The sequence below is a fragment of the Thalia democratica genome, chromosome 4 (genome assembly GCF_965202585.1).
Source record: "Thalia democratica chromosome 4, ktThaDemo2.hap1.1, whole genome shotgun sequence".
In the NCBI taxonomy this organism is placed as follows: domain Eukaryota; kingdom Metazoa; phylum Chordata; class Thaliacea; order Salpida; family Salpidae; genus Thalia; species Thalia democratica.
The window spans coordinates 51,602,641-51,746,819 of record NC_139168.1 but is presented as its reverse complement, the minus strand read 5'-3'; the positions used below and the strand labels follow the sequence as shown (position 1 = coordinate 51,746,819).

General features: G+C 25.0%; 3 protein-coding genes across 4 annotated transcripts; 1 reads left to right on the top strand and 2 right to left on the bottom strand.

Moving 5' to 3' along the window:
- The first annotated feature begins 45,188 nt into the window (after positions 1–45,188).
- Positions 45,189–86,472, top strand: LOC145834035 (uncharacterized). Of its 2 annotated transcripts, XM_082941356.1 has the most exons (20): positions 45,189–45,269; positions 56,589–56,613; positions 59,014–59,072; positions 60,060–60,218; positions 61,403–61,660; positions 61,852–62,098; positions 66,671–66,755; positions 68,083–68,289; positions 69,705–69,880; positions 69,964–70,057; positions 76,994–77,095; positions 80,860–81,244; positions 81,826–82,000; positions 82,203–82,302; positions 82,381–82,464; positions 82,665–82,778; positions 83,618–83,733; positions 84,017–84,155; positions 85,454–85,571; positions 86,198–86,472. In XM_082941356.1, exons 1-20 carry the CDS (start codon positions 45,191–45,193, stop codon positions 86,272–86,274), a joined length of 2,799 nt encoding a protein of 932 aa, XP_082797482.1. In that variant the 5' UTR covers positions 45,189–45,190; the 3' UTR covers positions 86,275–86,472. The 2 variants fall into 2 exon arrangements, with proteins under 2 accessions (XP_082797482.1, XP_082797483.1); XM_082941357.1 differs by lacking the exon at positions 60,060–60,218.
- A 6,069-nt stretch (positions 86,473–92,541) lies between these two features.
- Positions 92,542–103,109, bottom strand: LOC145834335 (uncharacterized). The gene is made up of 10 exons (XM_082941740.1): positions 102,166–103,109; positions 101,273–101,332; positions 100,763–100,991; positions 99,977–100,195; positions 98,666–98,839; positions 97,460–97,752; positions 96,883–97,030; positions 94,923–95,005; positions 94,558–94,742; positions 92,542–93,459 (listed from the first exon to the last, which is right to left on the bottom strand). The coding sequence occupies exons 1-10, from the start codon at positions 103,107–103,109 to the stop codon at positions 93,146–93,148; spliced, it is 2,649 nt and encodes an 882-aa protein (XP_082797866.1). The 3' UTR covers positions 92,542–93,145.
- Positions 103,110–125,063: 21,954 nt separating this feature from the next.
- On the bottom strand, positions 125,064–139,325 carry LOC145833438 (uncharacterized). The gene is made up of 13 exons (XM_082940615.1): positions 139,020–139,325; positions 136,844–137,096; positions 136,484–136,622; positions 135,528–135,695; positions 134,274–134,361; positions 131,747–131,932; positions 131,121–131,355; positions 130,541–130,617; positions 130,377–130,478; positions 130,115–130,236; positions 126,459–126,546; positions 126,235–126,389; positions 125,064–125,478 (listed from the first exon to the last, which is right to left on the bottom strand). Exons 1-13 carry the CDS (start codon positions 139,323–139,325, stop codon positions 125,214–125,216), a joined length of 2,184 nt encoding a protein of 727 aa, XP_082796741.1. The 3' UTR covers positions 125,064–125,213.
- Between the last annotated feature and the right edge of the window lie 4,854 nt (positions 139,326–144,179).

The window sequence follows — 144,179 nt, the reverse complement described above, 5'->3', positions numbered from 1 at the left end:
TTGTTTATTAAAATTTAAAATGAAACGCTTACACAAGTACCTAAATAAGTAAAAAATGTTTATTATAGTATTTTGACAAATACTTAAAATTTACACATTATTATAAATCCTAAACTTTAAATAAATATAGTGATTGTTGATGTCCAACCAGATTTAAAAAATCTTAAACTTAAATTGAAAAAAAACCTTAAACATTTTGTTCTTGTAAAGAAAAATGGATTGTCACAAAACTTAGTACTTAATATCTTAAAGCTAAGTTTTAAGTGTTGTGAATATCTCTAATAACTTTAAACAAACAGTAAAATAAATGAATAAACTGCTATAAGTTTTAATCTAAAAAGTATTTGGTATTAAGCCTTTAAATTAGAAATTAAAACAGTTCAACCAACTAAGCTCTGAATACCATAGCTGATGTAAACAAATTCAAACAAACAGCTAAGTTGTTGAACTAAACTGTAATGTTTAAACTGTAATTATGCCATATATAATCTACTCAAAACAAAATAATGAAGATTCTTAATTTTTTTTTAGAAATTCAACAAAAGGTTTTAAGCATTTATTTTTACAGATACTGACTGATTCTGTCTTTAATAACTAAATCTTTATTTAGAAATATTTATAAACAAATTCACATCTCAATTTGATTTTGAAAATATTTCTCAATTTTTTTTTTATCAAAAATTTTCAAGCATTTAAACTGAGAAAAACTGAGATTCTTAAATTTTTAAATATAAAAACTGATTTAGCCTGAAGTTTTTCAATTTTTTTCAAAAAAACTGATTTAGCCTTACTTAGCCTGGCGCACGAACCCTTCATATATTTAAAATGGTTAAAAGTCTTAACAATGTTATAATGTAAAAACTCTACAAATACAGCTCATTTGATATTTGATTACTATAACTTTAAGAGGCAGCAATTGTTCAACAATTTTTTTTTTCATTTTACATAATAATTTTTTATTTAGCCTTGATTTAGATGAAAAATAGTAAATAGTAGTATAATATATTTCTATGAAAAGTTTAAAATTTTGTTTAAAACAACTGTTGCCTCTTACTAAATTTCTTACTTTTTTATATGTAAACATTTGTTAAAGAAGTAATTTTCTATGTTATGGTTCAAAGTTTTGTAAATAAAAATATAAAGTAAAGCTTATCATAAAAAAAAAAGTTAGTTATTTTTAAAGCATTGTTATTTAATTATTTTTTCTTTTACGTCATAAAAGGTACAAATTTCAAGTTTAGTCTACAAGTAGCTTAAAATTTAACATTTAAGCTGAGATTTTGTATAGGTAGATTTTTTTACAACATTCTTTTTCCTAGTGTTCAAATAATAATTTAGACAATAACATAGTGTATTTTTTAACAAAATTTTTGTATTAGACAATTTTTACTTATTATAGGTACTAAAGTAATTAAATTTTATAAACTTGTTCTTTCTTAAAACTACATATTTAAGATCCTGATCCGATCAGATCGTAAATTAAAAAATAGATTTGGATCTGGCCAAATCTTAATTTGTAAAAATATATCCCGATCTGGCCGGATCCTTATTTTAAAATAAGATCTTGATCCAGTAGATCACTAAAATAAATAGTATACTTTTAAGAATATAAACAAGCAGAATTCTAAAGAAATGTCAAACAAATGAGTAAAACTTATTTAATTAATATAAAAAGTTCTATATAAGCAGATTGATTTAAAGGAAAAAAATATTTTGAGATTGTAATAAGTTAATATAAAGTTTAAACTAGAAATATAAATTTTATGTAAATTTTATCTACAACAAAGTAAATTATAATTTTATATAATAACAACTTTGATAAGAATAGTTTGTTTTTAAAACTAATCCTGATTTAAAAAATAAATTTTAAGCAAATTTTCATTCATAGGGTTAAAAAAGGTTGGGTTAGATATTATTAAGATAAAAATTATTGATGGTTAGAAAATGATCAGCTTCCATAGTATAGGCTAGGCATATGACTAGTTAAATTTTATAACTGAAAGAAATAACAAAATATTTGGCTTAAACTGCAGGGTAGCCACTCTTTGAGTCAAAAAACTGTTTTAAGCGACCTTAAACTGTCCTGAGTCATCCAAATTTTTTTAAATCTTAAAAAAGGTTTTCACTTTTTAATTTGATAAAAATCAAGTCTTTTAACCAATTTGGATATAAAATAGCATTATAATAGAACTAAATCTTTTTCAAAATCTATAAAAACCTTTGTTAAAGTTATATAAATAAAATATAAATTAATCAAAAATTTTTCATAAAAAACGGAGCTATCCTGAGTCAGCCTGAATATAAAAATAGAACAGGGTTGCCATTCTTTAAGTCAAAAAAAGTCATGAGTCCATCTTTTAATGTCTTGAGTCATCCTGAGTTTTTTTTTCAAATCTATAAAAAAGTTTATTTTTTACTTTTAAAATATATAAAAACCTATCTTTTATTAAAATTTATTTATAAGATAAGAAAACATTGCAACTAAATCTTTTTTTAAATCTATAAATAAACTAAAATGAAAATTAAAAAAAAATTAGTTATCTTGAATTTTTTTATAAAAATAAAAACAAAACTATCCTGAGTCAGCCTGAGTTTTATAAAAATTATCTAAATATCCTGAGCTGTCCTGACAGGGTTACCTTTTTTTTTTTGAGAACTTTTTTTCAGGTTTTCTAAATTTCTTCCAGGTTTTTTAAATTACACATTTTAGGGTACATTTTTAGTTTAAAATTAAGTTTAAGGTTAAAAACTATTTTAAATAGTATAATGACATTGAAATAATATCTTAATACTTCTTTAAATGTGTTTATCACTTGAAAAAAAGTTTTGATGATGACAAAAAAAATTATCTAAATGATAAAATTTTTGTGTCAAATTGAAATTTTACTACTTAAAATGTACTATTTATTTAAAAATTACAGGTTTTTTTTTCAAAATTTATCAAATTCCAGGTTTTTCAGCCTAAATTGTCAAATTCCAGGTTTTTTGACGACCCTGTTTTTCAAAAACTTTGAAACATCCTTAGTTATACCAAGTGTGTGACAACCCTGACTATAACTGGGTGGGGTTAACATTCTAAATTCTGTGTGACTTTCTTTTTATATAACAATTTTTTCTATCCAAACATTCTGGTATCCTATATTTAAATTTAGAACTTTTTCTTAAGTATAGCTAAAATTAATTATGAAATTTAGGGTAATCAATGGTGTTTCAGTAATTTATCCAGATTTTGGAAAAAACAAATTGTAATGTATAAATTATTAAAAAATTAGAACTTATGGTAACTATCTGAGAACCTTGCAAGATCGAAACCCATGGTTTTTTTTATGGTAGAAAAATCGGTCTTACTCTTTTCTCTACAATGACAAACATTTTATGAAGGTAAAGCAAGTTTACATCATTTGTAATTCTACCTGTCCCTTTAATATTAAAAAAAATAAAAATTAACTATTTTAAATGAAAAGAAATCCTTAGTGACAAGTCATTTGGCAAATACTCACAAGGCTAACACATTTACAAAAAAAAAAGTTTAAAGCTATTCAAATGGTATAAAAATTGTGTATAATGCTGCTTTCAACAATTAAATATAATAACAAACAAATTGTATATACTACACATTTATTGTGTTTTATCTCAAGTTCTTTATATTGATTGAAAAAGTTGTTCAAATTCTCAGTTATTTTTGATTGTTCAAATAGTTTTTGTTTAAAATTCTGGGTTTTTTTTGCCAAAATTTTTAAATTTGGTGTTAAATGGCCGGACTAATATTTAATTATTTAATATTAATTATTTGGGGATTTGAGCTTCATGATTTTCCCACACTTTGTGGTTTTTAGTGTTGAGATTTTAGCCTTGTGAGTGTTCTCCAAATGGCGTGTCACCAAGGGCTTTTTATTTGTTTAAAAGATAGTTTTTTGTTTATTTTATTTTTGGATAGTTAAAGTTAAATATTAATGGGGCAGGTAAAATTACATATGATGTAACACACTCACTTTTCCCCAGAAAACGTTTATCGTTGCAAGGGGTAGAGTTTGAGACTGATGTTTTTTTACCATAAAAAAAAAAAAAAAAAAAAAAAAATTTGAATATTTTAAGGAATTATCTTTTCCAATAAACCTATTACGACTGATGTTTTTAGCCTTGAATTTTTTTGAGTTGTTTTATTAATTAATTGCAGTTTCTTAATTTAAAGTTAAATTTTGAGATATTGACCCTGAAAAATTTCATCTCAACTTTAACTGTATTAAACAGATATACATATTGTGGGAACAATAATAGTGTAGGATAGGGTTGTTTAGAATTGTGTATAAATGAAGCAGTTATTATTATTAAAATGTTTCCACAGTGAATTTTTAAATAATAAACTTTCTTATTTTAAAAAAGATTCATAAAAGAAAAAAAATACCATTAAACAGTTTCTAGACTTCTGTGAACCAACAATTGCATAGTATGATATTTAAGTTTAAATAAATATATATTTTATTTATACTTAAAACTATTTATTTTTGAAATTTTGTCAACAATGACTTAAAAAAACTCCTTTTAGATTTTTTTATTGTGTATCAAGACCAAAAGGTTTCCGTTTTTTTTTTTGTTAGCTAAATTCTGACTGTTTAAGTCTCGTTTTCAATGTACTTGTTTTTGTAACGTTTATGTAATAGTTACAAAAATTAATTAAACTAACATTTATTATAAAGCATCAAAGTTTTAGACTACTTTGTTTAAAAAATTTACCAAACCTCTATGACATTTTTTATCTCTACATGCTAAAATAAATCTTTAAATAGCCAATTGTGTGAACTAAATAGACAATTTTTATTTCAGTCTTTTTAATACTAATATTTATAATTAATATTTTTTCATTTAGATTTATTTACATAATAACTTTCGTTTTAGTAAAGCTTAAACAAGTTCTCGACAAGACGTTAAAAGGTATTTGTGGTGTGCAACTCGATAACCAAAAGGTTCTTTGTGCACTAGGTCCAGGACCAAATACTTTGAGCGTATTTTTGTCGGTTAATAAACTTTAGACAAGCTAAAGTTTTGTGTACTAAAATAACAATGCTAAAGTACTATATTTAAGTTTATACAAGATGATATTTTACTTTATTTTTATGAAACTCAAACTGTTGTTAAAATATTTTCTTCAACTTTTTAAACAAAGTTGCTTATACTAAAATATTAATGCTTTACAAAAATGAATAGAAAACTTCGCCTGCAACGTTTTTTATAGTTTTTAAATTCAAATTGTTAAAAACATCAAAAATTAAGATTTTTTATAATAATTTTTTACAATTATAAATTTAGTTTAACACTTATAAAATACTTATTTTCATTGAACAATCATATTTTTCTAGTTAAAAATAAAATAAAAAGTTACTAAGTTTAAGTTTTTATAATTTCGCAGCTACTTTTTTCAACGAATATTTTTTATTAATTTAATTCATTAATCGATAGAAAGAAGCGCTCAAAAAGTTTGGTCTAAGGCACCAGGTTACAAAAAACCTAACCTTTCATCGATTTTTACAGTACACTACATTAAATTTCTTTAAGAAAATTTTTTGATTAGAGTTTTAAAAAGTGTCAACTTATTGATCCAACTAATTTTTTATTTAGGAAATTACTTAATTATTAAGAACTAAGATATCGAAAAGTTAGTTATGTTTAATTCTAAATATCTTTTTTATAGATCTCACAAAAAGCCGTTTCGATAAAATTTATTGGAAGAAATTGATTTAGTTTTTAGTCAAACAAATATGAATCAACTATATTTAAATTAGTTGACTGGAATGCTTATTCGTTTACAATTCAACTGAAAATTTATTTTAGGAAATTCATTTAAATAAAATAAAAGTAGCAAAGATAAGTAATACATTTATTTTGAAGAAATTCTTTGAAGTAATAAGAATCAGAATTGATTTGAATTAGATAGAAACTGAATGGATATTATTGAAACTGGTATTATTTGGGTTAGGTTAAAAGTAATTGCAAATGTTTTAAGGAAAAAAAATTGTTGAATAAAATTCAAAAAAATAAGTTATAAAAGTTTGCTAGGAAAAGTTTATTCGAATGGGGATTCATTGGTTCAATTTAATTCCAGAACATTAATGAACGATTTTTTTACGCCTCAGTGTTAATACTGTTTGTGTGATTATCATTATTTTGAAGTTTATTGTCAAACGAAGGACCTAGGCATTAAAACTTAAGCCGCTTAAACTGTAACACACTAACATGAAAAGAAAAAACAAATTACAAGTGTTAAAATAAACTGAAAAAAACTCAAACTTTCATAACTAAAATATTCAGACGATTCTAAAGCTATTAATTTCCAAAACAATAGTTTTTTAAAATAAGCACCTCTTGTCAAAATTTTTTCAGAACCTGGCTCGAAATTCTAGGAACTTAAGTCAACCATTCTTCATCAAACAATAAATTTCAAAACGACATTTATTTCTAACTTTAGATAGAGATTTTCATCTTGTAGAATACTGATATCAACAATTATTCGTTATTCATCGTGTTTTTTAAGTTTTACCACGGCAAATTTAGTTTAAAATTACTTCAAAAATGTGGTAGCAACACTTTATAAATCTAGCTTACAAATCAAGTGAGCACCCAATAATTTTAGAATCTAAAGCCCCCAGCACATTAACAATAGACTGGCCAAAAAATCAATATTAAAAAGTACTAAAGATTTATAAGGGAAAGGTGTTGCTTACAAATCGGACTACTAATAAACTAGATACCACAAAATAAATCAATAGTTAAAGAGATGAACAAAACTAATGACTTATAAGTTTTACTGGTAGATATTTTATTTAAATCAAACTTTTTTAACTTTAATCGAAAGTGTTCAAGATTTTTGCAAGATACAAGTTCATTTGGAAGTTCGTTCCACATTTTTACCGTACGATAGAAAAAAAAGTTTTGCCAACCAATATTGTTGAAATGGTATTTGCATGTATAATTTCTATTATTACCTCTGAGTGGGTAATTATTTTTATAAGGTTTAAAAAAAGTTTGTGAATCAATAGTAGTTTCATTGTTAATTAGTTTAAAAAAAGGAATAAGATCAAATTCAAGTCTTCTGTACTCTAAAGTTTTTATATTAAGCTTTGTTAGTCTGTCTATGTAAGACGTGTATGAAATATTGCACCGATTAAAGATTAATCTTGTAAATTTTCTTCAAATAGATTCTAGTTCGTTGATGTCTTTTATAGAACATGGAGACCAACAAAGGTGTGTTGTATTCAATCTTAGGACGGATGTAAACTAGGTACAACTTTTTAAGAATTACCAAATCCGTAGATATAAAGCTTTTTAGAATTTAAAAAGATAAATTGATGTAGTACGGTAAATATAGTTAATGTGATGGTTCCATGTTAAATTACCTGAAATTAAAATTCCATTGTCTTTAAACACTTCAGTTTTAGGTAAGATTACATTGTTTATTTTAAAGACAAACGTAAGAATAAATGTACTTCTGTGAATATTTAAAACATGACATTTGCTGGGATTTAGATTCAATTTCCTATCTTTTAACCAATGGTAAATTTTATCTAAAGATTTTTGTAAAGCTAAGTTAGATTGGCTAAATATTTTTGTGTCGTCTGCAAAAAGCTTAATATTGCTATTAGGATCAACTTCTGAGGCTATATCAATTACGTAAATCATAAATAAAAGTGGGTCAATAACCCCTCCTTGATGAACTCCACTAAACATTGGTAAGGATTCTGAGGACGTGTTACCGATAACTACTCTTTGTGTTCTATCTGGAAGAAATTCTTTAAACCATTCAGCTAGATTTCTATTAATTTTGTATTGAGATAAAGTTTTAATTAACTTAAAATGAGAGACAGAGTCAAACGCTTTCTGAATGTCTGTATAAATTACATTGATAGATTTATTGGTAAAAAAAGATACTAACCATAAATGAAAGCAATCCAATAATTGAATACAGGAAATTCGTTTAGGAAGAAAACCAAATTGTTTCGGAAAAATAAGATTATTTAAAAAAATATGATTAAGTATTTTTAAAGAAATTGTATGTTCAAAAGATCTGCAAAAGCTACTAGTTAGTGAAAATGGTCTGTGGTTTAATGGATTATTTCTGTTTCCTTTTTTGTATATTGGTATAATATAAGTTATTTTCCATTGTTTTGGTATGAAAGATATAGCTAAAGAGCAATTAAAAATTAATGAGATTAGAAAAATAAGAGAGCAAATAAACTATTAGTTTACTTTTATTTATTTTGTAATTATGAATTTTGTTTTATAAGTGATGATTTTAGACAAACTTCTTTATTGTGTGTACTAGGTAATATATAAGTTAAAATTTTTTGAATTGAATTTTTTTATTTTATTTAGTTCATTTGTATATCATATTGTGTTTTCACTTAAATTATGTTTTTGTATATACATATATTTATATAATTTATCTTAAAGTGTTGAATATAAGTTTATTTTCCTTTATATCTTTGTGTGTCCTGTTTCAGTGGCTCAGGTTTTGATGCCTGAGTCCAACATTGCACAATAAACAATATAATAATAATAAATAGTTCGTTTCAAAAAATATGAAGCTATATTTTCTGCTGTTCTAAATTTTTTATATTTTAAATGATTTACAGATTCAATTATTTCATTATTACTAATAAAAAAATCTTGCATTTCAGGACAATTTTTATCAATATGTTTAAAATGTTCATCTTCATAATCTTTACTAAATACTTTTTGGAATGATTTGTTAAAACAAGAGGCTTTATCAACTTTAGAAGTTATGGTAAATTGTTTTCATTAAGTAAAAGAGGAAAGGAAGTTGTTAGATTTAGCTTTGATTTTACAAAAGAGTAAAACTTTTTTGAATTTGTATTTTGACAAAAGCTTTTTTCATGTTGTATGTCGAAATTTTTTACAGCATTTTGGTATGCTTTTGAAACTAGCTTGTGTTTTTTAGTAATCTGCTGATCTAACTTGCATTTTTTGTTTATATTTTGCTTTTCTTTTAGTAGCTTTTTTAAATTTGAACGATATATATATATATATATATTTTTAAGGTACAATTTTTTTGATTGCAAGATTAATAATGTTAACTAATTCATCATAAAACTCCTGTAATTCTTTTAATTTATTATAAATAAATTTCCAATCTATTAGTTTAAGAACTTTATATTTATTTAAATGTTTAAAGCATAAACTATTTTTTTATATTCCTTAACGTTACATATAATTTTCGAGTCATATTCTGATATAAATAATTTGCTCGTGGATTTCTAAGATTTAGGCTTCAGTTTTATACTAAGTTGATTTTCACTCATAAAAGTTTGTGTTTGCCTTTTTTTTTGAAGTGAGTTTTTATATTAAACCATCATAAATCAAAGTTTTAGTTGCTATGATTTAACATTAATTCTTTCCATTAAACTTTTTAAGCTTTTTTTGGATTTTTGTTTAGTTTTAAATAAAGATGTGCTAATGGTTGTAACTTATTGAAACACAAAAATAGAAATTATAAAAAAAAACCTCATTTTAAATTATATCAGTTGACAAATAGTATACTTATTCTTACATTATGTTCTTTATAATTAATAAAAATAAAAGTTGGTTAGTAAAGTTATTAATAATATAAAATCTTACTTAATAGTTTTTGTGTACTTAATTAAAACTGAAACAAGCCAAGCAAAAATACTTACATTTTTCAAATCAATAGTTTCTTAAAGAATAAATACTTAAACTATTTTCAATAGTAATTTAAAATTTATTTTTAGATTTAAAAAAAGACATTAAGTTGTTAGAGGGAGTAATTTTTGCTTCTAGTGATTAAAGAAAATTTAAAAATTTGTTATTAACTTAAAGCTAAATTATAATACTAAACAAATTTAAAATTAATGCAGTAGTTATAATTTAGTAGTTTGAAGTAATACAGTAAAAACTAACTTTAAAGTGTAGTAGTAAAAGTATAATAAAAATATATTTAAAATCTTTTATTTCAGTTCGGATAGCTTTGAAAAGCTATGTATAACAAAAAATAGTTAGATAACTAAAATAATAAAACATTTGTACTGTTTGCTAATTAACAAACTACTTTTTTAATTATGAAATATCTTGTTAGTACTTAGCTTGCTGTTTTAATGTAAACTGTTATAGATTTATAATTTTTTAATAGTACCTGTTTGGTTCAAAAATTACATAAATTTATTAGTAATCTATTAATTTGTGACACAGTAACAACTAACTATACTTATAACTAATGAGCTTCTTTACTTTAGTAAATTAATTCATTAAAAACTTCAATATATTTTTATTTAACCAAGTTAAATTCTAGTAATACACTTTTTTATAATTCAGCTGTGCAAAAACAACTAACTCTCGTAGTCTCTATTGATTTTATTGTATATATAGTTACTTAGTTTAACTTTAAGTAATAGTTTAGTTTTAGAATCTTCCTAAAAAAACATTTACGTATACTATACTTTTTTTAGAGATCTATAGAAAAAACAATTAAAACTACTGAATATTTATTACTTGTTATTTTATTAATTGGAATATAGTTTGAATGTAGAAAATAGTTTTTTTAGTTTTAATCATTAAAGTTGTTAGAAGTTTTAAAATTTTGTTTTAGTCTTAAAAAGAAGCAGTTAATTTTTGAATAGTTTGTTTTTTAAATACATAGCACTTTTAATCAGTTACCCTAAAACAATTTTTTGTAAATAAGTATACTAGTTTAATTTTATTTTCGATGCAACAGACCATTTATTTTAAAGTTTAGATTAAGTAGTCTTAAATTCTTTTGTTTTAAACGTTTATAGCGGTGTTCTTAAACCTTTTTAAAAGCTGTGCACATTAAGTAACTTATAAATACATTTTGTGCACATTAGACTAAAAAATATAACTTTTATTAAAAAAAGCGTTAAGTTTTTTTTTTAAACGTCTTAATGTATGAATAAGGGTTTTAGAGCTGTTAGTTTACGTTAAAAATAGCTTTTTATAATGCAAAACTACGAAATAAAAGTCTGTTAAAAAATCATTTACCTTAATTAACTTCTATTCACAGTTAAAATGATCTCTACGCACACTACTGTGCACAGGTATACACCATAAAGACCCACTGATTTAAGCAGTTTACTACCTTTATAGTACTAGTCGTATTTCTTTAACATCATTGTTATCAATTATGACTTATAAGTTAAAAATTTTCACTCAAATCTATCTAAAAACTTTATTAGCAATCCAATTGCATAAATGTATAACAAAAAATTTGGTTTAGTTTTTTCACTAATGTATAAACTGAATAACTCTTATTGTTTGGTTCAGAAGTAAAAAACTAAACATAGCATGTGTTTAACAATTTGTGTAACATATCTTTTTGTGTAATTAAACTAGTATACATACAAGTTAAAATATTATTAACAATTCTTACTTTTTAAAACCTTTTAAAACAAAAATTTAAAAATATTTTTGATTATAATTTATGATAATATCAAAATTATTTTATTATATTGAAATTAGATTCTGTCTATAAAGATTTTACATATATTTAAAAAAAAGTTTGTTAATGTCTATAAAAATATACTTTTTTCTTATGGCAATAAAACTTTTTAGTTAATTGATATGAAGCATAAATATCAAATAGTTTTGCTAACAGTAAGCGTGTTTAGCTGTTTCAATTTGATCCAATCTATCAGTGAAAATGATTTGAGGTTTAATAATTTAAAATTGTGTTTTCCAACGCACACAAAGAATCATTATGTCCTTGATGAGCTACCTGACTGTTCAAGTATATTTAAAAGCGATAAACCTGTTTCTTTTGAGGTTGATATTTATACTCCAAGTTCGGCTATAAAAGAATTAAAAGGATGGGCTTGCTCATTTCAATATGACGACGAACAAAAAACTTCATACCTTTTTTCTACAGGAACAGACCATATAGGTAATGGAATGACAAGAAATTTTGACTATCTTTATCACCATCAGTATAAAAAAAAGCATATAAATAGTTTTGAAGAGTTGTGTAGGTACTGGATAAAAAATAAAAAAGATCCGTACTATGGAGATCTAAAGGTAGATGGAACTGAGTCCGAAGAAGAAAACACGAGCTGGTCAACTAACTTGAAACACAAGGAATGGGCAACGATTTTTGGTAATTACGACAGAGTCTGGAATCCAACTTTGATAAAGACAAGTCTATTCTACAATTTAGTCCGTCAGAAAGCAACAAATATATTAGACCACAGTGTAACCTGTGACTTAAAAAAAGGAATATGTCTTTCGCCGCGCTATTTGTTTGTTTTGGAAAGTAGAATAAAAAACAATCAAGAGAAATGTACTGAAAGAAAAAAACCAATTGTGAAAAAAACTAGAGCTTTGATGTTTAAAGATGACAATGAAATTAATAGTTTTATTTCTGTACCTAAAATGGATCTGGTGTTTAGCAGCTTTGTAAAATGTCCTCAACACCTGCTTGATTGTTACGCAGAAAATAAATATGAAATTTTAATTTGCACTAGCAACCATTACATGATTGCAAGTAACAATTATAAAGAAGGATTAATAAAATTTCAAAACAAAGATGAAGAAAAAAATAGTGTAAATAGCAATTCTGCGGTTGAAAATGTTGTAAACATGTTATATGAAACTGACACAAGTATGTTTATAGTTTGTAAGTCTAAATACTCTTAGTGGTTTCAACTTAAATTAAAAAGTTACTGATTTACAGACATGACATAAACTTAAAAAAAAAAGTTGGCAGTTTCCTTTTCAACCCACTAATAACTTAGATAATTTTTTAGGCGTAATCTAAGCATAAAAGTAACTTAATTAACAAAAAAAATTCAAAATAACAATGTATCTTTTAATTTTTTTTATTTAATCTGATACACGAAGATATTTTATTATAAACGTCTCTTAAATCAGAAATAAAACGTAAACTTTATCTTAGACTTTTAATTCTCAGTAAAAACTCTCTTTAGTTTTGAGTTTATAAATACTTTACCTAATTGTTTATAAAAGCTGTTAAATCGATAAAAAGTTTAAAAAATTTCGTTTTGTCGCTTATTTTGCGAGTTTTGAACCTAAACCTAGAAGTTTTTATATAACTAACAAACTTGTTGAGTTTATAAATTTCAAGCACTTTTAGTATTAAAAGAACAATAACATACATATTAGCTTTACTCAAAATGTAATAAAATATACCAAGTCCAGTACTATTTTTACTAGACAACATGAATGTTGGAATGCAAAAAGTTGAGCATTATTTAGTTAAGGCTCAGTGTGAAAACCAAATACTTCACCTAGCCAACCTACATGCAACGCAGTATATAAATCCATCTGCTGTTCTAACTTCTTTGATTGGAAAAACAGTTTTCGGATCAATGAGTAGTGGTACTCTGCAAGAAATTCTTTGTTATACAGTTAGTAGTTATTACAAAAACAATTTAGAAAATATTGTATTACATTTCTTTAAGAAATTCTTTATACATGATTATTTTATTTGCTTGCTGACAAAGCTTTTGAAAGTACTTCAAGCAATAGTGATGTTTTAGAGTATAAAAACTTTGTTGATTTTTTTAGGTTTAATTTTTTCTGTATTTAGTATTGTTATACTTTATTTATATGATTATAATGACAAAAATCACCAAAAACGTTTGACATACCAGGAGATTTTGACAAACATAAATTTCATAACTTTGTTACTGTACACTATGTATAGTACTAGTGTTAAAGTTTAAGTATTTAACTTGGAGTAGTGTGAAAATCTCAGAAGCTCATATTTGAAAATAATATTTATTAAACTAAAATTTAGGACAACTTAAGAAAAATGATAGTATAATGCTTATTAAAATCCAATATTTAAACATAATGATTAAAAGCATATAATTTTTTGATAATTTAAAGGTAAATTCTACAATGCATAAATCACTTAAAGTCCGAGACCGTGTAGCTTCTATGCCAATATTTGATGTCTTTTTTAATGGTACGAAAAAAATTGCTCAATTAACAAACGATGGTTATCTTCGCCTTGGTTTAAGTGATTTTCTGTCTCAAGCTGAAAAGTCTGTGGTTGTTTTTGAAATAAACGAAAAGAGTTACGCATTTCACGATGGTTATTTACAGTTTAACTCTAAAAGTTCGGTAAAAGTTAAAAAACTTCATTTGATGCACGACAAGTTTGAATTTCACGGAGACAAGATGAACTATAAAGTAAAATTTTGTAAATTTTATGATGCAATGTTTATCTCTAAAATTTAATTTTTTATTAATATTAAATTTGTTATCTTTTATAATGCTAAAAATTAACAACAAACTAAAATACTAAAAGACTTTTATCATTTTTTGTAAAATAAATCAGAACTGTCAATTACAGATTATCGATATTTTCTAGAGAAAATTAAAAGATAACGTTAAGAAAAACTTTAGTTAAAGCAAAATCATATTTTCTAACAGATTAATAAACATATGTTTGCTGCAGCAACACCTCCAGCTGGGTTTGACAAACTTCATCAAGGTTTGTACGCCATGCAAACGCTTACTCACACCATGCTAGTTTCTAAAGGAATGGAACCAGCAAGCGTATCTGAATTTCTTAGCAAGCCATTACCCGAAGAAAAGTATCACAAGTTTCTTAGTGATATCAAAAGATTTTTTAGTATGGGTGTTGTTGAATTTTGTATAAAAATTCTTACTTCGCTTTGGGGAATCATCTTCACTGTCGGATCGACTTTTTATAGTTTTAGATTTGTTTACAATTATATCAGTGTGATCAGAACAAAAAACAAAAACAAAACTGAGGATACTAAAACAAAAGTTTAAGGTTGACGTCAATAGAAGACCAAACATATTGATTAAACTAATGAAGTTTTTAACAGAACAAAACATTAAACTTAAAAAGAGGTTTATTTGGAAAAATTTAAGAATATATTTTTATTTTTTTGCAAAATTTTTAGAATTTTTTATAGATTCAACCACAAAATATTAAAATATTTTAATTAAGTTGCTTATTAGCTTTTTAGTGATAAATGCTATAAAATACATGGTTTTATTTAACAAATTGCTTTAATTAAGTTTTATAGTCAAATCAAATTGTATTTTGCGATTTCGACAGTTAGCTATCGTTTTTTTTTACTGGTTAGTATTTTAAACTCGTAGCTCTAAAAGCATTAGCTTGTGTGTAACAGATATTAAAACTTTAACATATCTAAGCAAAACCTTATTCTTAAAAATATTAAGTCCTAACTTGTGTTTTATTACTTTTTTATAAAATGCATTTTTGTTTTCTTCTTGTCTTTTGTCTTTTTTTGTTTGATTTTTAGTTTAAGTGGCCCAGGTTTTAATGCCTAGGTCCAGTGTTTGACAATAAAAAATAATAAAAAACTAATATTATTCAGAAATCAACAAAAACCATAAATTAAAGATCTGTTTTTAAAGTCTAGTTTACATACAAATATATATTGCAAAAAATAATTGTAATTTATTGTATAGGTTACAATTGGCGTCCTTCAGGTAAATAAGACCAAGACAGTATTTACAAAAATAAATTTTACTAGCATATACATTTTATTTTTAAGGCAGTATTTATTAGATTTTAGTCTCACATTCTTAAGTTTTTGTCATTTAAATTTTATAGTGCATTTTATATAACAGTAGATTTAGAGATATTTTATAATTAAACTTGCATTAAAATTTTAAGAAGCAATACTCACATTTACTACCTGCCCCTTTTAAAAGCCCTTGAGGTTTAACCACAACCAGAAAGTATAGTTGGTTATGAAAACTAACAGGCAATATGGTTTTTTTTGAACTAAGTGTCATAGGGAGATTAAACAATAAGTCCACAAAGTCAAAAAAGAAGTAAAAAATTTAAAATCGACAAAGTCACTATAGAACTGACAAAATTTGAGTCCACAAAGTAAACTTGAATCAAAATATACGTGTTTAGTTAAAAGAATAGTTTAAAGTAAAATGCAATTATAACTTACAGTAGTAAAAAGGTTTTGTAAAATAAAACTTGATTTTAGTTTTAGTGATTTACTATAAAATTCTATAATTATTTTATGTATTCCAACTGAAACTGAACTATTTAACTATTGTTGAGAATAAAATTACCGACTACGATCCAAAAATTACTTTAAAAAGTAATCGATCACGCAATTTTAAATGAATTTAAACTAGACGTCTACAAACTGTGACCCGTGGACCTAATTTGGGTCACCAAGTAAAAATTTCTGACCTGCGACATTTATTTTAAATTAGAAATAATTTGTGCGAAATAAGCTAATATTGAATTTTTTGTAATGCATATTTTTTAAAGTCATCTTGATTTAATTCTTAGTAAACCGTTAGAATACTTTCATTACAATTTTATTTTAAAAGGCAGTTTTTAAATGTTTTTTGTACAACTGCTTTTTTTGAAATTTTGTTGCCCGTGAAGAGTTTTTTATAGTATATCTGGCCTGTTATAATACCGAGCTTTAATTTAAATTTTTAGTTAGATTCAAACGTAATATAAGTTTGAAAATATTCATAGTCATTTAAATATTTTAAGATAGAATATTATTCAAATCTTAATTAACTTTGATTTACGTTCTAATAAAAACATTTCTAAAATTATTTTAAATCAATTTAAACATTCAACTAAACTTTATAACTTTGAATAAAGACTGGTTTAATAAAATACTTAAAATCTAAGAATTTTAGCCATGTTAACAGTGTCAATTTACAAGATATTCCTCATGAGTACGAACCCTTCATCCAAATAATGTTGCGTTTAAAATACGTACTTTAAAAAATTTATTAAAAAATTCTTTTAGTAAGAAAGTATAATGAAATATAAAAAGTTTTATATTAAAGGTAAACTAACATAGAATAGTATCTGGCTACAATCAGTAAGTTGTCCGTGAAGTTTTTGATAAAAGGTTACTTGGAAATTATCGGTAAACTAGCCATTATAGGTAAATGATATCTGATAAATTTTTTTTCTTGGTAAACTTTAAGATTTTTGCCTTAAATAATTGTATACACATTTTTATTAGAAACCCTTTAAAAACCTGACATAAATTCAAATTTTTTTTCTTTTATTGTTCTGAGTGACTAAATACTACATTGAAAAGTTTTTAAATTAAAGCCGTTATTACAATTTTTTTTATTTAGTTAATAAAACAATCTGTACTGAACTTAAACTACAAGATAAAAAGTATATTAAAAAGTTGTTTATTAAGTTAAAACACTTATTAAGAAAACTATGAAAGCCAAAAAATAAAGTAGCTATAACAGAAAAAATCATAATAATGAATTTTTATGTTTAGTTTTAAGTGATCTATAATTTATTTGAAATATTATTGACTTTAAACATATTTAAATAAGTCATTTTGTAAAGAAAATATTGACCAGCATTAATGAGTATATACTTACTGTTAATTACAAGCTGTGTTCGAAGTGCATATCAAAGAGGAAAAAATACTGTATATATCAGTTTTTTGTTTAATGAAACTATATAAATCAGCCATCTGTTTAAACACTAGTATTAAATACAAACTTTTTTTTTAACTTAGAAGATTGTTAAAATATTTGTTAGTTTTACATTTTAATTCTTACTTTTTACGCAAGTTTTCTAAAAAAAAAAGTAATACTAATGTTGAAATATATTTTAATTTTTCAAATACCATAAAGTATACTTGATTTATTTTTTACCTACACTTCATCATATTATAATTATTCATGTATTTAAGTTTTGAATAATTAATACTACTTTTTTAAAAGCTTTAAGTTTTAAAATTTATACAAGTGTTTGAATTCCCTTAAGTTTAAAGCTTGCTTAATTTTTTAAACTTATAGTTTATACAGTTTATTTATAAATAATCCATAAAAGCAAAAAGTATGAAATGAGTTACTTTGATGTAAAACAGTTAACATAGTTTACTTGCAGTTTAACGATAGCTGCTTGGTTGGTCATGCTTAACCGACCCCTGCTTTAAGTGAGATTTTAGAAAGGGAAGATATAAATTGACACTATCTTCTCCTCTTCTCACTTTAACTAATCGTTAGATGCAACACAAAGAAATCAATCCATCCGTGACGTTTTTAAATTTTGTTTTAGCTAAAGATCATAAAGAAACAGAGCCTCCTACTGAATTTAAATACCAGGCTGTTAGGTATAGCTTTCATTTGACAGCCAAACATTGCTGATAGTACATGTATTAAGGTTATGATGGTTAAGAAAATTAAACTTAACATTTGTTTTAGAATTTTCTACAGGAGATACCTGATTATGACATACAGCTTGATCAAGTTTCAATAAGTAGTACGTCATACTCCGGAATCGGCTGTCGTTAAAAATCATCACTAGATAAATACTTTGAAAAAAAAATTAGTAGTTAATAAGAAATTTTGATGAGTATTTTTTGTTGGTAAAGTACATTTTACTATTTGAAAACTAGTTTTGATCTTGATGTTTAGTTTTATTTAGCTTTATAGTTAGAAGTTCTATGGAATTATTGTGTTGAAACAAAAAGGCTCGTTAGTAAGCGCATCTACAACAGTATACATATAACCTTTATTAGTTCTACTATTTTTTTTTTTTTCTTGTTACTATAAAAAATATATTTTTAAAACAAAATATTTTAAGTTCAGTGTATGAACGCGTTAATTTAGTTTGTTTTATGATGTAATAATTGTAATTTAAATTATAGCTATCTACTGAAGCGAGTCGTGCGAAAAGATGAAGATTATAACTTTTTGCTCCTTAAGAAACGTTTTTCAGACAATGAAAGTATGTAGAGTTTCTTTGTACGTGTAAATAGATTTATAAGATTTTATTGAAAATATTTTCCTCTACACTGATAAAAATACTGAAATACTTGCTTATACTATTTAGATCAAAAGGTTTTAAGATTTGACAAATAATAAAACATTTATAATTTGTTTTTTAAATATGCTTCTACAGATGAGTTATAGTTTATACAAACTTTTGATTTTAAACACGCCTTAAGTGTGAGAAAATACTTTATAAATGTTTTAAGTATGTTTGTTATAGAATTTATTGTTCTATATTTTTTAAATTTTAAAGCTTGCATTAAACAGTTTGTTGTTTAGTTTATTTTATTTCATATACAAGCAAAAAATGTTTTTTTTATATATTTTAGTTAATAGGTATAACTAGTATTTTTCTTAAATATCAAATGAAACTCAAAACTTTTTAAACAAAAGTATGTTTTTATATTTTAGACCTTTGTTATAATTCTACTAAATAAAAACAATATTTTTTCTTAAATGTTCTTTAAAAGTAAGTATAAGGTATTTTAGACAAGTAAGCTATGAAGGAAGATTATATTTAAAAAAATTTTTACTAAAATTATTGTTAAAGAAAACTTTTTTTTAATGATACTTAATTAACTAATTCCGTAATGCTAACAAAAACATTGGGTAGTAACAAAAAATAATTAACATTACTATTTTTTTAATTACATTATACTGTCATAATTTTGTTAGTATGTTGGTTACTTTTTCTTGTTACTGCCCGATATTTTTGTTAGCGTTACGGAAAAAATTAATTTAGTATCATTAAAGTATAAGTTTACTGTAAACAACAACTTTAGTAAAAACTTTTTAACTTAAAAGCCTTCCTTCATAGGTTACTTGCCTAAAAAGATTTTAAAAATACTTTATCGGTACATACTTACAGAACAGTTACTAGTAGGATTTTTTATACGTACGCATTAGATATGTTTTAACTGATACATATTGCAAAAATTTCTTTAGTTTAGCATTTACCTTAAAACTCTTTATTTCAGGCATTTGACCTTTAAAATTAAAATAAAAACTAAATATATGTTTAAATACAGAAGTTTTTTTAAAATTTATTTAACTAATACTATTTTTAAAAACAAAGGTTTAGTTGTAGTTTTTTACTTAATTGAATAAGAACAAATATTTATTATTTTCTTAAAAAAATAATCAGAAAACTAAGTTTTGCTCAGAAAGCTTCCACTGACGAGCTTTACAGCGAGCCTAGTTTGCTGAATGAAGAAAGTAAAAATACGTAATATTTCAAAATTCAATGTTTCAATCAAATACTTATTATGATCGAAAAACACTAATCAATTTTTTAGCCAAAAAAACATAAGTATCAAATTAAAGCACTAAGCTTTTATATTCGCGTTTTAGCTAAAAAAAAATTGTCAAAGCTTATAGATTAAAAACTGAATATAACTAAAAATTTAAATTGGTTAAAAATAAAAATAAAACAAGAAAACTAGAGCAGTTTAAAAATTGTTAGCTTTTATAAGCTGTGTCAAAAGTTAGTATTTTTGTTACATTTACATTTATTCGCTACCATTTAGAACAACAGTGTGAATCTTTTATTTTTGACGTTTTGATTATTTAGAAATAGCTAAATTAAAAAAATTACTTTTTATTTTCTAGTAGATAAATAGTTAACAAACACATTTTTTATACTTTAATTAACTGTAATTAATCACTCGTAATTTAATTTTAAAGTTTTGATCTAAAACTTTAGTTTGGCTATCCAGATATTAACACTTATTTTTCAAATTGATATAAAGCTTAGTAAAACTAGATATATTGTCAAACTATTTAAACAACAAAATAATTTGTTGTACTTGAATTTAGTAAGTGTTGATGATTTAAAAGCTTTTGTATGATCTTAAAACTTTGTTTAGATTTATAACAACGCAGAAAATTTTTGTGGGCTTAACAACAAAATACATATAATTTTATATAAAGATAAGATAAAAAGTAATTTTTATTAGAACAGCTGACAAAAAACGTCTGTAGTTTACAAACTTTTAGATCTGAAATCCTTATATGTGGTATGAATATATTTTTAATTGAACAAAAAAAAAGCTCAAAAATTTGGTCCAAGAATCTGGTTTACGAAAAAACCTTTCGGTTATCAAGTCATACATCAGGATACAGTTTAGTGTCATGTCCAGGACAAAAGTAAAAAAGACTTCAAAAATTCTCGTTTTTTGTTTAGCTGCAAAACATCACAAATGTTATTGAAAACATCCAATCAATTAAAACGATAATAACAGTTTAAATAATGCTTATATTCTTATAAGCAGCAAAATTAACTTATCAATTTTTTATATATTGTTTATTAAACGACAAAAATCGCTAAAGTTTGGCCTAAGGACCTGGTGCATGAAAAAACCTTTCGGTTATCGAACACCAGAACAGTTTAACGTCATGTCTAGGACTATATTATATACTATTTAAAAAAACAATAGTTTTATTATACCTATATTGCATTTTTCTCATATATAACGTAAAAAATAATTGGTTGAAAACAATATAATGTAAAATGTTTTACTTTTTTTTGTTAGTTATATAAAATTGATTTTTAAAAAAGCATATGATACATTTATAAGTTTAATTAAAAAGCTTTATAAATCTTGTTACATAATAGCTTTCAATTGATTTTTTGAAGTTGCAATTTTCAAAATAAATAAAAGATTTTTTTATTTTAATCTTGTTTTAGTTTAACGTCTTCTTTTAATATTAATTTGATAATAAAACTTGAAGTGAAGTTTTTCAATGTTTAACTAATTCAAAACCATTGTTTTAACTTATAAACAAAAATATTTTCAGTCGTTTAATGCTACTACTCATTTCAGATATTTAAAAATAATTGGCATGTACTTATAAAAGTACTCATAAAAATTGCGTCATCAGTCTTGTCGGATAATGACGTACTCCTTTGCTTTATCATGTAGTAGTACGTCATACTCCGAACACGACTGTGATGAAAAACCATCATTATTTTGAGATATATTTAAAAGGTGATATTTGTTTTAATAAACTTAATTAAATTACAATTTTACTTGGTAAATTGTTTACCTATTTTATTTCAAAACTAAAATAAAATTAAGTACTGTTAAGTTGTAAAACTATTTACCTAACTTTTTTTTTTTTTTATTTAGGTTTTGCACATTTTTTACCTTATTATATATTTTTTAGACGATATAATTAAAGAGTAATATTTTTTTACATTCTTATTTTTTTCTACAATAATACTATACGAAAAAAGTTGAAAATTAGCTTAAATAGTTAAGTTAATTTGTAAAATTAATATAAGTAATTTGCAAAATAAAAACTCAATTTTTAGTCTAAAAAAAAAACTTCAAAGTATATTTTCTAGTGCATCAAACCTAATTTAAGTTAGCAAAAAACTCTATTTCCTTGCTAGATTTTCATTTTGTTTTACATTGAATAATAAATTTTACTTTAGCTTACTTTTTGTTGTATGAAAAGACTATCATCAGGAAACGATGTTTTGCTACATTACATACTTAGCTTTCTAACTAAAATTAAAAAATATTTTATATAGAAATGATGGTAATCTAACTTATTGCTCAATAAAAAATAGAATTTAAAAAAATCGAGTATTGATCAAACTTAGGTAACTAAAAACGACATTTGTTTTATAATATGTTGTTTTTATTCAGCAGAAAAAAATCTGTGTAAAGGCAACTATATTACTAAAAAAGTCTTTTAAAACAGTGATAAATAAAAGTATATTTTTAGTAGATACTTTAATAACTTTTTGTTGATTTTATGAAGTTTGTGTACAGTTTCGTAATTTATCTTACACAAAAATTTCAAATTTGCTTAAAGATTTTCTAGGTTGAAATTAAAATTAACTTTAGTTTTATTGTGTTTAGGTACTCATTAGTATATTGTTAAAGTATAAATTTTTTGTTTGCTTAAAAATATTAAACTTTGTTATACTTAGGTTTTTAAAGTTAACCAGTTAAACTGAATTTGCTTTACCTTTGTTTTAAATAAGAATAAAAAAAAAACAAAAAAAACTTTAAGCTAGTTTTAATCGTGCTCTATAGTTGTCTACTTTAACTTTTTTTTATTATAACAAATATTATGATAATTTAAAATAATTCTGACTGAAATAAGGTTTAAAGAATCTTTTTTTTAAGTTCAAAATACAAAATAATTTTAACAATTAACTTAATTTATTTTTTGCTTTAATATATTTTTACCTAGGTAAAACTAAAAATAATTTCACACATTGTAAATTCAAACAGTTTAAATTGTTAAATTAATTTTTGGCTTGCACAATATAGTATATTTACATTTCTTAGCAGTTTCAGTTTATTTAATTAAACTTAAATGGTATTTACTTTGACTTGAATTGTTCTATTATCATAACAATTTAGGTAGAACTTTACACGTTTTTTTATTTTTAAACAAAAAAATACATACTTTATAAAATCTGTTAATATTTAAACATAATGATAACTTTTTTGATAAATAGTGTAAAAAGTTTGGTTTACGTTTATCAACAGTAATACTCTTTTTTCTAAAGTTTTTTTAATAATTTATTGATGACTTAATTAACAATTTAAAAGTCAAACGGTTTTAAACAGTTCTTAACGTTTTAAAACATGTATAAATTGCATGTATTGAAATCAATATTATGTGAGTGCAAACTTAGTTTTTTTTTTATTAGAGTAAAAATATATTATTGTACCGCATACGTCTTTAAAATTTTCGATCATATATCGTAAAAAAATCAATTTTTTTAAATAGAAATGTTAAAGTTTTCAACTACATCCGAAATTCAAACTAAAAAAATAAGTATACGTAAATGATAGAAACAGTTTACTTGACCATTTTTTTATTCTTCAAGTTTTTATATTTGCAGGCTGAGAACAATGGTTTACATTTGGTTGTATCACTAAATTAAAAAAAAAATTAAGCGCAAACTTTGTTCTGCTTTTGAGACTATTTATACAAAGTAAGAAACAGTTAAGCTTCTATACTGTCCCAGAGCTGCTACCTTTACTGCCAGTCAACCGTGTATGGCAACCAAGTGTGACAGTGATTATCGATCCATATCCTTTTTTAAATAGCCACGTATAAGGTTATTTAGATGGTAAAAAATGTATAAATTAAAAGTTTTGTAAATGTTTTAAGCTAAAACACTCATACATGTTCAATTTCAAACAAATTTATTTAAAACCAAAAAATTAAGCAATATTAAGTATATTATAAGTAAAGCATGGGGTGTAAATTTTAACTTGAAATAATTTTTTTTTACTATAAGAGATTTACTATTTTTTAACACTTAACAATCTATTATAAAGTTTTAATCTATTTAAAAGTTTGTAAAAATCAAAAAAACTTGTTTACTCAAATTTATGATGCAAATAGAAAACTGATTATTTTAAACATTTTTAAAATCACAAAAAAAAGGTCAGTGGCAACTATTTACTAAACTTAAATATTGTCACCTAAAGAGCGACAGTTGTAACAAAGGAGAAAATTAAGCATTATTATGTGTCTTTGGGTATAGTGCTTAAAAGCAGATAAACGAGGCATAAAAGTTAACGTAGTTTAAAAATAGTTTAAAACACCCTTTTTAAATATAATTAGAAATTAAAAGATAAAAACTCAGACTTCAATAGTAAGTGGAAACTTTTAGTACGAAAACAAAAAAAGTTTTAATTAAAATACGACTATCTTCTTCTTAAATAAAATTTTCAAGATTAAAAAGTTAATAAAAAATTCTCGTTACACCAAAGAAAATAAATTAACATTAATTGCCAAGTTATTCTAACTCTTATTTTAAACAAGCTAGAATTTTTATGCAGTGTACTCATGACGTAGTAACGCTTACAAACTTTAAATTAACATGTATGTCTGTTAATATATGCTTTACTTAAAGAAAATGACTGATGAGCAATTTTGATTTTATAAACCTGTAAAAACGGTTGTATCACAAAACATAATATTTTATCTAAAACATATTCTGGAACCTATAAATTCTTTTAGAAAGCATCTCTACTTTAGTATATTCTTAACAAAACAAGTATATAATATAACTTAAATTTATAACCTTAATCATTTAAAGATAATTTTTAGTAAGACTTAAACTAAATTCAAACTCTTTTTGAAATAACTATAAGACTTTTATATAACCCAAGCTAAAACTAGAGCGCTTTAAAAAAAAATATTTACAGTGGGTACTTCGAATTGAATCCAGCATAAATACGTACCATAATTGAAATGTATACCTTACAGTTAATATTCTCACTGAGTTTCATGAAAACTAAAAAGAAGCTAAAACTTCATTAGATGATCTTTTTAAAAACTACGCAAAGGAATAGTTAAAGTAGTCTACGAAAAGCCAGCGACTCTTTTAGATACCGATTTTTGTGTTTAAAAATTATTAGACTCTTTTAGAGTTTACGATTTAAAACTGCTTAAAAATCGAGAATAGAACTTTAAAATAAATAAATGCACAGAATTTCAAGAACAGAGTCTAGACTATCTATCAAAAGCTTGTGACAACCTTGAAAACAAGATCAGCAGTCTTGCTTAAATAAAAGATATTATTAAAAAAAATATTACTTTTATACTGACAGTTAAGAAAGCAAAATATAATGCTATGCTATTACTGTTTAGACTAAAAGTACTAAATTAAAAGGATACAGAAGATACGGAATATAAACAGTATAAAAGCGATGAAACAGTAGATGGTATAGAAGTGTTATGGAACTAAAAAAAAACTCTTAAGCTAATACAAAATTAATTATGATATCAAACTCTTTTTATTTTTCCAAATAAAATACAGAGTTTATGTTTTATTAATAATGGCATATGAAAAATAGTTATACTATTTTATTAAAGTATTAAAAGTTCAGATTTAATTTCGATTTATTTACGGTTTATTATGCAGTATTCAACTAAAAAAAGTAACCTTTAGTTGAGACTATTAAAAGAGTTTAGTTGTCACGAATACAGTAGTAGAGAATGTGTGGACACCGAAGAATATTTAAACTCTTCAGGTGCAATCGAAAGTACTTCTTTGGTTAATAATGAGTTCAAAAAAGCCTACATATACTTAAAAAATATTAAAGAAGAAAAACAGGCGTCAAATGAGTTTGCATGATACTTTTAAAACACAGTTGTTTTTATCTTTAACTAACTATGTGAGGATCATGTTTTTGTTAGTTATTAAAATATCACAAAAAATTTTTTTTTTTTTTTCATTACACACATTTTTGTTTGAGTGTTACCAGGGGCGTGTCTAAGTTTGTTATATTTGCTTGTTTAACAATATGTTTTTTCCATAGAGCTTTTAACAAAATTTTTTTTAGAAAATAAGGTAAGTGCCTACTATTGCAGTATAACATTTGTTTATTATTGTAAAAAAAAGTATGTACTTATAAAATTAATTATGCTTATCGTTATGTTATTTTTAATAATGTTTTTATAGGTGTCAACAAGCTTTTGCTTTTTAATCAGCTTTCGTTGAATATTCTTAGCTTACTTTTTTACAATAGTTTTTCGAAGTATATTTGTAAATATACTTTTACAAAATATCAATTCCTTATACAGCTAAATTTCCAATTTAAAAAAACTTATACCTGTGCAACATATATAAACTATATAACTGCGCAAACTAGGTTTAAAATGTTTTATTATCAGAGAATAGTTGATGGAATATAATTTGTCAAAAATTGTTCTGATTTTTATTTATTTTGGACTTGATATTTTAGACAACTTTTAAGAAGTTTTTATATATATCATGACAGTTAAGAGAAATAATTTTTATAAAAGTTGTTATTAAGTAAACAAATAGTGATATCTCCAATAAAGCGATATTTTTTATTAAAAGATAAGTTGAACACTTTTTGTTTTAAATTTTATAGCCTATTTTGTTTAACTACTGATTTATACGAATACTTTTATTAAAAATTCTTATTAACTTGTTATAATTTTTTTTTCTTGAAATACATAATCTAACCATATACAATATTCTAATAAACTTATATATTGAAAAAATGAGTTTTAAGACCTTGAAATTAAATTTTATCTTTAAATAAGTTAAAGTATCTTCAAAGGATAAAGAAACTTAAAATTGGTTAAATTTTAGTAGTTAACAACGGAGAAAAGCAGTAGTTTCTAAATCAAAAACAGTGCATGTACTTCTTTTATTGGTAGGCATTTTCAAATATTTTTGAAAACTTTATGAATTTATTTTTTCCAATTGCGATTAGGCTCTCAAAAAATATGAATTTTCAATGACATCACAATTAATTAAAAAATAAATTAAAAAAAACAGACGACCGCTGGTATTGCACCAGCATAATTTGAAACTTATGATTTCTAATGTTTCATTTCGTGAATTAAACATTGTTTATTTAAACATTTAATAAAAAATTACAATAAAATATACTAACAGTTATAAGTTTTGTATCAAACAACGTAGTTATTGAATTTTAAAATATATTTCTTATTTTTCTATATATTTATATCTTTCTTATATTTCTTTTTTTTTTAGGGGTTAACGGGCTATAGGAAAACAGTCTAAACACATCTCTGGTGCGTACTTCTTAAAGTACATACTTTAAGAAAGGCCTTACTGTACTTTCTCAAAAGTTAGTATAATAAAACAGTTTATTTGTAGTACTATCAATTATTTAGTAGCACAGTATTAAAGAAAATATTTATTAAAATTTCAAATAAAACCAAATAGTCTAAGAAAAAGTATACTTTTCAAGATAAAAGTTATGTAAGTAAGTAAGGTAAAACGATTTTTGTCTAAAACTACATTTATTTTTACGCTAATTAAGTTCTAGACATAATTCTAAAAAATAATTTGTTGTAAATATAGTTAGTATTTTTACATCTTTCTAAAATTCAATTAAAATTCGAGTAATAGTAAAATAAAGAGATTATTTAATAGTTGATAATTTAGTTAGGTTTTAAATTAACTTTTGTAAAATACTTTTGTTAAAAAAACTTTTGTAACCGACTGTTAGAGCAAGGCGTCGAGCCCCGGCCTATTGACCCGCAATGCTCTGCACTCCGTGACAGGTCTTGTCCCACTGGACAAGTATCGTCCTCAAGTGTACGACAAGTTATGAACTTACAAATTGTATATCAAAACTAAAATCTGTTATTTAAAACAAAAATATTACAGACATAACTAACTTACTCTATAAAAAAATAACTTTTTTATCAGGAACAGTGTTATAAAATAATTAAAACTAGAATAAAATTTTATAAAGAGAATTTCAATTTTGAATTAAATATTAGTATAGATGGAGTTCTTACAAGTTTTTCTTTTAAATTTTAAACTCTTTACATTTATATATCTATTGGTAAAAAAAAAATTCAAGTAATTTAATCTATAAAAATTGAAATTTCACTAAAAAAATGTTTAGACTTATACAATTAAATTAAAATATCTTTAAATTTATTTAAATGTTTGCCTGATGGTGCAGGAATTCTAATGATGGTTTCAAAATCTCTTTGAGTTGAAAATTTAAAAAAACCTAGAATTAACTTTTTGGCCAACAGATATACAAAATAAAACAACTTAAAAACATTAAAATACCATTAAATGATAAAAGAATAAATTGCTAGGTGGTGTAGTTGTCTAAAGATGATTTTGAAAACTCTCTAAATTGAACTTTTCAAGGTTTAAACCCAGTGGGTTGACACATAAATAAATAATATAAATGTTTAAGTACAAACACAACATTATTATATAGCAACATAACACAAAAGCTTCACACAACATCATTATATACAATAAACTAAGTAAAATAAAACTTTAGTGTTTATATTGGACTTTTTTAAAGTTAAATTGAACTTACTAGTTGAAAAAAATATTCAATCAAAAGTTGAATACACTAAGTATTAATTTAAAATCGGAACTAAGAGTATCTTAGTAAAAAATTTCCTAGAAAAAAATGCTACTTTAAAACTTTTGCCTATTATGACGTCACAATTAAAATTTTATTTAAAATGTTTTTCAGCTGGGCAAAAACAAGCATTTTTTGTTACTGCAACTTTTTAATCTTTCAGTGTTATAAGTTAAACATTCATTGTTCAAAGTTTGTCAAATAACCAAAGTCCAAAACAAGGTAAATAAACAACATTTTTAGTGATATTTTAAGAATCTTTTTTTATTAGGAGGTTCACAGGAAACCAGTCAAAACACGCACCTGTGTACAACTGCAATCCTGATACGGTTGCGAATTGAACTCTTCGACATAAACACTAATTACAGTGGCTTTTTTATTAGAGTTTGTCATTAAATATTAAAAATATTGTATCACAGGTCTAGAGAGTTCTTTTTATTTTAGTAATAAAGACTTCTACTTTTCAAATTTTCTGTTAATGTTTAAAACTAAAGTTAGTTTTCCATTTTACAAGGCACATTGCATGTCAAATGTTTTACAGAAGAGATTGCCAAGTTAGCTCTAATCTATAAAGAAAAAAATGTATAAGGAGTATAATGCACGACATGATCACAACTTGAAACGATACTTAATAATATATAAGAAAAACATTAAGTACTAAAACAATGTATATTACCAAAGCAGCTTGTTAATTAAAAAAAAGTTTTGAATGAAAATCATTTGTTTAACCTTAACTTATGAAAAGAAAAAAAAAGCTAGAAACTTTAGAATAAACTTACCTTTTTTTAATAGACTCTTCGATATTTTATATTTAGTTTTAGTGTATTCAAACACCATAGCATACTAATTATAACAAATTAAATTATCCGAAGTTGGTTTTGAATTTACTGCTTATGTTGTTGAAACCTGCTAGAGGTTTTTAAAAATTTACCTTGACTTAATCACAAACGACCACTCCTGTACGAAAAACCAAATGCTAAGAACATCTACATCAATAACGGCTAAGTCACGATAGAAAAACGAAGAAAAAAGCAAAAGTAGTAGAAAAATTTATTCTTAAATTAACTAAAAATATATAAAAATAATTTTTTTGTTAAAAACTTATTTCTCAAAATGTATTAAAAAAATTGTTTTAAATACATATTTAAATATAGTTTACTTAACGAAAGTCATTATCAATTAAAATAAAAGAAAACTTAAAACTTTATCAACTCTGTTTAGTGAATCTGTAAAAACAAAACTGGCAAGATTTTTTTTTAAATCTTTAAAAAAACTTTCTCTAATTATGTTAATTCTATAAACTAAATATCAGAAGCTTTAAAAAAAAAAGTTTCTTTAGTTGCTTAATATAAAACAATCATAATAAGTATTAAAATCCCGCTAAAAGGTCTTGGACAAGACGTTAAACTGTATCCAAAAGGTGTATGACTCTTCGTGCACCAAGTCCTAGGACCAAATATTTTGAGCGTTTTTTTATCGTTCAATAAATTAAATATAAGTCGAAACTGGTTATGTGTACTTGTGCATAAAATTTATAACAAATCGATTTTAATAATAATAAATTATAAACACAGTGATCCAATAAAAATAACAAGCAGATGATAAATAAAATTTGATGAATTTGCTTCGCTGAGATCTTTATTAACAAACAATTAACTTGAAATATTGAATACTTAAATAATAAGTTTAAACAAATTAATATAAACAAAATAAAAAAAGATTAATAATAAACAAATAATATTAAATAAACAATTTGTTTGTGTGTCTCTCACTCAGTTATATATATATTTTTTTATTTAGATATTAAGATTCAAATTAAACTGGAAGCCTGTATTTAAATCACAGATAAATCGTGCTTTGATACCTTCTACGAAAAATAGAACAGCAAAAGGTTTTTACTGCAATTTTATACTTAGCACCTAACTACCTTGTTACTTTACATTTAAATTATATATAAATTCTTAATTTATTATGTATTAAAATAATTGTAAAAGCTTTATATAATTATAATACTTAACTTTTTTTTCTAACCTTACAATGAATGATCTTACTTACAATGGTATATGCATCTAAAACTTTAATGGTTTTGAACACAATATAGAAACGTAATTATCACTTAAAATTAAAAACACTTACCAATTAGTATCTCTTGAATCTGGATGTAAGTAGTTTAGATATTGATTTGTATTTTTATTTACTTTTATCATAACTTAGTTTCAATCATTACTCTTGTTGTCGTTTTACTCATTTTAAAACAATTTTTAACAGTCAGATTTAATAACATATATTGTACCTAACATAAACTATTAATCTATAACTATGACTTATCTTTAGAAAACACACACATTCACAAACTTTATCTTCTATTCTTTATTTGCAGTATTTATTTTGTAAAGATTTCCGTTGAAGTGTGTTAACTCGTTTGACGCACAAAAACATATAATAATTCAATAAGGAAAGAGTACTGTGAAATTTTTTTATTATGTTTTATATATTCCAGCGAATTTGCTTCGCTGAGATCTTTATTAACAAACAATTAACTTGAAATATTGAATACTTAAATAATAAGTTTAAACAAATTAATATAAACAAAATAAAAAAAGATAAAATAAATTTTGCTTCTCATATTTTCGTCTGCTTCAGTTTCTTAAATTATTGATTTTCCCTTTTTTTAGTCTTTTGTGTATAGTAGATCGCCATTTGACGCGGTCATTTGCAAGCAACGAAGTATCAGTTCTTATATTCAAGCTTTTTAGATCGCGCTTATATACGTTTTTAAAACGTAGTACTTAAATAAGCAGTTATAATAAGAAATTAATTCTAAAATAACCACTTGATCACTACTTTTGCAACTGTAAGATTTAAAGAAACTCTCCACTTAACAACAAATGCAAGCTTGAACATGTAATATATTAAGCCAAAGTTTTAACTGGCAGTAATAACCGTATAGCATACATTGACTCCACCTAAAGACCGTTTAAAACTAGATTGTATATGCATATAGCTTTTTTCGAAAGTTAAACAAAAAAACAACATTAGGTTAAATTTCTTAAAGTTATACACAGAATAAGTTAAGTATTCTATACAAGGGAAAGTTAATTTAAACCACAAAACATATGCACAATATTACGCAATTCAGAAAGATAAACATAGCTTCTGCTGATATAAAAAATACTTAAGAAAATATTTTTCAAAGTTTGTTGTCCCGAATTCGCAGAAAATTTTTAGCTAAAAGTTTAGTATTTATTTAAGTAAATCTTGTTCGTGCTTAATAAAACTGCAGTTTTTCACGTCTATAAGGTCCAATACGTAGCCCTAAGTTGTAGTTAAACGTTGTAATATATATTCTAACATGGTAAATCGTATAAATTATCTGAACAAAAAAACGACTTCCTAGCATTTTTATATTTTAAGCTAATGACATTTAAAACTTTTATTATATCGGTAACTTTAATAGCACAAAAAGAAAGTCAAATACTTTTTTATCATTCTTAAGTTAGTCTTATCTTGTGAATTTTTAATTAAGTATTAAGTCTTTCTCTACACTAGTTTCATGATAAACTTAGTTTTAAGGGTTTGAATAATCAAAGTTGAAAAGTTCAAATGGTTTCTAACAGAAGAAGCAAAATAAAAGTGAAAAACTACTTTTTTTTTTAATTTAACTGTTGCTACAGTTTTCAAGCATTCTTTCTAAACTTTAACAATTTAGCATTTGTTTAATAATAAGCAGTTTGTTGTCAAAAATTTAAGGAAAACACAAACTTTCTATAATCAGCACACAGAAAAGACAAAATTTTAAGGTTTCGATATTTTGACGAGTTTTATAACTAACAGTTAAGTTTAACAATCTCCATCAAAAATGTTGCTAGATTTCAATCCAACCTTCTTAAACCTTTAAAAGTAACTTAATTCTTGATTTTTTATTATCAAAAAACTGAAAACTTAGTTTAGTAGCAGCTTATTACATTATGCCTACACCTAATACTAGTTCTAAAAATTAGCTTCCGAAAACTTTTTTGAAATTTTATACAAACACCTAAAATTTAACCTGTATTGATGTTTGTATTTTAAACTTTTTTACCTTAAATTCTGTCAATACAGCTTGATTTTTAAAGAAGTTTCATCGGTTTTTCACAATCTAATTTGCTGGAAACATTTTGAATATTTTATTTTCGATTGTCATTACTGATACCTAAAACGGTTTAAAAATGCGTAATATCAGCTTGCAACTAATGTTAACTTTGTTTAAAGCAGCAGTTCTTCTTAAACTTTTATAGCAGATAATTACCAATTTTACCGCCAATGTATAAGGTTTTAATTATTTTTGAGAAAAAAAAAGGTTTATTCAACTTTAAGCTTATTGAATGTAAAAAGTTATAAACGTTTTAAGAATTTATTTAACTAAAAATTACAGTTAAATCCTAACTTATTAAGTGAAAAGACAACTAATAAAAAACAGTTTATATAACTTTAACTACAAAAATTTACCCCATTTAACAAGGGAATTAACCCAAGGTTAAGAATCTACAACAAGCTGTAATGTCAATTTTCGCGTTTTAAGATATTGTAAGTCAGTTTTGACGATGTTTTTACTTCTTGAAATAAAACAGCTTCTTCTAACTTTTTTACATTATATTCAAATCCGTGGTGTGCCACTCATTAGCTGAAAGATTCTTCGTGCACTAGGAATCAATGAACAAATATTTTGAGCGTATTTTTATGTTGTTCATTAAGTTATAACTATTTTCAGTAATTTTTGTTCAAAAGGGCATAGTTTTATCTAGGTATATATATATTAATCTTTATTTACCTTTCATAAATGACTTGTGGTACTTCGAGACTTCTCAAATTTTTATTTAAACCTGGCAATTTATTCAGAGAAATACCGGACTTTATATACTTGATAGTCATTTCTTTACAAGCAAGTTTAATAGCTTAAAGCAGTGGTCGGCACGGTGTACACTGGTGCACACTAGTGTACATGAAATTTCTTTTAGGGTGCACGAGACTTTTGGGGTGCATGAAACTTATTTTGGGGTACATATTTTTTTTTCCCCCAGAAATTAAATTAAAGTTTTTATTTTTAATCTTTCTACATTTAGACATTACCAACCTTGATATCTAATTGACCATTTTGTTCTTAATAAAACGACCGTTTTTGTACTCTCCTAGTTATACTCTGTTACATTATGTAAACATTCTTCAACCCTTAGCTGCCCAAAGATAAACCGAAGTGAGCAAATCTCATAGACTCTTAAAACAAAATAAAACGGTTAGTATTCTATTAATGTTTAATTTTATTAACTCTTGTTGTTTAAAAGCGTTGGGTGTTACCGAATTATTAGTAAAAAACGATTAAAATTGTTTACATATTCTTAAACACTAGCGGTGCTAAAGAATGCAAATTGGGGTGCACAGAATTTTAATTTTGTGATTTAGGGTTCACGGATTCGAAGTAGCGTGCCGACCACTGGCTTAAAGTATTCAGAAACAGTTCTAATTTACCCCCTTTATCAGCTAAAATTTTGTCTTATCTGTTTCGGTACTTGCAAGTAAGTTGGCTGCCTGCAACTAGTGTTATTTAAAAAGGATAGACCTGGTGACTTTGGTATATAAACTTTGGTGTGTATCCTGTGTAAAACTAATCATTAGTTAACTATGATAGTAGTAATAAAAACAATTGATTAGGAAGCAATATATGATTTTTTTTGCAAATAAGATTTTAAGAATGTGGTAAATCTTTTTTTAAATCGAGCTGTTAAAAAAAATAATTACAGTATAGTTTTAAGCACTACAAACTGCAATACAAGGCATACCGTAGGTGCTGTGTCATTCCAAAGGTAGCTTTTGAGACCAATTTTTAGGCTAGATTTAGGCATCGTGTACTTTAGCAGCTACTAGAATAGGGTTGGGCAACGTAAACAATCGACGGTCCGGATCCGGAAAAATTTAGTCCTTGGCGTGCTAGAGCAAATCAAGTTAGTGATCTACCGGATTCAGCTTGATCCTTGTTTAGATCCGGATCCTTATTTGAAAGTATTATCCGGATCCGACTAAGCACTAATTTTAGATAAAGATTTGAATACGGCTAGTTGCTAATAGGTAGGGTATTTCAAAATTTTGAATCCATTTATTGATTACTAAGTTTCTCGAGTATGCAGTTTTATGCTAATGTTTATTAAGTATTCATAATTCTATATTTATTATAACTCTGGACCAAATTAATACTCGTTAGTCTTATAAATACAATAATTTAGTTACTAAAAATAACTTGAGCGTAACATTTTAAGCTATAACAGTTTTTTTAGATTCTAGATTAAATAGCTAATCAGATACCAGTGGCGTAGCGTGGTGTTTTTGTTAGGGGGTGCTCAAAATTTACTCATTTAAAAAAAAATCCCTAATTTAAAACTTTAGTTTTAAGCCATGTAAAAGTCTTATTTTAAGTACTTAAGTTAAAATAATTTTAATATATAAAAAATGTTTAGTTACTGTTCAAAAAAAAAACATTTATTTATTTCAAACGTAGCAATTTTTAAACAAGTATAGCTACTTTTAAAAAACTATAATTTGATTTCAGTTTTCTGTTGTTGCACAAATATATACTTACTAATATAAAATTAACACTTAACTAATTAGTGATAAACAACAATTTTTGTATTCAAAACATAGCAAAAAAATGTTTAGTCAGGCTTAGTAAAAAATCTTTAAAAAAACTACTTATTAACAAATTTTTTTTATCTAAAACATTCTCAAAATTCTCAATACAAAAAAAAATACAGAGTTTAGTCAGATTTTGCTTTGAACAGACAGAATTAACAAATATAGCAACATCTATTTAATAATTCACAAATTGCAAACTAAGGAAATTAAAGGTGTAAAATAATCTATAAAAAAACAAAGACTATAATTTAAAATGGGAAATATTCTGCAGAACCAAAACAAAACCGAAAAAAAACAAAACATTCCATTTATTTTGCTTGGAAAGGTACGAAAGTGAAAAAATTAAAATAGATTTATCATTAAATAAAAGAAAAGAAAGGCAGCAATCCTGCCTCCATAATCAAAACATGTATTTCAAAAGAACAAAAACCTTTGATTAATAACAAAAAAATTACAATAAAAGAAAACCAAAAACAAGAAGATACAAAACAAAAAATAAGTTGACTTGTACATAAATTGTTTTTAGAAAAGGCTAACTAAAATTATACAATTTTACTTGAAAAATCACAATGTGTTTGAAACACACTTCAACTGGGTTCTGTAAAAAATAATTACTGTAATGAAAGAATAGAAGCATATTATAAAGTGGTGTATACATGTTTTTCATTAAAATAAAATAGTTTCTACAGATAATAGGTAAAATACATAATAAAACAGGTTAGTATTTTATAGACTCCGTAGATCTGTTCTTAAATTTATTTGAGAGCAGTGAAACGCCGTTAGTCGGAATAAAGTTTTAACACAAAAACATCTGTGGTAATAGGTAAAATACTTAATATTAAATCCGACTGTTATAAAATTATATAATATTTGTTGTTATTAAGTCTAAAACAAATAAAGTAAACTAAAATACACAAAAAAAAAACAACAAATCATAGTATAAGCAAAATACTCACGTTAAATGTATTATATAGTTTTATTCATTTATTTATTATATATCTATTTCACACAAGTCACTTTCTATTCTCCGACATTTCATATATTCACTTTACCCTCCTACTATAGTTCTTCACACCTTTATGTGTTAAGTTCCAAGTTTAATTAAAAGCCACGAGTATTTGGTTTATACAGTCGATTATGACGTCAATAGTCGTCATTTTTTCTCGATGTGTTCTACTTCTTAAAGAGGAGATCTTCTAAATTGTATGCACGAAATATTAAAAGGATATTTAAGTAGTAAACGGAGTAATGGAAGGGTCTTTCCGATAATTCGGTGTTTTTACGAGTATTTGGTTTATACAGTCGATTATGACGTCAATAATCATCACCTATTCTCGATATGCTCTACTTCTTAAAGAGGAGATCTTTTGAACTGTATGTACGAAATATTAAAAGGATATTTAAAGATTTAAGTGAGTAATGGGAGGGTCTTTCCGATAATTCGGTGTTTTTACGAGTATTTGGTTTATACAGTCGATTATGACGTCAATAATCGTCATTTTTTCTCCATATGTTCTACTTCTTAAAGAGGAGATGTTCTAAATTGTATGTACGAAATATAAAAAAGATATTTGAAGATTTAAGTTAGTAATGGGAGGGTGTTTACGATAATTCGGTGTTTTTACGAGTATTTGGTTTATAAAGTCGATTATGACGTCAATAGCCGTCACTTATTCTCGATATGTTCTAATTCTTTAAGAGGAGATGTTCTGAACTGTATGTACGAAATATTAAAAGGATATTTAAAGATTTAAGTGAGTAATCTGAGGGGTAAGTCGAATATAGAGCTTGTATTCGAATGTGTGTCCAACTTGAGTAACGTGCATTTCACCACTTCTTCCTTTTTGTTTTATTATTGACCTTTTTTTTGGGTGTCTTGCCAAACGTGAACTTTTTTCCTTTAAATATGCACCAGTTTTTATTGCAGGTGTAATAGTTTACTGAGCACAAAATAATACTGTTTTAGAATTAGAGTAATAATGTACAAGTAATGGATTTATATTTTACCTCACAGTTTGGAAATAAATTTATATCAATATATTTAAAAAATATTTGATTATTCTCAAAATCTAAAAGTTGTTCAACAGTCATAAAGTTACAAAGACACAATCAACAATATTTTGGGTTATGGTTAACTTTAGGTAAGCACCAATAGTATAGTTTTTATAGTTTTTATCCTTTTTAACTAAGTAGCTTTTTTTTTTTTGTTTGCATAAGTTCTTTACTTTGTTTAAAAATTAACGATCTTTTATTATTCACTTTCCTTTTTTGTTGCTGAATTGACTTATAAGCTTACATATTGTCTTTAATTAGTTTGAGTTGAACTTTGAAAAATAGTACTTAACTGCATATTTTGTGCTCAGTAAAGCTTAGTGAACCAGTAAAAACTGGTGTATATTTAAAGGAAAAAAGTTCACGTTTGGCAAGACACCCCTTTTTTTTTGCATTTTTCAGGGTTGCTCTTGTAAAGAGGGCAACAAGAAAAATGTGAATGTACATGATCATAAAAATCAAAATCTTTGGTGTGGTGCCCATGGTAGACTATGATTTTCATGGTTAATATTGGCAGTAATGGGTTTAAAAAGAGTGCATACCATTTTTTATTCGTTTAAGAATTAATCTCTCTAATTAGTTTAAGTTTAAAAAAAAATCATACATTTATTTAAAATTAGATTTTATCAAAGTTTTAAATAAAACTTATCAAAGTTATTTACACATATATGGTGTGAGGCTCAATGACCAAAAGGTCTTTCCATTGACCATAGTTGTGAGCGTTCACTTTTTTCTTTCTTACTTAGTAAGATAGGTTGTATTTGTATACTATATATTTATTAGCCAAACTACAAAGTTTTACTTCTAATATTTTTAAGCAAAGATTAAAGATAGACATTCATAAAATAAATTGGTAATTACCTAGGAAGATGTTGCACCAATATCAATCTTTTTAGTCTAAAAGTATGGTTAAAAAAGACATCAAATATGATATAATTTCAGCTTGATGTTGGTGCAACATCATCCTAGGTAATTACCATAAATTTATAATAATATGTCAAAAAAAAACGTTTTATTTTTAGTCTAAAATTATTTTGAAAAAGACATTGAACTTGATATAATTTCAGTTTGTTATTGGTGCAACATCATGTTAGGTAATTACTGATTTTTTTAAGGTAAGAAAACATCAGTCTCAAACTCTACCCCTTGCAACAGTATATGTTTTTTGGGGAAAAGTGAGTGTGTTACATCATATGCAATTTTACCTGCCCCATTAATATTAGACTTTAAATATCCAAAAACTAAATAAACAAAAAACTATCATTTAAATAAATAAAAAACCCTTGGTGACATGCTATTTGGAGAACACTCACAAGGCTAAAATCTGAACACTAAAAATCACAAAGTGTGGAAAAATCAAGAAGCTTAAATCTTTAAGTAAGTGTTCACTGGCCTACATCAAATAAATCACACCAACAATCCAATCATGTGATGACTGCCACCAGAGTGAACTCACAATCAGTTGTTGAGAAAATAAATTAAACTAGTTTTATAATGAACACATTAGCATTAAGTAGCTATCTTAAAACTTAAAAAGTAACTGTTTTACTGAAATGTTACTCAGAAAAAAAACTAAATCAAATAAAAACTATAAAGAATAAATGTAGTTTCTGAAACTTTTATTAGTAGTATTAATTTAAGTCTAATAAAAGTAAAAACAAACTTATAGTTATGCAATAGTAATTAATATATACAGCTAACAAATAAAATACAAAAAACTGGATAACAGCAAATAAACAATCACACACATCCATATAAATATCTTTCCCCATCAACCAACCAAAACCAGCCAACCATAATCAGAATAAACACACACAAAACTGACCATACATATATTAAGATAAACAGATAACAAGTACTAACTAAAAGTAATTAAGCATTATATGCATGCAAAACAAGTCACTCAACCAGAGCACTCCAAACCTACTCACTATACTGGCTCAACAAGAGTTTTTTGTAACTGTAGTTAAACTGATCCTTTTTTAGGTTTTTAAAAACTTCTGCAACACTAGACCACAACTTTGGACCCAAATACTTGAGGAGTTTAGACCAAGACCTGTTCTAGGTCTTTTAATTACAAAATTGTTATTTTTTGAATGTCTTGTATTGTGTGTATGTACCATACTTGCTGGAGTCAAACAACTGTGGTCAACCTCAAATCCTCTCAAAGTATTCAGCATCAACTTACAAACTTGCAAATTAAACACCTCATTAAATTTCAGAATACCAGTTTTCACAAACAATGAATTTGTTGGAGTCAGTGCAGGCACGCGACAAACATATCTTACAATTCTTTTTTCCATACTAACAATTAGCTTTAAATGGCAACTAGCAACACCACCCCAAGCAGATATAAAATACTGGATAATCGGATAGAACAAACTGTAATACCATTTTCAAAGTACTCAGATCCAAATGATATCTTGATTTTGATAACATAAAACAACTTCTCGAAAGCTTAGATTTAAGGTACTTTAAATGTGGATTTCAATTTAACTTGTTGTCTAATACCACACCTAGGTATTTATTATTTTCACTCTGCTTCATCATAAAACAATTTACCTTAACAATGAATTTACTCTTTTTTGCAGTTCTAATAAACAGCAAAAACTTTGCCTTTAAATAATTGATAAACAATCTATTTTTACACAGCCATTCATTAATTTTCCTCAACTCCATATTTATAACAGTGTTAAGATGGTCAATAACACAAAGTTGATAACTCAGACAAACATTGTCTGCAAACAATCTCAATTTAATATTTGTAGCTGAAAATATGTCATTTACACACACAAGAAACAACAATGGACTAAATCAATAACCCTGAGTTATCCAAAATTTCAGGCTCAACAACACTATTTTTAACAGTAGACTGAATTCCATCTTTTAAATAACTTTCAGTTTAACATTGAGCATTTTATATTATAACATATAACTTTTGATATAAAAATTTTATGATTAACAGTATTAAAAGCTTAAGCAAGATCTAAGAACACAACAATTTACCTTTTTTTCACCACCCTCATTTAGTTCCTCGAAAATCTGATTTACTGCTAACTCAGTCGTAATATTTTTTCTAAATCAATATTGTTTGCAGTGCAGTAAATCATTTGACAAAAAGTAACCACTTAGTCTCTCACACACTAATGACTCAAAAATTTTAGAAAAGGGAAATATAAGAGAATTAGGCCTATAATTATTTACATCATTTAAAAAAAATCATTTTTGTAAATTGTCACTACCTCAGTTTTGTTATCTACTAGAATTAGGAAACATACCATACTCAATACAATTATTATACAATATAGTATAATAATACAATAGGTAGGAAGAAAATATTTTTGCACTAAGCTACACAAAACGAATACTACGGACATCAGAACGCACAATCTTGTTAGGGTTCATAGTTTTAACATAATTTCCAATTTCACTTGCTGATATATTTTAAAAACAAAACTATTATTACAGCATCCAAAGAAAACTCATCATAATCACAAGCAAATTTTTTTTATTTATTAAATCATCAGCAATAGGTACAAAATTTTTATTCATTATATTACCAAATACACCAACACATTTTGTTCACCAACAAAATTACCATGCACATCAAGCACACCATTGATTTTAGAATAAGAGATAGTAGTAACAATATTGTTTGTTATTTTCACATCTTATTACTGATTGTTTAGTTTTTGTTGACAACCTGTTTTAAATAAAGTTTTTAGAGCATTCAATAACGTGATTCAGCATATTTCTATATTTTTGAAAGCAATTGATTTTTTTTGTTTTATGTTTGATGGCGGACTTAAACATCAGATTTTTATTTTTAAGTGAAACAATAATCCCCTTTATTATCCAAGGTTTAGCTTTTAGTTTTTGATCTTTTTTATTTAAAACTTTAATTGGTACATGATAAAACACTGTGCTACCAAACACACACTCAAACTCATTCCAACACTCATTTATATCTCTACCTTTTGTAATACTCATTTTAAATTTACCCAAGTTCCTATTAAGATTATTTAAAAAAATGTCAAACATCAAACTTACTTGAATCTTGAACTGATTTTTGATAACACAATACATTTTTATTCTTTAAACATTTGACTCTACAAATAACAGGATATGGTCAGATATATCATAATCTACAACATTTACATTTAGCTTCTCACACCCAAAACTAGAACAAACATGGCCAATCAAAGTCTAGAGGAACAATCAGGAAAAAAGTCTAGTTAGGGAATCAATAAATTGCTTAGTACCAGCACTAGAATTACAATTCAAATAGTTGCAAGTATGCCGATCTCTGTTAAATAAATTAATATTTACATCACCACCACTTATAAAATAATTTTTCTTTTTATTTAGTTTATCTAAACCATTAAGGAAATTTACTTTAAAATATTACATGTGGAGCTTGGGTGTCTGTACACATTACCAAGTATAAGAGATTTATTAATTTTATTAGTTAAATAGAGATCCACAAATCATCTACATCACACTGCTCAAAAGACACCTTATACAACCTCATAAGAGTGACAAGCTCTAACAACAAATGCGACACCACCAGATTGATTACTATTAGATAACTTATTTACAAAATTATACCCATACAGCTTACCCATAAAAGGTCTCAGACTAGTCAACCAAGTTTCACAAATACAAGTTATATCAAGTAGATTTTTCACTAAACTTGAAATTTCCTTAATTTTATGTAGAATTGCTTTTATGCTTCTAATATTCATGTAAACAATACTAATAGTATTTTCTTATCAAAATTCACAAGACTTAAATCTAAATATTGGTCAACATCTCTTATATTGATACTCATATTATTAGGTTTTTTAAAGCAATCATATTCAAGATCATCAACATTCTGAAATGGAAAAACAAATTTTAAAAAAGTTCAAAATTTTTGTGACTCTTTACAAACTAAATCACATCTATATCAAACAGACATGTTCAAGTCACAATCTTCACAAAAAAAAGGTAAAACATTTTAGATATTTCAGTAAAACTCTTATTTGATATACTGACACATTTAAAACAAACTTTACAATGCACACATTTGTCTTTAGAAGAAAATATTTTAATATAAATTTTACATAAGTCTTCACTCCTCACAATGTCAAATTCAAAATTATTTGTACATTTTTTACAATAAAATAAATAACTGTTATAAGAATAGAAATTAAAGTTAAGCTTAGATAGCCCAGAATAACTTAAATGTATCAACCTTTTACACTCATCATGATATATAGATTCAAAATTTAGAGGTTAAAAATATTTTGCATAAACTCTACAAATCTCAACAAAAGCAGTTTAAACTAAGTTTGTCTTATTTAATCTCATTTAAAATATTAGATAAGGTCTCAATAAAAACTATAAAAAGTAAATAAAATTTTTAAATTAAGTGACTGTTAGCAATCTCTTTTAGAATTTTTTTTTAACTCTACACAACCAACTAAGACATCCTTACTTGTTTCATTCTCCCTCATCAATACAACCCCACCAGACGACCGAGAGAACTTCCAGCCATTAGCCTTTTGGAACCTATTTGTATGGTAAAGAAGGTCGTCCCTGTTAAATGGTTCTCAATATTTTTATCCATGGTCTTAAGATAAGAATTTGCCAACTTTTTTCTCTTTCATTATCTTTACCTTCTGCTCAAAAGATCTAAATTTATCCAATATAGGATTAAATACATTGTTCTTCTCTTCAGCCTTTCCAGTTGGTTTCATTCTTCTATATAAAGCAATATCCTTTCTATGAATCCTTGGGTCAACTATTTTAAATGTGTTCATCACCAAACTTTCTAGATTCTCATTGTCTAATAACGGTATCCCTTGGATTTCAGCATTTGACCTCCTTGAAAAATTATCTATCTGGTTAACTTTTTGGAAAACTTGCCACCTCTCTTAACTTTATCACCAATCTCAGATAATTTTACAATATCTGCTTTTAGCAATTCTATTTGATTTTTTTAGACATTTTTGTCTTTTTCCAGTTTTTTGAAACCGCCACTAATAAATTTCACTGATTTTTCTAGTTCAACAACTCTCTTCTTCTAGATCACAAGCTCCTCCTTCAGCTCCCTTAAATCTTAGAAAGACCCCCCCCCCCAGACCTTTTCCAAGGTCAGCTTTCACTTCCATAATCAATTTTTCCAACCTATTCAGAATAGTTTTTTGCATAGACATATGAATCTAATAAAATTACACCTGTCTTATTCTTATTGAAATAGAATGATTTTTAACTTAACATTTAGCCTTAGATTTTTCATAAACCATTGGTAAGTTTTTATAGAACATGGTTTCCAAGACTTTTTTTTTTGTAAGGCTACCTTTGAAGAAATTAAAAAAGGTAATTATAATATTTCTCAAAAAGTTACCCTCTTTTGAAAACCTTCTTTTTGCTTCATCCAAAATATTTAGTAGAAGTTTTAAACTATAGCCCATGCCCTCATAACTTTCTAAAACGGCCCACTTTGGGAAACCCTGATCTTGTGCAAGCTTTAAAACTATGACTTTTTTTGCCATTCATCAAGGACTCCATAATATCTAGAAATTACAGACTTATGGCCCCTTTACAGTTAATTCTATCTAGAAAATTTGTATAAGTTGTATATAAAAAACCTTTATGAATATGAGATCATTTTTCAATGCCAATTTTATCTTGTAGTTCAATAATTTTTTTTTTAAGCCCAAAAAAGTCATTACACTTTAATAGATAAGAAAATAACATAATTATGGTTGATAACCAGTGCTAAATTTGTTTTCCAAAGGTACAACATGTATATTTATGAAAATGTGTATACAAACAATTTAAGACTTTACAAGATTAATTTTTAGTGAAAGTCTCTCCATCCAATAATTGAAAAATCATTTAAAAAATTTAAATTGTACAAATCCTCTGATTAAAAAATAATTTTATATACTTTAAAGTTTTTAAATTCTTTATCTAACCGTTTCCTTAGCTTTTTGAAATTAAGCAGTACGTTACAAGTTGATGATTTTTTAAATTGCATTTAACTGCTGTCATATAAGAATTTTATCTTAGGCTTGCTAGTTATCAAAGACTCAAACTAGTTTTTGGCCATGTACGCTTTTTTTTTTCTAAAATGATAGAATCCTTATTTTAAAATAGCACATTAAGGATGCTCAGGGTAATTCAGGATATATTGAAGTTTTTATTATTCTCAGGATGACTGATGATAACTCAGCATTTTTTGATTTTTCTTAATTAAGCTGACTTAAAGTAGTTTTTTTTTATGAAAAATTCAGCATATTTTTAAGATTTTAAAAATATCAGGACAATGTTTTTTTATATATTTAGAATGAGATTTAGTTGCAATATTTTTTTTTAGTTTATAACCAATTTTGTTAAAAAGTTTTTTATTTAATTTTGAAAAGTTTAATAATAATTTTTTTAATAACTCGAAAAAAATCCAGGATGACTCAGGACAGTTTAAGGTTACATAGGACAGTTTTTTGACTGAAAGAGTGGCAAGTCTTTATTTGATTAAAGATAATTAAAAGTATATTTTAAAGAGGCTATTTTTGATTTAACTTTTTAGCTTGATTTTTATGAAATGTTTGTTGCTACAAAGGAAAAACTATCTAATGATTGTTTTTCACCTAAAATAGTTCTCAATAGTTTATTGTCTAATAACCTATTCTAAAATATATATTTTTACTTTACTTTGTTCATAAAGTTACTACTATTTTTTTTGTACTAGTCAATCACTAAACATAATAGTTTAGTATTTTAATAATTGTTTCTACAGAAACATAATGTTTAAATCAAAGTTACTAACACATTTTAGCTGTCCATTTGATGCATGCAAATTTGTTCATTGCCCATTTAACCATGGTGAGTTATTTTGTAAAGTAATATTTTTAATTTAGTCCAAAATTTATTTTAAGCTATTTGATTAGTTAAAGTTTTTAGTGAAATTTTAGATTATTTTTTGAGTTATATCTGTATTTTCTATTGTTTACTTAAATATCATAGTGGTCTTCATGTAAAAGGAAATTAGATATTAGCAATTGTATACCTTTTTGGCTAAACTTTGTGTAACAAATAAACCTTTAAAAGTTGTTTTATAGAACGTAAACAAAATAACTTTAAAAACTTTATTACATCTATGCTGTATTTTTTTTTTGTTAAGTTAACTAGATTTTATTAATCTAAAGTTGACTAGATTTGAGATTTTACAAAAAACATTGGTTTAAGTCAGTCTTTTTATTGTAAAACTATGCTTTTTACTTAGTTATATTTTCTAAAATTGGGTTTTTGTACTTTTTGTAGTACTAATACTTAATTCATAATTTTAAATTTCATTACTAATGCTTAATTGACCATTTTATTATATAGTTTTTAATAATAACCTTTTAATATGTATTTGATTTTCTTTTTTTTTGGTTTTACTCATAAACTTGAGCTAGTTTTGTCATTAATCAAGCTTTTTTTGATTCAAAAAGCTGTTTTTTTTTTGCTTCAATAGTCTAGAACAGAGGTCGGCAGGCAGTAGGTGATCGCGGGCCAAATTTAAAGTTTACAAAGTCTTCGCGGGCCGCAGTTTTAGTTTTAGTGACATTTGAGTAATATTTTGGTTTTAGTTTTAGTCACACTAGAGAAAAGTTTTACTTTTTTTCACCTTATTATTTTAAACGACTTTTAGCTATACATAAAATGCCTATTTAATTTAACATTTATTAGAATAGAATTTACATTGACTACTATACTTAAAAGTTAATAAACTTTGTACTTTCATAAGCACTTGATAAGTTAAACTTAATACTTTTCTAATTTTACTTACATCCTAACTCTCTATAAAAACCTAGCTTAAAAGACAATTTATGGGTTACTTTTATACATTTGTTATATTATCAACCCTTTTTTCATATTTCTAAGAATATTTACTTCAAAAAAGGTTTTGCATGTTAAATAAGTTACACTTACTAAAGAATTTAGTGATCAGTTAACTTAATAAAATTTATACCTGTTTGTATTCCAGAAAGCTAAAACAAATTCTTTAACATAATTCATTTTCGAATACTTTGAAGTCAGCAGATACTGATGGCTCAGTATCTGCAAGACCCGTTAACTTATTTTTTTGTCTTAAGCCCTTCTTAGTCTTAATCATTCTAATGGTATAGTAATCACTTAAATACTAGCTTAAATTAAAAACAACCGGTTATAAATTACACAGCACAGTTTAATTAACAATATTTTATAACAAATGTGATTTAAAAAATACGTATTAACTCAAGTAAAATTATACAAAAAGTTGATAAAGCTAAAGAATAATTCAATAATTTCTTTAATAAGCAACAAAGTTTAATCTATAATTTGGTACTTCTTTTAAAGCAACAAATTTACAAAAGTTTAAACACTCAACTGCAATCCACTCAGAGTTCCAATTCAATGATATGTCATCAGCCAGAGTTCAACAATAAACTGACCGTTGCTACAACAAGAATAGCATTTTGTATTAAAAATTCGTCGTTAAGCAAACGTCATAGTGCTTTAATAAATTTAAACTTGTCAGTGTTTACAACTAGTTATTTTGTAAACTTATTAACTATTATCACAACGCAGGGCAGATAGCGATTACATTTTCCTTTCTTTTTACCCTTTTTTGGCATTCTTGGCCAGGCTCCAATGATAAGCCTCAATGTCATGAGTAGACAGGAAAGAAAAATCACACATACTGGTTTGCTAAACAACTACTGACGTAACTCATTAAACTGCTTCTTTTCTCTTGCAGCTGAAACAGGTTGCCCGCCTGCAACTCATCACACTTCTCTAGACACTGCTAGTGATTTCAAAAATGTCACGAATCCATGACTTGTCAGTTTTTTTTTTTAGTACCAAATTAAAAATTAACCACTTTTGAAGATATTAAAAAAAAGAAAAAAAATTAAAAAGGAGAGAAAAATTTGTATTAAATTTGTACAGGTAAATAATATTTTAATTGCAACAGGTAAAAAAAAAAAATCAATTACTAATAAATCATTAAATAAACTAGTTACCAAAGAAATAAATAGAAAGAAAATAAAATTATAACCAGTTGTTTTCCATTCACTACCCTTATATATACATAAACGCTTAAAAACAGTAAAAAAAAGATACTTACGCCGAATGAACGCTTAGAATTCATCCGAGCTACATGCTTCGGCATAACTTATGGGGACTTTTTAGTTCCCTATTGTAGCTATCGATCTCCCTACACGATGCAACCCTTGGAACAAAAGCTTTCACGTTCCCTAGTCCTGAATTGTTCTGAAAAATCATACTTTTTTCTGACTCGTAGCCAGATTCACTTCTTTCTGACGAAGAATCTCGATACTTGTTATAACTGAAGCTTTGCTTGAAGCTTCTAAGATCTTTCCTTGTAAGTTGTAGGCTCAAATCGGAATTGTAATACCTTCTGCAACTATTTGGTCTCCTATTTCGCTGCTGCTGATTGCTTAATTTGTTGCAGCTGTCGTACATGTAACTATTTCGTAGAGGCGGTTGCTGCAATTTGAAACTTTTGTTATAGATGTGTCTCTTATCTTTAGCATACCGTGAACCTCGAACTGGTTTATTGTTTGGACCTGTAACATTAGCAGCCTCTGGTAAGTTTTTACTACCAATGACAACATCAAATTCAACTACCTCCCCTTTTGTAACTGATTTCATTAATTTTCTAGGGTTATTTTTGATTATGGCACTATAATGGATAAAAATATCACTGTTTAACTCTTCATTATGGATGAAACCATAGCCTTTGCGAACATGAAACCACTTGACTTGACCAGTCAATCTAAAGGCTATAGGTTTTCTGGGAACAAAAATTTTCTGCTTAGATACTTTTGACTGCTTTTTAGTGGATTTACTTGTCACGTTGGTTGGAACTAAATGGCATGACAAACAATGAGAAGCTTCAACCATCTTTGTAAGAGGTTTTCTGACCCCATCCTCAACTCCTCTTACTGTGTGTAGGACGGGAGCTCGTTTTTTTGGTGGTGTTGTTGCTCTAACGGAGACATAGGACAAGTTGCGACTGCAGCACAATAGTCTGCACTATATCCCAAGTTAGCATGTTTGTGACAAAGCGCGTTCTGTTCGTAATTCGTGCGCTTGTTATACCCTTCCTCGAAATACCCCTGACTACGATTGTGCTCATTACTGCGGAAATGTTCCCTTTTTTGTGGAATGTTCTCATGCCATTTTTGTTTGTAAGAGTATCTCTTATTGTGCTTAAATCGCTGAGGTTCGTATGAAAAGTTTTTAGCATTTTCAAAGACCCTCTGTTCTTCAATATCGCATATAAACTCCGTGCGCCTAATAAACTCATTATATTCAAGCCCAAAACATTCCTTAATTTTGTTTTTTAAATTATTAGGGGCATGTCTGTGCATAAAGTATTTAATTCTGTCTTCCTCTTTAGACTTTGCCCATTGCTTAGCTGCCAAAAACAAGTCCTGGAATTGAACTGGCTCTGGCCATGATGGGCTTGCACCTAATATACGAGGCAATTTGCTACCTTTGCCTTGTAAAAAGTTAACAAGACTGCTATACGTTCTGTCTTCGTCATGTGTTTCAACGAAGTCAATTATATCTGAACGGGGCCAAATTCTCTGGAGAATTTCAAACTTCTCCATTTCAGATGTTATACCATAAGCCGTACACCGGTCTGCAAAAAAACGTAACTCCACAGCCGGATCGCGTACAGCATCAATTTTTTGAAAAAGCTTACAATTTTCAAGAGTTTTTTTCTTGAAACTTGTTTGTGTTGACATTTCGCCTAAAGCGTGCGAGGTGTGATTGTTAAGGGTGAGGCCGCTGTCATTTATGGTCTTATTGGTATCTAATCTTCTATAAATTGCTTTTAGTTCATTTTTTAGTTTATTTTTTTTCTCTAAAACCTTAGCTTGCTCTAATAAGTGAGCTAAATCCTCAACGTCTAAGTCAACTTCATCTAAAGCATTAAAATCTACAATTTCATTATTTTCCCTAGTCTGCGCGCTTACTTCTGTTTCATGAGCGCTGTTTATGGTCGCTTGAATATTGCTGGGAGATTGTGAGTTCGATATCAAGTCAGAGTCGCCATTGAAGTCAGCAGATACTGATGGCTTAGTATCTGCAAGACCCGTTAACTTATTTTTTTGTCTTAAGCCCTTCTTAGTCTTAATCATTCTAATGGTATAGTAATCACTTAAATAGTAGCTTAAATTAAAAACAACCGGTTATAAATTACACAGCACAGTTTAATTAACAATATTTTATAACAAATGTGATTTAAAAAATACGTATTAACTCAAGTAAAATTATACAAAAAGTTGATAAAGCTAAAGAATAATTCAATAATTTCTTTAATAAGCAACAAAGTTTAATCTATAATTTGGTACTTCTTTTAAAGCAACAAATTTACAAAAGTTTAAACACTCAACTGCAATCCACTCAGAGTTCCAATTCAATGATATGTCATCAGCCAGAGTTCAACAATAAACTGACCGTTGCTACAACAAGAATAGCATTTTGTATTAAAAATTCGTCGTTAAGCAAACGTCATAGTGCTTTAATAAATTTAAACTTGTCAGTGTTTACAACTAGTTATTTTGTAAACTTATTAACTATTATCACAACGCAGGGCAGATAGCGATTACAACTTTAATATAATATCTTATTAGTAATTAGTCTTTTACTAGGTTGCTACTTAAAAAGCAAAAATGTCTGAGTTGTATTATACCAGCCTAAGTTTATTAAAAGTTAAAAAAGTTAATAAATAGTTGTTAATCAAGCTTAAATACCTAGTTAAAATATCATCATTATCAGAAAGAAAAGAAAGTGTAAGAAAACAAGAAAAAGTTACAATTAGTAAACTACACTACAGTCATAAAAACTATTCTGAGAATTTGAAAATAAAAGTTTTACACATACCTAAGTTTTCAATCGTTTGAAACAGCCTGCCTGTTTGTGTAGCAACCCAGTTAAAATAAAGTTTACAACATATAAAAATAACGAAGGTTATTAACAGTAAATAAATTACATGCCAAAAAAAATAAAAGTCAGGTGGAATGGACAATTAAGTTTCTTAAACAAATTTAACAAAACTATAAAACTTTATTGAGTCATTAACGTAGAAGAAAAACTTATTATCTATTAAGCATTATCACAATTCTTTATCTGCAATAAGAATATTGCATCAAAAATTAGTAACTGTAAAATAAAAGACGAGCTACAACAATAAAAAAACGTTAGTTAGGAGTTATTGCGAGAAACGATAATAAAATAAATCACCAAGGTCAGTTCAAACAAAGCACATGATTATTTTCAGTAACTACAGAATGATCAGAAAAAATTGTTAAGGCAAGTTATAAAGTAGCAAAATTTATTACTTAAAATGAGATACCGTTATAATTAAAAACTTTTTTGAAGAACTCATGTTGCGGTAATAAAAAACTTATGTTTATTTCTACAATGACAACAAGAAGTTGTGTTTAGGAAATGCATTAAGGTTATAAAGTCGCATAAATCAAAATAGGATTTTAATCAATCTGTTAACATGAGAGCACTGATAGAAAAACTATTTTTCATCTGAGAATTTTTATAAGAGATGTTTTTACTAACTTTGACATTTTAGTAGAATTTTTTGGTTTAGTTCCAACGCGAAGCACAACAATCGGTGAAATATACAAGTAAAGGTGCAATGCACCAATACAAAGTTTTTGAAAGTACACTCCTTCTTGTATTTTTAGTATAAAGTTTAATTAAAGTAAAAAAATGTCTTAAAAAATATATCAATATTAAAAAATACTGTTAAGCTATGTTAATATATTTATTAATAAAAAAATATTTATTTGGTAAATTTTTTGTGTCTAATCGAAATTTCATTACTTTACATATAAAAATTGTTTGAAATTTCAGGTTTTTAAAATATTTCTCAAATTCAAGTTTTTTTCCACAATTTTTAAGCACAAACTTTGAAATTCAAAGCTTTTCCGGTATTCAAGTTTTTTGGCAACACTGGTTGTTCGCACTTAAATGTAAACAAAAATATAAATAACATTTTGAATTATATCAGCTGCAAAACTTAAAATTTAACATATAATATCACTCAAACTAACACTGTGGATTAAGCAAAACATAATCATAAGTTTAATTTGCTAATCTTTCAAGCAAAAAAGCCAGCTTGAGTCAACAAAAACATTCCTGATAATTTTGTATACAAAAAGCAATTCTAGCAAAAAACTAAAAAATGACTTAGTTGGCCTAAGATTTGAAGTCCTCAAATAGTGATAGTCTGAGTGTGTGGCAATGTTTAATTGTTTATTTGCTTGAACTTGAACTATTTTGATTAACAATGTACAAACTTAACAATTTTACCATACCTAAATCTAGTTTATATTAAATAGGTAGCTCGAAAAAACAGCAATAGTATGTATACATATGCAAAGCATAAAAATTAATTTAGTTTGACAAAAACAATGTTTGAAAAATGAAAATGTATACCTATCAGAAAATGTATTAATTTACATCATATATATTTTTTTAAATGTGTCTGTACAAATTTAGATACTACATGTAGAAACAACAATATTAGAAATTTATACATAATTTAAACTTTAACTAAGGTTTTAAATAAAAAAAGATTAAAAATATGAGCATCTCTTAAAGTTGGTGTGCATAAAAATTAATTTAAATGGCAAGGAAAACTTCTAAAAAATTAAAATGTGTCAAAACAAAAATCAAATCAACCTTATTTCTTATAACTATGTTATTTTTAATGTTTTTACACTAAAATATAACTTTTACAAACAAAAAATCTATAAAATAAACTTAGGTATAAAAAATATTGAAAAAGAATATCTAAGCTATAAAGAAATGAATCTTTTGTTAACTACTGTGCATTACTTTTGTACAAAATAGAAAAAAATTGCATTCAGTTTTTTTAAAAATAGGTATTATATAACTAACTTATTAAAGTCAAGCACTCTTTACACTCTTTTTTCAGATAATTACTTGCTATTGTAAAAAAGAAGTTATTATGAAAATTAGAAAAATATCCTATTAGAATGCTAATCTGTCTAATTTACATTTTAAAACTAAAATCAGTATTTTCTTATAGTCATTTTAAAATGTAATACAGAGACTTAAAACCAAACTAATTAAGTTAAATAGAATTACTGAAAAAAATTTAACTTGAATTTTTTTTTGCTCAGCGGGCCACATTTACATACTCGCGGGCCACAAAATTTTCTTTCGCGGGCCGCATTCCGTTTAAACAATTAACGTGCTCGCGGGCCGCAGATTTACCCTTTGCGGGCCACAATTGGCCCGCGGGCCGCAGTTTGCCGACCCCTGGTCTAGAAGGCAATCATGTGAATAGTTTGTGTTTAGTTATATCTTATTGTGATATATGTTCATCACTTAGTAAATTAATTTATAATGTGGTTAGTTTTTCTAAAAAAAATATTTTACAATGTTTAGTTTAAGTTCATACCAAATTTTACTAGTTATAGTTTCTTTGAATTAATTAAGCAGGCTGCATAATTCACTCTTCTTCCATCATTATAGAGGTCTAAAATTTTGTACAATGTTTGAGTTTTAGCAGTGTGTGCAATTAAGCAGTTAAATATTTTATGATAAGTGTATTTTAACAGAGAAAAAGTCTACTGTACAGTGTGAAATGTGCATTCCATTAGCTCCAATCCTAGCCAATTGGTTTGTAGCTTCAAATGAAAATTCTAAATTACAAAAAAACTTTAAAATCAAGCCTCTTTTCTACAAAAAGTTTGTAGATGATACATCTGCACTCATGAAAAAAAAACACAGATTTAAAAAACTACTATGAGATGAATTCTTATGCAACTTAAATAGTGTTTAGTATATCAAGAGAAAATTAAGAGCAAGAGAAAATCAAAAATGTCTTATGCAATGCTTTATGCCTAATGTATAGTTGTAATATATGAATACAATAAGCCCAAAATTACAGTTAGAATCTAGAAATATCCACTGACAGAAACTACTGTTTTCAGACACTAAAGTAAAACAGCTATCAAACAAACTTTAAAAAATGTCTATATAATACCAACAGACACGTGCTTAATAATGCAATACACTAGTGTCTGTCCATAGTCTTAGAAGCTGAATTTGCAAAACTTATATCTAAAGTTTGAAATAAGAACTAAAAATATGCTTTAAATTTTTTGTTTAAAAAAATAAATTATTACAATTTGAAATATATTAAATAATTTCTTTTCGGTACTAACTTTATATAAAAATTTGAGACAACAACTCATTTTGCAGTATATTTTATTTTTTGTTAACTAAATTTTTTTTTTTTTTTTTTAAGCTAGGCCCGGTTGAAAAAGCTGACTCAACTGTTAAAATTGAGAAAGCTTTTCAAAAGAAACTCAGAAGCTGGTATGTTAAAGGTTTTATTTCCCAAGATGTTTATGAGTCTATTAGACCAACTGGATCCCAATGCCCTAAACTTTATGTACTTCCAAAGACGCATAAAAAAAGCCTTCCATGCAGACCCATCTTAGATATGATAAATTCTTCCCAATATAAAACAGCAAAATTTTAATTCCTATCTTAAGTCAAGTTTCTAACAAATTTTCCAAATTTTGCGTAAAAGATTCCTTTAATTTTGTTGACAATCTACGTAATAACCCCTGTTTATCCGACCAAATGTGTTCTTTTGATATAAAAAGTCTTTTTACAAATGTACCTTTAGATGAAACCATAAACATATGTGTAAACGAGCTTTATAATTCAAATCTAAATCCACCAATGTTTCCAAAAGAGATATGCCAGAGTTTGTGTTATATATAGCAGCTAAGAACGTAGAATTTAGGTTCAACAATTACATCTATAGACAAGTTGACGGTGTCGCGATGGGCAGCCCCTTGGGTCCTGTGTTAGCAAATATATTTGTTGGCTATTTTGAGTCCATTTTATTTACAAATATAGAAAAACCTCTTAATTACTTTAGATATGTTGACGATATTTTTATTTCTTACAAGACAGACTACAATGTGGATGATTTATTTTACCAAATCTCCAACTTACATCCTTCACTTAAGTTCACTCGTGAGCATGAAGCTGATGGCTCTTTACCTTTCCATGATGTCTTAGTTCAAAGAACACCAACCTCTTTAAACACATCCATTTATAGAAAACCAACTTTCGTAGGCCAATATATTCCTTGGCAGTCTTTTTGTCCCACCTCACAAAAAACCAACTTAACATCGTGCTTAGTTTTTCGAGCACATAAAATATGTTCTAAGGTGAAACTAAGTGAAGAAATCAGTAACATTAAAAGTATTTTTGGCTCCTTAGGTTACCCTTTAGAAATTATTGAAAAAACAATCAATAGGACTACCGCGAAGCTTGTCAGCCCTACAAAACACGGCCCAAATAAATGTGTAGTATATTTAAGACTTCCATATTTAGGAAAGGAAGCTAAGCTTTTTGAAAACCAAGTTTTAGAAACCGCAGATAACACTTTTGGGGCAGTTAATTTAAGAATTACTCATTCCACCAGAAAACCACTTAACGGAATTGTTAAAGATCTCACTCCTGATCCAGAAAAATGCAATATAATCTATAAATACAAATGCCACTGTGATAGTGAGTATATTGGGAGAACTTCGCAACGATTTCACATAAGAAGGGACCAACACGTGACCAACGCCTTGAGAAACTGGAGATCTATGGGACTAGTAAGCCAATAAAAAGTCAATCGGCAATAGGTGAACATTTGTAAAATATTTTAGAATGCGCAAAAAACTATAACGATAATATGTTTTCAATTGTTTGTAAAGGACGTAACACGTATCATTTAAGTGTTTTAGAGTCTATATTTATTAAAACTAATAAGCCAAGTTTATGCAAACAAAAATTTGTTTATAACTCTAGTTTGTTTATTTTATTGTAAATTCGCTACTAAGTTTTGTTTTTGTTGTTTAATTTTATTTTAAGAAAGTCTAAATAAGTCGGTTTCCTCTTATTAAAATTTCTAGTACTTAAGCTTTATACTTTAAATTTTTTTAAACAACTTTATATTAGCATCGCCTAGTACATGTAATTTTATTTACCTATTATGACGCATAATCTTACAATTTTATTAATTTTACTATTATAGAAAAATCTATTTAGTTATCTACAAAAACTATTGAAAAGGGTAGATTGAAAAATTTTTAGTTAACAAAAAATAAAATATACTGCAAAATGAATTGTTGTCTCAAATTTTTATATGAAATACATTACTAAAAAATGATAATCCACAAAAACTAAATCAGCCTAAATTAAATAAATTCCTGGAAATTGATTTATTTTAAAATTCATCAGTAAAAAAAAACTAAAAGATTAAGATAAACACTGAACGGAATGCAAACATTTAATATTTTTTTCTTATTTTACAATATTTTTAATTACTAATTAAAATTCCAAATACGTATAACATATATCTATGTAATCTGACTGGCATACACAAGCAAGAAAATTTCTGACTACTTCAGCAATAAAAGCAAATGCATAAAAATACTTGACTTAAATGTCATTTATAAATACACTTGCTCTGCAGACCAGAACACCTCCTACATAGATATTGATTCAAGTGTTCCAAAATATTACAGACAACTGTGAAACTGACAAAAAACAGTGTAATATTTGATCACCTGTTTAATTGCACATACTGCCAAAACTTTGAATTTCTGAAATGATGCAAGAAGAGTGAACTTTACAGCTTGGAATCAATAATAATAGGAAAAAAAGGCTTAAGCTTCAGCTTTTTTACTTCAGCAATACTCAAATTATATCAAGAAGCAAAAAAAAAAACCAACTATTAACTAATGAGCATATTTTTACTTAACTTTTGTTTACTTAGAAACCATGCTGTTTATCTAAATTTTATTTGTATACATCATAATATGTTAAACTTACAAAAAAATCTTAACTCAGTATTTAATTTTAAGTACATTTTTTACTTGGAAAGAACATAAAGTCAAATACGTTTGTATAAAATTAAAAATAGAAATAAAATAAGTAATTTTATCGTATTTATATAAAGTTGCAAACGGTATTTGAAAATAACAAAATCTTACTACAATATATACTTTTGTCTCGGAATTCTATAATATCTGTATTTATTAATGTTGTTCTAACTATGACTAGATTTTTGTTTTGCAGCTTCTAAAGAAAATGATGCTGAAAAGTGAGTTTAGTTTTTAATGCTAAATTGTTTATATTATTGATTTTATTACATTACCTGTTTTAATTATTGTAAGTAATATTTAGAAGAAATGTTTTAGTTAAGGAATAAATTATCAAAAATTCAAAATAAGTAAAGTTATATTTTATAACATTTATAACAATACAAAATAAAATTCTTAATTTTGTTATTATTAATTTTAACTTTTATTACAAATCGTGATTAGACATTTTTATATCAGAGCTAAAACATTAGGGCGTTAAACTCTAAAAATCTAAACAAGAAATACCCATTAGATAATTAAAACAGTTGAAGTTCTGTAAGTCATGTTATATTTCTACCATCATTTAATTCTTTTTAACTGAAAGGGAATGTGAAACATAAATTATAAATTTAGCCTTTCAATATTTTTGTATTTATTTACTTTATAAGATTTTACAAATTAAAGCTTTTACTATAAGTTTTTCAAAAAATTAAAATCATATAAACTTGTTATACAAGGTATATCAAATTTTTGATTTAAAAGATGGTATAATATTACTTAATATTTAACAGGATTGAAGAATAAATTTTTATTTAGTTTGTTAAGTATTTTGATAACTAATGATGAATTTTTTAAGATAATAATAGATAAATAAATATGATACAATGTGCTACATAATCTTCCATAGTTTATTTAAGACACAAATAAACTTTGTTTAGACAGAATCGACCAAATATCAGATCTTCCAACATAAAGTTTAACTAAAAATAAAATAATTTAAAGAATTGTGTTATAAAACAATGTTCCAATATAAATTTCTTCACTCAGCTTTGTTAGAATTGAACAGAGCGGTACATTGTTACCATACTATGTCTGCCTAATGGTGACAAACCAGCAAAATATCGCATTAATGTCAATGGTCGTGTAATCAATGGTCATCTATGTCAACGGTCGTGTAATGCAGATTAAAGCTTACTGAGTATAAATAAAAAGTTTTTGATAATTTATAATTTCTTATATTTGTTGACAAATAAAAACTAGCTAACATGCACAAAAGTTGATGTGCGAAGATTTCAAACAGTGTTACAAACAAGCTGTTTAATATTTTTACGAAAAATAGATAAAAACATTTAAATATAGGTACTGTAACAAAGAATGTTTTAAAGTTTTGTATTTATAAGTAAGTAGTGTTCTTAAAATATATATTTTTTTTATTTTGAAATAAATTAAATACAAGGCTGCCAAAAAACCTGGAGTCCTGAAATATCTGAAATTGACAGTAAAGACGAAAAAAACCTGTAATTTCGAACAAAAATTACTTTAAACCTGGAGTTATAAATAATTTATACATGTAGAACAATGAAGTTTTGATTAGAAGCAAAAAATCTGTCATATAAAACATTTTTAAATTTATTTATTTTTAACTTATTTGAAGTAGCATTACAGTATTTTTTCAACATTTCTATAGTATTTAAGACAATTTTTTTCTATCTTAAGTTTAATTTGTACTAAAAATAGATTAAAAACAGACCTTTTTAAAACTTGAAGAAATTCAAAAAACCTGGAAATTCAAAAAAAAAACATTTGAAGTTCTGTTTAAAAAAAAAAATTAAGAAAAATTTTAAGAAAAAACTGTTTAATTGAGTTTTGGTTAACTTACATAGGCTATATATCTCTGGAATGTAAATAATTTTTTTTCATCGACACTTCAATAATTTTTTGAACACTACATACTTTTTTATTTTAGCAAAAAGCACATATTAAGTAAAGTATGTTTTTTTTTGCTTTTCACCAAACTTATAATTAATAAGAATTTATTAGTAGTTGACACTTAGATAAATCTGATATTTAAGAAAGTACTAATAAGTAATTAAATGTAAAAAAAGTCTATTTATCGACAAACATATTTAAGATTTAAGTTTGTGAACATTAAATTAAACACAAAAATAACTTTGACTTCAATTGAAATTTATTTTTGAATAAACTAGCAGGATATTAAGTAAATCAAATTTTAACAAATTTTATTGTAGCTATAGAATATTTTTACTGTTTTAGGTATGCATTTTAACAAACAATCAGCTGATAGTTAAAAAAAATAAGCTAAAATAATTTGTAGAAATAAGTTACATATTGTATTGCTGGTAATTGAAATAATCATAATAAGTTATTTTTGTATTAAGTTTACAAAATTAAAAAAGGTTTTATTTTAAATCCATTAAATTTTTAACTTAAAATAGATATTAAAAGTGATTTTGATTTATATTTTAGAACGTTTTTAGTGTTTGAATTTCAGTTATGAATTTTACTTAATGAAATTTAAAATTACTTTATGAAGCACACATAATTTGTAAGAATATAATGTTGAAGTTGCAATTTTTTGTTTGGTAAGACTCTTATATTTATAAGTTTATATTTTTTAGTGTACCTATGGAAGTCTTCATTATTTCTGATGATGAAGAAAAACCTATGTCTTTAAGTGGTAAGTACATCGGTTAATTTATAATTTTTAGGTTACTTTTAAAAAATGGTAATAGTTTTAATATAAAAAAAACTATTTACATATTTGCTATAGTATTCGTATAAAATATTTAAAACTTAACAACTATTGAAAAACATAGTTTGTAATTTTTATTATTTTTTATTTTAAAAGACTGTAATTGAAAAGCCTTTTGTGACAGACATTTATAGAAATTGTTCATTTTAAGTTATTCTAGAGACCACTATTTATAAATAAGTTGAATGGTCTATACCAGTGTTCCAAAAGTGAGTCATATGGCCCCTTTGGAGGTTATAAGCTGCAAAGGGGGGCCATTATTTGAAATTAATACTATATATTCTGGAGTTGGTTACAAAGAGCAAAAAAAGTCTTAGGGTAGTTTTAATAAATTTTATTGCTTTTTAGTTTTCTTCAAAAGGGGCCTATGTAAAAAGTTTTGTGAATCTCTTTTCTATACTACTAAAAGCATATCTTATAATCTTTATATTAAATTCTTGATTTTTAGTTTTTAAATTAGTACTTTGAATAAAAAAATAATAAATGTTTCAACTATTTTGCTTCTAAATATATTTAACAGTTATGATCAAAGTTTTCTGAACTGCACTTTTACCTTGTAGTAAATAAAAAACTCAATTTCTTTTTTTGTTTAACGTAATTTATTTATTTGAGTTGTTAATTAATTAAAAAGTTAATTCACATAATATTACGTTGTTTTTGATCTATTGTATTATTTTTTTTATATATGGTATCCAACATGTAATATTTTCTTGATTAATTGTGTACTATATTCAATTAAAAAGTGAGTTATATTAAAAATACGTAATGCGTTTTTATAAACTTACTATTTTAAATTTTTAATTAAGAACTTTTATATTATATATACAACATATTTAAATGAGTTACTGGTTAAGTTATTTCATGTTTTGTTTTTATTTCACTATAAAATGAGTTAAAATATTTTTTTTTAAGTTGAGGACAGTAAAGAAAAGAATACTATTTTCAAAAGTAATAAGAAAAATACAGCAAGCAACAGCAGTGAGAGTGATATTTCACTTAAACGAACAACTAAAAAAAGATTTTATCAGCCATTTTTAAGTAGTTCCAGCCATTCAGACTCAGATGAAAAAGGTAAGGTCATGATAATCTTAATAAAATAATTTTTAATAGCCTTTTACCGTGTTTAGTCACTAAGTAAACTAAATATTTATCTTTTATATTGATACTTAGTATGCAGCAAAAAAAAAAAGTTAGGAAGTAGTTTAAAGAAATCTGTTGGAAAAAAATTGATTGAATAATAATAGTTTACAGGAAAATTAAATTTAATACTTTATTTTCATAAATATGATTCAAACTGATTTTATATGAAATCTTGAGCTAATTATAAGTTAATTTTGCAGTATATAAAAGTTCAGTAAGCTTATTTTTTTTATTTTAAGCAGTAGCAGGCTAGTTTGTTTTTTTAAAGAGAATTAAAGATAAACTAAAAACATTTTATTAACATAAATCATAATTCTTAAACTTTTTTTCACATTGTAAAATTTTTGAAGGTTGAGTATTAGAATATGTAGTTTTTCACTTAGATTAAACTATAAGTAAAGACTAAACTGTTAAAGTTTTAAAATAATTGCTTGAAAACTGTAGGATAACTAAAGTTTAAATTAGGTTTTTTAAACTTATTTAGTATGCTTCTTCCTTAAGGAACATTTTTAATTTTTCAACTTTGCTTGTTCACTAATTTTTTTTAAATTTTATTAATCAGTACTTAGTATACACCCTTTTATCACAGAAGTACTCTTAGCTTATTTATTTGTCCTAATTGTTGCACTAAGTCTTGTTAAGAAGTATCAAAAGTAGCATACAAGAATGAAATATTTTATACTTAAATAATTTTTGAAAAATAATTCATAGCTGATCGGAATATTTGTACAGAGTAAATTATTACAAAAACTATACTCCATAAATTAACTTTGACTCTAAAATGAGAGCTTAGTTTGTTAAAGAATTTAAAAATTTTAGGTGAATTATGTTATGTAATCATTTTTGTAAAAACTTTATGATAAAAACTTTAAGAATATATTTTTTAAGTTCGTTACCTTAATTTTTCAAAAATCGTTTCTTGTATCTGTCTTAGCTAGTATTTTGAAATTGAAAAATAAGAACCTTTATGACTAAAGATCAGTCATTTACCTTTACTGTGGCCTTCGTACTTTTGTAGTTTGAAAATAATAAAATTAACTTGATGCTTGAACTGATAAAACTAATTTATCTGTGTATAATTTTTATAAATTATATCGAAAAATAATTTTACTTAGATCAAAGTTGGATTAGAGAAAATAATGGATCATTTATTCACAAATATCTAATTCCTGAAACTTTATCATTAGTGGAAAAGGCACGCAGAGCTCCCATAATTTACAATAAAAGTCTTTTGTCAAAATTTTCTAATTTGACTAAAAAAGATGTTCATAACAAAAATTTTAGTGCATTTGTAAAACTAACTGATCTTGAAGAAAAAGTTGGTAGACCAATGAAAAAAACAGAGTCTTTTCATGATTTATTTGATGAAAACAGTTCGTTTAATTCTTGCCTGATAATTACACGGTCTTGTTTTAATTTAATTAAGATTTTAAATTGATATTCACAAGCATAACAAATAATTGTTTGCAAATACTTACATTTTACATTTTCAATGTGTTAAAAATATAATTAAATCGAAAAGAATATTAACATAGATATGGTAACTTTGTATATTTACATTTAGAGAGCATCAAAAAAAATAAAAAAATTGAAGATAAACCAAATTTGAAACACAAGAAGACCAAATCAAAGTTCAAAGCAACCCTTCCAAAAAGACAAGCATTGAGAGATATTTTTGGTTCTTCAACAGACTCAGACGAATACGAAAATGATAAAAAAAGAATAAAGTTAAATACAAAAAAATCAAAATTAGTATTAGTTGAAAACTCAAAAAAGAAACTTCCTGAAAAAAATGAAGTTATGAATTATAGGTTTTGAAAGTTTATTTAGTTTTATTAGATTTTTAAAAATTATAAACTTGGTGTTCATTAAAAATTAAACATCTGAAATACACATATTTTTTCTCAAAATTATATGAATTTTATATATTATTTGGAAGTTTGCCGTCGTTAATGTAATCAAAACTAAATATTAATCTGTAACTTTTACTCAAATGGTTTCAACATCCTAATATCCTAACTTGATCTAAAACTCTTCAGAAACTTACTTTAGGAAGTCTTTACTATGACACTCACTATGATTAATGATAAGTTTTACAAATAATTTTACAGTATAAAATTAAAGTGAGTGAAAGAGATTGTTAGAAACAACCTAGATAACCATAATTATTAGACTTATTTTGTTTTAAAGGCATAGGGGGGGTCCGACATTTTTTTACTAAAAATAACTTTGGATCTTATATGAAAGCTTAAAGTACAAACTACAAGCCAGTTTTTATATAGTTAGAAATATTATTTAACTCTTGAGATACTGTAATTTTTATAAAAAGTTTCCGATACAAACGTATGAACCGCAAGTCTTTCAGTGTCAATTTTCTCGGAAAATTAAAAAATCAATAAAAACCTATCTTCTCCTTCATTTTTTGAGATAGAGACATCAAATTTTCAGGAAACGTGCCTTTTACAGTTTAAAAGACTTTGAATGTTGAAAATTAAAAAAAATTAAAAAATAATAATTTTAGAAAAAAAAACACAAAAAAAAAATGGTGGTTTTTTTTTTTATAAAAACTTTATTTTTCAAAATAAAAAAATCCTGAATTCAATCTTTTTAAATTTTGATAATACACGTTCTGTGAAGATACGAAAGATTGTGAAATAGTCTTTTTTAGCGTTTTTAGTTTGCGCCTTCCATTAGGAACCTTTTGAGGTCACCGACTTTGACTGCTTATATCTCAAAAAATATTTCGAATTTTTCCAAACGGTTAAAAATGTCTGATAGCTCGTATAAAACTCTATAAAATAAGATCAACTTGTAAAAATCAAGGTGGACCCTTCCCCCTATGCCCTTAATATAAACAAATAAAGTTTAAGACGACTAAAAAGAACTTATTAAAAAAAAATAACATAAACTTTTGCTTGCATAGGACGAGTTAGTTAAAAGATTCTGTTTAATTTAATCATTTATTTTTAACATTGTAAAGTTTTTTAAATACTAGTCCTTTTACATTTTGGTGCAAAAATTTAGTTGTTTGAAGTACCGCTATTGGATTTGTTTCGTATTCCCTATCAATATAGTTGATGTTTAATCTATTAATTAGTGAATAATTTCAAATAGTTTCAGCATTTGTTCTACAATATGTTATTAAGATCTGCAATAGCTTTTTTCATGGTAGTATTTACAATTATATACTAAACAACTCTTGTAACGTTAGATATTATTTCTATTTCATATCAAGTCTATAAATCACGGTTTCCCAAAGTAATTTTTACTATCGCTTTTTAGCAGAAATTAAAAAAAAAACGTCCCCTGACAGCCAAAATCGTCCCCAATAGTCGGTGTTGTTCACTTTCGGAAACATGGCTGTAAATAAAACTAAACTCAAAACATCACATTTAAAAAATATTTTTTCTAATGATTATTTGTAATATTTTGTAAAATTTTAATAATATTCATACTGCCTTTATGATTTTAAGTGTCAATATAGTTTCCCTGATTAAAATACATAGTTTTTATATTTTTCCCAAAGGATTGCAAAACAGTCACATTGTTAATTAATTCAAGTTAACTTCAAAAAACAAACAAACAGTATAACACATATTCAGGCGGTTACATGACAATTCAAATTCGGACAATTCAAGTTCTTACTTACATGTTTAAAGGGCCACAACTCAAAAATAATTATATATGAAAAAAAGCGTATGTAGGTTTATTAAATACCTACAGTTTTCTTTTGTTTTTGACGAAAACAAACTTTAATAAAAAGTCTTTTATTTATTACTAAAAATTAGTATATTTTAAGACAAATTTTGTCCATATATCCATAAATATTAAAAATTCAAAGAAAAAACATAGTGTTTGTATGTATTAGTTGGTCCTACATACCCATTTTTTATTTCAAAAAAGTATAAATTACTTTTTAATTTGTGGCCTTTTAAAAAAATATTATGAATTTGAATTGTCGTAATTTGAATAGTCGTGCATCCAGCTAAGACTGTATTGAACGCATAATTTAGGCTAACTTTTTTTTTTTGTGTAACCAAAACTAGAGTTTGTAAGTTCATCAAGTTAGTTTGAAACTCAAATATTACTTTTATTGTTTATCTTTACAGCAACCACTACAAACAACTAAATTTAAAAAAGTCTATAAAAACAACTTAAAAATAGTTAAAAAGTGTATAAAAGTTATATTGTTAACTTAAATGCCACAAGTTGCTGAGCTACATCCGATGAATTTCAGCTCAATTCTGATATTGGTTGAACAATAGATGAATTTTTTAAACCTAATTGTTTTAATTCCGTTTCTCTTTTTTATAAAAACAATAAATTAACATTTTTACTCATACACCCCGAATTACATATATTCAAGAACTAACTTTTTATATACCTGTTTCTATACAATGCAATAGCTATAATTTTTTAAATGCTTCCAAAGTTTAAACACATAAAGTTATAATAGCATTTTGTAGTAGGAAGATGTTCAATTTAGTTGGGAAGAAAAGTAAAATGAAAACCTCTTAAGCGCAAATTTTCAATTTTTAGATAAGCTTACTTCAGACTTTTCTTCATGTTTTATAGAACTTCGATGCTGATTTTACCTTTATCTAACTCTTTACTAAATTTTCATAGTTATACAGTTAGCTTTAATAATGTTTAAAGTTCAAAAGTGTTTGAGTTGGCTAAAATTTTAACAGTTTTTACATTTTTGAATGAAACTGTCTTGGGTAAGCAGAAATAATATAGCTACTTTGTTCCTTGTGTTAAAACTATATTTTTTGTTATTTGAACTATCATTTGTTTACATAAGTAATGTTGCAAACTTTTTGAATTTTATTGATTACACCAGCATTACTTATAAAACTACAATTAAAAAATAAATACAATTCATAAATTTTATTAATATACTATTTAATATCGATATTTATTAAAAGAAAGAATTAAAACGGCGTTAAAAATTATTGGCCTCAGAAGTGTTCAGTTTACATAAAACTTTCTTACAACTATCATGTTTCTGATAGGTTTGCTAAGAAAACGTTTAAAGGAATAAGTTAAGTTTTTGGCTCAGTTTAATTTAAAATGATTCTTTACACAAATCGCCTCTTAAGTTGAATCTACAAAGATGTTCACCCACCAAAGAAAATATATTATCAATTATAAGTTTAGTGGCACTGTGCAAGTGATTACTAATGGGAAATACTTCTCAAATGTTCCACTTAGGGTTGATAAGTATGTTTCGAAAATCATCAAAAGTTTGATTATTAGGGTCTGTGTAAAACCAAATAAAAGATACTTTTCTTCGATTAACTTGCTAACCTGAATATGCTAGTAACTTTAATGATGAAGACTTATTAAGTTTTTGTGATAGATGATTAACGTTTTCAGCTAATATTTTAGAATCTTTGTTTGTACAATCGTTATAACCTAGTTTATTTTAAACAAAATGTTTTTTTTCTGACCAACCATTCTAAATCTTTATATTAATTAGCTTTTTACCATTATTGTTTTTTAATGTAATGAAATAGTTATTTATGTTATTGTAATTTTAACAAAAGTATAATTTTTATTAGTAGAATTTAAAGTTTTAATATGTTCAAATGATTTGAAGTAATTTTGGTCAACAGTTTACTTAAAATAAAATAAATAATTAATTATGTAAGTCAAAATTTCCAAATTGATGTCTTATGATAAGATGTCCAATCGTTATGATAAATTAAGTTTTAATTATTTAGTTTAGATTTAGATTACACTTAATTTTTGTTACTAATTGCCCAAATGTTTTACTGATGAAATTGAGTGGGAGTGCTCTAAATTAAGTTCTAATAATAATGCAATTATAATTTTAAGTATTTTATTTAAGTTATGCACCTAAAAAATACTTAAACATAAAATGTACAATTAGAGTTGGCAGTCACCCAGGAAACTCAAGACTCTGATCGTATCTAAATATTTTCTTCGGTTTTTGTGCTTTGTGTAACTTATTAGTGAGTATTTAGTTTAAAAATCAAATCGTTACAAATTGTAAGCATTGCTCAAATGTTTGAAATGAGTTATAAAATGTAAAATAAGTTATACTAAAACTTTAAAATGGTGTATTATTTTATGATATTAAATGTAATTACAATTTTCAACTTTTTAGGTTTTACCACTTTAAATTTTACTATATATCTTTAATTTTTTTGTATCACTGACAAAATTGCGCTGATTCAGCCTAGTTTTATGTTGCTTATGATGATAATTTGTCTTAAAGAATGGCAACCTAGTAAAAATTTAAGTAAAATAAGTATTAATATGTTGGTTCAAATAATTTTTTCTAAACTTTATAAGAAATACTACTATGTAAAGTATTTAAAGCTTAAACTATATTTTTGATAATTAATTTTGTTTAGATTGAATTCTACGGGAAAATTTAATTTAACAAAATTGACAAAAACTATAGATGAAAAATGGGAAAAGTTATACGAAGGCAAACCAGTAAGAACTTTAAAACTTACTTAGCTTCTATTTTTATTAATTTATATGAAGTTAAGACAATAGTTTTTGAAATATATTTGAGTAGATTAAACTTTTTTTTAAGTTGTGTAAATTAGTTTAAATACTAATAACATTTATTTAAATGTTATAAATTTAAGTTTTTCTTTAATTAGTACTAACATTTTATTAAAAGTTAAATTGTAGGAATAAGTACCACATTAAGATTAGATCGTTTATGATATTCCTGGCAAACTAGACTATAAAGGCTATTTTTGTATTCGCATATTTATTTTTATTTTAATTATTGGTTTAAAGTGTACTGAAAATGTTACAAACCAAAAGTTTAACTTAAAAAGTATTTAACTTGTTTGTTTAATTAAAAAAGTGTTAATGTGTCTGTTTAAGGAAACAATGATTTTATTTATTAAAAAAAACTTACGCAAGTAGTCTTAAAACAGTGTAAAAAAATTAATCACCAAGACATTGTACCTGCTTCCCTATAATTTTGCAATATTCTGAAAAAACTCTATAAATCCCTAGAAATTACGGTTTTTTTGCTTGGTGATTGAAATTTGAAAGCCAAAACAGCAACACCGCATGGTGAAATAACACATAAAAAATATTTGAAACTTTTTATAAATCAAAATCTTTGCAATATCAGTAAAAAACTGTTTCTCTATCTCGCCACCTAGCGGATACTTTTCCTTTTTATATTAAATACAATTTATCTAACGTTTCCTTATTTAACTAAAATTAGAGCTCAAAAACCCTCGAACTTTCGTGAATTTCTTATTAAGACTGTGCCTATAAACGGTAAATGGTATTGTATACTTTGCTTCATGTTTGTAACGTTTAAAATTCATTGTTTTTTTGATAATTTAATTGGTTTAAAGTAATTCTATGTTTTTATTATTTGAGACAGTTTTTTACCCTAAACCTATTTTTATACTATAAGTAGACTAAATAACTTTTATTTTTGAAAACCTGGTAGAAATTCAGAAAATTTTCAAAACGTTTCTAAAAAACCTATGGCAACCCTGTATCACTATTAATTAAATAAATTAAAATTAAAAGTGCATTTAATTGCCCATACCTACTCTAAACGTTTACCGAATCAGTTAGATCACTTGCAATAATTTTAGCCAAAAAATTAACTAATATTAAACTATATACTATAAACTTTCAATAAAAGTTATTTTATCTAACGATTTTTTATTATACGTTAAAAACTAATAAAAAAAGTAGTAAAATTTTTTACCTCTGTTTAATAATAATTTGCAAAAATGTTAGTTTTGTAATTTTTAATATTTAGAAAATAATGTTTTAGAACGTAGTTCTTAACCAACTAAAAGAAATAAGAAAGAAACAGTTTAAAACCTCAAGCTTTGATAATCAAGCTTCAACGTCTGTAGTAACGAAAAACATAAAAGAAAAATATAAAATCAAAAACAATTCTAATAACGTAAAGAGTAAGACTAGTGTCAAAAATAACTTATTTGTTAGCAGATGTAAGGAAAACAACTCTCTTAAAAAGGTTAGTTTCAACAATTGTATCTGAAAAAGCGGTTGTGTTTTACTAATGATAAATTCTGGCAAATTCCAAAATATACAGTTCCTTGCAAAGAATATCTATGTTTTCACATTAACTTAGCATCAGAAGTGTATGCATATATATTTTTTGTAAAACAAAAAGTCAACAGTTTACATATGTTTAACACCTAAAGTAAATGATAAATATAAAACTAGAATCAAAGTTTACTATTTTTACAAAAAGAAAACTATTCAAGTTTTTCAAAGAGTATGGTTTTATAATTACAGTAGTTAACGGATCAGTTCAGACATATTTTTTAGATGTAACGTTAAATGTTTTAAACTCAAGCTACTAATCTTTTATTAAATTCGCCAATATTTCACATTAACAACAGTTCTAATCACTCAAAACAAATACTAAAACAAGTACCCCTAAAAATTACTAGAAGACTCATAAAAGTTTCAAATAGCGAAGAATACTCAGTAATGTCAAACAAACTCAACAAAATGCCCTAAATTATGCTAAGTACGAATACAAATAAATTTACCATAACATTTTTAAAAGAAAGAACAAGAAATGTAAAATGTTTATCTTGAACCTTAAAATATTGGATGTTATAATATTCTCCTTATCAATTAGTTGAGACCTTTAATTGTTATCTTTAAAGATAAAAGTTTTAATAAAGAATAAGATTAGAAAACTGTTTATAATCCATTTAAATCTCCTATCCAATCTAAATATCTCAACAAAATTAGGCAAGTATTTCTTAACCTTAATTAACACATGTTTCAACAACAATCATCCATATAAAAAAATTTAACCTTAGTACATAAAAGGTTTTATACAGCTGCACAAGTATCTTTAAGAAATAGATAATAGCTAACAATAATAAAATGTTATACAAAAACGACAATACCAATACTACTAAAGATTATAAAACTGTCAAAACGAAATATTCTTAATAAACAACCAAAGTCTACAATCGGACCTTACTTAAAGGGCCACTGTAAAATGTTTAGCATTTTTTATATATTGTTAGATTAAAGTAAAACGAAATACAGCGTATATTCAATCGCATCAGACTGTAAAGTTAAAAAAAATTTAAAACTATCTTAACGTCATAATTTATTTTAACACTTCTTAAGTTTTAAATAATTTGTAGTTTTTATTAAACATAAATTTTTCTGTTAACATATGTAAAAAACTGTATTTTATTTTTATTTTTAATGATATATATGTAATTTGTTGTTAAGCTATCAATAGTGAATTTTTTTTTTAATTGAAAACAATAATTTAAAGTTTATATAATTTTACTCTTAATATTAGATAGATACGTTATCATTTATTTGCTTTACAAAATATATATGGTACAGTTTTAGATAGTGCTAATAAATTTTAAACTTCTATCACATTTACAGGTCGAAAAAGAAAAAAGTAAATTTGAGATTGAAAGTTCATTTAACAAACTACCTAGTTGTAAACCAAAAATCCAAAGTCAGTCTTCAAGTTTAAAAAGTAGTACAATGGCTGTTGGCATCAATAAGCATTTGGAAGCGAAAGAAAAAAAAAAACTTAGTTTATCTGCAGACCAAAGGTAAACGTGAAACTTAAGTACAATTAATTGTTAATTGCAGTTTTTTTTTTTTATTCAAGGTATAATGTAACTTAAAAATTTAGAAAAGGATTTCAACCATTATTAAAACCGAAGGTTAGAATTGCTAAAAAGCCTACTCTTGACATGTTATCACGTCCTTTTCCTCAAAAAGTGAAGGTTAGAAAGTGTTTTAAGTATTTATTTGTGTATAAGACATTTAAAACAGTTTTTAGTAAAAATCACTAACTATTTTTACTTATATATATAATTAACTAAAGCATGTAAAACGGAGTCAGCAGGCTACTGTCGCGGTTTATTTAATTAGTAAATACCATTTAATTTTTTTATACAATATTAGACCTTTTCTTCTTTAGATACTTTCGCGTAATAATAACGACACGCTTGCAGCCGAAATCTACCATGCGACAATTGGGTGAAAAGGGGGTCAAGCGGTAATTTACTAATAAAAATAATTGTAGTGAATCAAAATGAAACCAGGTGTAATACATAGTTGGATTTATTGTTTTCAAAACTTTTTTACTTTCTTTTTTGTTTGAACTTTTTAAAAAGCAGGGTTGCCACTCGGTCAGGAAAAGTCAGGATATCAGGAAAAGTCAGGAAAAATTTAAAAAATTGACAAAAGTCAGGAAACAATGGGGGGTTTTGAAAAAAAGTCAGGAAAAGTCAGGAAATTTGATTAAAAAAAAAAAAAAATCAGGTTTTGTCAGTTTAAATCAGGGTTTCCCAAACTCATTTACTAAATCGCCCCCTTTTCAGTAATTTGAAAAAAAATCGCCCCCCACGATTTTACAAAGTAGTTTTTCTTTTGAGTACAAACTTTTGAGCTAAAAAAACTTGTGTTCAAAATGTATTTTAGTCTGGTACTTCTTATGCACGCACTTTTGTGTTCAAATAGTTTACAGGACTTGAGAAAATAGTTTACAGTTATTTTCTTAGAAGCCCAGTAAAGTGTATTAAAATACTTAATTATTAATAAGCCTTGTGTAATCTGTTATCAATCCTGTTTAAATATGAACTGTTTTAAAACTAATGAAACTTTTAGGTCAGTGGTGGACAACTTTTGTAGTCAGCAATTCATATTTCCTAAAAATTCTTTTCTAGTTTCAACTCGTTAAAAAATGTAATTGCGGGCTGCATGATTTAAAAAAAATAACAAATAAGAAAATAAAAAAACTCGAACAAAATTGTAATAAAATGACTTAGTAGTATTGTGATGTAGGAAATACATTGTGAACTGAAAACTAAATGAAAGCGTATTTCAAAATATTAAGTATCAAAAAACTAAATTTTATTTATTTTGCACAAGTAGTTTTCAATTTACTTAGCGGGTCGAAATTCGACTGGATCTGCGACTTGATCTGAGCTGTACGTTACCCATCTGAAATCTTAACTGAAACCTGACATAATAATATCTCATATAACAAATTTGGACATTTAGAAGTTAATACTAAGTAACTTATTTAAACCGAACAAAATACTTAAACTATTTTATAAATAGGCATATTCTAAAATAACTATACCAGAGATTAAAAAACTATAAAAAAATGAACAGTTTATTTTACAAAAAATAAAATAAAAATCAAAATATAATTTCTGATCTAGTTTAAGGAAGTTTGACCGACTGGTTGATTATCTCACATGAAAAGTGGTTTCATCAACAGCTTCAGTAAATTTATTAATTTCAATGCTAAGATATATTGTAAGCAAGTTAGTTGTAAAGTTAAAAATTTAATTTTAAACAGTTTAAACTATTTGTTTCGTAGTAGAATACCATGAAATAGTATTCGACTTGGAATAATCTTTAGGGAACTAAACCTGAATTCTAACAATTTTTTTTCTTCATTTAAACTCAAAAAAAATCCAATGTTTTACAGTTAATTCTGTGAACAGAAAGTAATCAATCAAAAAAAAACTTTTAACTAGGTTAAAATTTTGTTTTGTAACTGTAGCAGTCTTCTTGATGGCTTATTTAATTCTGTTTAAAAAGTTTTTTTCTAGCTATTAGCCTATAATAATTTAACACAGGAAAAAAGTGAAAAACTAAAAGCTAGTGTTGAAGTATTAAAATAAACTAAGTATATTCTAATTGCTTATATATATTGAATTAAGATAAAACAAAAAACAGTTGTATTAATACTTTAAAACTCCTTATATAATAATAAATTTTTTAACAATAATAAATCAAGTTAGAAAATAAAATTGAGTTTAAGAAACTTTTAAATGAAAAAGTAGAAGTCATTTCAAATAGAGATCTCAAATTTATACTCTTTTAAAACCAAAAAGTTCTTTTTAGAAATAAAAACTTTAATGATTATCAAAATTTTACAATCAGATAATAGTTATATAGTGATATAAGTTATATACAGATTAAACAAGTAATAACAAAAACCTGTCAAATAAAGGTCTTTCAAACAAATATTTTAATGACTATGCTTTAAAAACTTTTAGTCTAATGTAAAACGACGAATATGAATTACAAAATTAACCAGGTCAAAATAAAAGTATTAAAAACTTTAAAACATAAACCATTTAATAAATATAGTAGACTTCCGCTTGAGTTGAAAAAAATCAAAAAGTGCAAACTCAAAAAATTATTACCATATTTTTTTTACAAAATGACAAATTTCAATATGTTATATGCAATAATGTTATGAATAAACATGAAATCCACTATAACAAAAAACTAGCTTTCATTAAAAAAATAGATCTATATAAGCTATTAAATATTATATATATTTTTTTTTATTAATATTTAGTTAGTAATAGACTTTACTTTAGTTAAATTTAGAAAAATATAAATTTGCATTTTTTTTGGGTAAAAAGTGCGAACTCAAGAGGAAGTCTACCGTAATTAATATTTATTAGGCATTATGCAAACCTGTTGTAGAATAAATAGCTTAATAAAGTTGTTATTTTAAAAAGACTACTCAAATACAATACAAACCAGGTTAAAAAAGAAATATTTCAAAAGATCAAATAAAATTAAAAAACTTTAATAAAATAAAGTCTGCGACTGAAGTCTAATATTATGTGAAGGATGAGGTTCATGAATGCTTGCAAGTTTTTCTAATCTGATTCTTAATCAGTAAAATAGAGCCTTAAGTGACCTCCTTTATAAATATCTAGATTAGATCTTTTGCTCAAGATGTTGATAACTGAACTGAAAGCTTTTTCAACAACATAGCTGGAAGGAAAAGCTATAAACAACAATCTAAATTCCTCTCAAATGATTTGATATTTTTGCCTTTGTTTTTGTTGAGTCCAAAAGCTTTCATATCGTTCTTTGGAAGAATTTACTTTAAGTTCAAGGTCAGTTTGTAAGTCTGAGATGGTTTCCTGTAAGTCGTTTACTTCAAAAGTATCTGCCTCGAAGGAATCCATATTTTTATCTATAGGGTAGCTTTTTTGTGTCAAATCTAAATTTTTCTACTTAATATGTTTAAATTGTTAAAAATTCCAGATTTTTTCCAGTTTTTTTTTTGCCTGAATTGTCAAATTCCAGGTTTTTAGATAAATTAGCAACCCTGTATAGTTTTATTTCTTAGTCTAACTTAGTGACTTTTCAAAAAACAACTGGAAATATCATGTGGTCATAGTTAATAATAAATAACATAGATTTTTACAAACCATTTATGATCCCAAATAACATATATGTCAGGTTATAAAATAGTGAGAGGGATTCCAATCGTCTATGACCTATGTAATTCTTAAATAAGGAAATATATAAATGAAAATATAGTATTTACTTAAATGTAGGAGTCATAAGCACTTGTTTTTTTTTTTTCAATTTTTTACATAAATAAAATAAACTTTTTTGTTTAAGTTTTACCTCAGGGTCAAAAAATTAATAGCAAGCTAAAATTAGTAAAATAGCAAGAAAAAAAAGTAAAAATCTTATGACAGCCCAAAATTTTTAAATCGCCCCCTTTTTGCCCCCTTACTAGTTATCGCCCACCCTTTCGCCCCCTTACTAATTATCGCCCCCCGAATTATTAAAATCGCCCCCAGGGGGGCGATATCGCCCACTTTGGGAAACCCTGGTTTAAATTTACAAAATTCCTTGTTTTCCAAAGCCTTCAAATGGTAAAAGTTAATTAAAAGTCCTTTAAAGTCAGAAAAAAAATCCAAAATTTTTCAAGAAATTTACAAAAATATTTAATTATATTTCCAATGCCTTCATCTGGTATAAATTAGTAAAATATCCTTTATAAAACTGCAAAAATTTTATATTAACATATTGAACAAGTACCTTACTTGAACAAGCAGATTTTGTAAGCTTTTTAGTATTGATGATCTGTAGCAAGGACACTTCCATAGTGAAACTGTGATATATACACAAAAGTTTATCTAGCATAATTTTAGAATCAAAAAGTTTTTTCTTTAAGTAAATAATTGAGTTCTTCATATTTAAGCAGTTAGTTTAGTATTTTATGTAACAAGTTAATGTGTATACTGAAGCAGAATGCAGACCAGATGAAGGAAACAATATCTTCATTAGATGAAGAGGTTCAAAAAGCTAATAAAAAAACGGAGAAAATAAATTTTAGTACATACAATTAAATAAAAGAGTATTTAATAAAGTTCTTTATTGTTTTAATGTTTTAACTGTAAAAGTTCGTTATTGTTTTAAGGTTTGAGTTGTGAAAGCTCCTTATATGTGGTTTCGTTTATTTAGATACATTTATGCTGAGAAATTCTAAAAAATTGTGTTCTTTGTTGTTTTAAGGTTTCAACTGTAAAAATTTGTTATTTTTTTAAGATTTTAGTTGTGAAAGTTTGTTACTAAATCAAGGTTTTAATTGCAAAAGTTCTTTATATGTCGTTTGTTTATCTAGATACATTTATGCTAGGAAATGCTCAAAAATTGTTTTTTTTTCAGACAAGCTGTGTTTATAAGGTAATAATACAAGTATTTTGCTGATAGAGCTGTCTATTACAAACATCAATCAAACACAGATGGTTTAAGTAATGTACTGGAAGTTTGATGATAGAATTCAGCAAAAAACTGTTGTTTTTAACCTGTATAAAAATTAGATTGAAAGCTTTATATAGTTTCAAGTGTTAGATTATGTATTTTAGAATAAGTTTAATTTAAGAGTTAGATTTAGAAAAGTCAGGAAAATTTTGGTAAAAAGTCAGGAAAAGTCAGAAAATTTTTCTCATCTTGATCAGTGGCAACCATGAAAAAGTTATTCAAGTTCAAATGCAACAAGTATTGCTATTTTTAGCTCAAAAAACAAAATAAATTCCTTAATGTTATTCAAAAAATGAGTAAAAACACTAAAAAGAAATAATTTAAAACTTTAATTATTACTGACTTTTTTATAATTTTTCTTAAGTATGGTATAATGTATATCAAAAAATAAGATTAGTTTTTTGAAAATTCAAAATATTACAAGTTTTTATTGTATTTAAAAAAACGCTTTAAAAAGAACGTCAATAATTAAAAAAATATTACCCAAAAAATCTGAAAAATTGTTTATTGTCTAGAAATTAGTATTTTTCATATTTATATTTTGTAGCTTTTCTATTATATATGTGCTTTAGCCTGAGTTAAAAGTGAAGTTTTGCTAAAGCGTATTGAGTAATAAAACCCTAAATTTTCCCTAAAGTTGCCCTAAAATCACCAGACTTTCCTTTATATATAGAAAATTTGAAAACCAAAAATATTATTTAAACTTTTTGACTTTTCAAAAATTTATGTAACTTTTTAGAAGGAAATATACCATATAAAATTAAAAAAATATAAGTATTTTAAAAGTTTTTGTAGAGTTTTTGGAAGGAACGGGTCAAATATGCACGAAGACACTTTTGCAAGAAGTCATTTTTGCACGAGAGTAAAAAAAAAATAGTAATAAGGTATAAAAAAACAAAAAGATAAATTGATATAAAAACAAAAAATAAGTAACCGACCGAGGGTAATGGTTAGGGGTAACAGTGATAGTAAAAATAAAATCAATTAAAAAAAAAACATCAACCTGTAAAAAAGTCTCTTCGTGCAAAAGTGACTATTTCTGCAAAATAAACGCCGTGCAAAAGTGTCTTTGTGCAAAATGTCCCTTTGTGCATATTTGACACTTACCCTTGCTTGAAACTTTAATTTTGACGCAAAATAAGCAGTATTTTAGGTAGAAAACTAACATAAATTGGTCGTATTTAATTTTACATAACTTCTAAAGTACTTAAAGCAGAAAAGAAACAAAGCCAAAGAAGAAACATGTTTCTATTCAGCAATGTATAACTCTAAGTTTTGGTTACGAGTCACCAAAAATGTTAATTACCGCTTTTCAGCCCACTGAGCATGCGTTAATTTCATATTCAAAACATTTTAGTTTACTTAACTATACCTTTACAAAGAAAAAATGGAATGCTTATTTTTAAAAGTAAATACATACAAAAATTTTATTCAACTTTTAGTAATTTTAACAGATAAAAAAAAAAAACTTAAAACATTCAATATTTTACATCGATACTATACTCGATATTTTGTTTCTTAACATATTTTATGTATAAATTAAATTTTCATGATGCTCACTAATATGAAGACTTAAGAAAATAACTTTCATTTAATATTTATGTTTTTTTATTAAAATATAAAACGGTTTAACTATACACAAGCCAACAATAGCTTTAATTTTTATTTTTTTAAACATTAAACACAATTAAGAACTCCAACAGATTGAATAATAAATTTTCTTTAAATTGATTTTGAATGCTGCTATGTTTTAGATTTAAAATTATCTTGCCTGCAATATGTTTTATGTTAATTTTTGTTTGTCTGAACAAGGCAATATATAAAGAAGTCAAAACAAAAAGTAAATTACAAACACGAAGTACAAAATCGAAAAAAAAGCACAAACAATTGTTGACATACCATAAAGATAATAACTATTTTACTATTAATAAAATGGAACACGTTTTAGTTTGTGTACTGCAATAAATTTTAAAATGTTATGCTAATAAATTTTATAAATTACTAGTCTTATCAAAACCGTTTTCTTAAATTCTAAAATGTTCTTTTTCTTAAGTTTTGTTAATTTAACTAAGTTTGCTTATTTTTCCTGTATATACTTAATGATTTTTTTATAACAGACCTCTAAGCATATTTCAATGGTGAATCGCACAGAATACATAAATAAATTTTTTAATATTTTATTGGAACGTAAATTTCAACGAGCAACTGCCGTAGAAATGGTAAGTTTTTTGAAGATTTTTTTAGTATTTTCCTTCCAGAACTGAAACCATTCAGTCTAAGATTTGTTATAAAATAGTCTACTTGGATTTATAACTGAAATCTTTCCTTCATTAATTCTAATTAGTGATGAAGTTGTTTTGATTCACTACCAGCTTTAATTTAGAATAACAGTAAGTTCCTTGTTTTTTAATAAAGTACTTTGGGTCCACCTTGATTTTTACAGGTTGATATTATTTTATAGAGTTATATCTAAACTATTAGACATTTTTAACCGTTTAGAAAATTCAAAGCAATTTTTAAGATATGAGCGGTCAAAGTCGGTGACGTCAATAGGTTCCTAATGGAAGGCGCAAACTAAAAACGCGAAAAAACGACCATTTCACTATATTTCTATCTCCTCCTTCATTTTTTAAGCAATCTTCTTCAAATTTTCACTGAAAGTGTATTATTAAATTTTAAAAATTGAATGCAGGAATTTTTTTAAATTTGAAAATTAAAGTTTTTATTGAAAAAAAAACATCTATTTTTTGTTTTTTTTATCTAAAATTTTTATTTTTTAACATTTTAAAAATTTCAACAATGAAACTCTTTCAAATTATCAAAGGAACCTTTCCTGAAAGTTGAGGTTTCTAGCTCAAAAAACGAAAGAGACAGGTTTTTAGTGATTTTTTTTGATTTATGAGAAAATTGACCTCAAAAAATTTGTGGTCCATACGTTTGTATCGGAAACTTTTTATAGAAATTACAATATATCATAAGTTAAATAAGGTTTTTTAATTCTATAAAAACTGGCTTGTAGTTTGTACTTTAAGCTTTCATATAAGATCCAATGTTATTTGTTGTAAAAAAAAATGTCGGACCCCTTCCTAACCCTTAATTTGCATTGGATTCAGCTAATAAACTATTCAATTAACTTTCAGGAAAATTTCTTACATATGTCATAAGAAATGATAAGTTGGATTTTTTTTTAAATGAGAAAATAATTTTAGATAGAAAAACCTAATAAAAAAGGGTAGTTTTTCAATGAATTTATTGGGTAAAATTTGTTAGTTTGACTAGATAAAATGCTAGTAATGGACTATCTGTAAAAATTTAGAGAATATTTGTTGAAAAACTAAGAAGATTATATAATTTAATTGAAATAGTTATTTTCCACCACTTTTATTCACACCATTTATAATGAACCTATTTTTATTTAAGCGGTAAAAAGTATATGAAAGCTAAGATGAAATTCTATAAATAGGGGTAGGGAATCAGCACATTTTTTGGTCATATTGTAAACTTCACATTTAAACATATGATTCAGATGTGTTTTGGCTTCAATAAAAAAAATTAAAAAAATTCTAGGGGTAGGGAGTATTTGGGTGATGTTTACTGGAAGCATTGAAACATATTATTTGGATGTGTTTAGGATTCATTAAGAAAAATAAAGAAAATTTTGCAAAAATAATATTTGCTCGTTAAAAAACTAATTTGAACACCAAAAATCACATATTTTTTTGATTTTTGACTTAAATAGTAATGAAGTCACTTATAAATGTCGTAAACTTAAAATTTATATCTTAAATGAAAGCTTGTAGTTATAGGCATACATTTAAAGACATTTCAACTTCTTTTTATATACTATGACATAATGATCACACAAAACATGCACATTTAGTCTGTAATTTTTTTTTTCTGAAATAAAAAGTAACTTTTTCTGTTGTTTTTACTTTTAGTTTCTTTGATTTTAAATGTCAAATGTGTGGAGTCAGTTAACTAAAAAGATATTAGTTACGTTTTGTCAATTGCATGTTGATATAGATATAAAATACATTCTGACCAAGTTTATTGCCTTGCAATTTATCACAAACGCAGGTTTATTAAACTTTGTTATTATGCCGCATCTATTTTGCAAAGCCTTCTGTTTATTCAAATGCTTATAAATGAAACACATCTAAGCAACCAGCATGTGGAACTACTGCTTGACTCTGAGTTTCTAGTCACTAAACTTGAAGCACTTATTTACTTTACTCACAAGGTAACACTATCATTATTACACATTGTTCTTAAAGTATTTCCTAAGCTCTTTAGGATCTCAGTTATAGAATAATGAACACTTTTGACGACTATGTGGTACATTATTCACATGTTAATGTGTTAAAGCCAATTCAGAGTGGTGTTGTAAAATTCTTAACAAGATGTGTCTCCATGCCGCCCAAGTTTTTGATCGCCAAACAGGTAGAGAATATGTATTTGGATTTTTTTTTTCGAGTCCACCACGTGCTACTGAGCTCAACTTATTAACGGATGATGAACTGGACTGACTATCAACCAATAACTTAGAATCTGAAAAACACCTTAATGGGTTTGAAAAGCGAATAGCATTTGAAAAATTTAGGAACCAAGGTTTTACAACAAAAAAGGTAGGAAGTTACTGTACATTACTTATATCTGATTCTTTTCATACTAAACATGAAAAAGTTTTAACAAAGTTGTTAATATTCTAAATAAAATGGAGCAAAGGTGGGTAGTAGAACAAAAAACTTTAAAGCTCAACAGATAATATAAAAAATTGAAAAAGGGAAGAAAATGGATACGTGCAGAAGCGTCTCAATCTCTGTAAAAGTTAGGAGGGCCTGAAGTGTTCGTGGAAGAGCTGCATTCTATTTTTAAATTTCATCCCAATCAAAATGAAGTTATTTTTCGTAATGAATTAATTTTCTTTAGAGATTCACACAAATTTGAAGTGTTATACAATCCACTACTTTTTTAAGTAAATGATGATACCCACGAGGAAAGACTTCTAAACTTATGTGCTTTTGTTTCCTTTTACTTTTAGAATTTAGGTGATGTGGAATGTATATTAGCAAGGTATTGATGTCATAATTGATTTATTTATAAATTAAAAAAAACTTTGAATAGTTATTCTATGCAAGGTAATGTTGTATGGCATTAAACATTAAGTAAATAATTGCACAATAAAGACATAATAAAGAAATAAAGAACATTGCTAAATAAGACGAATATTGCACTGCATCATTTAGTATTGACAGTTAACATTACTGCAAAATGACTGATAATTAAAAAAAAATGCTATTTAATATCTGTCACATTATTGATAAAATCTAATGGACTTTCCATTTGGAATACTTAGGTACTTATTCGTTTTTTACGATAATTAGTATTAATTCATTATTTATGTTAACAGTATTTTAATAAGATCTTTGCAATATACTATGCCTCTTTTTAATACCTGTCAATTTAATATAAGCTTAATTGAAACTCATATTTTTTGATTTAGTTGTTAAGTCATACTATTATCACTTCCAGTTAAAACAATGTTTATAGTGTTTAAATAAATACAAAATACTAGTTTTTTTTGCAAAAATAAGTAAATCCTTAAAACAAGAAGACAAGAATCTTAGTTCAGCATTTAGAATTGAAGTCTTACTTGTACGGTGATTTTACTTTTCATAATAGTTGTTTATTTATTTATTTAAAAATCTCTACTTAGTATGGTTTCAAATAAATGGTATGTTTATCACTTGTTTTTAAGTAAGAAGTTATAAATATGTAATGCAGTTCTTTATTTATTTAATCACACTGTTTTTATATTTCTACGATCAATATAAACTTGACTCCTAAAACTATTATTTTTTGATGGAAAAAGTAGTAGTATATAATTTAGTTTTAATAATTAAACATAAAAATTGTCAATCGTTAAAATTATAAAAGTATCAGTTTACAAAGGCGTTTTAAAATTTATCATTAATCGTTATAGGCACAGATAGAGGAAGCTAAAATTGCTCAGATATCAATCTCTTTGATTGGGTATAAATTTAAAATGGCAAGTCTAAAAACAAATAAAAAGTTTGTGACACCAAAAATAACAACAAACAGTAATACTTATGAAAAGAACCAAAGCTACAAGTTATCAGAATTCAAAATAAGTTTAACTTCTTCAACTGATCAATCACAATGCTCTATGTCTTCAGCTACTTCAACCGAATTGTTCAAGAAAAAGAAAAGAATTGCTCATACTTCATTATACGATCCAGTAATTCCGAGTTCTCCTGTGGCTGAAAATTCTACTGGCAGTAGCCAGATAAATGTTCCGAAAAAAATTACTTCCATGATTCATCTTTTTCACCAAGAGTTTATTAGTAGTAAGTAATAAGAACAATTTTTATTTACTAAAGTTAAATATTTTTGTTATAACTGTACTTTTAGTAAAAACCTGTATATACTAATTTGATACAGTCAAGAAACTATTATCGTGGTTTATATAATTAAGTTATTATTAATATAATTACTATTAAAATACTGCTACTCATGGTTTATTACTGTAATGTTTTTTTTGAACAACTATTTTCTTTACTCAAGTACTTTATTAGACTGTCGACGTTTGACAGCCCGTTATATATTAACAGCTCTACGGAGTCTACACAATGATTATTTTTAATTTGAAAATTTTTACGAAAATATAATAATTTGTTTTATTGTAACAAAAGCTATTTACAGTAAACTGTGTTAGTAAATACAGGCCAATGTTTTTAAATGCTTGTTTTTGTTTTCCTTCCAGGCTTCAAATTCAATGATGGTCTATATTGAAGCATAGTATTTCTGATTTTTCAAAAATAAACGACTAACATTTAAAATAATAAATAAGTTTCAAAATAAATTTTTTTTTGATTCTTTCTGCTTGTTTAGTTATCCATATAAAACTAATTTTATTAAAATATTGAAGGTAAGGATTTTCATGAAAAACTTAAAAAATACATTTTGACCGAAGATCAATTAAATTCGAATGGTTATCCAAGGCCTTCAGAAAAATCCCAACAAAAACTGCGTGAAGATGGTATTAAAGAATTTTATTGCTGTTTTAAAGACGGAAAAAAAAGAGATGTTATATCCTCTAATTTGTTAGTAGTTTTTTGAGTCATTAAGTTTTTAAAATAGTTAGTTATGTATTTTTTTTAACACTTTGTTTTATATGCTATGTAAAAAAGTTGATTTAGATTTTTTTTAAACTTAATAAAAATCGGTTTGGTATTTCAAAACAAACATTTGATATAATTAAAGCCTTATAATTTTAAATTTTTCTAATAATAAAATTCATGTTAGGAAGGTTTGCGTACGATGTCAAAAGAATTTTTTTGTCACTTTGAAGAAAGAAAATGACCAAGAATGTTACTACCATCCGAAAAAAACATTTAATAAAAGGGTTAACACTTGTTATATTACTTTTCGTATGCTTGAAGTATTTTGTAGCTTTAATTTAATTTTAAATACAAACGTGCAGTTAGGAGCAGGACGGGCTCGTGAGCTTGTTTATGACTGCTGTGGAGCCTCCGTGGGCGAAAGTGGGGGGTGTAATGTCGCTGATGTTAGTTAAGTAGATATATTTTTATAGTTCAACAGTATAGCCTAAAGTTTTTTCCAATGTCTGTGTGTATAAAAGCAACTTTGGATGTATCTTTTTTTTTCTTAATTAGAATTTCTTCTAAAAAAAACATTACTAAAATTGTTAGCTAAAATTAGACTACTTTTAAATAATAAACAACATGTCAGTTATTTATTTTTCAGTCTCATGTGCATGACGAAAATAAGAAAAAACTAAATGGCTACGTAAAAACGATTGATCTAAGAAAAATAGATCCTAGAAAAAGAGAGAGAGTTTATGGACTTGATTGCGAAATGGTATGTTGTTTATATTTAGAAAACTTAATTTTAAAAACCTAGAGCCGGTTATTTCTAAATCGCAATCAATTTAAACTTGATTATATCTAGCCCAATCATTTCTACCCGATCAGTAAAAGTTTGTTCATTTTTAGATTTTTAAATTGGGTATTGTTATAAAAACAAACAATCTTAACAAAATTATTCTTATATTAAAATTTAGTTTAATTTGTCCCAAACGAAACTTAATACTTTTACAATTTTATAGAAATTATGTTTACATTATTGATTTTGTTTTAAATTTTTATAGTTTTAATTTATTTTACTTTTTCTACTTTAATTTATTAATTTGATTATAATTATGATCAAAAGCTCGTAAAAACTTCTTTACAGTTCTTTCTTTCCTTTCATCAACTTTTTTTTTTCAGATTGTTATTCAAGGCAAAATATTTACTTTAAAAGTTGACCATGAACCTTATAACAGAAGCTGATTTTTTTTTTAAATGATATTAATATTACCTAGAAACTAAAAATAATTATTGTATTTATAAAATTTAATCTATTTAGATCAACAAAATAACATTTCTTTAGTAATAAAAGTAAAACTATGTAAACACTAAGTTTTGTTTGAAACAAAACAAACTATATTTAATATAATTACAATTTTGTTAAGATAAGTTTGTGTTTATAGTATTTCGTAACTAAAAAAATTAAAAAATGTACAAGTTTTTACCGATCGGGTTAGATATGATCGCTATTTAGAAATGTTATAAACATAGAAAATATCAAAATGTATCATTTTTAACTTTTTTTCTTCCTAATTTTAGACATTTATTATTTATACTCAATTGTATTTTTAGATTTACACAACGCATGGATTTGAATTAGCAAGAGTTAGTCTTGTAAAACATACCGGTGAAATTCGCTATGATTCTTATGTGCTGCCTAAAGGAAGAGTTCTCGATTATAATACAAAGTTGGTAGTAATTTAATTATATTTATTAAAGTAATAGAATGTTTTGATGCTAATCTTAAGTTACAATTGTTGTAAAGTAATTATATATGTGATGGACACTATTTTTGATTAAATATAATTTTTTTTTCACTTTCAATAACACTTAAGAAAAGTTTATTTGCAAAAAATATTTTCAAACAGGGTTGCAACATAAACTCAGGCTAGTTTTTAGGATTATTTTTTTAAGATTAATCAAAAATAAAAGTAAAAATGTAAGAAAAATAAGTACTTTGATCATTTTTAGATTCAGCGGTATCACTGCAGATTCGCTGCAGAATTGTAAGAAAACATTCAATCAAGTCCAAAACGATTTAGTAAAACTTATTTCAAGCAAGTCTATTTTGATCGGTCATTCACTGGAAAGTGATCTTATTGCACTTAGAGTTAGTTTTTTATATAAATTTATTAACCTTAAAAAAATACAGAATATATAACAACAGTTTCAAATTACTACAACTATACTCATGACAATTTAATTTATTATATGTATATACTAAATATGTACTAATTTATATTATTACTGTGTTTAAACTTTGTGAGAGACCTACCTTATGTTATTGTAGTAATATTTTAAATTTGATATATTTTAGCTTAAACCAAGAGGAACCACATCGTTTTTTAGAAAGATGATGAAATATTCTTATTGCTTGAAATTTATTAAATTATACAAAGTTTTTATCTTATGATAATTACAACGTTGCCAAAAAACCGGGAATTTTTACAATTTAGGCTAAAAAAACCTTGAATTTGAAAAATTTTGAAAAAAAACTTGGATATACTTGAAATTTTGAACAAAAATCACTAAAAAATATAGAATTTTTAAAAGTATTTATATGCAAAGTGATAAATTTTCGATTTGAAACATAAAATTTATCATATATTTAAAGTATTTTGTTATCATAATTTATTTTGTTTATTAAAGACCACATTTAAAGTAGCTTTATAGTATCTTTTTAATGTTGTTATACTATTTAAGACAGTTTTTTACCTAAAACTTAATTTTATCCTAAAATAGACCCAAATACTTGTACTTTCGAAAACCTAAAAAAAATCAGAAAACCTATTATCACCTTTAATAATTTCACCTGCTTTTTGATAATGAATTTTATATATATTTACTTATATACTTAAAATTGATTAGTTCTTTCTTTATAAACTACCCATACTTTATGAAATTTACAGCAATAAAATTAGTTAAAGTAATTTGGAAATAGATATTTACTTTTTCATGAAATCTAAGTATAAACTATTGGCACATTTTGTAAAATTAGAAATTTTCATACAGCTTTCGATATTTAATAAGACATTAAAACTAGTTTATACTTACACATAAACACAATAAGAAATTTTCTAAACTAAAATAGTTTAATTTTTAAAAATCAGTTAAGTTTTCTTCTAATGATTTTAAGCTATTAAACTTTCGAAAATATCTTTTTTTTTTAGTTTAAGTTTATTAACTTTATTTTTATATATTTTGTAGAATTATAGCTTTATTAACAATATTTTTTATAGTGTTCCCGTACAATTATTTTTTTTTAAATTTCACTCCTACATTTAGGCTAATTTATAACCTTTTAAGCTAGATACAAATGACTCTTTTCTTTTTACTTAAAAGATATGGAAAACTTTATATAGTTCTAGTTGTAAGCATTATATACTATAACTAATAATCATCTAACAGTTGTTACACAGCAACGTTGTAGACACATCTGTTGTTTTTCCTCACAAAAACCCAGATTACAAAAGGGCTCTTCGGACTATCACTCAAACGTATCTCGGAGTTACCATACAGTCACAAGGTTTAACATAAGTTAGATTACATAAATATAATTTTAAAAGTAGTTTTCTTTTGTTTTGTATCAAAAGCACGCACGTATTGGTTTTCACTTTCTTGTGAAGGTAAAGAATTTGTTATATTTAAGACAAAGTTATTTAAAATTGTAGTCAATAAGTTTTTATAGTTTATTTTCTGTCACTTAGTTAGATAAACTAGAAGAGCTTAATATCATAGTTTCATCTTCATGTAAATTATTTACTGTTTTTAGTGAGCACCAATTAGTCAAAATCTCTAATCTTACATACATAAAGTTTTTAACAATAATATAAAGTTTTAAAATTGTTTATATTGAACTGTCATTCTTTATAGTTATATTTTTTATTACTTTATAAACAAGTTATTGAATGTAATTTTTTTTTTTAATTTTTAGTTCTTAATTATTCTAAGAAATTTTTTTAACATTTATTACTTTTTTGAACTGGGAAATTGTGTTTGTTTTTGACAATACATTAAAAATTGAGTAGACTACCAAGTATCCACCAAGGAAGACTGTCTATACTAGTGGGACTGTCAAATTTTACTAAATTGTAACTATCAAGTATAAATGGTCTAAGTTATCGGATTAAAAAAAAAGTTTATAATTTTCAGAACGAGAAGGTCACGATCCAACTGAAGACGCTGTTGCTTGTATCAAAATAATGCGGAAGAAAATTGAAGACAGATAAATCCTTCTGAAAATAAAGACAGTTAATCTTTAAATTCTTCAATATATATTTTCAAAATATTTTTGCGTTACACATTTTGAAGCATGTAATTTGAAGACAAATAAAAACATACTGTTTTTTAACTGTTCTACAAGTACCTTAAAAAAACCATTTATAACATATTAAGTCTTAACAAGTTATAAAAACTAGTTTACTGGATAACTCATAAATTATATAATAAGTACTATTTTTATTTTAATTGAATATATTGAAAAATTGTTGATTTAAGTTCTGAATTTATTTTTATTTTTTAGTTTATATTTGTTTTAACCATTTTGAAAACTGAATTGCAGTGTGAGGTTATAAACTTAACTAAATGATTAGCGTTTTGTATACAAGTCCTTAATAACATTTATAAATACTAGTCCAATTTTTTACAATTAATTTGAAGATTTTTTAGCTAAGTTAAGTTTATTTTGTTGCCTAATGGTTCAGAATTTAGATTGCTATCTAAATAAATGTATAATATTTATTATATTTACTGTTTTAAAAAGTTATCTTTGTTGAAAATTTATGTTTTCTCTACTAGTTTCGTTTATGTAAGGGGCCTATTTTAGTTAATTTAATTTGTTAATTGTGCTTGTTCTTTCTTATTTTTACAAATCACAGCTGCTCGTCATTTGTTATAAATTTACTATTTAAATGACATACTCTTTTTTTTTCAAAGATTTACCTGTTTGTTTCGATTTAAATTTATAAAATTTATATTTATAAAATGTCAATCAGAACTTATTAAAGCTGTCTGTGCGTTTCCTAAAATCGGTTCTATTTTATGTTACAAAGTTTATTTATATTGTTTTTTATTTTTCATAACATTTCATTGAATGTAAAGTTTTTATTTTCTAACGATAAGTTTTGTTTGAATGTTAATTCAGATAAAAAAGTGATTGCAAGTTTATTATGCTGCTGAACGTATAGAGTTTTTTTGTGATAATTTTTTTCAACTAATAAATTTAAATTTTGTTAAGCTTTGAAAATTTACTTTCGCATATCTTTTTACATGTTTTAGGTTATTAAACAAAAATTATTAACAAAAAAATAATAAGTGTTTAAAAAAATAAAGAGATGTATTTGAAAAAAAAACAAAGTCTAGTTTATTTAGAAATAATGAATAAGAACCTATTAGTTTATTTCAATGTAAACTTTCTATTAAGGAACTAGATAAATATAATCAAGCATCTTTTATTAATTACAAAATATTTTTATCAAGTTAAGATAAAATAAGTTTTTAAACATTTAGTTAAGTTCTATTGACTTCTTTTTAAACTACTGTTGCAGTTATGACATCTATTTTTCTTCAAAAATAAATATATATAAATAACTGAAAACTAACTTAATCAGCCACCTTAGACAAAAAAATAAGTTAATTAGATAAAATTTTAGATTGATCTTGATACAAACTTATTTTATCTGAATAAAAAATTTGGAAATATACGATTGCTTCTCAGTACTTGATTGTCTTCAAAAAGAGGTGAATACTAATTTTTCAGTTGTAGATTGCCTGTTGATCTAATTAGTTTTTAAATAAAATCTCAGACTAGTTTTAAGTTTTTATCTTAAAAAACTCTAGAAAATTTTGATACTTTTGTTCTTTGATTTATCCTAGAGGTCGACTTTGAATGAAGCTTTCTAATAGTATTCTTTTTCTTTATTTAATGATTTTTCATCCTTTGACCTACCAAATATTTTACAAACAGAAATTCTAAATAAGATATTGTTTAAAAATGATTTATACGCTTTGATTGAAAGTTTAAAAAAAATACATAATTGATTAAAGATTTCACTTATAAAGACTATAAGAAAGAGCAATAAACTTACTAAAACATTAAATTGAACTTCAACTCTACTTCAATAAACGTAACAGCAATTTTTTGTAGTTAAAATAAAAAACATAAAGCACTAAAAGTTATAAATTACATAAAAATAAGCAATAAAATTCAAAACTTTAACAGCGAAAAGCCTTATACAGGTTTTCAGAAAAATCTGAAATTTGAAAATTTAGGCTAAAATATCCGGAAGTTGAGAAATTTTAAATATTTAAAATAACGTGAACAATCGTTGCTCAAGTAGCAAATAAAAAATCAAGTAGGTTAATTGTTAGACTGAGGTATGTTATAAAATTAAACCATTGGAAAAATAAACTAAACAGAAGCGTAGATTTGATAAGATTGATTTTAGTGAAGTAACCCACTGCTGCAAATCAGTCATAGTTTATGGTAGTTGTGCTTTTGCTTTTTCAAGGTGTAGTCATCAAAATTATAAAACAAAACTAATTTAAAGCAAAAAGTATGAACTCTTCTAAAAATTATTTTGTATTTTTTTTCCTAGGTAAAAATAGACTAAAACAAAAGATTTACTCTAATAGTAAAAAAAGTTTAGATTAGTAAACAATATTGGACTTTTACTTGAAATGGAAAAATTAAAAAAGTACTTCAAGACCTTTGTAAAAGTTTAAAGTAGTTTTTAAACGTCGCAATTAGAACGCTTTCATTTCTTTTTATGGTTTTTAATCAAAATTCTAGGTTTTTTTTTTAAATTTCCTAAATTCCAGATTTTTCCAGGTAAAGTGGCAACCCTGCATGTTCTCATTTCCTTAGTGCTGTCTTTTTATATAAAAAAAACATGTTTAAATATAAAAGTAAGTTTTGAAATAAATTAGAAAAAACCTTGTTTATCAACAACTTAAATAATTATTATGAGCACAAAAGCTTAAGCAGCATCACTTAAAGGTTATGGCAATCATTACAGGATGAAAGAATAATCTAAAGGTTGTATTACTTTAACAAAACTAATAAACATTTTAATAATTACACTATAAGAATAAAAAATAAAATGTAGGGAAGTGTTGCTGTATTTGATAGTTAATAGATTTTTTTTCTTTTTTGGTATTTGTTATAATTTAGCTTTTGCTTCTTGTAATGTTTATTTTGTTTAATCTTCACTTTCTTTAGTTTGTGTTAAAAAATATCATATCTAATTAGATGATGTAAAACGACAAGTTTAATTTAGGGCTTGCAAACCTCTACTCTTATCTGTCTCTGAAAATACTCTGTAGAGGTTCCAATTGTAGGACACCAAAACTGAGTAGTAAGATTATGAGTTTTATATCACAAAAGCATAAAAAGCAAATGCGAACGTATATAAAAAAACATCCTCTTTTGCTAATCTAGTTACAAAAAAGATGCAGATTTCGATCACTTTAAGAAAACCTGCTGTTAATATAAAAAAAAAGATATTAAATTACACCACTACAAGCTATTTTCTTTATAAGTTTTATAAACAAAAAAATTATATTTTATTTACTAACTATCTTTATTTCTGTGCAACGATTAAGAAAAAAAGGGTAAGACTTAAGTAACTTTAAAGTTAAGGCTTAAAAATTACCACTTATGAATAGATATTATTACACAGAACTAAAATATTTTTTGTTAACTTAAGTACTTTTTTTGACTGTTGATAACTTTTTCTTTTCTAAGTTTATAGACTGATAATTTTTTTGACTTAAACAAATCAAAATTTTCTTTTTTTGGTTATTAATTTACTTGTGCTGCACACAGGGTTGCCACAGATCAAACTGAGAAAAACATTCCTGACTTTTTACTAAAATTTTCCTGACTTTTCCAAATCAAACACTTAATTTAAACTTATTCTTAAATACATAACCTAACATTTGAAACTGCATAAAGCTTTCAATATAATTATAATACAGAGTAAAACAACAGTTTTTCTGCTGAATTCAATCATCAAACTTCTATTACATCACCATCTGTGTATGATTGATGTATTTGCAATAAACAGCTCTATCAGCAAAATACTTGTATTATTACCTTATAAACACAGTTTGTATGAAAAAATACGCACTTTTTTAGCATAACTAACATAAATGTATCTAAATAAACGAAAAACATATAAGAAACTTTTACATTTAAAACCTTAGATTAATAACAAACTTTCACAACTAAAACCTTAAAACAATACCAAACTTTTACAATTAAAACCTTAGAAGAATAAAGAATTTAATCAAACAGTGTTTTTATTATTATATGTACTATTTTTTTTTTATTCGTTTCTTTATTAGAACTTCATCCAATGAAGATATTGTTTGCTTCATCTGGTCTGTATTCCGGTTCATTTTCTTAGCAGTTAAAACCATTTGCCTGATTTTATTTAAATCGTTCTCATCTGCCGACCCTACACTTATCGAAATGAATATTTTCTCTAAATCTAGCCACAGTTTGTGGGCTGTTACTGGATAAACTTTAGTGTATATATCGCAGTTTCACTATGGAAGTGTCCTTGCTACAGACCATCAATACTAAAAGGCTTACAAAATCTGCTTGTTCAATATGTTAATAGAAAAATATTGCAGTTTTACGAGGGATACTTTATTAATTTATATTAGACGAAGGCATTGGAAATTAAATAATTTTGTAAATTTCTAGGAAAATTTTGCAATTCTAGTCTGACTTAAAAGGATTTTTAATTATTTTTTTACCATTTGAAGGCTTTGGAAAACAAGGAACTTTGTAAATTTAAACTGACAAAATCTGACTTTTTTTCAAAAAACCCCGTTTTTTCCCGACTTTGTGGCAACCCTGTGCACATTTCTAAATCATGTATATAACTAATGTATAATATATTACTTTTTTTTTTTCAAAATTAAGCGTTTTAAAAGTTTTGACGAATCCTCAAATTAGAACTAATGATAAGCTATCACATATGAAAAATAATCGCTTTCAAACAAAAAAAGGTTTCATACAACTAACTTTATCATAGGACTTAATTACGTACAAAATTTAAGGGGAGTTATAGTAAAAAATAATAGCCTTCTATTGAACTTGTGTTGTAAGGTATACAATATAGACATAAAAGTGATAAAAAAGTTATAACTTTTAATTATTATTGTCTAAGTTTGTTGTAAACTTCATGAACATCTTTTTTGTGTTATTCAGGTTCATTAACACTGCCTTGTACGATAGTTAAAAAACTAATTGTGCTGATAAATAAAAAAAAACATTTTGTGAACTCGTACTAAAATTTGATAACTTTAAATAAAACTAAAACGATGTATGTAACAATGTTAGTAAAGATATTGTTGTTTTTCTTTAAAAAGGAGAACTTCTTAATATCCCTTTCAGTATATTGTTCTGGCGAATTTATAGCGGTCTTTGGGTAAAAAAGTTCAAGTTTGTATAAAAAAAATTACTTTTTGGAAGACTAAATAGATACTTTTAATTGGTAATCAAACTATACGTAGTTTTATAGTAGATTAAATTTTGTAATAAAATTAAATTTAGCTTATTAAATTTAGCAGCAAAAATCACAATTTTTATATAAAAATACAAACTTATTATATAAAAATTTTAAGAATTATGATAAAACAAATTTTATCACTTTGTTTAGATAATTTCAACTTATCTAATTTTGCTAAATTGTAATAAACTCTGTATATCAGATTAGGTGCATATAAAAGGTTTATATGTTATCCGTTGTATCTATTGTTGAGTTATTCAATAAAAGAGTTACTTATTCTTAAGAAAACTATTTGTAAAATTATATGTTATTTACGCTATAATTTAGTTTTAACGCTAAAGACTTAAACTGATACTCCTACTGCTAAGTATGCATTTAGAATTTGATATTTTAATGTAAAAAATATGAGGAATATCCGTAGTTGAAAACATCCCATAGCAAAAAGAAAGTCTCAGACTTGTCAAAATCAAGCGTATGAATATTATATTTTGATAGTTAAAAAAATAATTAAGCTCACTGTATTAAAAAAAAACCAATTAGTGTTCAAAGTAAGGTCAAATTTAATTCGACTATTATTTGACATAAGTTCTAATAGTTAAATAAACTTTTATTCCATATTTACATTTTATAAGCTTAGTAAACTATTATTTATATCTTTATAAAAGGCAGCTTAAAATGTTTTTATAAAAAAATTCAAACTTGTAAAAGTAAGTATTTAAATTATTTACTTAATTAATCTAAAAGCTCAATAGTATAAAATAGCTGTGAAATCGAATAAAATAAAAAAATACATTGTAGAGACACAGCAACGTAAAAAAAAAGCTCACAAAGACAATAATATTTTTCGAATAAAACTATACGAATTGTTACACTTGAGAGTTTTTTAGTTTTAAACAAAATACAAAACGTGATTCAAAGTTATAAATACATATAACTATCCATTCAGGTTGTAGTATTTAACAACTAAATTTTCTTTTTATGTTATTCAAAAAACCAGACACTACAATAAATTTATATTTTAATATGGAAAAAAATATATAAAAATAAACCTATTACTATAAAGTCAAAAGTTTACTCTTACCCCAGATTAAACATTCAAACTAAGGGTAAAATGTAAATTCTTATATATTTTTAAATTACAGTTTTTGCTTTGTAAAAATTTTTATTTGCGAAAATAAAACTTTATTGTAAACTAACGTGTTTTTATAACTCACATATTACTATTTTAATTTTTACCACTAGAAAAACTTCGTTTCAAAAAAGTTTCTACATATGACAGTCATTTCTACGTGTAACTTTTTTTTTTTTAATACAAACAGTTTTTAATGATACAACTACAACAATTTTATTTTATAATTTTTAAATTTATACAAAACATGCATCAAAACAACTTAAGTTATGATTATTTGTACAACACAAAACGTTTGTTTTACATAATTATACTTTTTCAAAACAGGAACAACCTTTTCTTATTGCAGTAAGCATTTTAAACATTTTACCATCTATGCCTATTTTATTTCTTGAAATCAGTTTGCTACTTTCCCATGGTTCATTAAAGATTAAAATTTATAAAAAACCATTACCATGTTGTTTGTCCATATAATATTTCATCTTCGATCATACCTGACAGTTCACATAACAAATCCTGACTGTTTCGCTCTTCGCCCATAGACTCAAATTTTTCCCAACAACTTTCGGTTGAAAAATGAGGCTGTGGACGAGACTTAAGCCGCAAATCGTCGACAAGGCATGATTCAGCAATGGATTTAGTTTCAAGATGAAGCGTTTGTATCAGTAAGTAGAAAGGCCATGAATTTCGCTGAGGTTTCGAGGTTGTTAAGTGACATTCATGTTTTCTGTAGTCCATTATTTTCAACCTCCATTTATTTATTTCTGAGAAACAAATTTCTGATATTTAGTCAATTCTAAACGAAAAGACATGTTCAAAGAGTTACACATTAATTTAAATTTACTTACAGTTGCCAAAAGCGTTTTAAAAAACTTTTTCCAATTTTCAAAAGTGCCTATTTTTTGTCCATCTTTAATATAAAACTAAGATAAAAAATGTTTTAAATAGCATAAAAATATTGAAAAGATACTGCAATGCTACTTTAAATGAGTTAAAAAAAAATTCTAAATCTGGGTTTTCCAAATAGGGCCATTACAGATACTCAGCGGGCCAGGGGGCATGTGCAGTTAAGAAGCTACAGGGGGACCATGAGGTCATAATTTGAAACTTACACTAGATACAGGGTTGCCACTGACTTTTAGAAAATTTTCTTGAGGTTTTCAACATTTCTTCCAGGTTTTTAAAAGCCTTGTTTTTGGGTCTATTTTTAGTTTAAACTGAAGTTTTAGGTAAAAAAAGTGTGTTAAATAGAATAAAAACATAAAAAGATACTGCAGAGCTACTTCAAATAGGTTTAAAATACCAGGTTTTTAAGTGATTTTTGTTCAAAATTCCAAACTTTTCCAGTTTTTTTTAATTTTTCTCAAATTCCAGGTAAAGTGGCAACACTGTAGATATTCTAAAGTTGTTGATGAAAAGCAAAAAAAAAAAAGGTTTTAGGTGCTTTTAATGGTAGTTTTTTGAGTGATCTTGTTGAAGAGGGCCATATCTTTTTTAATCTCTTTAAAGGTGGCCAATTGAAAAAAAGTTTGGGATATCCTGTTCTAAATGATGGGAAGAAAAGTTATTGTATATGATAATTTTTTTGTACCTATCAAAAATTTCATGATTTTACATGTGATTTTCGTTCAAAATTTTAGGTTTCCAAGGTTTTTTTCAAAAATTGTCAATTTCCAGGTTTTTATACCTAAATTGTCGAATTCTAGGTTTTCCAGCATTTAAGGTTTTTTAGCAACCCTACTACTATAAAATATAAAGTAACTAGATACAAATGTAATTAAAATAATAGCTAATTATTTTAATGAATGAAGTTTTGAACTGTACTCGCATTACAAATTTGTTCTACTAAATAAAAAACATACCACTATGATGCCTATAAACTTCATTATAGCAGTTCCAGTGATCTATTTGAACACTCTTACTGCAAATCCAACTTCTATAAACATGTTTAGAAAATGCGTGCATCTGAGAGTGAGTTTCCTTGTTTTGAAGAATTCGAAAGTTATTTAGTACTTCATATGATGGTATAAGAGGAAGACACATGTAGCTGTGAGTATAATTTTGAGTTAACTTTATTGTATTTTATGTTTTTTTTCTAAAAATTTATAAGCAAATTCATATGTGTAGTTACAAACTTTACTTTAAAGCTGTTTAGTGTTTATACAGTGTTATATTAGTATAATTTTTAACTTTTAATAGTTCGGATTAGGAAAAAATTTAAAAATACCTTTTAATATTCTCAGCACATCTAGTTGCTATCAGCGGTAAGTTGGAATTTGAAATATTATTTAATAATCCTAATTGGTTTGCCTATAACACATAAAAAAGTTTATTAACTTATCTAAAAACTTAATTAAATAGTTTGAGTGTGTAAAATATTAGACTTATTTCAGTTAAACAACAACTATAGTTTTTGAAAAAATTTTCTAACAAAATTAAACTATTTCTTAATATAATGCGCTTTTAAATATCAATAAAAATAAATATAGTTACTAATCACAATTGTAGTTTAAATAGTTTGAACAAGCATGTTGAGGGCACGAATTTAAACTAGCAGAAAGTTACAAAAATGTAATAAAATTACCTACTATAAGATACACAGATCTTGCAAAAATAAGTTTTAAAAGTTTCAATAGTTCTATGCCAAAACAAAATCCTATTCTGAAGTACAAGAAAAATGGTAAGCTAAGCTTAATTGTTTTATTTTTTCTTAAACATGCTTTTTTTTTGCTCAAGATGAAATTGTATAGAAAAAAATATATATTCAAGAATCATTAAAATTAAAATGATTCTAACTAGAGATCTTAATAATATAAAACTTAATTTATTACAGCTAATAATAGTTTTACCTTTAGTTGGAAACACTACAAATATATAAAAAATACAATTACTATGCTCAAAATTGGTGTTTTACACTTCTAAACTCTATACCACGGTTTCCCAAAGTGGGTCAAGTGGCCCCCTTGGGGGCCATGAGGTCAAGATTTGAAACTTTCACTAGATAATCTAGAGTTGCTGATGAAGAGTAAAAGAAAAAAGGTCTTAGGTGTTTTTAATGGTAGTTTTTTGAATAATTTTGTTGGAAGAGGTCATAGCTTTTTTTTTTTTATTTAGAGAGGGCCCTCTTGAAAAAAAAAAAGTTTGGGAAACCCTGGTCAATTTTTTTAAATAGATAAAAACACTAGTTTTGTTTTAAATGTTAACCTCTTGCGAATCTAAGCATTCGTCTGGTTACGCACTCTCGTTTAGTTACGTATTTTAAATTATCAAATAATATAAAAACTAAATTATAAAAACACATAATAATATTCTTCAAGAATGTTATAAAAACTTATTTTATTTCTAAATTGTAATTACTTAACATTTTTTTAAATAATGAATGGAACATTTTCTAAAATATAGTAGGTATATTTGCTTCCAGTCGTTTAATTACGTTTACTCGTTTAACTACGTATTACGCACTTTTAATGTGGACGTAATGTGATTAGATTTGCGAGAGGTTACTGTTATACATTTTTAAACTACTCAACATCTTCAGATTTAACGAATTTTCAAGATTTTGTAAAAAATGGTGCTTATTAGTAGGTCTATTTAATGACACTTGATAAATGTTAGCTTACTTGGTGTTAAATACCTCGCAAACCGCATATTTTAATTTTGAGGGCCGTACTTGGCCCGCGGGCCACAGTTTGCTGACCCCTGGCTTAAACTTATATTCAAAATCAAAATTTTTTGGATTTAGAATTCGACTTTTAGCAAAAAATAGTTTTATACAGTATTATTAGTTTCTCGAGACTAAACAGTATCAATCTTATAGCTTTTCATTAAATTTAATTATTTCTAAAACTTCTGTTTTTCCAAAAATTTCATATATTATTGTATAGGTATTATTTTTAATTAAATAAATTGTTTAACTTATCATAAACTTATAAACAAAAAGAAAATAACATTTATAAAGATAAGGTTAATACATGAATTGTTTGATAAACAAATTGTGCTGTATATGTTCACTATTCTAAGACATTGATGTAAGCTTTATAGGATTTTTATCTAAAACATATTTGTTTATATATATTTAATAAAAGTAATCTTTGTTTTTAAGAAACACAGTCAGAAATAAATATCAAAATATGCAATAGCAAATAATATTTCATTTTTATTGGAATAACTAATAAATTAAAACTTACTTTTTTAACTATAGCTTTTTGATAATAGTAGGGATCAATACGCACTTTCGCAGTATGTATAAAATTATTAAAAGTTTTGATTAAATCCTTGTCATTAAAGGTTGAAATATTTCTAACTCGGGGCACAGAAATTCTTTGCTTTACCAACCTTAAAATTTTATTTATTTATACTTTTTTACTAAACTTTTGTCGCTTTTAACTGTCTAAATCAGCGATTCTTAACCTGGGGTAAATTTACACCTGAAGGTAAATCACCTTGTTTTAGGGGGTAAATTTTCTTTATCAAAAGTTATGTAAATTAATGTTTATTAGTATAGTTTTTAATTTAAAGTTAGTAGTAACTAAAATTATTTTTAAGTTAAATAAATTATTAAAATTTTATCATTTTTTATATGTAATAAGCTTCAAGATTTCTAAAAACAATAACAATAAATTTTTTTAAACAAAATACTATTTTGTACATTGGGGTAAATTTGATAATTACCTCCCAAAAAGGGGTAATACATGAAAAAAGGTTAAGAACCGCTGGTTTAAATAAAGTTTTCTATTAAAATCAGAAACAATCGTAAATAAATACTTGATAATGAAGTCAATGATGCTAATCCAAGCCGTTTGTTGTTCCTTACTAGCAAGTCCACTGTTTTTTGAAGTCGATGTCATCAAAACAAATACGAGGGGTACCAACCGTATATTAGACAAATTGTTGTCTGGTAAAGCCTTTCCAACATAACCAGACAACGTAAATATCTGTTTAAAGGGAACCTGCTTACAAGTAGCCGGAGTAATATCAGCAAACCACGTTTCAGCGTGTGAAAGAGCAGTCAACTGGTTATTGGTTGCAAAAATTAAATGTCTGTGACCTTCGCCTAACTGTTAAAAAATATGTATTATTTTAAATTCAAACAATGTTTAAACAGTTGTAATGTAGAGACTATATGTACCATGCGTGTCTCAATGAAGTAAGAAAGTTTTGTTTTCTAAAATATTATTTTTAATTGAACTCGTACAGATTTATCATACACTCAAACAGAAAAATAGCCCGAGTCTATATAAACTAGCCTAAATTTAAAAAACAGCCTTTCAAATTTTTTTTCCTCTGGCACTATTTACTTTTATATTGGGCTTCAATTAAGTTTTTCTTATTTAAAATCACTTTATGAATTATATTACAAACTATATGTTTACAGACAGTATAAAACATAGTTTTGTGAAATAGAAACCTTAAAGTTTTAGAATGTTAAAGATTTATAGAAGTGGATACGTAAAACAAAAAGTGGTCAATTTTAAGAATATTGAAAAGAAAGTACTTAATTTTCAAAAAATTTCACTAGCTAATCTTCAAATACATACTATTATATTATATTAAGGAAAGCGTGACAACAACTTTTATACTGGTTATAATATTATTTATAATAAGTATAAACTCTAAACAATTGTTCTAGAGTAATAAATAAATAATAAGTTCGAACTTTAAAAATTTTTTAAAACAAAATAATTTTTACTTAAAACAAAACAACATTAACGGATAAGATTAAAAAATTATTAACATATAAATTTATAAAATTAATTAAATAGCTGTGCATATTATAAGTTCTACAAAACTAACCAGAGTTTCTCAGAAAATAAACTAGTCTGAGTGTGTAAAAACCTATGATTTGAAATAATTAATAGTACATATCTGACTGAAAATATCTGTGGGTAATTGAAAAAACCAAATAGTTTAATATATCCAAAATACTTTTTTTTGTCATTTAAAAGTACTTAAGCTAAATAAGAAACTAACAACTACATCACATTTATAAAAATCTTCAGGAATGTACTTCGGATCTAATGTAAATGCTATATTGGTTGGTTCAAGTGGTCTCAAACTTTTCCTAAACCTATTTGCACTTCTTATTAAACTTTTTAGAGAAGGAATATAACCTTCTGCTACTGGAAGCTGCTCATCTTCATTGAACTGAAAAAAAAATTATAAAGTAGTTTTAATATAAAATGTATTATCTAAATAAATATAATATTAGTTTTTTTTTTAGGTTTCGGTCAATAGTGCTCGACAAGTTAAATTGGAGCGAAATATTTATTTAATTATATAATTTCTTAGAAAATAATTGAATTTGACTTTTTGGAAATTTTCTGTTTTCGACCATTTCTTATAGTTTAGAGAACTGTATCTTTCAATAACTCTTTCAATTTGAAAAGAGCAAATTGATAGACGAATCCTCTAAACTATAAGAAATGGTCGAAAACACATAAAATTTCCAAAAATTCAAACTCAATTACTATCTAAAAAATCATATAATTAAATAAATATATACAAATATTTGAACACAGCTAAAAAATATTTGATTATATTTTAATTATTAAGTCAAAATTCGTAAGTGATTCATGAAATGTCTTAAATAGTAAAATTTCAAAACTTTGGATATAAATTAATTAAGGTATTTATTTCAATACTGTATAAAACTGGATAAAAAAGTAATTCAAAAAAGTTGACAAATTTATATTATTTAATGAAAATTTTAAAAGTAAATTGGTATAAAACAAATCGTACGCTATGCTACTATCACTCAGAATTCTATTGATAGGCGATAGAAAGAGTTTGTTTAAGTTAGCTTAGATATGCATATTTGTTTTTTATTATTAAAGTCTTAAGTCAACAAGACACTTTACTTGTGTACTTTCATGTTTTATGTTTTCTATGCGTTTAACTTATTTTATACAAATCAGAACATCAGGAAACAAAAAAAAATTAAGAATCAAAAAAGAAAGAAGTTCAAAAACAAAATGCAGAGGTTATTCTATTTTAATATATTATCTTTTTGAAACTTAGTATAACAATTATCAAATACTGAAAATTCTCAGAATTTTAAAGTAGACTTATCTTAAGCTACAATATCAAAACAAACAATCAATTTCTAACTAAGACATTTTTTAAACATGAAAATAAGAAATTATTTTAATATTAACTTAGACTAAATTAAAACTTTCTATAATTTTAAAATGTAAAACAAAAATAAAAAATTATGTATTTCAATTTGGTAATAAACAACTTTAACAATTTTTAAACTTATTTGGTTTACTTATAAATACAAACTCTATTGATTTCGATGTCAGAATTTATTTCTCCCAGTACAACCTCCCTTACAATGACTTGCGCTGATTTGTAGACATCTGTAGCTGCTTTTGATTTAACTTGTTGGAGGACTCTACTAGCCACTCCACTAGCAGGATTAACTTGATGGTTATGTTGGTGTCTTCCGACTAAAAAGCTCCCATCACTTTTTTCTATCAACGACGCTCGGCATGGGTTAACCTGTAAATAACAAATAGATAATGTTATATATTAATATTATAATTATATAATAAAACTAATTACATATACATTAATGAAAGAAAATTTAATAAATTGCGCTAATAAAATAAAAAATATATATATAATTTCAACTTTAGCTACATTCAGTTTTTAAGAAGTTTCAAACACTAAAAATACTATTGGTCAGAATAAATATGAACGAAAAATTTATAAATTAATAATGGACAAAAAATCAATGAACTCTAGTACTAGATATGTATCAAAATTTGTATAAACAATAAATATTCTTTACTATTATAATAAACATAAAAAACTTTTTGTATAAATTCAACCATAAGCTGAACTTTTAATCTTATAAAAAAATATTTTAAACTAAAATGTCTAAAAGATTTTATTTTTTTGTACTTTCTTTCAAAGTATTATTAACTGTTTCTATAAAGTAATGATTAAACTATATAAAAACATTTTGTTAAAGTTAATATTTTAAAACCATATTTGTAGTAATTTTCAAGCAACTTTTGCTTAAAACTATATTTTTAAATCACAAACATTGCATGTGTGTTAAACCTTTGGTCTAATGGAGCACTGCCAATAAGTAACACTTATATTCTTATTAACAGCTTTAATATTGTAAGTAAATCCTTTCGGATCAACAAGCTTTTTTCCTCCTCTACTTGATTGAACAAGTTTACAGCTTCCTTTTGAAAATACTTTTTGTACTTCAGAAGGAGGCGCATGCCTTCGTTTCCCATACATAACAGTTGGATGACCTAACTTCCTTCGCTTTCCTTCTTTTCTACATATAAAAAACAAATCTAATTAACATATAAAACTATTTTACAACAACTTTAAGAAATTAGAAATAGGAACGTTTAATACAGTTATTTTGAATAATATTAAGTAGTGTTAGGGCAAAACTATTATTAAACATTAATATTTAAAATTATTTAAAACATTGTATTCTCTAGAAATTAAATAGCTTTTGTTAAAACATCTTTATTGATATATAACATAAATTTACTTCACATAAAAAATACATCTACTAAATTTTGGATGTCTTAAAACTTTTCAACTAACTTATTTTGAAGTGAGTTGAATTCTGCTAAGTCACCAGTTTCAAGTTCTACTGTGATTTTCCTGGAAGAATTATATAAATTGTACATAAAAACTTCTAAATTGTACTTTTATAAAAGAACACTTAAAATGCTTTCAGCAATTAAATTTACTTAGAATAACTTTTAAATTTTAAACTAATCTTTTTTTCTTTTACACTGTAAAAAAGAAACAAAAACATTTAAAAGGTAGCACTAGTATTAGAAAAAAAAAATTAATGTTCAACAGTAGAATTTTTTTTTTTTTCATTCCCTTAATACTATTATAAATAAATATATAAAGAATAAAAAAAATATGTTTAGTTCTACTTTTTAATAAGCGAATTCATACAACAACAATTAGGTTAACTTTGTTAAATAACTTTAAAAAAACTAGCAAAATGTGTTTTATTTATCTTTATCTTAAGTATACTTTAACCCAGGGGCCAGCAGCCTTTTATAAGGATCACGCCAGTTTTACTGAAAAAAATCCTCTTTGAGAGCCACATTAAACAGAAAAATCTTTATAGACCACCTTATTTTTTAAACTTTACTTTAGAATAAAAAACATATAGAAGAGCAATAAAGATAAGATAGGCACTTCAGTTAACTCAAAAGCAAAAAAGATCATATTTTTCAATTTTTATTAGAAAAAAGCTTAAACTTGTTCTTCTGCATTAGTTCTTTTTCCGAAGTTTGCCAACCCCGCTTTAATTAAACACATCAGTTGGTTATAAAATTAGAAGCCAACTAGTATCAAAACAGTATAACTTTTAACTAATACCATAGTGTAATATAATTCAAACATGTGAAAAATAACTTTAAGGCTTAATAAAAACTTTAATTAGATAAATAAATTAACTAATAATAAAAACTCACCCTGATGTACTTGAACCAAAATTGTAGTTATTACTATCTACTAGTGAAACACAATCAGAATAAGGTTTGTCATGAATTACTTGAACAACAATTTTTTCTTTTTTTCCCATATTAATAAGATTATTATCATTTTTTATTTTGTTTGCGATATTTTCAGAATTATAAGTAGGTAAGTAGTTTATTTGGTTGAGACTAGAGTTCAAATTAAAATAGTCATTTAGTTTAATTACACTTGAGTCTTTTGCAGTTTTTGGTGAAGTACCATTGAAGTTTCTTTGCTTTTCAGAAATCTGACTTACAAAAATATTTGGTAAAATATTAGTTGTTGGAAAAATACTAGTACCACTAGTATTTTGTCTTAAATTATGTAGTAAGCTTGAGCTATTACACACAGCTTGAATGGGACATTCTGGATTTAGATCTTCTCCTAAAACCTTAGGTATTGCTGACAAAATTTTCAAACTATTATCACTACTTGTTGGTTTAGATGTATTGTCTTCTAAAGTTCTGTTTAATTTACAAGTTTTATTATTTAAACATGAAATAGTTTCCATTTTACTATTTTGTAAAGGAAACCCATTCCTATTTATTTCAAAATTATGAACAGAATTTAAGTTTAAATCTTCATTAGAACCAGGTACTGTAGGTTTAAGTGCACTTATTGCTTCAGTATAAACCTTATCAGTATTGTATTTTGTAAAACTTGGTACTTCTAACGCCTTTACTATAGCATTAGTGGTATTTTTTAAAGAAGGTAACATTGAAGTATTGGCCAGATATTGAAAAGTGTCAGGTGTTTGCCTGTCAGATTCAAATGAAATAACTTCTGTTTCAATTAGACCATTGTTTTGGTTGTTTACTTCAAAACTAACTTCTGATTCTAAACTTTGATTGCAACTTTCCTGCTGGTTTTCAACTATATTTCTTCTAATTACGTTATTCATTTTGTCTGTAAACATTATTATGAGCTAATTTTTTGATTACTTAAGTAAAAATTATACTTAAGAAAATTAAAGTAGTAACATAATAACCTGAGACATGAAGGTTAAAAATAATGTCAGAAAAGTAAACAACTTTTTGTTACTTCATAGTGACTAATAAAAATAGCTACTAATTGAATTTATAAAGCTCCCCAGTAAGTCTTAAAAAAGTTCAAATCCAAAAGCATTATTTTGCTAACATTATCCAAGTAAGTTTAATGTATCACAAAATTCTTCAATTAATTTTTTTTTATTTACTACTACCATATCTTAGTTTTTTATTTTTTAATTTTAACTGCAAACTATTTTATCTTTTTTACTATTTTAAATAAAACAAAAAAGACTGAACAACAAAAACTAGCCTGACTTAATTCAAACTGTTTCATAAGAAAAAATTGGGTAGACTCTTCTCTTAGACTTTTGCTGTGTTATTTTTTTACATCACAAAGAGCATGACTGTAAACCTATTCTTGCAATGCATAATCTTACAAAATTCTAAAAAAAATATTTTTGTAAAACTTAAAAGATGTAAAAATGCATGATAGGGGGTAGAGCAATTCAAATTTCCTCAAATGATATCTTTTAATTAAAATATGCCTTTATATTAAAAACATATAAAATCATTAAAACAGAACATAAAGTATGAGAGATAACTGTATTTTAGGTTGATGAGTAATATTTAAATTCAAAAAAATAAGGATATGAAGGAAGTTAGCAAGTTTATATTTATCTTTATACTTAAGATTAATAAAACTATAAACAACTAAAACTATTGATTGAAGAAATATAAAAGTAAATACACAATTGAACTTATAGAAAATAACCTGTATAGTTAGAATATAAAAAGCTTAACTTATTAACACTATTTTTTTTTGTTAAGGTCTGACTAATTTATCATTATAAATCTTTATTTAGCAGTAATATAGTATTTTCAATGATATACTAAATCAGGGGTGGAAAACTGAAGCCTACAAAATATGTGGCCTGTGCTGTACTTTTTAGCTAAAAATATTCTTTTAAAACAACTAAATAAACTGTTTTAAAAAAATAAATTATTTAAAAATTAGTAATTACTAGTATTTTATTACTACACATCTCAAGGTATCAGTTTTATGATTTGTAGTAAATAAATATCGCCTGCAGCATGCAGTTTGCTGACCCTTGTACTAGTTGTTTATAACTGCATTTGTTATCTCATTTAAGTATAAAATAGTACTTTTTTTTTTAATAAATGGGGGGTGGGGATGAATCATTTTTTTATTTTCTATTTCATAGAGTTTGAACCAAGCTATTAGTTAGTTTTTAAAGATTTTGAAAATTAAGAATAACTTTTGAGATATAGCCCATTAAAGTCAGAGAGTACACTAGGATCCCTATGGGAGGGGAAAACTAAAACAGTGTTTTCCCTTCTACGTTTTTGAGATAAATACCTGATAATTTTAGGGAACTTATTTTGCTATATTTAGAAAATTCTGTTGTATGAAATTGTTAAATTTTGGAATATTTTTTTTTAATAACAATTCAAAGACTGATTTTTATTCAAGACTTTTTAGGCTTTTAATTAATAAGATTATTATTTTTTTAATAACAATTCTTTTTTAAATTTTATTTAAGATTCTATTCCTAAATTGAGGTATTTTTCTCCAGGAGGAGATATATTTTTAGCAACTTCTATCTATTTGATGTTTTCTCCTTCCATAAGAAACTTACGATACTCTTACAACTTTAAACAGCTATATCTCAATATTTTTTGAAATTAAAAAATCTGTAAAAAGCAACTTGTAGCTTAGTTAAAAATTATTATAAATAAATGAGGTCTGAAAGCAACTTTTTGTAGAAAAATTAGTCAGTTACCTTTATAAGGCTGCCAACCAAAATAATGGTATGTAGCTTGATGACTAAAAGATCATTCTCCACACAAATCATTGTACCATAAATATAAGCGCTAATAATTTTTTTAAGGCAATGTCACAATGTGGAAAACTTAACCAAATAAATGAAATAGACACTCATTTTTAGAAACTAAATGAATGAGAACAAATTAGTTAAAATAAAAACATTTTAAAACCAAATAAAGTCCATATTTTTTAAGCTTTAACAAAAAAAGTCTGTTTTCATTTTTAATTTTTTATTGAAGCCTGAGTTTCTCAAAAAATACCAAACAATTCTGAATATTTCAAAAAATTATAATTTGTAATTAGCCTGAGTGTGTGGCAGCCCTAGTAATATTTTATTGATAAAATTTTTAAAAAGATGTAAATTAAGTTTATTCTTTTTTTTATTTAGTAAAACTCTATATTAGATCAACTAGTATTAATATTTTGACTGTTGTCAGCAATTTAGAGATTATTTTTATAATTAGTTCAGCATATATTATTAAAGCAAATAGTTTGAAAAATAAATATTTTATACTTTATTAACTTTAAATAGCTATTTTTATCAAAAAATGTAGACAAGATACTGCTTGAAAAACTTTAAAAACAATTTGGTTCTAGAGACAGAATATTCTATATTTTATCTTTAGATTTAATCATGTATACTAAAATAAAAAGAATAGAAAGTTTACTCCAAGACTTTTAAACTACATAACCATAATTATACCATTAAATTTATAGTATAAGCACCTTTGAACTTAATATATTTAAAAACTTTAAGATAATTAAAATGTAGAGTAATTTTAGTATACATTAAATTTTTGTTATTTTTTAAAAAAATCATACTAATTAGATAAAAATTTTAAAAACAACAACAATATACATTCTACAGGTAATTCAAGTATTTTCATATAAATGTTTCCTTAACTTTTGCAAAAATTATAGTGCATTTTGAGTAATTGTTAAAGAAAATGGTAGTAAAAATGTGCTACATTTAAATTTACAAAACTGTTAAATAGTGAAAGCAGAAAAAAATAAACACAGTTTAGAAAACAATAAATCTAGTTCTATCCAACTATGTACAACAAGCACTCCAATGAAAAATTAAAAAAAAAACATTAAATCAGAGCTAAGATCAATGTAAAAAGTTTTAACTAATAAAAGAAACTTACACTGCAGAATCAACAAAAGTTAAATGTTCGTACATGACTTAGCTAAAAGTAACAAAACATTGAATGTGAATTAGCTTAATATCACTTCAAACTAGCCTGTCTTTGTAGTAAGCTTGCTGTATAATATTTTATTTTAATTTCTAATAACAAGTATGCTAAAACAGAACTGCAACTTTTTAAGGCAAAAAGTCAGAGTGACTTACATCAAGCTAGACTAAGTTGGCCTGATTTTATGAAACATTTCAAAACAAATTATGTAAAAGACTGAGAAAATACTATTAATTAAGCTTAAAAACAAAAATAATTACAAAATTATAAACACAACTTTTAACATTTTAATCAAAAAAATAGAAATAAAAATACTAGTCTGAGTTATTTTGAGTATCCTGAAAGTGTGGCTACCCTGTATGGTTTATATACTCCAAACTTTAAGATAAGAGTCAATGTATATTTTTTTATAAAATTTCTTTGATCCCCAATCATATGGCTTAAAAATTCTAAAAATTATGTTTAACTCTTAAGTTAAAAACACAGTTCTGCTAATTAATTTTAACAAAGTTGTAATGTAGAAATGTCATGTGTGTTTACAATTGTGATTTGATTGTGATAATAACGTTATTTTTTTAGAAATGTTTCATGTCAATGTAGGGGTAAGGAGTACTTGGGTGATGTTTGATAGACTTATGAGTCTAAATGATTTAGATGTGTTTTTACTTCATTGAGAAGAATCTGAAAAAAAAACATTCAAAAAAAAAGTATGCTTGCAGGCAAAAAAACTAATTTCAACCCCAAAAACCACATATTTTTTGATTTTTTGACTTAAACAGTAACAAAATCACTTATACATGTCCTAGACTTATAATTTATGGCTAAAATGAAAGCTTATACTTATTGACATATATTTAAAGACATGTTAACTGTTTTTGATGTATTATGACGTCATAATCACCCTAAATGTGCAAAACTTGTCTGTAAAATGTAGGGGTGGGAGTACAGCACATTTTTTGGTCATTTTGTAAAATTCAAATAAGTAAATATGATTCTGATGTGTTTTTGCTTAGTTACAAAGAATCTAAAAAAAAATTATAACTTTGCAAAAAAAAAGTCACTCCTCAAAAGCTTTATTTCAACTTATTGCTAGCAATAAATTTTATTAGTTTTTATTTTTTATGTTAGAAGTTTGGTGTTTTGTAGTTGTTTGTTTATAATTTATACTGCTTATGGTATTTGCTACTTAAATTTTTAACAGCTAATTGTGGAATCACTTTAATGGCAGTAATATCAAAATTGGCTTGTTAATATTGTTGTTTTGTTCAGAACTCCGGCAGCACTTGCTTGGGGACTTGAGCTTCAGGATTTTTCCACACTATGTGGTTCTTAATGTTGAGATTTTAACCTTGTGAGTGTTATCAAGTTGAATAACACACATTTGCCAAATGATGTGTCACCAGGGGTTTTTGGTAATTTCCTAGGATGATTTCGCACCAGTATCAAAGCAAAAATATTTTACATTTTCTAATTTTACATTCTGATAAGACAAGTATAGAGTTGAAAAGCTCTATATCTAAACTATACCTTAATCATTGAGACCTTAAGGTAAATAAAATGAACTTTTTATTAAAAAAAGCTACCGACCAAGGGTAAGAGTTAGGGGTACAGTGATAGTAAAGATAAAAATAACTAATAGAAATTATTTTTAAAAATAAAACTGAAAGGTAAATTAATTAAAAATCAAAACAAACTACCAATCAAGAATAAGGGTTAGGGGTAGCAGTGATAGTAAAATAATAAACTAATAAAAAATATTATAAAAAAGAAAATTGAAAAATAAATTAATAAAAAAAAAAAAGCTACCAATCAGGAGTAAGGGTTAAGGGTAACAGTGATAATAATAAAAAACTGATACAAACTATTAAACAAAAGTTTATTGTTCAAATTTAAGTAATCGTGTTACCTATATTTCTATTTTATACTTGTCTTATCAAAATGTAAAATTAGAAAGTGTAAAATATTTTTGCTTTGATATTGGTGAGAAATCATCCTAGGAAATTACCGGGTTTTTTCAATAAAGAGTTGGAATTAGTTTTTTTTGGTTGTTAAAAATAAAAATTCTGTTTCTTTTTTTTTGTTTATGGATAGATTTATTTTTAAATGAAATAATAATTTTTTTCTTCTTATCAAATTTAAAGATAGGGCAGGTGGAATAACACAAATTTACTCGCTTGACCTTCAGAAAACGTTTATGTTGCAGAGGGGAGAGTGAGTCCTGATGTTTTTCTACCTTAAAAAAAAAATCACTCTACAACAATATACTTGTAAATGCAGCTCTTCCCATTGTCATAAACTGTGCACTGAAGGTTTTAGGAAACTCTGAGCAATGTATATACTTTGGACTTCACATATATTTCATCATTTTGAAATTTTACATTAGTTTATTTTGAAAAATCTTGTACCACTAGAAGATTTATAGATCATTACAAAATCATTAAATGTAAGTAAGTGTACGAGCATAAAGTTAATTTTATAGGCAAATTTATTATTTTTCAAAAAACATAAAACTTATTGTGAATTATTTTCCTTATCTTAAAAGCTATCTAAAATTTTTTTTTTTTTTTTAGAGAACGCACCTTTGTCTTTAATTGAAAAAAAAAATATTTGGTTTGGGGTTGGAATTATTTCATGGGGTCCCTCCAAAAATAAAGGTTTTTTTTGTTTTTTTTCATCATATGGTATTAAAACCAAAAATAAATATTTTTTTTTATGTTTTTTTTTTTTTTCCCTTAGTTTGCATGTTATTTAAACTCTTAAATGTTTATTTTATAATTAATGTTAATATTTTTTACGATTTGGCCCAAAATCAAAATGTAGTATACTACACTATCATTTGCCTTGGCCATTTTCTAAATAAAAAATTGATAAAAGGAAAAAAAAAATTAATAAGAATGTGAATTACAACAAATTAAATTAAATCATTTTATTTTAATTAAATTTGATGTAATTCACATTCTTATTAACTTTTTTTTTTCTTTTATCAATTTTTTATCTAGGAAATGGCCAAGGCAAATGATAGTGTAATATACTACATTTTGATTTGGGGCCAAATCGTAAAAGATATTAACATTATTTATAAAATAAACATTTAAGAGTTTTAATAACATGCAAACTAAGGGAAAAAGAAAAAAAAATATAAAAAAAAAATATTTATTTTCGTTTTTAATACCATATGATGAAAAAAAACAAAAAAAAACTTTATTTTTGGAGGGACCCCATGAAATAATTCCAAACCCAAACCAAATATTTTCTTTAAATTAAAGACAAAGGTACGTTCTCTAAAATAAAAAAATTTTTAGATAACTTTTAAGATAAGGAAAATAATTGACATTAAAGTTTTATGTTTTTGAAAAATTAATAAATTTGCCTATAGAATTAACTTTATGCTGTAAGTGTAATATAGTTTCACATGTTTTGAATTTATTTTTTTCGCCCAAGAATTTCTAGCTACAGTCCATCTGAAACATAACTCAAAGTTAATGTCTGCTTCATTTTAAAAGAAAAACGACCAGTTTGTAAAAGGTATTTTTTGAAAAGTTTTAAAGTTGTAAATATAACACTGTTTTATTTTATAAAGTGACCTTTAACTAACATTTAGTTTCAATAGTTATAGTGTTACGTAAACAAAAAATCTTTACATTATTAAAAATGTATATCAACTATATAATGTAATGTACAGTTATTCAATTATTAAAATTATTAAAATGTTATCACAAAATAAGTAGTTTTCTTTAGACAAGGGATTTGAAAACTGCGGAGTGTGGACCATGAAGGATAAAAGAGTGGTTTGCGATTATACTTTTATCAAAAACTGGATGCAGCCCGCGAGGATGTAATGTATTAAAACTTATACTAAATATTCCTTAGTTCTCGAATTAGGAGTAAAAATAATAAAAATTCTCAGGGGTAATTTACGGAAGCTTTAAAACTTAAACTAGATACTCTGAGGTTTTAAATAAAAAGTTAACAATTATCATAGGTATAATTGTAGGGAGGGAGATTGGGGAAAAGTTGACGTTGTAACTAAAACTACGACTGCGGTCAATGTATATTTTTATTTTCAAAATTAAAACCGCGATTATCAAATGCCTGCTTACCGACTTCTGCTCTACAGCTTTAAATCATGCTATATTATAATGTTTATTGAACGATAAAAAAGTGCTCAAAAAATTTGGTTTAAGGACCTGGTGTACAAAGAAACTTTTCGGTTATCGAGTTGTATACTACATGCTTATAAGGTTTCTTCGAGCTATTACACATATTTTTTTATATCATTTAAATATTTAAATCTTTTGTAATAAAACAATCAGTTAAACGATAATAAAAATGAATGAAATAAAACTAAACGAAAATTAACTGAAATTTGTGTTGAACAATGAACTATGAATCTTGTTTAGTAACATAAGAACTAAAAAATATATATGACTTTAAATAAACTTTAAAAAAAAAACAACACTAATAACAAACGTATGATTACTTGAATTATAGGTTACAACTTCTTTAAAGAAAGTAAAATGTATTAGGCTGAAATATTTTTAAGAAAACAAATTTATAACTATTTTGTGCTGAAAATATACTTATTGAGAGGAACTTTTTTTATTTAGTAAAAATACTCGCGCTTGAAAATTACGAGCATTAACTTAGATCCAAAAAGATGCAAAAATAATAATAATTTTTAAAGGGCTCTGCTTCAAAAATAAACCTTAGTTTGATGGATATTAATATAAAAATCAATACAGTAGAACATTCTTTTAAATAAAATAATTTTAAGTTAGCTTTAATACATGGAAAGTTATGAGTTTTAAAGTAAGGATTTTTTATGTAATAAATAGCTGTTGGAAGTTGGAATTAAGTCATTTAAAAATGTAAATTGAAATCGATTTTTTTTATGTTCAGTGTTCAATTGGAATAGCAACAACAGTATTCTGGCAATTTTTTTTTTATAATTAATTAAAACTACTTTTAACATTACAGTAAATGATATATTACCACAAATTAACATATAAAATTTAAAAATATTTTTTTTTTCAGTAACTTGCATTTTTATTTGATTAGAAAAAACATTTTTCCTAAATGCTTATCAGTTTCAATACATGGTTCGAAATATTAAAAAAATCTGCTAATATTGTTGTGTAAAAAGTATAATTTATTAATATTAAATAAGCAAGCATAACCTGTAAAAGTTTGGAGAAATTTTATCTTTAAAAGTCTACAGCCGCGGCGGCGGCTTTAGAAATTTTTTCTGGAATTATGCTACCCCTCAAAAAGAAGTTTAAACTGTTTGTTTAAAAAACTTCAGCAATTTAACCAAAGTTAATAAATACGCTTGTTATATCTTAATAAAATTTCAAATACTGAGTTTTGAATTTTTAAGATGTAAATTTTACATGAAAATTAGCTTAAAAGCTTTTTTTAGTTTGAAGCTAGCTGAACTTAGTTTTAAAATTTTTAGCATAAAACTATTTTATAGATTTATAATTTTTATCGCCTACTTAAAAAGCATGTAGATTTACTAGTTTGCAATAAGTTTTTAACTGCAAATGCTATTATGTGTTAAACATGTTAAGATAGTCATTTTTGGAAAACAAATTACTGCAACTTTACTTTAAAAATGTTTTATGCTTGTTATCAATGTTTAACTAGACTAGTTTACTTATTCAAAATAATTTCATATGCTGCAAACTCGTGTTTTTTTTAATCATTCTAGAGTTGGGTATATAAAGAAGATTTTGCACGTTTTTACGACGATAATTTCTTTTTTATACTTTAATTATAATTTTTAAGTTTTGATTCTTATGTTTCACTAAAAAACGTCAATTTTAATTACTCGACGATGGCAACACTAAGTTGATGAAAAAAAAAAAATTTTAAGTTTGCATCTAATCAAAAATCGATTCTACTTTTGTTTTAAAACATTTTTTACTTACTTATGTTAAACACGTAAACATGTTCAAGACAATGTTTTAAACTTTTACGATTAAGTTAAGACTTAATTTTAAAACAAATCATCTCTATTTACTAAGAGTATCTTAATGTAAAGGAATTTATGTTTTTCAACTTGAAGAAAAAGTTTAAGTATCGCATAAGTATTATATTAAAAGTATTTTAAAGTAAAATAACGTATAAACTTTAAAGAAATCTTAAAATTAGAATTTGGAATTATAAAATAAACTAATATATAAGTATTTAATGTACCTTATACAATGAGCATGTATTTTTAAAATATTTAACACAAGACATTTCATATACATTAAAGTTTATCACATAGTTATAGTTTATTGAACGACAAAAAAAAAAAAGGCGCTCAAAATATTTGGTCCTAGGACCTTGTGCACAAAGATCCTTTCGGTTATCGAGTTGCACACCACGTATACCTTTTTACATCTTGTCCAGGACTTTAAACCAAAGTTAGTCAGTTGTAAGTAATTATACTATGTTGGTAGAATAAAATGAGTAATTTTAAGACTTCTTTATAAGTACATTTAAGTGTAAGCTTACAAAATGGTGTTAAAATTGTAAAATTTAAGATTTTTATAATTTAAACTTAACTTAGAATTTTAACAGAACTATTACTAATTACGAATATATACAACTGAAAAGTTTTAAACATTTTTATTTTAAGTTATGCAAAACCGAAATAATGATGATAAGAAAAAAAATAACCCGTTTAAATTAAATAAAAAAACTACTTTTATAAAAAGCAACTTTATATAATCATTATAACTTATTTCTATTTACTTGCAGTAACTTTTCTTAAATTTAGTATTATTTTAAAATTAAGGTTTTTCAAACACCGCATAGTTATGTTGTTCATTTTCTTAGCTTTAAAATAATACTTTGAAATAATTTTCTTAGCTAAGTTAAAATTTATAAATCTTCTAGTTGTAGAAACAAGTTTCTAGATATTTATGATTTATGATCATTTATGATTTTTTTTTTGCTTAATTTAATCTTACAAAGATAGTACAGATAGATACTAGAATACTAGGTACTAGAATGAGCCTAGGTAGAAAGTTTTTTATAATAAGTTATATCAGTTATGAGTGTTTGGTGTTAAATATTCTGTTTCGTTTAGACACTTGAAAAAAATCGAATTTGTATAAGTAAAGAAGTTTCATTGATAGTTCTATACTATACTAAATAAAGACTGTAACAAAACAGTTAACACTAACTGTATTTTATGAAGTGTTATTATAAATGTTACTTAATACTCTTTAACAAAACTATTCCTGTCTGTACTGCTACGCCACTTATAAAAAAAAAACATATAACAATGATATGTCTATGATAGATAAAAAACTTTTTAAATAATATGACGCTTAATAAGGGTTTATGTACATCGGTTTAAAAGTTTAATTATAATTTCGCACGTACGTCACTTCAACAAGTTTACTTCCGCATTTGTAAAATGGTTTGTAATTAAAAGTATTTTAAATTTTATTTACATTAAACTAAATTAAAACTAATTAATAGTTTTCCCACACTTACCTAAACATTACCTTTATACAAATACGCTATTACCTGTTAATTATACTTAAAACACAACGGTTACTAATTTATGAAGAAAATAATTTGAAAACTCTCTTATTATAGTTTAATGAATATATATTTTTTTTAAACCTTATATTTTAATTAATTTAGCTAAAAATTTTAAAGCTAATTCTTAAAATGGAATTTTATTTAACCGACTTAAGATCGGTTAAAACATTACTTATAAATTACTAGAATTTTTATTTAGCAATAATTAGCTATTTAATATGTAAAAATAAGGTATAAGAATATAAACTTTTGGTTAAGTTTTGTAATTTTGTCATCTAATTCTATTTTAACGCATAACAACATAAAGTAACTGAACACTTATTGACCGAAAGTTATAGTTGAACAACCTTTTAATAAACAGTTAAAATTTTAAGTTTGTAAAAAATAATAACTAAGTCAACTTTGCATCAATTAGCGGGTTGATAAAACTTTATCTTGCAAATTAAAATTTGCACGAATGTCCACTGTAAAGTAATGATCTACCAGATCAAGATTCGTATCCGGATTTTTTTTCAAAAAGATATCAGTTAGTTTAAAGTGTTTAAAACTTTCAATGTTTTTAAGAACACTTCAAAGTTTAATTCATTTAACATATTTTCATTTATTATTAGGGTGGAAAACTTTTTTTGTGGATGGGCAAGATTTACAAAAAAAATCTTTTGCGGGCCGGACATGTTAGAAAATAAATCTAGGAGAGCTGCGTAACTTCTAAATTGATAATTGTAACCTCATTTTTTAAAGTCTAGTATCGCAAAGTCTTAGTAATATAATTATTTTTAAATACTACTAAGTACTAAATATATAATAACTGGCACAACTGTAAACCACAGTTGTTAGAAAAAAGCTCAATTTTAGTTGTGTTGCGCAAGTTTTTTTTCGAGCTAAAAAGTACGTCGCACGCCACTATACTTGTTGGGAAAAATCCAGGCTACAGGCCATACTTTTATTATTTTTTACCAGTAAACATGTTCTAGCTAATAATCAAATTAATTCAGATAAAAAAATTACGGTTTACAAACATTTTGCCAAATTTTACCTGAAATTAATTTTTAAAATATTCAGATGAGTCTTAGCTGCTTTTGTTAAAAATGTCTTCCTTTAAGGATGTAAATTTAATATCTACCTACAATTAATCTATCTATAAGTATAATTTAACTTCTACAATATGTTTTTACATTTTAAAACGAATTAATACGTCTGAATTAATGTTTTTATTTAAAAGTTCTACCATTTAAACTTAGTCTTTGCTTAAATTTTAACAAAACAAATGTTCAGTTATGTTTATTAAATACATTGCTTCCTCGCTTATCTGGCTATATTGGACAAGTGATTTTTTTTTGAATAGGGCCGCATTAGCTTTTGGCCCGATAAAAACAAAATTCTCTTTTTTTAAACTACCTTATTAATATTAGCCAATGCATATAATTAGACAAAAATTTACAGTAAAGCATGGATTTTAGCTGAAATAGCTAAATCTACTTCTCGACAAAAACTGGCCGGATTAGCGAAGACCGAATGAGTGAGGAAGCTTTGTACAACTGGATTTCACTGTTTAATTCAGATATTCAGGTATTAAAAACAGCTGTTCAGTTAGAGACCTTTGTTGTCTATGCTAACATGTTAGACTATTCTAAGTTAGTTTTTCTTTGATGTATAGAAATATTCTGTTTTCTATTTTGCTAATTTCTAATGTTTTCTGTATTTTTTCACTTATATTTTCTTGAACTTCTAAACCGATAAATTTAAAAAGCTAGAAAACTTCTTTTTATAGCTGAAAATTGTCAAATCAAATAATTGGTATGTAGCTCGTATACCAAAAAAAAAATGCTATACATCCGGTCCTTTGTACATATTTTTGATCGTCGATTTCTTTATCGTTTTCAATAAATTCTTTTTCATGTTTTGAAAATATATGACTCTTTTTTGCACAGCTTTTTATATTTAATGGGCAGCAAACGTTGTCAGCTTAATAGAATATTTGCGTACAAAAGCTTTTTTTGTGTTAAAAATGCAACAATTTTTTTTTGCTTTAAAATTATGACATACTGCGATAGTTTTCAGCTATTCTAGATTTATTAAAAAATTCAAACTTGAACATTGTTTTCATTTTTCTATAAAAAAAAAATAATTTTATAAGAAAAAAATAGTTAAATTGTAGAACAATTAAAAAGTTTTTTATAATTTATATATTACACCATTTCCTTAAAATTTAAAATATACTTCTGTAAAAAATCTTTATGTTTCGATTTAATAAATCTTTATTATAGTTTGGGTCAAAAAAATGTCATATTTATAAAAGTTTTAAACTAGCCCAAATAAATTGTAGTAAAATGGAAAACTTTTTAATTGTTCTACAATTTAACTAATTTGTTGTCTTAATCTTTTAATTTTCTTTATTTGTGTTTTAGCATAAATAAGTCTACTTTAATGTATCACAAATGAAGAATATTTTCTAAAATATTGTTTGTAGTTTATAACCGTAATAAAGCTAATTATTTTTCTTCAAATAAAAAAAAGATGTGATATGTTTCTTTTTTTACCTGTTTATATCTAACTCCGCATACTATTTTAATCTAAAAGTAATGTTCTCTAAACATGGCTTGCCAGGATTAAGATTTTACCAAAATTTAATTTTAAAAATAGATTTGAATCCAATCCCAGCTGTTTATTAATAAAAAAACATCCTATCTGGTTATTTTAGTATCTCAACTTAAATACTTTTTACAAAAAAAAAAGCCTTTCTTTTATTTTTACAAAGTATTACCAAATAAAGAAGAAAACTTTATCGTTATCATAATTTATAAATAAAAAAAATTAGTAGTTTTATGTATAACTAAAAAAGAAGTTTTAAAGTAGTATTTACCTCTAAAGGACAAAACATTAATAATATATTTAATACAAATAAATTTCTCCTTGACTAGACGTTAAAAGGTATCCGTGGTGTGCGACTCGATGACCGAAGTTTTCTTCGTGCACCAGGTCCTTGGATAAATTGTTTAAAGCGTGTTTTTTTTTTTCGTTCAAAACACTATAATACTAAAAAATTACTTTCAAAATCAAATATTGTGTATATCAAATTTAAACAATTTTCTCTTTATGATTTTGTTCGCTTAGTTTATACAACTAAAAAATAAATGAATTAGAATCAAAAACAATTAAATTATTAAAATGTTTTTACTTATCAATATTCCAACGTAGTAGTTCTCAAACTAGAAATATATTTCTATTAGAATTATTTAACTATCTTTTTAAGTTTTGTTTTACTATAAATTAAATGGAGTAGCAGTTAGACAAAAGTGTAAAGCTTAGTCTGAAACAAAATTTGCACTTGTTTAAATTTTAATGTAATGTATCTATAAACAGTTTGTTATATTAAATTTGTTTTGTTGCGACACATAAAAAAAAAAAATAAATTACTACTAAACTTTAAATATATATTTTATATTATAAGTTTTTATTTCAAATAACCTTACTTTAAAACAAAACTTTCGATCAAAATTTAAAAAATATAAGTAGCAAGTAGCTAAGGTTAAAAAACGTCATTTATGTCGGTTGAAAAAACAATTTGTTTAATTGTAAAAAAATTAAGTCTTGGTATAGTAAATACATTATAAAAAGCTGTAATGTTTTTTTGAAAACGATTTTATAAATTGTAAACAGATACCCCAATCACTTTTTAGCCCCAACCACTTTTATTAATTGACTGATTAACCCCAACCACTTTTTATAAGGGAGCACTTCTACTTAAAAGAAAAATTTAAACTTAAACTAGTATTAACTCAGTTTTTTAAAACGTATATATAACTTTTTAAAGTATGAAAAACAAAAGTTAACTTTCGTAATATTTTATTGCTTTTTAAAGTAGTAAAAAGTTTTTATTTTATTAACATATAAAATTATTTTTTCACGTGAAGTATTACTATCTTTTAAGTCTTCTAAAATAAACATCAAAAAAACAAATCTGACATGCTTAAATTCATTACACTAAAAAGTTACAAAAGTTTTGTGAACATTTATAAAAATCATAAACATAAACATAAAACAATAATATTTTAGTATTTTAAACTAAACTTTTTAAAAAGCTTTAGATAAGAAACTGACAGCATCAACTGAAAAGCTCTTAAATAAGTTGGAATTTTCCGTTTTTGTCACAAACAAACCACAGCTGTTTTTCATTTTATTTACATACGTCTGGTTTAAACATAAGAGTTTCACATACACAAAAGGTACAAAAAATGAGACAAATATTTTGAAAAGACTTGTATGCGTTTTGAAAAGTTAGCTAAAGAAGTAAACATTTGTCAAAACATGTTTTGATGAGTTTTCTATCTAATAATCTGATAGTTTTCTTTTCTAACTAGTTGTCTATATATTTAGGTTAAATATTTTTACTCGAAACTAAAATCTTTAGAAGTATAATAACTTAAATCAATATTTTGATAATTTTTTTCTTAAGTCTTTTACTATTTCATTAAAAAGTTATAAATGATTATGCTATTTACATATAAGTTGTTAAACGTTATTATTTCATGTACCTTACTGTCATTTTATTAGTTTTTCGAAAATTTATTATTGTTTTTTAAACCATGTTTGTAGCTCAGTATAGCGAATCAGAACTTGACTTACATTGTCATTTATCTATGTAAGATAAAGTAAATTTATTAATATTTTTTGACTGAAAAAAATATTTCATTACCAACTCAACATAGTAAGCTGCAAATATCTGTATCTGAAATAAAAAGCTAAAATATTGATTCTAAAGATCTACAAACATCATTTTCATGTTTCTTAATTTTATGTTTAAAAAAACATAGCTTTTTTAGTTTAGTATGCCGATAACTTTATTTTTGATTTCTAATATGTATTTTTTATGGATAAAGTATAACGAATCAGTTTGAGTTGTCTAAAAGGTTATTAACTGCTTTAAGCTTGTTTTATAATGGTTTTTCGATAGAATTGATTAAAATATCACTTTTCTTTTGATGTTACTTATTGACGAACAGCATGTTAAATAAAATTAAGCATATGATAACTGTTTTCATTGTAAACTTAGTCAAGAACTGGAATACTTTATGCAAAATTTTGTTTTGATTTTTAATATATTAGCAGAGTAAAAAACAAGTTTACAACACCGTATCCGTAATTACTTACAACTTTTTATCGTTAAGTTTGTTTAACTTCTTGATTATTAAAAGATAGCAATTTTTCATATTGTTAGCAATCAAATCAATAAAAAAAATGTTGTATATTGTTATTTTTTAACTTATCAAATAAAAAAAATAAAAAAATTAATCGACTTTAACTTATAACATTTTCTGTTTAAAAACGTTGCTACATATTTTTTACATATAAAAGTTCTATCAAAATAAAATCACATTGGTTATTGTTCAACTATAAAAGCTATAATATTTTAAACTGAACTCGATCAATGGTTAAGTGATCACGTTTATACTTTAAAGAGAGGAAAAATTAAAGTATACTTACTCAATACTTAATTCTAATGGTCTGATGATCTAATTGGTATGATCAAACCTTTTGTTACTTAATTCTACTTAATAGAAAATTAAGATTAAACGCTTAAAATTCTAACCAATACGTTTAATTTTAATGTAACGTTTATTTTCCAAAGTTTAAAAAAAGTGCTTAAACTAGAAGCAAACGATACAGTAATTTGTTATAACATTGTACTTTATTTTTAGCTTTAGTATATTTTAAAAAAATAAACACAGAAAAAGTTCATACATCATTAAAAAATTATTGCTAAATATAAAAATATGTACACAATATAAATGACATAACAGTAACGCAAATGTCTGACCTATTTAATATTTTTACAAATAGTAACACAAGTAAAATAAATTAAATTTATAGCGGCCGAACCATTTGTACCACTTTATTAACTGTCAAGTCTTAAATTCATTCACTTTTCATTACTTACACTTATAAGTAGTAAAATTGTTGTTTAATAAAGTGTGTAGAGGTATTTTTGCTAAACATGACATTTTATTATAAATTGCTAATAACATAATGTTTACAATTTTTTTAAAAATCATACTAACATTGCTTTAAAGTTGTATCATATTAATAAAAAGTCTGACGTGTTTGAAAATGTGAGTTACTTTATAAAAATTGACAAAATTTTGATCATAAAAAACAGTTTTGATTTACTCAATAACAGGATTAAACATCTGTTATTAGATAAAAAAAGATACATTAGATTAAATACACTTATTTGCTTACTGTCATCTGGTACGGATTATTACGTCACAGAACTTTATAACAGACAGCAGTTCAAGCTCAAAACAATCGGATAAATTAGAACACAAAATTAGTTCACATAGACTTCTGCCAGTATTCTTATTTATATACCACAAGCCAATCACAAATTTATGTGCCATATTGTCATATACCGATTTCTTAGTTAAATAGCAACTTTCTATAAGAATTTTATATTTTCTTTTAATAATTACGGTAATTTTAATTTTAATTTTTACTTAAAAACTAAAGTATTATAACTAAACACTGCTTTAAAAATCACTTTCTGTACTCTATAACTTTAATTTACTTTTGTAATAAAAAAGCATGTAAAAATTTTTAAGTTAGCTAAAGAAAACACAAATAGTTTAAGTTTGGTTTATGTATGTTATTTGACAAACACATTTTTAATAATGTTGGTGATTTTAAGCAAAATCTTATTAAAGTTTATACACTTTTTGAAACAAAATATAGTTCTATTAGATTTTAAATCTTTAAACAAAATTAAAAATTCTTTTATTTAAAATTTAATATTCTTAATGTTTTTATGCCTAATTATATTTCAGAGATTACTAATATTTATCATATAGTTTAAAGCTTTACTGTTAGTACGTTTGATAGATTAAGGACAACAAAAAAAACGTTTTTTTAACAATTTTAATATAAGTGTGATTAAGACATTCAAAACAAAGTCTATTCAAACAAAAAATAATAAATTAAACAAAGTATAGTGATAAAAAAGAGAATGTTTTTAGTGATTACTTAAAAAATCTTTCAGCTGTTAAAATACTAGTTTTCAGCTTTTCATATCTGACTTGTAGTTTTAAGTTTGAGTTGTTAATACTAACATTAATAACAGTTTATCGTGCATGTGTTATAAAATAAACCAGTTAAAATTAAAAATATGATGGTTTCCGCGCTTTGTATTAACTATTGATTTTTAATCTTAACTAGTTTTTATGTTTCGTTACATTAAAAAAAATCAGTTTAATATTTGTAAAACTATCATATCTATATAATATTTAAAAAAGTTTGAATTTATGTTCTTACAAAAACAAGTTTTTACATATGAAAGTTTTTTTATAACCTTTTTTTTTCGAAAAATATATAAAAAACTTATTTTATTTATAAACTTTTATTCACTTAAAAAAAAGTTAGGCAACAAAAACTTCCACGAATTATGTATACATAGCAAGAAAAACAACTATTGAAAAAATCATATGAAAAATTTGTGTTACATGAATAATGCTGAAGTTACTTTATTATGCTCCTCTGTATTAGTTTTAGATTGGCAAATTGCATTTAATGGCTTTTTAAAACACTTACTATTTTTTTTTCAATAATTGTTAGATACTTATTATAAATGTAAATACAAAGAGGCTAAGTCACTGTCGATTTTTATTCATTCATATTTTTTGCAAGATTTAAATGATTTTTTAACTAATTTCAAGTGAAACTATAAAACTACTAAACAAAGCAGCAGCTGAGTTTGAATTAAAAATTGAAAATTGGAAAGAATCTTACTGTTAAAATGAAGTTGGTTTTTAAACTGCAGACTGTTTTAACTGACGTCAGATTTAACATCTTGTCAGCTGGTTTGTAGTCATAATAGATTAGTCGTTTCACAAACTTACATCAAAACGATGACAGATTATCGATGTTTAGGTAGCCTTTTTGTATTTTGCGAGTCAGCCATACAAGTGTCAAGTTCAGGATTAAAGTTTTTAATTTTGATAAACGTCAATCAAAACTAAACGATAGATTGATAATTTTTTTTTTTTTTACTTTAAATTTTAGTAAAAAGTAAAAACAAGTTTTGGTTTTGTTAGTAATTAAGTACCTTAATTATTTTATTTTTTGAATAAATAAACAGTTTATCGAATAATGTTAAAAACTTCTTTGTAGAGTGTCTGTAAATAACTTTTTTAAATCTTTTACGTATTTTTGCTTTATTTAAGTTAAGTATATCGCTTTTTTATAGGTTGAGATATCTAGTTTGTTTCTTAAACTGTATAAACCTTTCAAAACTAATTACTGTTAAAATTTATTCGTATATCAACTACAATTATTAAACAAAAATACTATTGATAACTAAAACTCTTCTTTATAGCTTATAGCTTTAAATAGTTTGACGCATTATACACATAGTCTACGAATTAAATACATAATTCTAAAGAGAAAAACTACTTTTACAAAATTACAAAATTCAGGTTTCTTCTAATATATTCATAACAATATTTTTTTTCTCTTCGTGTTTTCTGTTTCATAATAATGGGTAGGTGTCAAATATTCATGAAGGGACACTTTTGCACGGCGTTACTTTTGCACGGCGTCACTTTTGCACGAGGGATCTATTTTACACCAAGAAATTTTTGCACGAGTTGAATTTTTTTTGTTATATTTTATTTATTATTTATTTTACTATCACTGTTACCCCAAACTTGGGTAGGTGTCAGAAAAGAAGCGCATCATCTTTTTAGCACGGAGTCACTAAAGCGCAGCGTGAAATTTTAGCACAGATTATTTTTAGGTCTTTAAAATGTTCATTTATGATCTTCAATTACTTGTTAGTTGTTAACTTAACAATTTAATGCAAAAATTAGTTCTAACCCTTTTAAAAGTATCATTTTATTTAAAAAAAATACATTTTTACTACTACAATTTTAAATCAAGCTGTAACTTAAAGTTCTAAATCAATAAAAATATAAAAAAAGCTAAGCAGGTAGAAAAATTTTCGAACTAAGTTTATTTTCCCTTTTAGTAGCCTGTGTATAGTTTTTGTAACACAAATACCATAACATAAATATAAATAAAACTAAAAGTATTAAATTATTTTCATTAAAATTTATCTAGTAATTTAAGTTAATAAAAATTGTAATTTTTTTTTTTAGTTTTAATTAAGGCTTACACGTTTAACACATTAAAAGCTTGTTAACTTTTAGTTTACATGTTGCATAGTTCGTTTAAAAAATTTTAAACATAAAAGTACAAAACTTATTCTACCATAGAAAACTAAAGTTGCAAAATAAATTATGTGCTAAACTTTAGCACATAATTTATTATCATAGCTAAAGTATCACATAGTGCTAAAGTGTCACTCCGTGCTAAAGTGACGCTGTGCTAAGTTGTCACTACGTGCTAAAGTGTCACACCGTGTTAAAATGTCACTCCATGCTAAAGTGTCACTTCGTGCTAAAGTGTCACTCTGTGCTAAACTGACGTCGTGCTTTCCTGACCCGTTCCCCCTAACTCTGACCCATAGTCATATTAATTTATAACATAGCTATCTATATACTTATAAGCATTGCGATTATTGAACTTGGTATACTTTTTTGAATAAAAATTTTCCACTTTTATTTTGGAACTAAATTTAAACAGGGGTCGGTAGCCTTTTTAAACCGCTGGCCGCACTCTATAATTAAATTTTCCTGTGGGCCGCAGTTGTTTTAAAACTGTTGTAATAAGTTATATGAAAACACTGTTTTAAACCAAAATGTTTAAAAATAAGCAATAAAAGAGCACTAGTAAAGTGTAGTCATTGAACTAAAAGCCTAATTGTAAACTTTTACCACAAATATTTTATAAGGTATATTTTCAGCTCAAAATTACCTCGCTGACCGCTGACTTTGACTTCTTGGATCGCAGTTTGCCGACCCCTGGTCTAAATCCTAAGAATTATTCTAATTTTTAGACACTTAATAGCAACTTTAAAACAACATACTTTTAAAATATTTTTTTAAAAGTTCAAAGTGACTTACTAAAGTATTATTTTAGTATTATTTAAGTACAAGATACGTATAATTTTACTAAATATATCATAACTAAATATCAATTAGCACTTCGTTTTTATTTTTCTCAAACAAGTTTTAATACATAACAATATAAATAAGAAAAAACGCTTGCGTATAGAAAACTATTAATGTTACTTTAATATACTAAATATAAACAGTTTTGCTTTTGAAACTTAAAAGTTATGCAATTAGTTACTAAAATGTTATTAAAAGTTTTTCTTTTCATTTTAGTATTTAGTGAAAGTGGTGTACATTAAAATATCCTAATTTCAGCTTTACTGAACATTTTTTTAAAATCCATTTATTAACGAAACATTTCTTAAGTTACCTAACATTAATATTTTTTTTACTTACGTTTATATAAAAAAGATTAAATTAATCTTATTAGTATACAAAATAAGTTATTTTTCAGTGTTCTTTAAGTTTAATAATTTGTTATATTAATTTACAAAACTATTTATATTAAAGTTTGTAAAAAAAGCACCGAGCATTAACTTTTTTGGTTTTATAAAGTTTATAGTCGTTTAAAAAAAATACAAAAATTTGTATTTTAAAACTTAAGTTTAACAAGATTTGTGAATAAAAATGTTGCACTATATTCTACAAAATTCTTTTTGTTGATATAATACTTAAAAAACCAAAAATATACATTATAATATCATTTTATTTTAAACTACTAACGACAAAACAAAAACAACTAAAAACAAATTCTTACTAAACTTAAACAAACTTTTTACATTTTTAGCAGCAAATAAAACAAACTTGAAATAAGTTTTAATTGTTAGTTTATTCTACTTCAACTTGATATCTTATAAAACTTAACACAATATGATTATATTAAAATTAAAGTTTTTTTTTAATAATATACAAATAACTGCTTGTAATACAGTTTAGAATAAAGCATTAGCAATATGTCTAAACTATATTTTAATCTGTTTAGTAGATTTGAAAAATGGAAATAATAATCAATTTAAGAATATACATTATTCCTGACAACTACTCACAAACTTTTAAATAAAAGCACCAGAAAGTTTTTTGATTATGTGAAGAAGTCATATAGTTAAATTATACGATTTAAAATATCAATTTTTTTCGATAACTACCATTTAAATTTTATCTATTTGACCAAATAGGTAAATTCGTAAATAATTATAGAAAATAGTTATGATAAAGTTTGTCGCAAAAAAATTAAGCGATGCTTACTATAAAAGAATACAGCTAAAATATCATGCGCATAACTAAAAACGCTTAATAATCTTACAATGCAGATAAAAAACATTAAACAAAGATATAAGAGCAAAAAAAATCTTAAAATCATTGTTTTTTGTTTGGATAAAAAAAAATTATTAGCTTAAGTTACTATAGCTATAACTAAAATAAGACAGTTTATAATAATGTTTCAGAAGTCTGTTGTGGAGGGATTATTGGAAAGTTTTTTCTCGGAAATTCTTGGTTAGAAAAAACAAACTTTCTTTCAGCTGTAGAAACCGCAGTATTGTTATCACTTTCATAAAATCTTGTAGAAGGGTTTGCTAAAGTATTTTGAGTTAGATGAGTAAGATGTTTTGTTGATGGCTGTTGTAACGAAGAGTTCGCTGTATGTTGAAGCTTCAACATAGCATTATAGTAGACCATTAAGTCTTGACGTTGCCTAAAATTAAAAACTTTTACATATCTTACTCTAAAACTTAGTAATAAAAGTACTAAAAGAAAAAAATTAACTAAAATACTTCAGATTTTTTTATAATAAGGTAAAGTTAGAAAACATTTTTTTTAATTTAAGGCAAATATCAAAAAGGTATTTTAAGTATTTAACAAATCTTTAGTAGATTATTTAAACGGTAAAGTTTTATACTTAGTATCTCCGCCATTTAAAAAGCTGCATTTGTATGCAAAACAACTTTAGTTTATTCTTTATGATAAGTATTTATAAGTTTAGATATTTTTTGATAGTGTAGAAAACAATCCAATGTGTATTGTACTTAGGAATATTAGTGGAAAGATTCTTTGTGACGTGGTGTTTGTAGTTACAAATAAACATTCATTTTAATATTTTAATGGTGTTGCTACTTAAATTGAAAATAAAAACATTTAACCTACTTAAGAAACTTAAATTTTAATAAAAATACTTCTACTTTTTAAATTATTTTGTTATTATACTTAGAAATACTTTATTTAAAAAATTACTCTAGCAGTATAAACTAATTATGTTTTTATGTTTAAACTAACAATTATTATAAAAAAATTTTTATTTTTTTTTTTATCAATTTCATTTATGTTAAACTCAAAATCAAATTTTTCTTACAGACGTAAAATAGTAAATAACCTGTTTTCAAAGTTATTAGAATTTTTCAGTGATAAGTCAGTTTTTTTCGTTTTTTTGAAATTTTCGGATAAGTTTACTAACGGTACTTGATTTTTCTGTGGAATCATAGCATTTATTGATTGGTTACTTTGATGCATGATCATATTTGTCTGTAATAACTTTTGATAGGCTGAGCTAAATAATGAATGATGTACTTGATTTGTGAAACAGTATCCATTGTCGTTATATGGTGGATTCTGTAATTTACTTGTGTTAAATAAACAGCTTCTCTAACTTTTTTTTCAAAAATTTTGCATTAATTATACCTTTGTGTTTAGATTTGAGTTTGAATAGAAACTAGTTGAGCTAGACATCAAGTTGGTAGAAGCTTCTAGTCTACTAGGTTTACGAGACCTAAAAAAAATTAAATAAGTTAAAAGGGTATAGATATGTACTTCAGCGTAACATTTTCTTTTATTTAGCTTTATATTTTAGTAATTAATATGAATTAAATATTCTTAAGCTTTTGTATACGGTAAATTAACATAATTAAGCAAGAGGTCGAACAAGTCTACTTATTTGATGTAAAAAAACAAAAAACTGGATAATTATTATTCTTTTTAGATACTAAAATTTAAAAAGATGTAGTTTTAGTTTTTTGAAAAGGTGTTTGAATAATTTAGTTTATTTTTATTTTATGATATAAAAATTAATTTTTACCTTGATACTACTTGACTGCTTAGATTCATACCAAACTAAGTGTTAATAATATTACCTACGATTAAGTACAAGATCTGTATTATTGTTAAGTATAAAAACTGTGAACAGCATGCGTCAGTAATGAGATAGACTAAAACAAGTTTTAGCATATTTTGCTATCTATACATACAATAAGTTATTTAAAGTAAAGCAAAACGATTAGTTTTATGTTTCAAAGCATGCACATTCAGATATATGCACATTTACATGCAATTTTGTAGACATGAGACTTTTTACTGTTTAATCAAATATTATCTAAATTAAGAAGAACCGAAGAGCAATATAGCTTACAAAATATAAAAATAGATGAAGTATTTTTGAAAATTATTAACTCGTATGTTTTAAAAACGTTTTTGTTACTTAAAGAAAAAGCTAGTGTATTAATAGTGCTTTTAAATTCACACTTTTTATACTTTTAATAAAACTGGAAGTCATTTCAGTCAAACCAAAACTAAAAAATAAATATTCTTACAGAGAGTTTCTTTTATGCGATTCATCATACTTTCGCGGTCTTCCGCGCTTCAAATGGCGACCCATTATAAACTCTTTGTCATCAACAGTCCAATATGACCCCATTACATCTTCACATCTTCTAAAGCATTTATGAAGAGAAAGATTGGTGCGAATGGCGCTCTGTCAATTGCATATTTCCATTTAGAAACAGCAAGAGACTTATGGTTTGATTATTAATATTTTTCATGAGTTGAATTTTGATATTTGGATTCAACTTGATTTAACTTATAAGAGTATAGCATAAAATGTATCTATTGAAACCAGAAAAAACAGTCTATCTAAAGTTTTGTATAGAAACTAACCTTTTATTTTTAAATTCTAAGATATTTTTTATTAACTTGAATAATTATTCTTATCAAACATTTTTACTTTCCAAAGTAAAGTTTAGAATTTTATTTATTTTCAATTTTTCTATATAAATATAAAAATTAATGTTTGAAGTAAATATTAAGTTTTCGAAATAAAGTATTTAATTTAAATGTTTCTAACTATTGATTTGTTATTGTTGTCAACCAAGGTTTCCAACAATAAGTCCTATGGTCCTTTGGGGGCCATAAGTTGCAAAGGGGCCAAAGGGGGTCCGTGATTAGTAAAGGGGCCATAAAGCCATAATTTGAAAGTTATACTAAACATTTTGGAGTTAATGAAAAAAAGCAAAGTAAAAAACAGACTTAAGCGTAGTAAAGAATAGTTTTAGATTTGTTCTAGATATTACGGGAAAATTTGAAACTTACACTAGACCATGGCTTTCCAAATGATACTTTTTTTAAATTCAGGGGGTCATAAGCTGCAAATGAGGGGGCAATAAGGTCATAGTTTCAAACTTATGCTAGATATTCTAGGATGATGATGAAAAGCAAAAAAATATGTCTTAGGTGTATTTATGATAAGTTTTTTTGAGAAATCTTATTCGACGGGCCACAGCGTTTTAAATTTCTTCAAAGGGAGCCTTATGAAAATGTTGGGGATACCCTGTTATACAAAAATAAATTCTAAACTGTAAACATTTATGATTTTACTAAATTTACATCTTTGTATACATACGAACAAAAAATATTTTATTTATTTACAAATCATAGTTTTCTTAAACTGAAAACTATTTATTTTAGTAAAACTGTGTTATTTAGACTACTTAGAACTAATTTCAAAAATGTTTGTAATAATTTATAGGTCTATATTTATTAAAGATAGCATTACTTCTACCAATCGTACAAAAGTAGTAATACAAAAAAAAGCGTAAGTTTTACGCATCATAAAAATTTAATCAATTCGGACAAAATAAAAATACAAACTTTAAACAACTGCATATTCCCACATTTATTTTCGTTTTATATCAAAAGAAACTATAAACTTAAAATAAATGCGATTTTGCCTGAAATTTTCCTAAAATTTAAAAAATTGTAATTTCAAAACTGTACTTATATTGTATTATTTAAAAAGTAGTTTTCAAAACTTATTACTAATGAAAATGTTTTCCTGACCTATTGGTATTTAAACTTTAAAAGTATGTTTCTAAGCAGTACAGATTTATAAAAACAAAATAAATTAAACTATAAACAATATAATTCGAGCTGTTTCTAATTATATTCATTTATTTAACAAACTTATTTATTTATAAATCACTTAAAAGTTCAAATTATTCAAGAATATTTTTTTAAACATTTTATGAACTTTATATTTTTGTTATTATATGCTGAGCTTTTAAAGTAATTATGTTTTTTTCGAATGCTTTCTATTTTAAAAGTTTTAACTAATAAAACTATAAAAACTAATTTAAATACATCTTATCTTCATTTGATTAATCAAACATGAACTAGTTTTAAATATTCGTCAACATTTCAACATACATATTAAACAAAGAAAATTTGTATTTGTATTAATACTTTTAAATAAGCATTGTGTCATTAAACAATACTTTTTTCTGCTATTGTAGTTAGTGTACTTTTTTAAGAAACATAACTTAATTTTTAGAGCAAAAATTGTTTAAACTATTTATATGTACATTGTACAGTAGTTTTTGAATTCGAAAACCAATGCTGTATAAGACAACATTGCTCAGCTCGAGGCAAAAATTAGAGCAGACTTAAACTATGCATAGAAAAACTTAAGATTTTAGGTACTTTTATATGTTAATGTAAAAGCCTTGGTATTTTTTCGCCCTTTTATATATGTCCTTCGCAATATAGTTACTTTAACTGTTTATTTCAAACTATCTTTGAATAAAAGTACACTTAGTAAACGGAAAGTTTTTTTTTTTTTTTGCGTGAAGTAAATAGTTGTACTTCATGTTTATTAGCACATACATCTGAAAATTAATTTAGCTTTAGTACAACTATTACAGAAAGTAAACTGAACTCTTCAATCAATAATATCATCATTATCAAGACATGACATATTTAGTAAGTTAAAAAATTTGAAAAAATATATGTTTAAAAAAATCATGCTCACAGACGTGTACAGTACAAAAAAGTTTACAATATAAATTAAAAATATGTTGAACAAAAACAAAATTACTACATTAGGTTTGTTTTTAAAATTTAGCAGTACCTAGATTTTTGAAGCTTTTGTTAAACTCAAAAAACAAACAAGCAGCTCTTTTTTAGTCTTCAGCCTCTTATTAAAAAGCAAGTGAACTATAAGCTACAGATAAGCACAAGTACATAGCCAATCTTGGACAATAAGTTTTTTTATTAAGTCCCTGTAGACATACCCAGTTACTTTTTGTGGTCTCCTTTTTTGAAATTCGTTTTCGTCTACAGTCCACACAGCTCCTTTAACATCTTCAACCCTCACAAAACATTTATGAAGAGACAAATTGTGCCGAACTGCATTCTATTACAATTTGTCAAAACATCAAACAAACCTCCGACCTTAATTAGTCTAAAATAGTTTCTCTAACGCACATAGGTATATTTTATCTACTTTTTAGATTTAATTAGTATCAAACTTGTTAGTTATTCTTACAACTTTACCTTCCACGTAGGTCCGTTTTGTCTAAAAAAGCAAAATTTGTTCTGAAACCAGTTATAAATTTCATTGAGTGTCATTTGTCTTTCTTCCGTCTCAATTATAGCCTAATGTAAAGTTAGTAGGTAGATTAAAACGTTTCTTACACTTAAAATCAATAAAAACTTACTTGTCTAATCATTTGAGCATAAGTGTGTTTGGGTCTTATGAAATGAGAAGCGTAATATTTAGCATTCCGTTGTAAATCTAAATTTAATTTAATTCAAATTAATTCTAGAAACAGTAGAACATATTTAATATTTCAGATAAACTATCTTTTCGAAGAAGAAAACTATGAACAGATGTTTAATGTGTAAAAGTTTATAGAGTTTTTGAATATTTTTTCATTAAGTAGTTCTATGCTATAGTTTGTTTAAGTCAAGTTTACAAAATAAAAATACTTAACGTTTTTAATTTGAGCAATTTTGAAGACGAACACAGTAAGCATAAGTGTAAAAAAGATTTTTAGACATATGGAAAGCTTATCATAAATATTCATTAAGTTATATGAATTTAAACTTGAATTTGTACTTTGATAAGCTTATTGTATACCTAACAGATGCTACCTTTTTCTACGTAAAAAGTTTAATACATTAGTCCATTAAAAAATCATTTTTTTTGTTATATAAAGCATTTTCATAAAGATTTTTTTTAAAGAAAATTAAGTTAAAATTCTATGCAAATTAATTTCTGAACATCGATATACAGACCAATCGCAATTTCGTCTTCACTCATTTGATTGCTTTTTCTATTGGGTTGAATAGGTACAAATTTTAAATCCTCTTTTTGATTCATATTGCTATAATGATTACTGGTATTTATGTTGTTTAAGGTTTTTTGATTTTCAGTCAGATTTGATTGGAAGATCTTTTGAGATTCTTTTATTTCATTTATATTTAAAACTGATGGTAAACTTGAAGGAGAGTTATTGTATGATCTGTAGTTCTGTCATAGTTTGGATACGTTTTTATTATAGTAAATATATGCTGTTACAGCTTAAAAACACTAATAAAAATAAATTTACAGTTCTTTTTACATAAGTCAAATAAAAGTAACTAAAAGTTTTGTAGATAAAGTGTAAGTTTCTTTGAAGAGCTTAATGTAGTATGTTTTTAATAAAGGCTACTAAAGTTTAAAACTATTTATAATGTTTGTAAGATTTAAATTATACTTAGCTTGAGCATTGGTTTAAGTTTTGTAAAAAGCTTAAATTACATAAAAACAAAAAAATTGCACTTATAAAGTTTAAATTTAACTTTTTATTATATAAACTACATAAAAAACTTGATAGTAAGTTTTTTATTTTTCAAATTAAAGTATCTTTAGATGAAATTACTTTTTTGTCATTAAAAACTTTGCATTGGTTTAAGTTTTGGTTTCTACTTAGAGAAGGAGATATTTCTTCTGATTGAAAGCCTGATGTTAAACTACTTGGAATTATCGTGTTTTTAGTAACATCTTTTGGTTTTGTTGACTTACAAAATTCCTTCATTGCATTGTACAGTTCTTTTGATTCTTCCACCTTTGTTAGAAAATTGATTGTTTAGTTTTTAACGGTGTAAATACTTTTTAAACTTTTCAAACTTTTTTGTAATTAAAAAGTAGAAATAACTTCGAATGTACTCAGCTTAAAATGTATAATGACGTTTGCAAGACTTTACTGTTAAAAGATCGATTTGCTAGACGAGTTGCTTCGTACAGTACACATGTTCGAATTTCCATTTAAGCTGACAAAATACAAAGAAAGCAAACAAATAAACATCTATCGATTAGTGTGACTAATTTACCCCTGCATAATCAATTGTTTACAAAATCTTAAGCACGCAGCACATGTAAAAAATAAACTTCGAACAACTAAAAAAGGTGCCTTAGATATCTGCTATACAAATACCGCTTATTTTTTCACGATTATTGATTACATCATTTGTCTATCAATTTGCTTGCAAATTCTACCTGCAACTTTACTACACCCTGGTCAGTTTTGCCAATAATTTACTATACTTCAGTTAAAAAAACTATTGATTAAATAATTTTAAAAGAATGTTCTAAAAGATCTAATAAAGTATGTTGTAATTTAAACTAACTAAAAGTATTAGTGCCATAAGCTAATTAGAAAATTTTATAGTTAAAGCGCAATATAGTTATAGAACTTAAAATTTTTTTTATAGAATGTTAGTATTTAAATAAGTTATTAAGTTCAATGTTACGTGAACGATTGTAAAATAAAAGGTAGTTTTAAATATAATAGAGTGTAAAAAAATATAACAATATTTTTATTAAATATTTTATAAATCTACGTTATTCAAAAACAAATTTTACACTTAATAAAATATGAAAGTTTCTTAGTTCAAATTTATTTTCAAGTAGTTAGCAAGTATTTAACATTTTATTTAAACACGACTAGTTTATTTTAATTTTACAGTTACGAATAAATGGCTAAGTGCTTTTTATTAAGTTGATTTTAAATTATTTAAACTTCATAATGAATTTTTGTTCTAAATTTATTTAGAATAATGAAGTTTATATTACTAAAGTGTAACTTTAAGTAGATAAATTACTGTGTACTCAGTAAACATGTGGCTAAGCACCTCTATTCAGAAAGGGTAATTAAATTAAGATTTCATTAGCAACAAATGAGACAGCGTGGTAATCAGTCATGGTAACTAAGCAGTCATCACCAAGGCAACATAAGTTTTAAAACTAATATTTTGATGCATGTTGCTAATTCACCATGTCTCTTAATCCGTCTTTCATTGCTAATAAACAACACGTTTTTACTCACAAAACGTCCCTGGTTGCAAGTGTGGTTAAAACTTGATAAAAGCACAAAAATGTCCACTTTTGAATATTTTAATAAGATTAATGACATTATTATAAAGCTCCTTTATTTTTCATTGTTATTAAAACTTTTAACTACAGTTATAATAATGCAGATATGTCATATATAACTATAAAGCCCCTAAGTTTTAAACACAACCTACAATATGTGACTTAAATTTATTTTTCATAGAAAAATTAAGTTTACTCCCATTTAAACTAAGTAGACGTTTAATATTTTTTATTCTGTAAAATATTAGTATGTGTTTATTTTTTCAAACTTTTATTTATTTTAGCATGTTTAATGAATAAAAACTAACAAAAGTTATAACCTTGTTTTTAAAGTTCACAGTAAGCAGTTTAAAAAGTGTTTTTCAGATCCAAAAAACACTTGAAAGATTTTTATATACTTCGAGAGCTTCCTTTAACAGTTATTGTATACAAACGAAAAAAAATCTTATTTACCAACTAAATACAGAAACTTTACGCTTAAAAATGTACTAATCGAAGCTTTGATTGTTGCTTAAAGTTTCGTCTAAAGATAACAAAACTTTAGTAAAGCTAAAACTGTTAAGTAAAGATAAAACTTTGTTATAAAAGAAATATTTTTTGAGCTTTAGTTGTTTTGTTTTTAATTTTGTATAGTTTCAAAAGTTAGACAATCACCTTTAAGATTTCATAAAAAATAGAGAGAAGCAAGTAATTACAATAACTGTTTAAAACAGGTTTTAAGTCTTTTTTTTTATTCAAACTGTAAGTATAAATATTAAGCCCGAACTTTCTTTTAAAGCACAGCTTGCTAACAGCTCAAAGGTTTTTCGTGTAAAACGAAGCTTCATGTTTTAAACATATTAAACTTTGAAGTAAAACCAAGGTATATTGTTTATCTTCTTTTTTTATGGAATATTCTTCGAAAATATATTGTTTTAATCATTAGTTATATTTTTTATATAGTGTTTTGAAAAAACTACCATCTTAATTTTTCAGTTTATTGTTTGCAACTTCGTACTTAACAAGTAAGTTTATTTGCAATTTTTTTTACTAACCTGACGCTCCAATCCTTTTATATAGTTAAACTGAAACTGGCACTGTTCTCGACTTTTTTCACTCCAACCGTGACAATCTCTTAAATGTCTAAAAAGATTTATAATTACCACAAAATGTACTTAATACTACAAAAACTAAAATAAACTGTATTTCTTTTTACTATCTTCACATATTTTTAATAAAGTGAAACAAAATTCAAATTATAAACAAACATTATTCAATAATTTATTGAACGACAAAAAAAAACACTCAAAATATTTGGTCCTAGGACCTGATGCACGAAAAACCTTTCGGTTATCAAGTCACACACCACGGATACCTTTTAACGTTTTATCCAGGAAATATCTTATATAACTAAAACAAACTTTTATTTGAACAAAATTTCTTTTTTTAAGGACAACAAAAAAGTTACTTTTTATGTGATCTCGTAATAAAGTTTTACATTTTTAATGTATTTACTTACTTAAAGCTGTTTCAAAGTTTTTAAGTTCTTTTTTTTTCTAAAAGTATTACGGAATACTTAATTTTGTAATCTTTAAATTGTTTGAAATCAGTTAATATACAAGGATTTTTTTAGATTACACTTTTTATGTATAAAAAAAATTACTAATGTTCTGCATCAAAAAGTTTATTTATACAATCTAGCATACTAGATAACTAAACGTTAAGTTGAACACAAGTTAAGCCAAAAAGTAACTAGAAATAGCATCAGTAAGTGTTAATATTTATATTTTCTTTGCAAAATCTTATTTAACGAAATACGTACTTATTTTTACAACTTTTTTTAGTTATTTTTTTAGCTGATATCAATAAAACACCTTAAAAAACTAAAGTATTATTTCGTTATAGATATTATTAATTTTTCTTTATTAGTTTAACGTTTAAATTATTATTGTAAATACATTTCTATTTTACGTATTTTATAGTTGTCTTGACGAAAACTAAATTGTATAAAGTAGTCGAAGTTTATTTTTTAGATACATAATAAAAGTTTATGTTACTTAATAATAACACAATGCATACAAACTGTAGTGCAAATAAGATAAGCTTAAAGATAAAAATAAGATCAATATTTTATAATATTTTTTTTAATTCGTTTATAACAAACACAGACCTAACCAATCAAAACTAAATTAAATGATCGACCTTATCTATTTATGTTAATTTGCAAGTTTAGAACAAATTTTATCTTCTGTTATATTTTTTTTTCATAAAACGTAAATACTATTTTAATAGATAAAACAAGGACTTACTGAATGAACTCTGAATTGTTTTTGCAAAATTGCTCACATTCAATCCATCTACATTTGTTATTTAAAAATAATGGTTGTAGTGAGTTATCAAGAATAAATCGGTTTACTTTAAAATGATTGTTTCTTATTCCGTATTCTAGAGCAGCGTTTTGTAGAACTTCATTATTTCTAAATAAAATCAACAAGTAATAATTGTATTAACTCTAATTTAAGGTAGATTTCTTAAAAACTAGGGCTAGTTTATATATATGTATATATATAGATATTTATTATGCCTTAATATGTCCAAATTCTCATTTAATATTTAATGATGAACAGCTTTATAAACTGATAGTTTAAATCGCTACAATATTTTTACGTAAACAAAAACTTATGCTCGAAATTAAAAGCTTTTTGCAATCATTTTATATGGTTTCCGTTTTTATTTATCGGCGTTTATGTTATCTATTTCTACAGTGTATTTACTAATTAATGTAAACACACATGTCTGGATTATACTTTTAAATATTGCTAGCTCTTATTTTTATGATTGTACAAGCCCAAAAAGTACTAATTAATCGTTTTTTCTTCTGTACATAAAATCTTATGTGTTCGGACTATGCACAGTTCACTAATAGAAAAGATTTTTGAATCGACTAAGCAAACAAAAACTGTTTACCGTTTGATATAAAATTTTAAAGATTCAAAAAAAGACCGCTATTCTGTAGAAAACAAACACATTCAATCAAAAGTAGTGTAGACATACGTGACTCAATAAAAATTCAATGACAATACAAACAACCGGTATGCATTGAAAACCACACACCTGAATAAACTTTAGCAAACATTTAACTTGATTTCATCGAATCTGTTTTGTGTTGTTTGCAGTATTTTGTATTTTAATGCTAATACAACTAAAGGCCTAGTAAAGTTTATAAAACAAGTTAGCACCCGAAACTGTCTGGTATACTACTAACTTGTATTCGTTTCCTGTTGATGTTGAACTATTTTCAAAAACATTTTGCTGTTTTTGATTTTGAAATTCAGTCTTGGAGTTTTTGATACTTTCTTTTGAATTTTCTTTAAATACTTTTAGTATAGGCTCTGAAGTAAAACCTAGTTAGTTAAAACTTAGTTAATAACACTTAAAGACTAATCTTTTAAGTTTTAAAAAATAAACAACCATTTTACAATTGTACAAAATATAATAAGTATTCATTTAAAAACTTTACAGTAGTTATAGAAATAATATTAGAAAGTTCAACGAGTATAAACACTTTTATATTATCTATTATCTTTGAACTAAAAGTAATCTTACATGTAACGTTTAGACATACTTTGATTTTCAATGGTCGACAGACCGTTCATTAGTTGTACTGCCATCATTTGTAATTGTTGCTGATGAAAAACATTCTGAAAAGAGCTATTCTCTTGTCGTTCAAACTGCTTAACGTGATTTTGAATCTCCTGAACTGTTGGTTCTTTAGTGTTTTTATGTGCTGTCGCGTTATTATGAAAAAGAAAAGTTTTTGGTATACTTAGCTGAATTTTTCCAAAAATTTTATCCACTTCTGTAGATTTCGTAAGTACCTGTTTTTAGTTCGAATTTAATTTTTTTAATATGCAAACCCGGTAACAAGTTTATATTACAGATATACTAGAACAGAAAAGTTATATATATTTTTATTTTTTCTTAAAAGTATAGTCGCATTAAACTAGTATTTACTGTTTAAATTTGTAGAAAAAATAATATAAACAAAAGTGTAAAAAAATGTGTTGCGTTTACTAAAATAATTTTTGCCTGTTAAAAGATTTATTAAAACAATGACGAGTGACTTATAAAAAATATTGCTTATAAAAGATAGTTTCAAAAGTTATAGCTAAATCAGACTTTAAAATTTTGATATTTATAACTTATTGATTGAATTTTGTATTTGTGTTTTATATTTGATAATTAAAAGGTCATTCATTTTAACCTAATGTCTTTGTCACGAAAGTTTGTTTTTATTGATACCAAATTTTTTGGAACACTTTCAAACTTGGACTACAAATTGTTTTTACGCAATTACTAACAATGATATCTGACCTCTACAGTTTATTCGTAAACTTATTCTTTTATATTAAACATGATCACTTTTGAAATTTAGATGAGTTCATAATTTGAAAAATATTTTTAAATTAACACAAGACTTAAACACTTATTACTAATGTATAGTTATTTAAAATTTTAAGCATTATTAGTTTATAATAGATCTAAACTCGTAAGTTTAATTTGCGGATTAATAAATATTTAGAATTTAAAACTTACAATTTTAATGACCATATAAACTCTATTATTTTTAAAGGTAAGTTTTAAACTTATACTATAAATTTAAAACTTACCTTTGAATGAACTTAATATATTAAATTTAGTTAGTAATTTAACAAGTCTCAAACTTAAGCATAAATTTATATTTAACTTAATTTAAATTATGTTCAAGTTATTAGAAACATTAAATTTAAGACTTAGAAATGTTTTCAAAAATTAACTTTATATATCAATATTATTGTTTCTCTTATTGTTAAGCTTACGCAATTTGAAATATTTATGTTATACATTGATTAGCTTTTTAAAAGTATTAATTTTCATGTAATGAATATGATTTATTTTAAATAAATAGTTGTACTAATTAAACTATATGAGATAATTCATATCAATTATGTCAATAATACTCCTATTTTATAAAATTTATTGAAACTATCAATAACCATATAATTTAAAATTGTTTAAGTTTTTTCAAGATAATTAATTCAAGTAATAACCTTTCACAAGTTTAGCTTACAATTTACGCGCAAGTTTTTTTTCTTAAAGTTATAACTATACTTTATCTTAACCTACTAGGTGTTTTAAGTTTACTGTAAAAATATATTTTTAAATCTTTAACTTATTTGTTGTGATAGCTATAGACTTAATCATTATTTTAATCACATTTTCAATGTTTTAAACAAATATTTCGTATAAAACACAATAAGACAAAACATTCATTTTATTAGACTTTCTGTAAGGTTACGTGTTTGTTTCGAAATCGTTTGCGTTATTTTAAATTGCTTTACGTCATATAATCAAATTGATATATAAATGTGCTTATTTATTATCGTCTGTGTCTTAAAATTAGTTTTCACTTGTTTTTAAAAAAGTATCAACATTTTTCAAACAATATAAATTGGTTAGGTAGATAAATAATAATTTAACAACAAAAATAAAGTCATTAAACTACTTTATAAATAAAGTTTAAAAACTAGTGTTTAAAACTACTTTTTAATCTACTCATAATAAACTAGTTAGAGTTAAATAAATATAGTTGAGAAGCTTTTTAGAAACAAAGTATAAATTGTGGATTATTCTTATTAAAAGTATATTTGTAACCTCGCCAAAAAAATTTAACAGATATACATTTTAACTGATAGCCAGTTTTCTACAATATGAATTATAAATCTTTAATTTTATAAAAAATTAAAATCATTAAAAATAACCTCACTCGTTTGTAGTTCTTCAAACTTATTTTGGACATTTTCCTGGGAAATCGCCTGTTGCTCAGCTGCAAAGTAGCAGTCTGCTTTGACATCAGAGTTTACCCTTGTTTTCTTTTTTACGTCAGTTTCACTAATGTCATCAAATCGTCGTTTAATACAGCCTATTTTTTTTGAGTTAAGTATATTATTGTTATAGTTTTGATTACCTTCGTCACCTGAACTAGACAACGTTACAGTTTCCTGGCGTACTCTTTTTATAGGTAAGTCTTCAGATGAGCGATTTTCATCATCAGGATCTACCGCCATTTTCGTTTAGAAGGATTTGGTATTTTATAATATTAACTGTCTGCTGTAGCAAAGAATTTTTTAAACACATTTTTGGTGAACAAAAATGTATAGATTAACTTTTTACTTTGTTAAGACTACAACTTAGTACTAATTCAATTATGACGGAGCGATTACACTAACTTTATATACTTATAAGTTATGTTTTAAGCTTATCTGAAAGAATTATATTAAAGCTAGTAACACAAACAGTTTATAAAATGATAAAGATTTTAAAAAAATTAGAAATTCAGCAGAATTTAAAACTTCCTTTAAAAGTTTTAGTTTTGGTAATTGTTCTCTTGTAAGTCATAAGACATTTTTAGGTCAAATAGTTTGGAAAAGAATCGATTAGTTTTAAAAGTTAAGGCAATCGATTTTAGTTTTTTATGCTTGACGACATTTATTTCTTAAAAAAAATTTAAACCTACAAGGTAGGGCTTTTTATTTTACAATGAAAGTAGTCGTTAGAGTTACGTTAACATAAAAAAAAAATCAGGGAATTTTAATTATAAATAAAAGAATAACAAAATATTCTACTTAATACTAATGAAGTTAGTAGTATAATCAATTTTATAGATATATATTATTTTTGACTCTAAATTTAACGTTACAAAACGTTACAGTTTTTTATTTTTGAAACAAAAGTGTGTTGTTAGGAATTCATAAGTAATAATTCAACCATATATTTTTTTCTACACTATACTTATACTTGAAACTTATTAAATATGTAGTAGTTTTATTTGTTTAATTATTCAAATTATAAACTTCTTAAGTTATTTTAAATGAAAATATGTAAAAAATCAAACTTTCTAAAACTAAAATAAAAATTAATAACATAAACTTAAAACAGCATTTAATCGTATACTATCTATAGCTTTAACTTATAAAAATTAAAATTGTACAATACGCAAATTTCAAAAGCAACTTTTTTTTTTGACATGGCAGTTAGTATGCTTTTAACTCAGAGACATATACTATAAGATTTATTCATACAAAACCTACTTCTAAACTAGTTTTTCTTCATAGCAATACCAAGCCTTAAAAATCTTATTTATATATAAAAATTTTAAACTATTTGTTAGCTGTGCTAAAATATTTACTAAATTACTGTTTCAAAAAAAAAGGGATTGAAAGCCAAAGTTAGGTATCGTTGCATAATTTTATCATCGATGTGTGTCGAGTGTTAACAAGGACTGTGAAAATACTTTGAAAAATTGTTTTGACTTTATGTTGAAAACTTCTTTTTTTCTGAAGATATTCTCTCTTTTTTTTGACGTTTTTGCGACTGCAGTTTATTTTTTTTAGAATACACAACTACAGCATAAATTAGAAAATAAAATGAAAGTATACTTCACTTTTAAAATTTTGCTATAAAACAGGAGACATTAAATAGTTTAATTTAAACTATTCTAAATATATTCTATAATAAAAAAATTGTTTATTTAAAAAAAAAACTTTCAAATACTTATTTAAAAAATTATTAGTTTAGTTAGTTTATTAAAATTGTAAGTAATCTAGCTTACAAAAGCATAAAGTATTGTTTTAATTACTTTTCTATAAGTTCACACTCTTTAATACTGTACACTTTAGTCTATTGAGTATTTGCTATTACAATTTTTACAAGACAAATACCCCTCCATTTTTACCTTGTAAGCAAACAAGATTTTACTACATCGTTTTTAAAAATATCGCCGTTAAGAAAATTTTGATATTAAAGATTTTAGTCTATGAGTCAGATTTGTTTGCGCTTACTTAATATTCTATTTATTTAAGATGTAATAAGTAAGCAAACACTGCACATTTGAACTCTACAAATTTTAGTTGTGGTCAATTGATTCAATACGTGTTTTAATTACATTTATTTCAAGAAAATTTAAATTTAATATCTAGTTTTGTTTAAAAAAAAAGCTGCGTTTGTGTTTAGTTTTGCGTTATAAAAAAATTTTCGGTTTATATAATTACATAGGCCTGATTTAGCTATATATTTTTGCAGTTGAGACTCAACAAGTATTTTTAAGCGAAGTTTCAACTTCAATTCAGGTGCGAGTCTAAGAAAAAATATGCATAAAAAATAAAAGCCAAGTACATAGTTTGTAGTTGAGAAAAGTTAGTTCGATAAACCAAATTGATTCATACTTTCTTTTGTAAATGATCATGACGTATCAACTATTTTTGGATGGTTGTTTTTATATCCGGTACATAAAACAAACTTTTATCATAACGATAACTCTAGCAGTTTAGTCGCCATTATTACGTCACCTTAACGTTTGATGTTAGAACTGATGAGCAGCGTAAAAGTGCACGGAAATAGTTATCACAAATTTCGGACAATTATGTTTAGAGAAAGCAAATTGTTTGTATTGTTATTTAATATAATTTGAGCTGAGTTATAAAATGATTACTTTTGTATTGTTTTTTAGGTTTTTTTTCTAATACTACTTTGATTATAATAAATGTATGTTATTTCTTAAACACTTTTAGATAAGTGCACAATACAGACTATTATACAATATGCATACTACTTCTTGTTTACTTTTTATATTAAGTTATTTTACGCTCTTTCATTATTTTTATTTTAGAAACTAGGCGAAACTTCATAAAGTAAAATTTGTTATTAAAATTAAACAAACAAATTAAACTAACTTGTTTAGCAAAATCCATAAAAATTAAAAGTCAGTTTTTGTAAAATGTATACCATAAAATGAAAGTTAATTCACATCAAATACCTGCACTTAAAATTTATATGAGTAACAAAATATTTCAAAGTTGTCGAAAGTAATCAACACTTTTTTTATACTTATATTTTTTTACCTATCATCAGATTATGAGCAAAAATTGTTTTTATACATTAATTTTAGAAAGAAATAACTTATAATATTACACTATCAAAAACTTCCTTTTTTTTTACGAATAAATTTGTATCACTAGACATGTTCGTTCACATATCATGTAATAAAATTTATACTTACAATTTTTTTATTGCAATAACACTTATTCGTGCTTAAGCTTAAACAGTTTTAGTTGTGTTTTCTTTTTATTCTATAATTGAAGGCACTGTTTTATTTACTTACTAGTTAGCTTTGTATCAGCTAACCTTCTATTTTGTTTGGTTATATATTTTAGTAAGAGTTTTCAAGTATACTTCAGTTTTCAGTATTACTATTTGAAAAACCAAAAAGTTTTATTAAAGTAAGAAAAACCAGTGACAAAAATATTAGTTTTTTCATTTTTTAGTATATTTATTAAACTTTTGTTACGTATTAAAATTTATATATGAAAAGTTTTTTTTAATTATGTATAGCCTAAAATAATATCATACAGGTTTTGCATAAGTTAAATGTAGATAAGGGTCGGTCTTTTTATGGTTTTACAAATGAAAACTTTTAAAAAGCTGTTTATACATACGTGACTCTTGACGACGTAACAATTTCAAAGTAACTTATTTTTTATACTTAACTAAAAATTATACTAATGCCAGTTTTAAGCGACTTTTTATTCTGTTGATTGCTAAACGAAAATATTTAACAATTTTAGCGAATTTCCGAAATTTACTTTTCAATTTTAATTCTAGTAATTAAAAAAATAACTCTGGTACCCTTAAAATATTTTAAAAACAGGAACTATTTTATAGCATATCGTTGTTGCTTAAACTTCTGTGGTAACATTTTTAGTTTAAACTTAACTTTAAATTTTGAATTAACTAATATGAAGTCGTATACATGATCGTTATAACATATACGCGTTAGTGTTTAAAAACTTTTAACGTTCTTTTTTATTAAAGATGAGAAGTTAAGTAAAGATTATTAAAACCAATTAAAAAAATAATACATAAACTTTTCAGCTTTGTGGAAACAGTTAGTTTTGATTTTTATCAATACCAAAAAAATTAAGCCAGACGTTTCGTTATGAAAAACAAACAAAATATTTCAACTTTTTTCAGCTGTGATAATGTAAAATAAGTCCTGTTAATCAGTTGCTAATCTGCATTTTAGTCAAAAACAATTTTTTTAAAGCAATGCTTTGTCTTAGAAAGCTATTTATAAACAAATAAATTTTATATAACCGTCTGTACAGATTACGTTTAAGTACAATAAAAAAACATTAGTAGTTAACAACCTTTTTTTTAACGGTTTTATATAAGCAAAATCTAGTGTTTTTATTTTGTAGCGTTTTTTGGTAATGTAAATGTTAATATTAAATTTATTTAAACAAAGGCAAGTTGTTTCACCCTACAGGGATCTTCAGGCCTGCAAAATAAAAAATTAGACGATGGATAAATTAACAGATGTGGCAAAACAGTTAATACAACCAAATCTATAAATTTTACAAAAACAATACGTCAGTTTAACATTGTTAAAGTGAACAGAAATTGTTAAATTAATAAAAATAAAGTATTTAAATAGTAACATTTATACTTACAAATATTGATACATTTTATAAAGTTTAAGATATATCTTATAATAACAAAAATCTAAAATGGCATTTAACAAATAAAAGTAGGGTAAATACTAGCAAGCAAAGACAAAATCAACAGCTATAAATACGCTAAGTTTTAAAGTAGAATTATCTAAATAGCGGACAGGTGTAAAAAAGCTCTTATCTTTTATTTAAATTTCGTTTTTTGTCAGCAAGTGCTATCTCAATTTTTTCCAAGTTGCAGGTTTTACAGATCTTACCTACATTCTTTAATTTTCTAATCTTGTGCATAGTTTTCCATTTAAGTTTGTACCATGTGTTATTGTTTTTTAATTTCCAAATGTACTTAGAAAGTTCTGATCTATATTTTTTTTCATTTCTAATATCACTATTATGCGCGTACCATCTCTTTTTGAA

Coding starts and splice junctions, on each gene's coding strand:
- LOC145834335 (XM_082941740.1), bottom strand. CDS start 103,109: ATGAATAACGTAATTAGAAGAAATATAGTTGAAAACCAGCAGGAAAGT. Junction 97,031..97,459: donor ATCATTGACTTCATTATCAA/GTATTTATTTAC, acceptor TAAAATTTTAAG/GTTGGTAAAGCAAAGAATTT. Junction 93,460..94,557: donor AGTTTATAGGCATCATAGTG/GTATGTTTTTTA, acceptor TTTGTTTCTCAG/AAATAAATAAATGGAGGTTG.
- LOC145834035 (XM_082941356.1), top strand. CDS start 45,191: ATGTTTAAATCAAAGTTACTAACACATTTTAGCTGTCCATTTGATGCA. Junction 56,614..59,013: donor AAAGAAAATGATGCTGAAAA/GTGAGTTTAGTT, acceptor TATATTTTTTAG/TGTACCTATGGAAGTCTTCA. Junction 82,001..82,202: donor GATGTTATATCCTCTAATTT/GTTAGTAGTTTT, acceptor AATTCATGTTAG/GAAGGTTTGCGTACGATGTC.
- LOC145833438 (XM_082940615.1), bottom strand. CDS start 139,325: ATGGCGGTAGATCCTGATGATGAAAATCGCTCATCTGAAGACTTACCT. Junction 126,547..130,114: donor AGACCACAAAAAGTAACTGG/GTATGTCTACAG, acceptor AATTTTTTTTAG/GTCTCGTAAACCTAGTAGAC. Junction 125,479..126,234: donor CCACAGAAAAATCAAGTACC/GTTAGTAAACTT, acceptor TTTTAATTTTAG/GCAACGTCAAGACTTAATGG.